Here is a 126,339-nt window from a genome sequence, read left to right as displayed (position 1 = left end):
CAGGGATAACTTGGGCCCGCATCGCCAACGATAGACAACAATTGGCCCAATTACAAAGAGAGTATGTAAATATTTGAGGGAGGCTACACCATAATTGGAAATGGTTGAATAAGCTGAAAATGATGATAATATAGTTTTCAGATTTTTTTCCTATACTTGTAGTAGAAAGAACACGAAGTATTATTTGCCAAATTTCATCGTCCTAGATCAACGGAAAATACCTATAAATTTTAATTAACATTCGACCAATGTGTACTACCAGTCATGACATATGCATGCGAAACCTGGACACTTAAAACCGAGATCATAAGGAAATTACAGGTCGCACAGCACTCAATGGAACGAAATGGTGGGAATTACCAAGAAAGACCTTAAAAGAATAGAGTGGATACAACAAAAGACCTAATTAATAGATGTCATCCACAGAGTCAAATCCCTCAAAATGCAATGGGCAAGACACCTGGCAAGAAGAACGGACAACAGATGAACCACAAAAATTACAGCATGGTACCCACGAGGAATTAAGAGACCTAGAAGAAGACCGAACCTGAGATGGGACCATGATATTAGGAAATTAGCAGGGATAACTTGGGCCCGCATCGCCAACGATAGACAACAATTGGCCCAATTACAAAGAGAGTATGTAAATATTTGAGGGAGGCTACACCATAATTGGAAATGGTTGAATAAGCTGAAAATGATGATAATATAGTTTTCAGATTTTTTCCCTATACTTGTAGTAGAAAGAACACGAAGTATTATTTGCCAAATTTCATCGTCCTAGATCAACGGAAAATACCCTATAAATTTTAATTAACATTCGACCAATGTGTACTACCAGTCATGACATATGCATGCGAAACCTGGACACTTAAAACCGAGATCATAAGGAAATTACAGGTCGCACAGCACTCAATGGAACGAAATGGTGGGAATTACCAAGAAAGACCTTAAAAGAATAGAGTGGATACAACAAAAGACCTAATTAATAGATGTCATCCACAGAGTCAAATCCCTCAAAATGCAATGGGCAAGACACCTGGCAAGAAGAACGGACAACAGATGAACCACAAAAATTACAGCATGGTACCCACGAGGAATTAAGAGACCTAGAAGAAGACCAAACTTGAGATGGGACCATGATATTGAGAAGTTGGCAGGGAGGCTAGCTTGAGCCCGCATAGCCAACAATAGACAACAATTGGCCCAATTACAAAGAGAGTATGTAAATATTTGAGGGAGGCTACACCATAATTGGAAATGGTTGAATAAGCTGAAAATGATGATAATATAGTTTTCAGATTTTCCCTATACTTGTAGTAGAAAGAACACGAAGTATTATTTGCCAAATTTCATCGTCCTAGATCAACGGAAAATACCCTATAAATTTTAATTAACATTCGACCAATGTGTACTACCAGTCATGACATATGCATGCGAAACCTGGACACTTAAAACCGAGATCATAAGGAAATTACAGGTCGCACAGCACTCAATGGAACGAAATGGTGGGAATTACCAAGAAAGACCTTAAAAGAATAGAGTGGATACAACAAAAGACCTAATTAATAGATGTCATCCACAGAGTCAAATCCCTCAAATGGCAATGAGCAAGACACCTGGCAAGAAGAACGGACAACAGATGGACCACAAAAATTACAGCATGGTACCCACGAGGAATTAAGAGACCTAGAAGAAGACCGAACCTGAGATGGGACCATGATATTAGGAAATTAGCAGGGATAACTTGGGCCCGCATCGCCAACGATAGACAACAATTGGCCCAATTACAAAGAGAGTATGTAAATATTTGAGGGAGGCTACACCATAATTGGAAATGGTTGAATAAGCTGAAAATGATGATAATATAGTTTTCAGATTTTTCCCTATACTTGTAGTAGAAAGAACACGAAGTATTATTTGCCAAATTTCATCGTCCTAGATCAACGGAAAATACCCTATAAATTTTAATTAACATTCGACCAATGTGTACTACCAGTCATGACATATGCATGCGAAACCTGGACACTTAAAACCGAGATCATAAGGAAATTACAGGTCGCACAGCACTCAATGGAACGAAATGGTGGGAATTACCAAGAAAGACCTTTAAAAGAATAGTGAGTGGATACAACAAAGACCTAATTAATAGATGTCATCCACAGAGTCAAATCCCTCAAATGGCAATGAGCAAGACACCTGGCAAGAAGAACGGACAACAGATGGACCACAAAAATTACAGCATGGTACCCACGAGGAATTAAGAGACCTAGAAGAAGACCGAACCTGAGATGGGACCATGATATTAGAAATTAGCAGGGATAACTTGGGCCCGCATCGCCAACGATAGACAACAATTGGCCCAATTACAAAGAGAGTATGTAAATATTTGAGGGAGGCTACACCATAATTGGAAATGGTTGAATAAGCTGAAAATGATGATAATATAGTTTTCAGATTTTTCCCTATACTTGTAGTAGAAAGAACACGAAGTATTATTTGCCAAATTTCATCGTCCTAGATCAACGGAAAATACCCTATAAATTTTAATTAACATTCGACCAATGTGTACTACCAGTCATGACATATGCATGCGAAACCTGGACACTTAAAACCGAGATCATAAGGAAATTACAGGTCGCACAGCACTCAATGGAACGAAATGGTGGGAATTACCAAGAAAGAGACCTTAAAAGAAGAGTGGATACAACAAAGACCTAATTAATAGATGTCATCCACAGAGTCAAATCCCTCAAATGGCAATGAGCAAGACACCTGGCAAGAAGAACGGACAACAGATGGACCACAAAATTACAGCATGGTACCCACGAGGAATTAAGAGACCTAGAAGAAGACCGAACCTGAGATGGGACCATGATATTAGGAAATTAGCAGGGATAACTTGGGCCCGCATCGCCAACGATAGACAACAATTGGCCCAATTACAAGAGAGTATGTAAATATTTGAGGGAGGCTACACCATAATTGGAAATGGTTGAATAAGCTGAAAATGATGATAATATAGTTTTCAGATTTTCCCTATACTTGTAGTAGAAAGAACACGAAGTATTATTTGCCAAATTTCATCGTCCTAGATCAACGGAAAATACCCTATAAATTTTAATTAACATTCGACCAATGTGTACTACCAGTCATGACATATGCATGCGAAACCTGGACACTTAAAACCGAGATCATAAGGAAATTACAGGTCGCACAGCACTCAATGGAACGAAATGGTGGGAATTACCAAGAAAGACCTTAAAAAGAATAGAGTGGATACAACAAAAGACCTAATTAATAGATGTCATCCACAGAGTCAAATCCCTCAAATGGCAATGAGCAAGACACCTGGCAAGAAGAACGGACAACAGATGGACCACAAAAATTACAGCATGGTACCCACGAGGAATTAAGAGACCTAGAAGAAGACCGAACCTGAGATGGGACCATGATATTAGAAAATTAGCAGGGATAACTTGGGCCCGCATCGCCAACGATAGACAACAATTGGCCCAATTACAAAGAGAGTATGTAAATATTTGAGGGAGGCTACACCATAATTGGAAATGGTTGAATAAGCTGAAAATGATGATAATATAGTTTTCAGATTTTTCCCTATACTTGTAGTAGAAAGAACACGAAGTATTATTTGCCAAATTTCATCGTCCTAGATCAACGGAAAATACCCTATAAATTTTAATTAACATTCGACCAATGTACTACCAGTCATGACATATGCATGCGAAACCTGGACACTTAAAACCGAGATCATAAGGAAATTACAGGTCGCACAGCACTCAATGGAACGAAATGGTGGGAATTACCAAGAAAGACCTTAAAAGAATAGAGTGGATACAACAAAAGACCTAATTAATAGATGTCATCCACAGAGTCAAATCCCTCAAATGGCAATGAGCAAGACACCTGGCAAGAAGAACGGACAACAGATGGACCACAAAAATTACAGCATGGTACCCACGAGGAATTAAGAGACCTAGAAGAAGACCGAACCTGAGATGGGACCATGATATTAGAAATTAGCAGGGATAACTTGGGCCCGCATCGCCAACGATAGACAACAATTGGCCCAATTACAAAGAGAGTATGTAAATATTTGAGGGAGGCTACACCATAATTGGAAATGGTTGAATAAGCTGAAAATGATGATAATATAGTTTTCAGATTTTCCCCTATACTTGTAGTAGAAAGAACACGAAGTATTATTTGCCAAATTTCATCGTCCTAGATCAACGGAAAATACCCTATAAATTTTAATTAACATTCGACCAATGTGTACTACCAGTCATGACATATGCATGCGAAACCTGGACACTTAAAACCGAGATCATAAGGAAATTACAGGTCGCACAGCACTCAATGGAACGAAATGGTGGGAATTACCAAGAAAGACCTTAAAAGAATAGAGTGGATACAACAAAAGACCTAATTAATAGATGTCATCCACAGAGTCAAATCCCTCAAATGGCAATGAGCAAGACACCTGGCAAGAAGAACGGACAACAGATGGACCACAAAAATTACAGCATGGTACCCACGAGGAATTAAGAGACCTAGAAGAAGACCGAACCTGAGATGGGACCATGATATTAGGAAATTAGAGGGATAACTTGGGCCCGCATCGCCAACGATAGACAACAATTGGCCCAATTACAAAGAGTATGTAAATATTTGAGGGAGGCTACACCATAATTGGAAATGGTTGAATAAGCTGAAAATGATGATAATATAGTTTTCAGATTTTTCCCTATACTTGTAGTAGAAAGAACACGAAGTATTATTTGCCAAATTTCATCGTCCTAGATCAACGGAAAATACCCTATAAATTTTAATTAACATTCGACCAATGTGTACTACCAGTGACATATGACATGCATGCGAAACCTGGACACTTAAAACCGAGATCATAAAGGAAATTACAGGTCGCACAGCACTCAATGGAACGAAATGGTGGGAATTACCAAGAAAGACCTTAAAAAGAATAGAGTGGATACAACAAAAGACCTAATTAATAGATGTCATCCACAGAGTCAAATCCCTCAAATGGCAATGAGCAAGACACCTGGCAAGAAGAACGGACAACAGATGGACCACAAAATTACAGCATGGTACCCACGAGGAATTAAGAGACCTAGAAGAAGACCGAACCTGAGATGGGACCATGATATTAGGAAATTAGCAGGGATAACTTGGGCCCGCATCGCCAACGATAGACAACAATTGGCCCAATTACAAAGAGAGTATGTAAATATTTGAGGGAGGCTACACCATAATTGGAAATGGTTGAATAAGCTGAAAATGATGATAATATAGTTTTCAGATTTTTTCCCTATACTTGTAGTAGAAAGAACACGAAGTATTATTTGCCAAATTTCATCGTCCTAGATCAACGGAAAATACCCTATAAATTTTAATTAACATTCGACCAATGTGTACTACCAGTCATGACATATGCATGCGAAACCTGGACACTTAAAACCGAGATCATAAGGAAATTACAGGTCGCACAGCACTCAATGGAACGAAATGGTGGGAATTACCAAGAAAAGACCTAAAAGAATAGAGTGGATACAACAAAAGACCTAATTAATAGATGTCATCCACAGAGTCAAATCCCTCAAATGGCAATGAGCAAGACACCTGGCAAGAAGAACGGACAACAGATGGACCACAAAAATTACAGCATGGTACCCACGAGGAATTAAGAGACCTAGAAGAAGACCGAACCTGAGATGGGACCATGATATTAGGAAATTAGCAGGGATAACTTGGGCCCGCATCGCCAACGATAGACAACAATTGGCCCAATTACAAAGAGAGTATGTAAATATTTGAGGGAGGCTACACAGTAATTGGAAATGATTGAATAAGCTGAAAATGATGATAATATAGTTTTCAGGTTTTTCCCTATACTTGTAGTAGAAGACGAAGTATTATTTGCCAAATTTCATCGTCCTAGATCAACGGAAAATACCCTATAAATTTTAATTTCCTTGAGAGTGTCGAAATATACGTACAGACAAACGGACAAACAACTTTTTAGATCCGGAATCTTAAAAATACTGGCACTGTGTCAAAAATATTGAGGTATAACATTTTTTCATTATTTTCATACTTAAATAAAAATTCACTTTATTATCACAACCAAACAAAAACCACTTAACATTACAAGTGCTATATCTTATTTCGTAATTAAAGCGACAACTTATAATTAACAACAAGAATTACATCCAAACAAATTTAAGCATTTTGTAATTATTGATAAGCCTATTAGAAGTGCTTGAAATTGTTCTATGTATCTTTCTTCTTCTTTATGTACCGTCTCCATATCGGAGGTTGGCTATCATCATTGCTATTTTGACCTTGGAAGCTGCGGCCTTAAATAGGTCAGATGACGTGACATTAAACCATTTTCGCAGGTTTCTGAGCTAGGATATTCTTCTCCTTCCAAAAGATCTTTTTCCTACAATTTTTCCTTGGATTATGAGTTGCAAAATCTCATACCTTGGACCTCTCATGATATGGCCGAGTTATTGCAATTTTCCTTTTTTTCACTTCCTTGAGGATCTCTACGCCCTTCCTTATTCGTCTCAGTACCTCCACGTTGGTTACATGTTCTGTCCATGGTATTCTCAACATCCTACGGTATGTCCACATCACGAAGGTCTCCAGTTTCCGCTCGCAAAGCTCGTTGAGGGTCCAAGCTTCCATACCATACAAAAAGACTAGGAATACATAACATTTGAGCATACGAGTTCTCAGATCTAGGCTCAAATCGCGGCTACGGAGCAGCTTCTTAATCTTCACAAAGGATGCACGGGCCCTTTCAATGCGAATCTTTATTTCTGAACAATAATCCGGTGCAGCCGACACTTGTACCCAGGTAGTCATACCTCTCTACTCTTTCGAGCTCATCGCCTTCTGCGTACAGATGTTCATTGGGCACTCCAGTTTTAGTGACAATCATGAATTTGGTCTTCTTAACATTGAGTGTCAGACCATATTTTCGACTAGTTGTGATGACGTTATTTAACATATTCTGAAGGTCTTGCATGTTTTCAGCGAGAAGCACTATATCGTCCGCGTAGCGCAAATTGTTCAGTGGTATGCCGTTAACTAGTATTCCACCAGCATCATTTTCGAGGGCTTTGTTAAAGATTTCCTCTGAGTAGACGTTGAAAGAACACATCCCTGTCTAACTCCTCGTTTGATATCCACTGCTCTCGTCAGTTCAGATTGGACGCGAACAGACGCACTTTGATTAAGGTACAGTTTTACTATTATTTGTATATCTCTTGTATCGAGATTTTTTCGTTCTAATGCTTCTATTAGTTGCTTGTGTCTTACTTTATCGAATTCTTTATTATAGTCAATAAAGCAGGCATATACATTTTGATTGACATCAAGGTATTGCTGCATTAAGACATTGTAGGCAAACAAAGCCTCCCTAGTACCGAAACCATTTCTAAAGCCAAACTGAGTATCTGCTATATCTTCTTCTAATTTTCTGTAAATCCTGCGGAGGATGACTTTGAGAAAGATCTTAAGTGTGTGACTCATAAGGCTGATCGTGCGGTGTTCTTCACATTTTTTGGCATTATGCTTCTTTGGAATTGTGACAAACGTTGACTGGAGCCATTCCTTTGGTATCATCCCTGTTTCGTAGATCTTATTAAATAGAGAAGTGATAGCACCTAAGTGTTGTTCTTCAATCAACTTGAGCGCATCTGCAGGTAGATCGTCAGGGCCAGGCGCTTTCCCATCTTTGGCTACTTTTATTGCCACTTGCACTTCTTCCTTTAAAATAGATGGCCCCATTTCATTGTTAATGCTGGTAGTGATTTCTTCTCTTTGGTCGTTGAAAAGGGTTTCGATGTATTGTTCCCATAGAGTCAATTGACCTTTAATATCCAACACAATGTCTCCATCTTCATTTGTAAAAATGTACGATTTTTGCTTCCGACCAGTTCCAGTAAACTTTTTTATTTTTTTATGCATACTGTGTGAGTCGTGAAGTCTTTGCAGATTTTCTATTTCAGTACATTCCTCTTTTATCCACTCCTCCCTAGCTTGACGACATTTATATTTGATGACTTTCTGTATTCTTTTATATTCCTGTCTGTCTGTATTTTTCAGGTTCTATGTATGTATTTATTTTGTCATAACTGTACATACTTATGTCTGATGTCTAAGTAAGTAATAGATGTTGATGAAATATGACAGTTGCATAATAAGCAAAAATGTTGCCATTTTCAACACGGCTTTTTCAAATTTCTTTCAAGCTCCAATAACATAAAAATACATTTATATATACTAGACGTAGTTTGGCATAAATTCTAGTAAGATTAATAAATGCAACATTTGTGTCGTTTTAAAACAGGACAAAATATACTAGGGAAATTAAAATAACTTTCGTTGTGCATCATAATACGACCACCAGCAAACTCCATAAGACGACGCATGGTGTCATTAATGACGTGCAACGAAATTTGTTTTAATTTCCCTTATTAAGAAACTATGGTTACGGCTCGTTGAATTTGACGCTTTATGTCAGTTTAATAATGTATTCAATATATTTTCGTACTTTTATGGTTAGGCGTTAACATGACTTTTTTAACGCCTGGCGGAACTTTTATTTACCTCTTCTAGTTTTCGAGATCCCAATCACGAGGCTCGAATTTGGGACACCCTGTACACCAACAAATTATTGCATAGTGTATAGTGGGTTTCTAATTCTGAAATTTTAAAATCTATTGAAACCGAACCAATAGGAACGTACCACGCGAGAATAGTGATTGATTGCTGCGTACCATTGGTGAACAGGGAGTTAGTATAGTTAGCGAGTCATTCGCACGTCACCTTGAGAAACTAATAACTTTAATCTGAGATAATAACACAGCTGGGCGAACATATTATTTTGAACAAAACAAGCTTAGTGATTATTAGAGATGCTAGTAGTTTATGCAAAGTAATTGGCACGTGGAGAATGAACTCTGTTTTTATTAGGCCCGATTTTATTTATGTATTAAATTTTATTTTCTTCAATCAAATAACAAATCATTATTTAAAAAAAAAACAGTACTTACTAGTCTGGAGTACTATACCCCGCTGGCAAGCGAACCTTTAGGTCGGCGTTTACATATATAGGAATGAGTCGTTATGGCAATCTAGAAAGTACATAGAGTAAAAATACGAAGTATTTATTACATGCGCTTGGGAAAATACTCGCCTTCTGTCTTTATTCAGTACATCTTATTTTACTAAGCGTCTTGGCCATATTCTTCGTACACATGAAAACCGGCACCCAAGACCAGAAATGCCGACTCTTAGTATATGTTTTTTTTGAGAATATTTATTTAACGTGAATTTAATAATAATTCTATAATTTGTTTTTCTCTAAATATTTGCAAACAATGGTACTGAGAACTTATGAGATATTTGACGATGTATCACAAATTAAGAAGTTTTTAAAGTTTTAAATAATGTCCCAGAATTGATTTGTGATCATTTTTATACATCAGTAAAGTTAAGACATAGTAATCATAGGTAATAATAGGACTAGTAATCATAGGTAATAAGGATAGCAGCTGAAATTAATAAATAGCTCAACATGAATATAGTCAATAAGAAAACCTATTGTTAATCTAATTTATATTATATGGAATCTCTTGTTCTGGATAAGGATGAAATTATTTAACCTATTGAAATAGCAGTTAAATTCAATAATACACAGTAGAATTCGGTAGATAAAAATAGTCGATAAAGGTCGACGACTTCATCTCAAGGCTCTTGTAAAGAATGTTAATAATTAAAGTTGTAAATGATACTTATTAAAATGTTTTTTTTCAATACCTACATGGAATTTTATATATTTTAATAAATTTTGAATTTTCTCCCAATAGGAGCCTCAACACTTTTTAAGAATACAGAATACCACCAAGGAACCAAGGATACCACGGAACTTTTTAATACCCAATATTTACTAAGCATTTAAACAAAATTAAAGTATTTTTGACTAGCCATTGTACATTATTTCGTATAATCTTTTCCTGCAATTCATTTTTCAATAATAAATAGTAGTGGCTGTAATATTATGCTCAGTTTACTTTTTGTATAACAACATTGGATTACATATGGTTTGAGTTAATTTTTTAATAACTTTTCTAAAAAACTACATTACTTTTTAATATTTAAAATTTCCTATTGCGGCTGTATTTAAATGCAATAGGTATGTACAGGGTGGCCCATTAGTCCCAAGGAAGTCCAGTATCGTCATTGTTGATAGATATAAAAGTAAAAAAAAACGGACAAGTGCAAGTCACCGAGGATTCTGTACAAATTTGTAGGTATAGAATGTTCACAGTCATCGTTCACCAGCACGTCATATATTGTCAAACTCTCTCAATCACTTGAGAACCAGATGAAAGAGATTGGTGACGTCATTACACCATTTCGTATATTACTGCATATTCTCTTTAGAAGTTGTCATTGTCATTTGATTTGGGGTTATAATTTTATTGACGGACATGTCAAAATTACAAATCGATTGTTGCTGTCATACAAAATGATACAAAATTCCAATTTAATTTTAATTAAAATGAACAAGAGCTCATTGCTAAGCTTATAAATTACTTATTATATATATATATATATATATATATATATATATATATATATATATATATATATATATATATATATATATATATATATATATATATATATATATATATATATATATATATATATATATATATATACGGGATTTGGTTTAAGTATTTAATACTCATTTCCAACTACAGCCTATTGCTGCTTTCCCGTTACCCTACGCCACACATCTCGATTTAGAGTGTCATCAGCTTCTAGGTTACGAGCTTCCATTCCTTCCGTAACCATTCCGTTCCAGGATTTTCTAGGTCTACCTCTCTTTTTTCTGCCCTGGGGAGCCCATTGAAAAACTCTTTTTGGCCACCTGTTCTCCGGCATACGCAGAACATGTCCAAACCATTTCAAGCGGGATTTTCCGATTCGATCCAGTACTATCTCCTCCGATGCATTCATGATACGTCTGACCTCGATGTTTGTCTTTTTTTCCATCCTAGATATACCTGCACTTCTTCTAAGGTAGTCCATTTCAACAACTTGGATTTTGCGCTTCGCGTCTGCACTCAGAGTCCATAGCTCTGAACCATAGCAAAGAACTGACTCCACCAATGTTCTTCCAAGTCTCTTTTTAGTTGTTGCAAACAAGTTTCGGTCCCATCAGAGGCTGTTAAGACATCCAATAACTTGTTTGCTCTTCTGAATTCGGGTTTGTATTTCTACTTTGCCCAAACCCTCGTTGTTGATAGTAGCACCCAGGTATTTAAATTTGTCTACTTGTTGAGTCTGGACGTTATCATTAATGAAGACTTCAAAACAAGCATTGGAATTGACAGCTAAGTATTCGGTCTTCTTTAGACTAACCTGAAGTCCCCATTTGTTGTATTCTTGATAAAGCCTCTTAGTCATGAACTCTAGATCGTATGAGTACTGCGCAATCACGACCTGATCGTCTGCAAAGCTCAGGGTAAATAGTGTGTTGTCCTCAATGGGTATTCCCATACCTTGACATTTCGTCTTCCATTCCCTAAGGGCTACTTCGACGTAAGCGTTGAAGATCAGAGGAGATAAGCTGCATCCTTGTCGCAACCCTTTTGTGGTGTTAATTGGATTAGATAGCCTGTGTCCTATCTTAACGTAGGATTCATTTTCTTTATATAGCTCTTTTATTATCTTAAGCAAAGGTCTATCTGCTTCTAAGATATTCAAGACTTCCCATATCTTGCTGCGGGGAATAGATGGACTTCTTGATCTACTACTATCTTTTTTTCCCATCACCTGCTGCAGGACAAAAAGGTTATCTGTGCAAGATTTCCCCGGTGTGAATCCGCTTTGGTCTTCCGAGATTGTTTCACATAATATGTTTTAAAAATAAAATTGCAAATAGCGAATAAAAATAATTAAAATATAAAAGTGTATTTTACAATTCCCCCCGGCCCCGCACCCCTTTGGCTAACCTATAATGTCAGCTATGTCGAGAGATGGCGTTACGAAAATGGAACCGATTTATTACAAGGAACTTGGGCTTCTTTTTCGTTAGTATATTCTGTGGTATATGAAGCATAACTGGAGAATATCAGAGGATGCTAGCAGTGATTGCGGGCACCAACAACAAACAACATTTCATAGCAGGACACCTGGCAAGAAGAACGAACAACAGATGGACCACAAAAATTACTGCATGGTACCCACGAGGAATCCAAAGACCTAGACGCAGACCGATCTAAATATGTGAGGGAGACTACACCATAATTCGAAACGGTTGAATAATCTGAAAATGATGATGCTACAAGGATAGTACAAACAAAGTTTACAAAAGTTATTTTAATTCAAATAAACTTTGATACAGATTCATAATCCGCAAAAATAATTTTGAGAAAAAATATTTTAATTTGTTATTAATTTTTTGTTCCAGATGTATTTGAATTTTATTCCTATAAACACAGAAATTCAAATATATAGAATAGGTAATAATAAACCGTGTTCAGAAAGTACTTAATTTTTGTATCACCATATCAGAAAAGTCACGAACAAATAAGATAACAAGTTATGAAACCCGTGTCGATCTTAAAGTATTATTTATTACATTTTTATAATATTTTGAGTTTAAAAATAGAATGACAAATATTGATAACAAGTTAAATGGTATATATTGTAACCACGCAACGCAATATTTTATCAATCTTTACTGGGGGAGTAGCAATGAAGGTCGCTCAGTCGGGAGTAGCAATGATAGTCTCAGGGCTTTGGTTTGGTTTGGTGTTTTTCCATTTTCTCCACAGAATCTGCATTCGCCATTGTTTCTCAGCTTCAATCTACTGAGGGGTTTGTTGAGGAGGCAGTGCCCTGTTAGAAATCTTGTGACAATCCGAAGATTGTTTTTACTTAAATCAAGGAAAATCTTTGATTTTTCTCGGTCGTAAGTTCTGAGGAACAGTTTCGAGTGTCTTAGACCATTGGAGTATTTCTATTCCAGGTTACGGATTGAGCCTTCCAGGTGAGTTCCTCTCACAGAACAGAAACAAATTTGTATTTATTTTTGTACTTAGTTCTGTGGTTCTATTTTAAGTTGGTTTCTGCCTGGAAAGCAGAACGGTTCTGGTCCAGTTTTTTTTCCTTAACAAGGGGCCGTCCTCTGCCGGAAACACTGCGACCTGTGAGGCCTATTGTGTTTGTCCCCCTTCTATATCTGCACCCATTCTCCTATCCCTGTGCCCTGCACTAGCTTCTGCAGGTCCTTGATAGGATGGGAGCATAGTTCCTTCGGTTCTAGCCTAGCTTTCCCAAATAAAAAGTGTCGCTTGCGATCCAGAGCCTCGCAATGACATATTATGTGCTCCGCTGTTTCAGGATCTTTATCGCAGAGTCTGCAGCAAAGACTTCCTTGATACAGGTTGAGCTTGTTCAGGTAACACTTGACAGCCATGTGTCTTGTCAAGAGGCCTGCTAGGCAGGCACTTTATTCCTGCTAGGCATTAGCAGTTCTTTTGCGGTTTTGGAGCTAGGTCCTTGAATAAAAGCCTTGCTGTGCCTGTGCCCCTGTCTGTTTCTCCAATGGACATTGTGCTTTTCCCTGATCCAGAGTTTTAGTGCACTACGGGCCATACATTTGGGTATTCCCAGTACTGGCTCTGGACCAAGATAGGATGCCGATGATCCCTGCCTAGCTAGCTCACCGGCTTTTTCGTTGCCTTGGATGCCACCCAGAATAATTTAATTCTGTTCCTTCGTGCCAGAGCTCCCAGTTCACCCCGGCATTCCCAGACGAGTCTCGATGATACCTTTGGGTTCATAATCGCCCAAAGTGCCGCCTGACTATCTGAGCATATATTGATGAGCTTACCTGAATAAGCTCTTCTATTGTTTTCTCTTGCACATTGTAGAAAGGCGAAGATTTCTGTCTGGAATACGGTTGAAAGTTTACCCAAGGAAAAGGATAAGCTTGCCCTTGGTCTTTCTCCAAATACTCCAGCTCCTGTTCCTTCAGCGGTCTTTGACCCGTCTGTATACCAGGTTAGTCCATCCTGAAGGAATGTTATATCTGTCCACATTCCTCGATCCATTTTGTTCACCTCGAATGGTTTGTGGTAGAGATAAAAAGGGGTCATTTGGTCCGATCTCATTTGGAGTAGAGCTCCTCCGATAGAATCTCCCATCTTTAAGTGTCCTGTTTCTGTCCTATTTCCCAGAGACAAGACACTTTGTTGTCGATAGAGTCCCATTCTTGCCTCCGCCTGGATCACTATGTGAAGAGGCGGAAGGTCCAGAAGCGCCTCCATTGATGCAGTGGCGTTGATTTCATTGCCCCTGTTATGCTCAGACAAGCAAGTCCTTGCACCTTACTAAGGCTGAGCATTGTTGTTTGTTGCATTACCTTAGACCACCATACCAAGGATGCATATGTTACTGAAGGCCTCACCACTCCAGTGTACAGCCAGTGCACCATCTGTGGTCTGAGGCCCCAGATTTTTCCATGAAGTCGTCTGACTACCGCTAGTGTAGTCACCTCCTGGTCCGGTTAGTGGAGTGTTCCTTCTTTTTCTAGCTAGATCGTTTGGTTTTTCATTGTCTTCTATCTTTTGAGGAGCGGATACCCAGAGTATAGAAGGACCTTATTTTATTTGCCTAATGTAGAAACATAGAAGGCGTCTGTCAACATATATCAAATATGAAAATTAAGTGACACCTTTAGTTAACTTAACGCCAAATTATTAGGCTGCTTTGCTTAAAGCTGTACCTAAACTGATTTTTCAAGTTTGTTGACGAGTCATGTCTCAACAAGAATGCCTTGCCGAGTTGGTTTCTGTTTTCGGCAATGGAGCGCCACATCAATCGACAATTTCTCGTTGGTATGGAGAATTTAAACGTGGACGGATTAGTCTTAGCGACGAACCAAGAACAGGTCCACCAATAACGACAGTTACCCAGGTAAAAATGTTGTACGTAAGCTGATCTAAGAAGATCGACATGTCATATATTGAAGCATCATTGAACATTTCAAGGGCCTCAATTCAAAAAATTATACATGAAGAATTATCTGTAAAAAAATTGGTATCTCGTTCAGTTCACAGTCAATTGGTGACAAAAAAACACCGGTTTAACGCAGGAAACTATAAAAATATACAGGGTTGTTCACCACATACGACATGGAGTATTGTAGCTAAACGATGAGATTTTTACAAATTGTAAGTTTTGGGTTCGATGAAGGACTATTAGAGGTACAATTTAAAAATAATTTTACAAGATACAGAGTGTCCCAAATAAGTAAAAAATATCAAAGTTGTATTTTTTTAAATGGAACACCCTGTATATTATTATATTTTTAGTTTCTACGATTAAAATAAAGGTAAATTTGATTAAGGTTTATTATACTTAAACCTTACCGTTTTTGAAATATTTTCAATTTTGTGAAATTGCAGTAAAAATTTTAAAGCTTCATTTCTCCAAGGGTATCAAAGTTTTTAATACTAAATATTTACTGAAGTTTATTTTCTGATCAGTTATTGTGTTGCAATAATAAAAATAATACTACCTTATACAGAGTGTCTAAAAATTTATTTTAAATAATTATTAGCTTCAAACGGCAATAACTTTTTAATTTAAATGGAACACCCCGTATATTTTACGAGAATCAGATGCACAATTTAATTGTCTATCAAATTATATTATACCATTTTTTACCTATCTCTTTAAGTTTCCGTAGAAAATGCATTTTCTTGTAATTTAGAACTTATTTATCAATATACCTCCTATATTTTACCTTATAATCCACCGTTTCCATAAAAGCGACCCTGTATATAAAAGCCAAAACGCGTTTCTATGGAAACGTCATTTCGTTTTCGTTCTTTGATAGATACCGTATGATCGAAAAAAAATGGCGTCCAGTTGGCTGGGAAATGACAATCGATGACATCTCCCATATAAATTTACATATAAAATGACAGCGATCTTCACTTCATAGCCATCGTTGACGCCGTTTTTTCTCGATCATACGGTAGTTATTGTTAATTTTGATTAGCGTCTTATTTTTCCTGGTGTTAAGGTACCATCCTTTCCGTAACATTGAACTAATAATATAAAAATAAATAAATAAACTTGTTAATTGATATGATACAATGATAAAGACACAAATGTAAGATTTACCTCTAAACAACAAATATGACTTTAAATTTAAAACCAAAACTACACATAAATAATAAGTCTTATTTAGAACTTACCTAAAAATGTATAATGGATGGCTTGCAGTGCCGGATTAAGGTCCTAGGGGGCCCGGGGCTAGGGGCTACCCTTTAGGCCCCCCAGGTCGGATTATTTTTCCTCATTGCTGTTATTTTCACTTAAACTAATATTGCTTGAAGTTGAACAGGAAGGCAGTTCATGATTTTGGTGTTTATTCAACTCAGAATTTGACGTTGAAGGGGTTTATGCAAATACTAAAAAAGTCTGTTACTTCAGGCAATTTTAAAGTTTTCTTTAGGTTTTCTTCTTATATCTTAAATTAATTTAAAATATCCCTAAGTTTTCGTAGATTTAAAAATACAGAGTGTTCCGAAACTATTGTACCAAAATCTAAAGGTTGGTAGATCTCGCCAAAATAAACGTTTTGAGATGGGACACTGAGGGTGCATCCACACTATCCTGAAAACGGCGTATCGGCGTAACGACCTTAAATCTATTTCCAGTAATTCTATTGGCAGAAATTTTTGACAGATAAAATTTCTGACAGATGAATTTTTCAGCCAATTGAATTACTGGAAATCTATTCAAGGTCGTTACGCCGATACGCCGTTTTTAGGATAGTGTGGATGCACCCTGATGGTCGGAAATGCGTCGTTTTCAAAATACAGGGTGTTAAACTTTTAAGAAAAAAAATCGATCTTTTTTAATATCTATTATACCACTACTATACTATTTACTATAATACCAAAATATTATCGAATTGAATATTATTGCACCGTTTTCGCTTGAAATAATAAAAACCATTTTCATACATGTGACCAAATCGCTAAAATGGTAATGTAAATTTTAATGGTAAAATTTGAAAAACGACAATAATTTAGTTTTGGTTGAACATAGTTCGTACTATGTTCATAGAAAGAAGTTTTTGGAAAATAAAAAATCTTTTTAAACTTAAATTTGCCGTTTTACAAATTTTGCTATTTAAATTTATGGTAACATTTTAGCGATTTGGTTATGCATGAAAATGGTGTTTATTTTTTTACGCAAAAATGGTGCGTCGGACAAAAAAAGTCAAGAAATAAAATATGTTGTAAATTGAATGGGGATTTCAAAAACAATATTAATTTTATTTAAAAAGTAGTGGCGTTACCATTCAACGCGAATAGCAATAGAGACTTCAAACTCTACAGATATAAAAAGACTCAAAAGACCTTTAAAACAAGGTATCACTCGACCCCCTATTCCATTTAAAATTATTTTAAGGGTGATAGTGCCGTCAAAGGGGTGCAAGCAAAGAGGGTGTAAATACCAAGGTACTTATAATATATTAATGCGCTTATTTTTAAAAGAAGAAAACTTAAAAAAGTTATTATTAATTTAATTGTCAATACCAAAATTATTATATAAATGGTCATATCAAGTAAATGCATAATAAGGCTAAAACTGATTCCTACCTTACGTTTAGCAGATCCACTAAGATATTTTCTGCTACATGATATTTTTTAAAATACTGGTATACACTACACAGTTAAAAACGTATTATTGTTCTTGTTTTCTTAATCTATTATTCGCAATCGCTTACTTCATAGATGCGCTATGCAAAAATTACTAATCAAATAGAATAAAAAAAAGGATTCTAATCTGAGTAATTCCCCTAGCGCTTTCGGCTTTCGGTAATTCATCCATCCCGAAAAATTTAAAAAGAAGAACGAGCCATTGTCTATGCAGCACTCTTGATATTTTTTGGGGAAAGTGTGTTGCCGCCCAAAAAAAAAAGAAGAAGAGTCTGTTTTTAACATTATGAGAATAACAAGTTGTCTGTTGCAATATATTGCAATATATTTAATAAGACTAAATACCTATGTACATTTTCATTTAACTAATCTCGATTAAATTCTCCTGATTCGGAGGCCCCTCTCAATGACGGGGCCTGGGGCTATAGCCCCCATAGCCCCCCCTTAATCCAGGCCTGATGGCTTGTAAACTTACTCAATACAGCACTACTTTTTCTAGATTTTATGTTAACAAAAATAATCCACTATAGCTTGCAAGACCACACTATAGCTTGCAGGACCACACTGTAATGGAATGGATATATGTATTAATTTGGCATCAATCAGTTAAAAATAATTTTATTTTGTAGTAACTGTATTAATAATTTTCAAATATCTTAAAATTAATTAATTGTGGCCTTTGACATTGTATCTTTGTTTATTTTTAGTCGATATCATTTAGAATTTTTAGTTTAGTCACGCAAATATAACTCGAATTAAATAAGAGCACACGCAGTATGCAATCAAATGTGAATGGAACTTTTGCGATATGTGGTTAAGAATACATAATCTGGTTGGTTATTCTGCTTATATTATTTTTTTGTCCTGAGGATGGCAATGTAAGAATCTTTAAAATAAATAACAATTTTAGTAGATCAGCTATAATTTTGCTGTAATTTTTAATTGTTTGTTTTTGTATAGAAGTAAATTGTGTTAGAGGTGGGAATTCTAGTTCCTTGGGAGGAACTAGTTCCTTAGTTCTAGTTCCTCCAGAGGAATAGTTCCTTGAACTAGGTCTTTAGTTCACAATAGTTCCCGACTAACATTGACATCCCCCTTGCTTGCTAATGCGTTTCGTTGTCAGTCAGAACTATTCACAGTATTATCTGTATAATTTTTATAATGTACGGAGATATAACGAGACGTGTAATTGTGTATGTTAAAAACATATAGGTAAGTTTTATTGCAGATAAAAATAATAAAAAAACTCAAATCAGAATTTAAAAAACTATATCACAAATTAATTGGAGCAAATATTACAAAAATTTTACAAAAAATTGCATTTTTCCTCACTTCAAGCTTTTTGTTTTTGTCTAAAAATTCAGAATATCTACTTCGTTTTATAAGATATTTCTTAATTTTAGGGACCTAAAGTGAAACATTTCCATAAAATAATTAAAAAACAAACTAAAAATCAAAAACAGTATCCACGACAATTTTCTGTGGTAATTACGCCGCGCCGGCTGTGGCAATAGACAAGGCCGAATCCATCGTCGTCGCCTTGTATTATATCTCGGATCTGCCGACTGAATAGATTCCCGTGAACTAGTCTTTTAATAGTTCCTCTATGTCCGGATCCGATAACATACAGCTGGCACTCCCCACGCCTGCCTAGCATTAATCGCGTTGGCTGATCCATACGTAAACTAGTCTTTTATTTAGTTCTTCTAGTTCCTTTAGGTCCGGATCCGATAACATACGGCATACGGCTGGCACTCCCCACTCCGGCCTAGCATCGATCGCGCTGGCTCGATCCGTTCGTACGTAAACTAGTCTTTTATTTAGTTTAGTTCCTCTAGGTCCGGATCCGATAACGTACGGCTGGCACTCCCCACTCCTGCCTACCATCGGGCTACGTGCGCTAGCCGATCCGTCGCCGTCGCCGGTCGCATATTATTCTATATCGGTCACAGTCTCGATCCCGGAACAGGTCCTGAGGAACTAGTTCTTTGAGAAACCAGGAACTAGTTCCTTTCATTCCGGGGTCGGAATAGTTCATTGGAACTAGTTCGTTCACGAACTGCACACCTCTAAATTGTGTCCAATAAACTTATTTTGATTCCAAAAATACGTAGTAGTCCTATGTCCACGGAATATTGGGACACCCTGTATTACAATATTTATGAACCTATTATAGTCTATCCTAATCTAACGACAAGATCCTTGACAGCACAGAATATCCAGCTACGCGTAGCTAGATAGGAGCTAATACAGAAAATCTTATTTTAGATAATAATATGGAAATTAGGGCATGTGAAGATTACAGGTACCTGGGATCGATATTTACAGGAGATGGAACGGACGATAGAGAAATAAACAACAGAGTAATACAGGCACGGAGAGTTATCAGATGCATAAATGGCATTCTATGGAGCACTGAAATTACAAAAAACAGGAAATATAATATATACGAGACACTAGTTTTTTTTTTTTTCGTGTTGGAAAAATCTGCAAACCAGAGACCGTAAGTGGTACTGTCGGGGTGGTTGAGGTACCTTACCGACTAAAAAACCTCCACAAACCGCTTTGAGTATCTCCCCAAGGAACTACCTTTCGGCATTACTTCTGGGGGAGGCAGTTTTATTGTGATGTTACAGGTAATTGAGCACTTCAGTCAAAGTTGGACACTAGCGAGTGTGGTAAGTACAAAGCAGTACTAGAGCAGTATGGTAAGTACACTCAAATTATTCTTCTTTTTTTTTACTTTCCAAACCTTTTGGCTTCGTTTTCCTTTGCAGATATCAGCGCCTCCATATATTCCCGGACTGCTTTCCAGTTCTCATTTGACTTAAGCATCGTTGGAACCAAGTTAGTGTAAGTTAGTTTCTCTGTATTTAGACTCTCCATTAATTTATTTCTTTCATAGGTCCACCTTTTGCATTCCAGGATTGTGTGCTCTGCTGTGTCGTTATCGTGGTCACCGTAGATGCATTTTGGACTATCGGTAAGTTTCATTTTATATAAGTAATTCTTGAAGCATCCGTGTCCTGATAAACATTGTGTCATAGCGTAGGTAACTTCTCCATGGCTCCGGTCTATCCAGTTTCTTATATGTGGTATAAGTTGTCTTGTCCACTGCGCTTTCCCGTCTACATTGTGTTTCCATCTGTCGCTCCATGTGTTCAGTATTTTTTCCCGGTTATACTCTCGCGATCTATCCGGACACGCCTTTCTCTGCATCCTCTCTTGTATTAGAAGATCTATCGGTATCATGCAACTAATTACTTCTGCCGCATCTGCTGATATAGTGCGGTACCCTCGACATATTCGCAGCGCCAATCGCCTTTGAACTGGCCTTAACCTTTCCCTATTCTTCTTCACTTCAAACGAGACACTATTTAAAAGAATATTACTCTATGGATGTGAAACATGGCGACTCACTGAAAGGAATAAAAGGAAGTTAGAGACAACAGAAATGGACGCGATTCGAAGAGCAATGATAATTTCACGGAGGGATAAGATCAGAAATGAAGACATTAGACAACAGATGGGAATAGAGGGAACAATAATAAATGATATAGAACAAAAACAATTAATATGGTACGGCCACGTTCAGAGAATGCACAATGAAAGAATTCCAAAACAAAAAGTCATTCATTGGATACCACCTGGTAAACGAAAGAGAGGACGTCCCAAGAAAACATGGATGGAAGGAATAAGGTCGATGAGCGAGAAAAATCTGACCGAAGATCAATGGGAAAATCGCACAGGGTGGAAGTTAGGCATCGGACAACGTCGTAGGACGTTCTGACCCGAATTTATATATATATATATATATATATATATATATATATATATATATATATATATATATATATATATATATATATATATATATATATATATATATATATATATATATATATATATATATATATATATATATATATATATATATATATATATATATATATATATATATAAAATAAAAGAACATAAATAAAACAAACGATTTTATTAATAGTAACACTTACCAAATACCTTAAAGGTTGATTTAAATTTAATCTTAATTTTTTTCGTGTAAATCAGTACCTTTTAACATTATTTTTCTGCAGTACTAAAATCCATTATTTACCTATCGTGTGATGATGTCGATATTTTACAGCTACTATAGTTTTTTAGTACCTATATGCTTAGTACGATTCTTGTACTATCACACTTATCTACGACTAGATGGTATACAAACTTTATTGATGGTAACTTTATTGGTGTATAAGACTTTCTGCCTGGGCAGCGAGTATTAACTATAAACTGCATGTGCTCTGGGTCTACAGTTAATTTTCTCTCGATTTTTCCTCCATTTGACTTCAAAAGACACAAAACACACTTAATAACACAGATCAAAATGCAATCATCTTCCAGAAAAGTAGGTGGTTCCCAGCCTCTGCAAATAGGTAATTCCCAGAAATTGATGCTTTTAAACCTACACTTTTTTCCTACTTTACTGCTACATGAATTTTATCAGACGCCTAGAAAATTTAAATTATTACATTTATACTTTTAAAAATGTTGTTTACAGTCTCATCCAAACTCAACTCGCCAGATTAGACCTTATATTATATTTATATTTTTAAATAAAACTAGTAGAAACAATCTTTAAAGAATGCTTATTTTCATTTTTTTGTCTGAATTTCTTAATATTCTAAATGAGCATCTTTTTTCTACCCGTCTTGCCCACAGTGCAAATTTTTAAATTGCCGCCCTCATCTGTATGTAATAAAAAAATAAGTTAAAATAATTCTTTATAACAAAATAGAAAAAAGGTTAATTATAAATACACACATACCATATGATTCCAAAACACGGCGTCAAATTACCTTAGAAATGACAGTCGTCGGTATCGATTGTCGTGTCAAAAAATTGTACGAGTACCTAAATATTTATATCGATGCTACGATATCGTTGTAGAAGTAAATAAATTTTTTTTGTCGGAATTGATCGTCGTGTCAAAAAATTGTAGGAGTATCTAAATATTTATTTCGATGCTGTGATTTCGTTGTAGAAGTAGCTAAACTTTTTTTCTTTTAAAGTATAAAGATAATAAACTGGGTTCCATCATCACTTAGTAACCACTTACAAAATCTACTAAACGAAATTGATAATGCATTGTAACTTAATTATGCTTATTACAAAGAAATTTAATTTTTAAAGAAATTTCAGATAAAAAGGCTTTCGTACAGATGCATTTATAAGACAGAATATATCTAATACTAACAATAAGTACAATAATATTCACTATAGCAGAAATGCACCGTTTTTACTTCTGCACAGTCATCAATTACCGCGTCAAAAGGTCCGTTCGTCTAATTCTAATATAAATATTTGAGAATTAAAAGCGGCAACGTCGTGGGTCTGGCGAAAACGAATAAACCTCTATTTTTTATATAAATGGGACAAATTAAACGGTCCAGCATCAGGGCCTGAAGGCATCGCTTGAACATTTTTTGTCCGATATACCCCGGGTCTGACGGCCTATCTTAAACGTACCGGGTCTGACTCCGTCGATTTAATAAATATATATATATAAATAAAAGAACATAAATAAAACAAACGATTTTATTAATAGTAACACTTACCAAATACCTTAAAGGTTGATTTAAATTTAATCTTAATTTTTTAAATCAGTACCTTTTAACATTATTTTTCTGCAGTACTAAAATCCATTATTTACCTATCGTGTGATGTCGATATTTTACAGCTACTATAGTTTTTAGTACCTATATGCTTAGTACGATTCTTGTACTATCACACTTATCTACGACTAGATGGTATACAAACTTTATTGATGGTAACTTTATTGGTGTATAAGACTTTCTGCCTGGGCAGCGAGTATTAACTATAAACTGCATGTGCTCTGGGTCTACAGTTAATTTTCTCTCGATTTTTCCTCCATTTGACTTCAAAAGACACAAAACACACTTAATAACACGAATCAAAATGCAATCATCTTCCAAAACGCAGGGCAACGCAGGGTATTTGACATATGTTGACACAAAAATCTAAAGGCGAGTTCATACGCATCGGCGTCCGTTTGTCGTTCATAGTTCCGTCAAACCAATAAAATTGAAATATGATCTGTCATTTTTTAAATAGACCAATAAAACTGGTTAAAAACAACAAGAGACGACGTATGGCGGATTTATATTTAAACCCATCCATAGTTAACTTAAAAAATATTGGAAACTTTTTTTAGTAAAATAAATAGATTGGTATGGGACGTCATCTGCTTTTTTTCTGTCACCGTCTGTTGAAATCTTACCCAAGAAAAAAAACAGAGTATTTATTATTGTTTTATAATAGACATAATCATTTCTAGAACGGTTATTAGTAAGTTACATTTACAGTTACTACAATAATTAATTGTAAATAATATTTTAGACTATTTTATTTAGTTTTCTCAGTGTAGCAGTATACAAGCGCGCCGTCGGACTAGGTCGCAATAAATATATATCTCTTCGTCCTTTTCTATTTTACTATTTAAATAAAGACTGTTTCTTTCACGCACAGTTGCATTAAATTATTAATACTTACTGGCAGCCTGCATTCAATTCAAAAATTCAATTTTCAGTCAGTGAATAAGGGGTTTTCCTCTGACCATAGGAAATGCAACTAATGTCGTGTTTCTCCAAACAAATTTAATATTCTAGAAATCGCGTTTTTTATAATTATATTTGAATTATTGTCGCTAAATAAGTTTAAATGATCTAATGATGGGATACAGGTAGTAATTGTACCAATTCCCCAGAAAAAAACATTTTCCAGATTGCGTTTCTATGGTAATGTAATTTCGATACATACGTTGGATGTTTTTCATGAAAATTTAAAGCGGATAAGTATGCAGCAATAGAACGCAATGGAGGAGAATTGTAAATTCATGAGTCATATTTTTTGCTATTGTCATAGTATTACCCTTGTTTATAGGGTATTACATTTTCCGATAACTATGATCACCCTTTTCGTAGCCTTGAACTAAATAAATTTTGTGCTTTTTTAACAATTTAAACAGCAAAAAGTGCGACTTTAATTAAAATTCTATTAATAACAATCCATCAAAGGATGAAAACGAAATTATATTACCATAGAAACGCGTTTTGATTTTTAAGACTATGTTTAAGACTTTTTCAGGAAAAAAATCAACCACATTTTTATTTTTTTTTTATTTTCGTTAATGTTCTCTAAAACGGTAGGAAAAGAAGCAAATTTTTTAATGAAGAATGCATTTTTCTCAAAATGTCAATAATAAAAAAAAATTCCTGTTGTAAAGACAACCCGGGGACATGCTGTATATTATTTTCATTGCTGTATTAAGGTACATGTTCATAGAAACATCTTGTTTTATTTTTATCTGTAGGATCGCTTACAATACATCTTTATTAATTAATGTTTGCTTTTACCTGCATACCTATTTATTGTATTTTGTAATATTTTAGTAGTTAAAAGTAGTATAAAAGTACTTAAAAGAACATAAAACAATGCTATTCAACTTTAATACAATATGATCGAAAGAAAACGGCGTCAACGATGGCTATGAAATGAAGATCGCTGTCATTTTATATGTAAAATTTTATGAGGAATGTCATCGATGTTTATTTATAAGCCAACTGGACGCCGTATTTTTCGATCATATGGTAGAATAATTCAATCCTTTTAGAATTCCATTTTGCTAATAAGCACAATAAAATTGTGCTTATTTTAATACCCGGTATTTCTGCTATTATAAGCGAGGACAAAGTAAAAAAACTTAAATACAAATTTAACAACGCAAATTGTTATTATTTTTAAAAGTTTAACTTTCAAGGAGTGTTAATGACAGACAGAACTATTGAATAAAACAAAGAAAAATATACTTATATCAATTTGCTTTTATTTATTATTACAAGAATATTTTTTCTATGAGTACTCTTAATAACACTTAATTAAGCTGACATATGTATATATTTACTTAGCGATTAGAAAATATGGCATTGTTTTTATTTTTCCACAATATAATCGAGATATAATGAATTAAAAGATATACGGATTAAAATGTATTTGTTTATAAAACTAGTCTCTATGTATTGAATCCTATTAAAGCCCTAATTACTCTAGAAAAGATAAGATAACATATCGTTCCAAATTACACAAATAAAATTTTTAACAGGATTATTATCATAGAAATGTATTAACTTACTAGTTGAAACCTGGCGCATCCGTCACGACGCGATGCCAGGAAAAAAAAATACTTTTTATTTTTTTCATTAAATGAAAAACAAAAAATACGGCGACGACAAGATTAATTTTAATAAAATTATCACAGAAGAGATTAAACAGATACATTGGACTCTCCAACTAAAAGAAACAGAAAGATAAAACAAAGGCTCTAATTTTTAACAGTGTGCCAGAGAAGAAGCGCGTAACAATATTTTAATGAATTAACTGAACTACATCCTAAGTTTATAACCCAGATCCATCCATCATGATTGCACAAAAAAACCCGAATTTATTATAAGGTTTGGCATTACTTTGCCAACATCTGGATGTTATTCAATGTTGTGCTATAGATATACATGATTTACCTATTATCTTATTAATTATAAAAATAGATAAGTCATCTATATCAGCAAACATCGATATAAGATTCAATAATCAATAAAGTATCATTGATTATCAAAATGTGTGTGTATATAATATGTTAAACAACATAATAAAAATACAAATAAAAAATATAAAAAATTAAATCTTGAAAAGATTAATTTTAATAAAATTATCACAGAAGAGATTAAACAGATACATTGGACCCTCCAACTAAAAGAAACAAAAGTGTAAAACGCTTTGAGATATTATTTCTTGGATTGTCTTCTATATTGGACGGAATCATCCAACATTGCCTATATTATATCTCGCTTATATTATAACCTCGTACAATAGAAACACAGATCATACGTTGCACAAAAAAAACAAGAATTTATTATAAAATCTTGTATTTTGTTGCTTCTTGCAATGTTTAGAGAAATTTGTGTCCTAAGAAGTAGCCTCTGAGATTTTTTTTAGAATTCAAACGCGTTTTGAACTGTAAAACACTGTTATTAAGAAAAGAAAAACACTGTTATTTCTATAAAGTATTTATTTCTTTAACAAACACTAGGATAATACAATATATTTCGTTCTATGTTAAGTACAGATAATGTCTTTAAGATAAGTTACATAAATACAAAGCTTTCATAAGTTAAAATCGATAATTAAACTTATTACAAATATTTTAAACTTAACTTCAGTTCCTGAATTGCTGCAAGTTTGCAGTGATTTTTACAGATAAAAAAATACATTTCTAATTATGCCTGACTATACTACGTTTCAGATTTGTTCAATAAAATACTGTATTTCACGAATTGAAACATATATTCACATGTTAATATGTGATGTTAATATGATAAAAATGTTAAAAATATATAAATCATCAAAAGAAAAGGTACTTAAATATAATATATTTACTTATTATTTTTACTTACTTATTATTTTAATTTTTTTAATTATAAAAATAGTTAAGTCATCTATATCAGCAAACACCGATATAAGATTCAAAAATCAATGAAGTATCATTGATTATCAAAATGTGTGTGTATATAATATGTTAAACAACATAATAAAAAATATAAAAAATTAAACCTTGAAGATTAATTTTAATAAAATTATCACAGAAGAGATTAAACAGATACATTGGATCCTCTAACTAAAAGAAACAAAAGTGTAAAACGCTTTGAGATATTATTTCTTGGATTTTCTTCTATATTATTGGACGGAATATCCAACATTGCCTATATTATATCCCGAGGACCGTCGTATAATAGAAACATAGATCATACGTTGCACAAAAAAAACAAGAATTTATTATAAAATTTCGTATTTTCTTGCTTTTTGCAATGTTAAGAGAAATTTGTGTCTTAAGAAATATCCTCTGAGAATTTTTTTTTAGAATAGTCAACTGTAACACTGTTATTAATAAAAGAAAAACACTATTATTTCTATAAAGTATTTATTTCTTTAACAAACACTAGGAAAATACAATATATTTCGTTCTATGTTAAGTACAGATAATGTCTTTAAGATAAGTTACATAAATACAAAGCTTTCATAAGTTAAAATCGATAATTAAACTTATTACAAATATTTTAAACTTAACTTCAGTTCCTGAATTGCTGCAAGATTTCAGTGATCCTTACAGATAAAAAAATACAATTTCTAATTATGCCTGACTAAGCTACATTTCAGATTTGTTCAATAAAATACTGTATTTCACGAATTGAAACATATATTCACATGTGAATATGTGATGTTGGGTTTAACATAATAATAAAAATGTTAAAAAAATCTATATAAATCATCAAAGAAAAGGTAGAAAAGGTACTTAAATATAATATAATTTAGGTCTAGTACTATGTACAACTCATTTACTCTGGTTCCCATTCACACACTGATTCGTTCAAATATTTAAACAAAAATATATTGCGAATTATAAATTATAATTTTCGTTGTAAATAATGACCATGCTTTCTTTTATTTCTCTCAAACTAACTAGGGAATTGAAGATGGAACGATATATCATTAGAAACACCTCTAATTCTTTTTTATTTTAGGTTCCATCACTTCAAATCTATAATTAGTTTCATTCATGATTAATATTCTGCAGCACCATAGGTTTTTACAATAGTTTTCTTCTATGAAGCACCAGAACACAGGTCTGGAACAAGTTAAGTTTTAGATCATTTTTCAAAACTAATACTACTATCTAAGAATTTTGGTCAAAAAACTATACATATTTGAGTTTCAAAAAATAAAATTACTTCATTTTATATTTTAATAGCCAGAAAGATAAAACAAATGCTCTAGTTTTTAACAGTGTTCCAGAGAAGAAGTGCGTAACAATATTTTAATGAATTAATTGAACTACATCCTAAGTTTATAACCCAGATCCATCCACCATGATTGCACAAAAAACCCGAATTTATTATAAGGTTTGGCATTACTTTGCCAACATCTGGATGTTATTCAATGTTACGCAATAGATATACATGATTCATCTATTATCTTATTAATTTTAAAAATAGATAAGTCACATATACCAGCAAACATCGATATAAGATTCAATAACCAATGAAGTATCATTGATTATCAAAATGTGTGTGTATAATATGTTAAACAACATAATAAAAATACAAATAAAAAATATAAAAAATTAAACCTTGAAAAGATTAATTTTAATAAAATTATCACAGAAGAGATTAAACAGATACATTGGACCCTCCAACTAAAAGAAACAAAAGTGTAAAACGCTTTGAGATATTATTTCTTGGATTTTCTTCTATATTGGACGGAATATTAAACGTTATATTATATCTCGAGGACCATGGTACAAGAGAAAGCTTCAACAAAAAAAAAATAATACGTTTTAGAATGATTTACATCACTTATTTATAAGTGTCCTCATTTTTTGGAGTAACATCCAAAATAGAGAAAGATTTTAAAACAAAACAATTTGAGAATTAAAAATTGAAATCTTTCTCTAGAAGATACAGGTCCAATCGAGAACATAACATAAAACATACAATACCTACAAAATAATTAATAAGTTAACATTAAGAGGAATAACATTATGATGTGCCCCTATGGGTTCTATGTTCGAACTTGCAACAGCATGTTGGCGAAGTTAGAGTTCGTGAATTTGAAGTGCCTCTTGTCGTAGAACTTCAACAGGGCCGGGCTGTAGGGATGTTTCTCTTTGAGGTGGAGGTAGTGAACTTCAGGTTCGGAGGTTGTGTGGCCGCATTCTTCGCATACGTATACCTGAAAAGAAGAGAGTATGAAAGATTAGTGTTTTTTTAGATTACATATAAATCTTTCTTTAAAAAATGAAATTTTTTTAAAGATTTTAATAGTTATTTTTGTATCTAGTGCGCGAAGTGCTACTTTGGTGATCGATACTTGAATTTTTACACCAAAGTAGTTCGCGTACGAGTTGCAAACAATATTTTTTCTACAAACATTAAAATCGGGATATCCCTATAAATTATTATTATTATATTATTGCTTCGAAAAAAAAGAAGCGTGAGCTTGGAATGTATGTTTTTTTTATTACTGAACATCGTCATCTATTTCCTTTTAGGTCGTTTTAATATTTCGTATTTCTGGTGCTTGCTGCCGCGCCGGCGCCGTGAGGAACTTACTAAAATGACGGTCGATAACATAGAAGATAAAGATTCAATTTTGTTTGTTAAAGTACCCGATACAAAAAAAAACATAGACCAAGTTTTTACAGTGTCAAATTTGAATTGTATTGAGTTTACCGAAAATACACAGCTCTCCGTCCAAGAAATGCTACCAGTGGCAGATTGTTTTTAAAATATCAAAATAAAAGATGTGTTAACCAAGTGGTCGGCATAAATTCTATTGGTAAGATGCCTAGCATGATAGCAAAACACTTGAAGCTGCCAGATTATGAGGCCTACTGGGCAGTGTTTCCGGAGAACTTCAGCCACACTCCTTGCTAATGCAGGGCTGATATATTTAGTTAGGAAGATGGAAATCTTCGACAGTGGCTGAGGGATACGTCGAGGATTCTATCAACAATAAAATTCAAATATCAAATAAAATTTTAGAGTGCGAAATACCGGGATCAAGTACCTCTACATCAAAATTGGATAGTGTCTCAAGTCCCAACCCTCTTTATTATTGGTTCGTGTATTGGTTGCACTAATAATGTTAATATTGTAAATAATAACTAGAATATGCGTTAGTGTTAAGTTTGATATTTGTTATTTGTTTATTCTTGAATATTTCGAAATAAATAATTAGTTATAATTTAGTTCTTCATTTTCCAAAAATCAAAATTCCAAAATCCCATATAATTTACATGCAGTGTGCGAAATAGGCATTTCGCGCATTACTTCGCGCACCGTGTCATGGTAACGTAGGAAAATGAAAAAAAGTGTCAGTTCGCACATTGCTATCAATTCGCAAACCTTGTCATTTTTTGACGTTTGTAGAAAAAAGGTTTTGTAAAATTTGATATTTCTTTTGAAATAATGCTAATAAAATATAATAAATATACAGGGTGGTCCGAACTGTATTCTGAAAACATCGGCAACTTATTTTGCAAATAAAATAAGTAAAAAAGTCCGTATAAATGTCCTAAAATGCTTAGTTTCGGAGATACAGGGTGTAGAAGTATCATTTTTATTTCGATTTTTTCCAAATAATTAATGAAGTAACGTCAATATTTGAAGACGAAGAAATTCATCGTCAAACTTCAATACACAATAATTTTAACATTTTTTGATTAATAATTCGAATAATTCCAATTTATTTTATGAGTTTCCAGATAATTTGTTCAAATTTGAGTTTCTATAAACAAAGAAATGTTTTGAACCTTTTTTCTAGTTTTATCTTAGTAGATATAATTGGATTGGAATTATTCGACTTTTTTTCATTAACTACATGAAAACTACGTTAATAAACTATGTATTGATATTATGAATAATTTTCCTTTGTATGAGGTGTAATAGAGATAATATGATGTAAATATTATATTTAAAGCCATATTTCTTCTGTTTTCTTAAATACATTATGTGTTTTTAAAGCTTCAACTTATTATAAACTCACCTCATACTTTTGATATTTGAAAGTTATATACATAGGTTACATAAACTACACCCTCTACATAAACTACATTAACTACATGTAATGTAGTTTATGTAGTTTTTAAAAGTAACATGTAGTTTTCCGAACCCTGCCGGGGCCATCACTGAGTGTACCCAGACGACAACCATTCGTGCCATAAACTCTGGTACGACTGATATATCGGAGATGGAGAACTAGACTTTGTGAAGCTGTCTCAGATACTGGCTTTTGTCAAAGCCCTGAGACTGTATGATGAGTTATAACTCGTTATAACTCGAGAAAGGGGGACACAGAATAGATCTGTAAGGTCGCTGCAAGGTCATAGATAAAAGTTAACATATCGTAGGCTTTTTGAATATCTTTTTAATACAATAGGTGTCTTTTTATCAAAATTATGTTTAGTATATGAAATACTCCAATTGTTTTTTTTATGGGCGTATATTTTCATGATAAACACAAAAAAATGAGAAAAATCTAATAGGATATTAACCTTGAGACAATTAAATTTGTACGTATTGAACTGAGGGATGAAATTAAGTCACTTGAAGATTTTTTAAACGCACCTTTGTTCTCCTTTCTTTGTATGCGTACTGATGCTGTACTCCATGTACTTTTAGACAATGAGATTCGAGGGAACACCTTTGGGTAAAAGATTTTTCACAAAGTCCACATTTGTACGGCCGCACACCTGAAATACAAAATTAATAAATGAATAATCATCAGTTTAAAAATATTAAAATGTGTTGTTTGTGCTTTTTAACATTTTTACAAAATACTATATAATTTTTTATTTAATAGAGTCCAGTGGTGTAAAAATGAGACATTTTTTAAAACGTTTTGTTTTTTTTCTTAGTTACAACCAATTAAATTCAAAAGTATTTCTTCCATAGAAAGATTTGGTGGTACCGAAACTATTGCAAAATTAGAAATAAACCAAAACTACTCCTAAAATGTCAGTATGTAAAAAAGAGTGTCTCATATTTAACCCATAACAAGTATAAAACTTGGGCATGCTAGGTTAAATGCCTGCTATACTTTATATTAAATGCTGAAGTAAATATGAGACAAAGGATAGAAATTAGAAGAAAATTTTCTTTTTTATTATGAGAACTAAAATAAAAAAAAATCTAAACTAAGTATATTAAATTAAAAACAAGTATATTAAAGTAAAAATGAAGAAAAATATGTAGTTAATAAGTGACATTAAAATATTTAGTGTCATTTAAGGAGTAGAACAAAAAAAAACAAATATACCAATTAACGAACTCAATATTTCTCAAAATATATTGCAAGAGCAAACATCTCCGTAGTACTAGCCCTCCCCTCTTTAAGCCCCCCCCCCTCCCTGCAAATCTGATGGTGGTAATTTTAAAATAATGTATTTTTTTATAAGACATTATTTGTCTCAGTAACTACTGTTTTGATTTATATCAATAAGGTTACATCTCCGCTGTTGACTAAGTTTGGAGCCTTTTTAAGATCTTTTTCTATATACTTGTTTGCTTTCTTTACATTTTTTTTTAATTTTTGAATTATGAAGTTGCGTTTTGAGTTAGCTTCAAAGTTTTAAACCTCGGAACAAAAAATTATACAAATTATGGGAATGATTTCTTAACAATTATTGTTAAATGTTCCGAACAAGAAAACTGACTGAATATAAGTCTTAAGTAGTTTTATTTGAATGGCTCATTTTTACATCACTTGACTCTAGATGGTAACTAAAAATTAATTATTACGAAAGTTAGTAGTTTACTTTATTAGGTGTTCTTACCTGTATGTGTTCTGGTATGTCTTTTGAGGTCGAAAGTGTCGTTGAATCCCTTTCCGCAAAACGTGCACAAATACCTTTTGACGTCAGAGTGACATTTCATGTGTCGGTTGAGGAGACGCTGGAGGGCAAAGGTCTTGTTGCATATCTGTAAACAAAGTAAGAAAAGATAATTTAAAGTAAATTTTATAGACAAAGGAAATATATTTAAATTGGAAATGCTCGGCTTCCCGCAAAAACTTGTAATTTTTTTGGATCGCACCCATTGTAGGTCGCTGTCAGCGGTTGCTAAGCTCTAGGATCTTGTTATTGTTATATTGCTAAGAAAAAGCGCAAACAACGACAGATAGAACTTTCCGAATAAAGAATAAAAGAACTTTTCCTTGTGTCAAAGTAAAAAAACTTACAGAGTAACAAAACATACAAAGATGTGTTTAAAACATTCTTTTTCAAAATTATTATTGTGATTTCGTGAGTTATATTAAAATTTCATTTAAGAAAATCCGTAAAATTATGGAAAAGTGACATCAAAATAACTAAAAAAACTTAAAAAGTGGTTGAAACATCGGTTTTCAAAAAGTGATCCATATCCATATACAGTGTGACCCACTCAAGACCGGGCACCCTCCATAAAATCTGTGTTTATAGTCCGATTTTGATGATTGTTTTTCAAATATAAAGTTTCAAAAAATGTACTTTAGGGCTCAATGTCATGTTATTTCACAAAAAAACAAGGCCTACTTAATAAAGTTTTTGTGGTGAAAAATTTGCAAAATCATATTAGCGATTTTTTTTCAAAAAATTTGAGTACACCCCTACATTCGGCATCCCCCAAAACAGTTCTGTACCAAATTTCGTTTAAAAATATTAATTCTGCAGTTAAATTAAATAATTCCCTATTTTTGCCAATTTAACGATGAGTTATCACGTAACCCTTGAAAAAAACAATCCACAACAATGGGTTTTATTAGCTGTCAATTCTTGCAGCGTAGAATTGAATATTAATTTAATAGCACGCAGAAAAGTGTTGTATCAAGAAATATTATTTGCATTATGGAACAATTAAATATTAGGGATAAAATTGAAATTATTCGTTTAGTGGGTGATAACTATCTTCAAGCAGGAGAAGCTGCCAGAGAATTTAACAACAGACATCCCGACAGACCTGCAGTAAGTAGAAGCACGGTTCAACGAATAAATAGAGTTTTTAATGAAACTGGTTGTGTGTCAAAATACTTACTAAAAAACAGAAGGCCGGAACATCGAATAAATAGGCGGAATGAGGAAATATTAGAATATTTTCGTAACAATCCTCGTGCAAGCATTAGAGGCGCCAGTGTTGATTTGGATATACCAAGGGAAAATATTAGGAGATGTTTGCGAACTAATAAAGTTAAACCCTTTAAACCAAAGATTTTACACACTTTGGAAAACGGAGATGATGTTAGACGATTAGAATTCTGCTTATGGGCTCAAGCAGAGTATTTAAATAATAGAAATTTCTTAAAAGAAATTTTATTTAGTGATGAGGCAACATTTAGTACAAACGGAGTAGTATCCTCTCAAAATTCGCGATTCTGGGCAGTCGAAAACCCTGAATGGGTGATCAATACAAGAAGACAGTATTCTCAGAAATTAAATGTGTGGTGTGGCATACTTGATGATAGAATCATTGGTCCATATTTTTTTGAGAGAAATTTGAATAGTCCAACGTTTTTGAATTTTCTGATTAATGACTTTTGGGATGCAATACATAATTTACCATGCCAAACCCGTTTGAATTTAAAATTTCAATTGGACGGATCACCTGTGCATAACGCGGCAGTTGTCAGGGAATGGTTAAATGAAAATTTTGAAAATAAGTGGATAGGTCGAAATAGCCCGCTAATTGAGTGGCCACCGAGATCCTCGGACCTAACACCCCTTGATTTCTTTCTTTGGGGTTTCTTAAAGCAACAAGTTTACAAGTCTAAACCTCAATCTGTAGATGAATTACGTATTAGAATTACAGAGACTTCTGCAAATATTACACCACAGCAGCTTAGGAATGTAACTGTTAATCTAAGAAAAAGATGCGACAAATGTATTGAACTGAATGGAGGGCTGGTAAAAGCAACTAGAATTATTTGAATATGTTTAACTTATTATTCGGTTATTGTGTTGCTTGTAGTATTTTTATCATTGTTTGTAATAAAACTCGTTGTCGTGGATTGTTTTTTTCAAGGGTTACTTGATAACTTATCGTTAAATTGGCAAAAATAGGGAATTATTTAATTTAACTGCAGAATTATTAATAATTAATATTTTTAAACGAAATTTGGTACAGAACTGTTTTGGGGATGCCGAATGTGGGGGTGTACTCAAATTTTTTGAAAAAATCGCTAATATGATTTTGCAAATTTTTCACCACAAAAACTTTATTAAGTAGGCCTTGTTTTTTGTGAAATAACATGACATTGAGCCCTAAAGTACATTTTTTGAAACTTTATATTTGAAAAAAAAATCATCAAAATCGGACTATAAACACAGATTTTATGGAGGGTGCCCGGTCTTGAGTGGGTCACACTGTATAAGCGATACCAAATAAACTTTTAGGTACGTCATCGAGGGCCCGATTATTAAACTCATTGTTGACAACGGGTTATTACATTATAAGGTCCTTATAGGCACTTTCCAATCTAAACATCTTTCATTTATGTATGGCGAATTTGAAATATGAAACGGATATATGAGTATCATAGTCAAAGCAATTATGAAAATATTAATATAATAAATATTATTTACATAGGTTTAGCAGTTTTGAAACGCAATACGCTTACCAACGAACAGCATTTTATTGTTATTTATATATTCTATTTCTCAAAATCCTTTTTTTACTCTATGTTTTGTACACACGAACAATGACAATGTTTGAAGTTATTATTACTAATAATTTATGTTGTTTTATCTACGTCAGTGAGTTAAGAAGCTCTTAACTCACGCATTTTGGGTACAATAATATAATAGCATAGTTAAGTACAATAATTTTTAAAAGTCATTGTGTGTTTTTATAGTTAGACGTAGATAAAATATTGTACAATACACGCGAATTAACTCCATTAAGATAGTTGTGTGGTTACACAACTCGTGCTATGAACTCGTGCAACTTTCACATGCGTATTTTAATGATGCTGATAACTCACTTGTTTCGTAAATATCTATTACACGTTTTTAAATGCATTTGACACCAAATATACCCAAGAAAAACAGGAATACACTAAACTAGTAACTGCTAAATTGATAAAAGATATTCACTTACACTTACCTTACAACAGAATGTTGTTTGGCCATCCTCGGTGGTCACTGAGGCAACTTTGGCCTTGTCTTCCGTCCTGGGTCCCTGTCTGACGGTTTCTTGGTTAGCCAGTGGGTTTTTGATTCCATGGCCGCCATTGACGAATTCGAGCTGGACTTCGCTAGGCAGGCCGAGCTGTAAGAGAAACTGTGAAATAAAAACACGCTGTGGTTGAGTGTGTTTCTATTAAAATCAAGATAGATGGACAAGTACAACATAATTTGTTAATTTCAAATTATTATTGTAAATAAATATAATAGCTCCTATAGGTATCTTTGTAGAATTATTTTTTTAAGTATAAGTTTTTATTGATTTTAATTAATCTAGGTATCTTTACGTTTTATTTTGATATCCAGAAACTTTTTAACCTAACCAAAAACAATTTTTTAGATTTTTTTACGAATTCTCTATGTAAAAAATATTTCGACAAACTCTTAGAAACGTTCAGTATAAGAAAATTAACTTTTGGAAAAGTATTTAACTAATTATTTTTAAAATACTATAGTTAAACCGTTTCATAGAAATTTAAGAATTTCAGAGAATTACAACGTAAACGAATGTCATATTTATAATTTGCATGAATAATTATAAATATATGCATTAGAAAATAAGCAAATTTTGATTTGGGCAGTGTTGTTATTTTTACACGCGTTTATGCTATAATATCTAACAATTTGTGTGCATTATGTGTTTCTGTTTTATATTTTCTCTCTCTATTTAAGAATAATAATTTTTATAGACAGAGGTATAGCTCTCCTAAATGTAGCTTATAAAGTACTGGCAACATATACAGGGTGGTCCGAACTGTATTCCGGAAACTTCGGCAGCATATTCTGCAGATAAAAATAAGTAAAAATGTTCGTATAGATGTATGTCCAAAAATGCTTAGTTTCGGAGATACAGGGCGTAGAAGTTTCATTTTTTATTTCGATTTTTTTCAAATAATTTCTGAAGTAACGTCAATATTTGGATGAAAATTGGTGTCTGGAGATTTTTTGATATGAGAAATTTGATTTTGATGTCAATATGACTCCTACTAATAGAGGGCGCCACCTACATATTTTTTAACTTAACTTTTCGTCCGTATTTGTATAAAACTACTGCGTAAAAAATATACATTTACGACGTTTTTCACGTGAAAAAGGTCTCTTGGTAAAAATCGCTACGAGTAATGGTTTTCGAGATATTTGGAATTGAAATTATCAATACCTGTCATCGTTGACATAAATTAAACATGTTTACTAAATAGTTATTAGACTGAAATCATAAATTTGAACTAAAAGTTCAACAGTAACTGTTTTATCGTCATTTTTTGCAGAAAAATTATGATTAATTTTAAAAAAATAAAAATTTCCCAAATTTATTATTTCAGTGAATTACCTATCTAACTCAAAGTGTTTATTTTTCGTCAATAATGACATGTATTGTCTATTTCCATTCTAAATATTTTAAGAACTGTTGCTTGTAGCGATTTTTACAAAGAGATATTTTTTGCGTAAAAACTCACAGATGTATAATTTTTCGCTCCGTAGTTTTATACAGGTACGGACAAAAAGTTATTACGCTTCAAAACAGTTAAGACACATGTAGGTAGTGCCCTCTACTAGTAGGAGTCATATTGACACCAAAATCAAATTTCTCATGTCAAAAAACTCCCAGACACCAATTTTAATCCAAATATTGACGTTACTTCAGAAATTATTTAGAAAAAATCGAAATAAAAATGAAACTTCTACACCCTGTATTTCTGAAAGTAAGAATTTTAGGACATACATTTATACGAACTTTTTTACTTATTTTTATCTGCAGAATATGCTGCCGAAGTTTCTGGAATACAGTTCGGACCACCCTGTATATAAAAGAAATATTAGTGGAGGAGGTTGATGAGAAAATTGGAGTGTACCAATGTGAATTTGGGAAAGGAAGAAGAACCGTTGACAAAATATTTAACCTTAGAGAAATACAAGCGGAGAGTTACGAATACGGAAAACAGATAATGCTTATATTTATCGACTTATACCAGCAGGCATATGACAAAGTTAGAAGGACCGAGATGTTTAGAGCTTTAACAGAATTAGGGGTAGCAAGAAACTGACCAAGATGAATTGAGACATGAAGTCAAAGTGAGACGAGTCAAAGACAATAAATGAAGTCAAAGTAAACAAGAAAACCACGGAAAATTTTATAATCAGGGACGGATAAAGACAGGGGGATCCACTATCTCCACTACAGTTTACAGTAGTCTCCACTGTTTAGTGTAGTATTAGAAAAAGTTCTAAAAAAAATGCGGGAATCAACAGAGAGGACCTTTTGTATACAAAACGACACCAATGGTTAGCCTTTGCAGATGATTTAGTTATCTTAGTTATCTCTATCAAAGAGATTGAAAAGATCTGATATTGGTGACCAAAAAACTAGAACATCAGGCGTATAAAGTAGGCTTAGTGTTTAATGAGAAGAAAACTAAGTTTATGGAGTGGTCAGGTAGGGATTTTGAGAAGAAAAGATGTCTACAAATAGATTCTGAGAGAGGGAAACGATACAAATTTAAGGAAGTAGATACGTTCGCATATCTAGGAACCGTATATATATAAGGAAACCAAATGTAACTCAGGAAATTGTGACATGAATAATGGCAGGAAATAGATGTGTTAGCGCACCACAGAAAATTATTAAGAGTAAAAACATCTCTAGAAGCTTAAAAATCAGTATGTACCAAATAGTGATACGACCAATAGTATGCATGTGAAACGTGAACGTTCAATCCAACGGAAAATTGGAGGGAGAGAAAAATACTGATGAAGATTTTTGGAGTAAAGAAGATAGACAACATATGCACGAGAAGAGCAAATGAAGAATTAAAGCAACTATATCGGGCACCAAGTATAACGGAAGTAGCAAGACCGCAAAGATTGAGATGGCTGGGACACATAGAAAGAATGGCTGAGAGTTTCTAGAATGATAATGAGACGTGAAATAGGTGGAAACAGAAGGAGGGGTAGAAGAGGACTTGAGAAGGATAAGAGTGGATGGGTGGACATAAAGGCAAAAGTATAAAGGCAAAAGACAGAAATAAGTGGAGAAAGATAACCAATCAAGTGATGAGCCTTTTAGGATTTTAGAGCTACTATTATAATTTTTGAAAAAATAAAAAATATTGTTTTTTAATAGAACAAGCCATTTACATATTTTCTTATTTTTAAAACGGTTCAATTCGGTCGGAATTTTGGGTTGATTTAGTCGGTTTGGTGGAAAATCGTTCCGTGTGTTGGCTTTATTGACTTCCTATGCACATAATAGCAATATGCGTATCATATCCAGAACTATTATGAACACAAAATAGAAATTAGTTTTTAGTAAATTACAGCATAAACTCATGTCAATTGTTCTCTCTATTTCCCCGAGCATTGCCTGCATCGCGACTTGCTTACCCTCCGCCGCTGGACATTTACCCTGCCCTGCAGGGACGGCGCGACCGACGCCGCCTCCCCCGCCGAAGCGGCCGAGACCCTTCTACCCCCGCCACTCACACTTCCTGCCGCTGCCGCCGCCGCTGGTGGACTCAAGGTGCCGCCGCCGCTGTCGCCGTCCAGGGAGCAGGACGCCGCGCCCGGACTGGGTAGAGACATCGCGGTGGGCGAGTCCAGGTCCAGAGCGCTACCTGGAAAAGAGAAGAGATAGGGGGTTATTGTTGAAGTATTTAATTATTTATTAAATGTTAGCAAGTAATAATGATTAAAATATAAAAGATATACAGGGTGTCCCAGGCTGAGCGTGCATTAGAAGTTTCTAGAGAACTACAACATCTAGCTCGGAGATTTTTTGCACATCATAGTTTCACAACGAGATATATCGATTAAAAATATTTTCAATATGGCCGCACTTCCGGAAATACCGGAAGTTGACAACAACTTTCTTATTTTAAATGAATGCCCCCATTTTTTATTACATACTTAAATTCTATATAAAATTTTATAAATTTTGATATTAAATACTCTACGTCTAACTCTGACCACCGTTTTTGAGAAAAAAAATATTTAAAATTTTTGAACGAAAAAAACTGACAATAAAGGAGAGAATCAACACACAACTTACCATTAAAACTTAACGTAGGTGACAACATTTGCTGCTGTTGCATTTGAACTTGGAGCGAATCATTAGAGGGAGTGATCGACGATGAGTATGGAGGTAATGATTCTTGGTACATCTTGGAGAACTGCGAGTGGTTGTACCCCGCCCTACCTGAGTCGTACTGGTTGCGGTTGAGCATTTGTTCGTTGAAGGAATCGATGTTCTGATCAACCTGGTGAAAAAGAAGATATTTCTTTATGCCATATGATTTGTAAAGGAAAATATTGATATACAGAGATATTTAAAATTGAATTTATGGTATGCCATCATCAGTGTAGATCATTAGAAAACACTTACAATTCTGTCTGAAGTGTTCTGGTGCACACTTTCTAGTGTTACAAATGCTTTTTTACATTTTATTACATTAATAATGTTTAATTGACTAAGTATGACTAAAACTAAAAGAATTTTGGACTTCCGTTGTCTTTATTAATGTTTGATTAACACAACGTAAATAAAAATAAAAAATAAAAATAAAAAAGGAAACAAAAAAAGGAACTAAAAAAACAAAGACAATGGAAGTATATATCACACTACTTAAACTAAAAATCATTGAAAAAATATATAAATAGTTAATTTTACACACCTGAAGTTGTGTGGATTCTGTACTGGGACTATGAATATTACTGCTGACAACTTCATCACTGTCGGTGTTGTCTTCGTTGGGTAATCTTTGCAAAAACGAAGATAGGTCAGTGGCGTCCGAAAGACTTTCTAGCAGGGCGTGTTCTGCACTACTAGAAAAGGTCAGAGTAGCGGTAAATTGTAAAGGATCCACCTGCAAAATAAAAATGTTACAAAGATTTTATTTCATTCAATAGTGTGCTTATTTAAGCATAGAAAATAGAGACTATTTATAATATCTGATCAAGGGCGTCGTTACTAAAAGATACACTCAGATGCAAAAAAAAACGCAAAGGAGAAATTTTTGGTCAAATTTAAAGTGTTATATTTTTGTTATTTTTAGCCCTATTTTCAAGAATTTTTTAGCAAGCTGTATATAATTGTTTCAACTTTTATCCGTAAAATCAGTTTTTTATAAACTTTAGTATTTGGCATATTATACAGGGTTAATCGGAGGGTTGTTTTTTTACCTTAACTTTAAAACAGCTTTTGCAATAATGTCATGTGTGAATTTTCCTAAAATATAATTTTACGGTGAGAACCATGTCTTCTGAGCATTTTGTTTTTTGGAGCATGTTAATACATGCCTTGGTTAATTCTTAAGAGCGAAATGAGCTTGCCACCAACAATTTGAAATGTTTTCGATTATCATTTCTTTTTTGAAGTTATTTTTCAATGTAACAAGGCGGCTTTGATGATTATTGTAAACTATATCTAACTATGAACTGCCCATCATATTCGACGTTTGGCAAATGCTCGGTAGGAGTGTAAGAGATCGTGAAGCAGCACCATCTTCATTAAATAAACTTCGCTTGGTCTTTAAAGAAGAATGAGAAAACATAACGCATTGTGATATATGCAGCCTCAATGACAGTATGAATGGACGTATACAGGCAGTTATAGCAGTCAAAGGCGGCAATACAAAGTATTAGGGTATTTTTTCACAATTTTTTTTCTGTTTGTTTACTTGAGTATTACAGAGGTTTTCTTTAATATGTTATTTCTGTTATCGTTATTAATGTTTATAAAAACCCGGACTATATATTGTTAGTCTTTAAAGTTTTTTTTTATTTTGTATAGAGTATCCAATGCAGTGTAATATAACGTTACGATAATAGTCACCAAAACCATCTCGTCATATTAAAAAATTACATCAAAAAGTAACGATAATTAAAAAAAATGCAAATTGATCGTCATCAGTTGACTTCGCTCTTAAAAATTAACCAAAGCATGTATTGACATGAATCAAAAAACAAAATGCTTAGGAGTCATGATTCTGGCCGTTATATAACAAACATTATATTTTAGGAAAATTTACAGACGAAATTATTCCACAGGGTGTTTTAAAGTAAGGGTAAAAAACAACCCCTCGACTGTACAACAACCCCTGTATAATATGCCAAATACTAAAGTTTATAAAAAGCTGAGTTTACGAATTAAAGTTGATATAATTATATATAGCTTATACTAAAAAATTCTTGAAAATAGGGCTAAATACAAAAATATAACCTTTAAATTTGACCAAAAAATTCTCCGTTGCGTTTTTTTGCATCTGAGTGTGTTTAGACAGATTTAAATATTTTATATGAATCGGGGTGCACTGATAGTACTCATGAGTAGATATCATGTTTTAGAAGACGATCTGGCATTTTCGAAACTGGTTTTATATGGAACTTGTTTGGAGCAGGTATAGTTCATATGCTATTCTGTTCCAGTTGCATCTGTTCCAGAACACTGCCACACCAAACAGAAGTTAGTGGTGATGATAGGACAACAAGGATTGTTGCATTTATGAGAAAAGAATTGGGTAGCATAATCTACGTTTTGGAACAGGTATCTTCTGGAACTGGAACAGGTTGTACCTGTTACTGTGAATTAGAACGCCACTGATAAAGCGGAATTTAAGTCGGCCATTCTAGGACCCCGTCGCGTTCGATCTAAGATTTTTGATATGCTCCTTCCTTAATATTTTTAGTCAAAGCAGGCGAGACACAATAAGTCAATTTTACTCCCAGTAGAATATGCTATTTTTTACACGTCACAAATAATTTTTATACAATTTCAAGCGTTCCAAATAATATAAAAATATTTAAAAATTATAGCTTGTATGTAATTATATATCGAGAAACTACGGTTACGCTCCTTGAATTTGACACTTTATGTCAGTTTAATAATATATTTTCGCAGTTTTATGCTTAGATGTAAAAGTGCTTTACATTTATGCCCAGGCGTTAAAATGACTTTTTTATACTGTCAATCACGTCGCAAAAATTTACTTTTTGTGACGTTTGAAAAAAATACTTTTAAGAATACCAAAAAAAGCATTAAAAAGGCTGCACTACTGAGAACTTTTTAACACGTCTAGGAAAGAGCCTTGTACAATTTTCTGTATGGTACTCGAATTAATCACAGCAGGGCTGTAGTGATATAAATAATATTGATTAAATAAAAATTAACTTACGACTGCTCCAGTGACCATGTCTACCATCATGCTCTCGTCGTACCCTGAGTATCCATTGGGAAGTAGTTGGTTCATGGGATCCATTTTGTTTTCGTACAGATCCAGGTCAGTCTCGTCTTTCATGACAATGCCGTACGAGGCATTTTGTAACGTTGAGTATTGTTTCGGCGATGATTGACCGCTAACATTGAGGTTGGCCAAATCCTTAAAAAATATTTATTTTTCAATTTAAGAGTTAATCATTTTTACTTCAATAAAACATTCGATATGAGAGTATGAGAGAGAATCCATATTCATTGTAATAAGTTTTTAAGGTAAGGTATTTAGAGTTTTTAGTGTAGTAAAAAAAAAGGATTAATTATACAGGGCGAGTCTTAAATAAGTGCAAATATTTTTAGGGGTAATATATTTCGATCCCAGAAACACGATTATGATTTTTTTTCGCGAATTTTTTTTTTGAAAATTTGGATTTTTTTGAAAAAAATTTTGATTTTTTTTTTAGTTTTTAGTTAAATTGATAATATGCCAACATAGGTAGTAGATTAAATTTACAAGAAAGAACAGCTAGAAAAGATCCAGTGGTTTTCAAAATTTAAGCAAAAAACATTTTTTTGGAAATTTTCAAAGTAAAATAACTCGGTTATTTTAGACTTATTTGAAAAACGGTAAAGAAAAATTATATTTCTTTTATCGAGATCAACCATCCCTGAAAATATTTGCACTTGTTTAAGACTCACCCTGTATAATAACTACTTTGTCTTAGTAAATTCAATAATTGCAAATACATACAAAGCTTTATATACAGTAGTCTAGTTTTAGGAAAAACAAAATATCACTTAATTAAATCTGTTTAAAAAGAGTCAACATGTTTTTGTTTTTACGTTATTAAGTTCATACACGTGTTTTGATTCATTCTAAACACTAATATAGAATGAATAAGTAATTTTGTTTACTTCTTCTCTTCTAATGTATAATATATTTAGACCATGTCTTTTTATCCAAGATAAAAAGTATTGTAGTTTGGTTGCTGTCTATATCATGGCCAAAACAAAGCTTTAAGAACTAAAAAATACTTTTTGTATAAGAACGTTGTGTCCAGTTAGGTTAGGACAGACTTCACCCAGACGAATTCTCTGAATGAGTATGAAATGCATTTTTTACAATTAATATTTATTAAAAATTTATTAAATTTTTCTGATAAATATTATACGTTAGATTCATTTTTCTTCAATTTATTAGAGGTTTATTTTTTTGTTAAAAAGAATTTTTCGGGGTTAAGATGTTGTGTTTATCTACAATTTAGCTTAACCTATTAAAACTTTTAATACATTTTGTTAGATCATGCTTTCTTTTTAGAAGTTTAATAGCCAAATTAATAAAGTTTGGACAGTTTCATTTAATGAATTTTTTTTAATATCAGTAGTATATTTACAGAGCTTGGATGCTGCGCGCGTCTCACTTAACCGCTGTTTGGAACGTACCAATTGATTTAAAATCGGTTGATACGATCCAAGGCGGGCGTCCAAGTGAGAAGCGCGCATCGTCGAAGTATATTTGAGCCAAGTACACTACTGAATTTGTCAACTAGGCTTTAAGCGGGGATCATTTTTATATAGTATTCATATTCATAACTATTAAAACAATCTTTAGTTAAACAACTTGTTTCCTTACCTGTCCTGTGTCACAGTCCATATTTTGCTGACTCGACAAGAGATAAGATGAGGTGAAATTTCCGTTGGCATTATAACCATTTCCATTATTTCCACTTTTGAGAGATTCATAAAATGGAGGTAGAGAGCCTACAAAAGACACAATTCAGTGTAATGTGCATAAAGTTAGACTTTAATATTATTTATATTTAGAAAAGCATTGGAAACTTCTGTATACTTGTTGATTTTATGCTTTCAAAGTAAAGCAATATTTTAGTTTTATATAAGATTTGAACAAGAGTTAAAGCCAAAGTATCTTACCTGTAGGTGGACTGCTTGGTCCGTAGTTTTGTCTTCCATCTCTTCCAGGATTCATACCGCCACCACCAGTTCCACCTCCTATACTACCTCCTCCACTTCCTCCTCCCGATCCACCATTGAAATTAATGGATCCCCCACCACTAGAGCCACCCGAGTTTCCATTGTTGCCTGCAGAACCACCCCCAGATGATGTACGTCCTGAAAACGATAAATGGATTAATATCAGGAAGATTTTTCTATTGTCTACTGTAACGCAACAAATAATTTTGATTATACGTTAAATGGCAATTATAAACTAAAAGAGAGATGACAAAAAAAATGAAAGAAGAGTTTCATATATCTCAGGATCATCTTAATAGTGAACTGTCGAAAATTTCAGCCAAAGACATATTGAAATTCAAATTGAAATGTTTGTTCCTCAGGCTCAGAGACACGAGTAAACAATGAGTAAGTAACATGACATGAGTAAATTACAGTGGTTGTAGTCTTTTCTAGTAGCATTACAAATGATATGAAAAACTAGTGGCTAAGTGAAAGGAAAAATAGTGCATGAAGAGACATTTTTTACGTAAAAAGTCACGGAGATGTATATTTTCTCGCTAAGTAGGTTTTATACAGGTACGGACGAAAAGTTATTACTCTTCAAAACAGTTAAAACACATCGGTGGCGCCCCCTACAAATGGAGTCATGTTGATAAAAATCAAATCTTTCATGTCAAAAAACTCCCAGAAGCCAATTTTCATCCAAATATTGACGTTACGACAGAAATTGTTTGGAAAAAATCGAAATAAAAATGAAACTTCTAACCTGTATCTCCGAAACTAAGCATTTTGGGACATACATTTATACGAACTTCTTTACATATTTTTATCTGAAGAATATGCTGCCGAAGTTTCCGGAATACAGTTCGGACAACCCTGTATATTTTTTCACTCAGTAGTTTAATACAGGTATCTACATACATACGAAAAGTTATTATTTTTCAAAACAGTTAAAAAACATGAAGGTGGCGCTCTCTACCATTTCTCATTCGAATTTCTCATTCAAAGCATAAAAAGCATATTCTGTAACTACTGAAACAAGACAATATTGTACTGTCAAATTTGACACATGAAGGGCAGGGTTTTGTATTATTTTTCCAAAATTTCGAAAGTATCTGTAAGGCAATAATATTTCCTTACAGTACAAATATAAATATTTTTTTAACAGTTATTTACCATTGTCCGGCAACAACTAGATGTAAGGAAATTTTGATATTTTCTGTCACAAATTGTATCAAAAATAGAGAGATAACAATAACAGAAAAAAAATGCAAGGAATAATACTGAAAAACACTTTATGGAAATATTTCAACTATCCGGGTATACATTTTAAATAAAAAAAAAACACTATTTACCATGGCCCGCAGCAGCCGAAGTCACGATGGGCAGTTTTCCCACGATCGACCGCACATTAATTAGCGGTTTGTTCACTTTGGAACAGTGCGACCTGCGCTGTTCGCGCTGTCTTCTTTCCTCCTCTTCGTTTTCCACCTCGCCTTTCCTCTTAGGGATGTGGTAGTCGATGGGCTGGTCCTGTTCCGGTTCCGGATGGATTACGGAACTTGGCAATCGAACGTCTAGGTAATGAAAAGAATAATCAAACTTACAAACTTTTATTTCAAACATAGTTTATAGTATATACAGTATGGTTCAAAAATAAGAGGATATTGTTGGAAGTTTACTTATTTTTTTGCAAATTTTGACAAACGTTTTTTTCAAGAATTCAATAAAAATATGCAATTTTGCACAAATATTTTCAGTTACATAATAGTAAAGCTGTAAGAAGAGAATTTTGAAAACATATCCCATCGGGGGTGATATAGGTGAAAGTAAAGTTTATATGAATATTTGTTACTATCTGGAGTCATCTGGACAAAAAGTAAGTATAACATTTTTCACAAAGATTCTTTAAGTGACGTAACTGATCAATTTTTGAAAAAAATCTGTTTGCAAACCAAATGACTTTTTTGAGGAAAATCAGCATTATTAGGAGAAACAACACCAGCTAACGATTACTAACAAAGTCATTACAATACAGAAGCACTAATTTTACACCAAATTTAATCCAATCGGTAAATCCAAGGTAGAGTTCTCAAGATTTGAAAATAAAAACGTTTTACCATCTTCCTCATCTATATTTTTGAAAATAGACAAAAAAAGGTGTAAAGCAAAAAAGTTCGGAAATGGTTGAAGAAATCAGTGTTTATATTTGCTTCATTTAAGCCTTACCTGTGTCCTCTTCTCTTTTTGTTGTCGCTTTTGGAGTTCTTTGTATTACAGAAAAATGTCTGATTGGTGCTAGGTTTTGTGGCTTGACGCAATCTTCTTTGGGTTTTGGGCTTGTAGGTAATGTAACCTGTCGTTAACGAAAAAAAAAACGAACAATTTAATATAGTTATTAAGAAAAATAGTCTTTATCCTAAAAAGTAATTTAAAAAAATATTAACAACATAATATAACGGGTCCGTCTCAGTGGCGCATCCTTATAAGTTTTTTTTTCAGATAAAAAAAAATGAGATTTGGTATGTTAATATATGACATAAATTAGGATTGATTGACGTATTCAATTGTTTTCGGACACTTCCTGTTTCACCGGAAAATACTACAACTTTTGATTTTTAAATGACACCCTTGGTATTAGCATCTGTCACCTTTTGACATTTCCAATTAAAAAAAATAGCATTTTAAATTATAATTTAGAGTGGCAGGGTCATAAATGTAACGACAATTTAACGACAAAACCAAACCAAATAATTCGTAAAAAAATTCTTTTTCCAATATGTTAATGAACCACCTTTGTTCCATTTGAAAAAATTGGGATATGATTAAAAATACGATTTGGGCATCTTTTAACCAACCAGGACAAGACACGGAAAATATTAGACGATCAAATCTATTTTTCTAAGACTCCTTGATTAAAAATTAGTGTTTTTAACACAGCCATGGCACTCTAGATTCAAATATAAAATACAATTTTTTTAAGCTAGGATGTCAAAATTTGACATGGATGTGAAAATTTATATTCCGAGTGTCATTTTCTATCGAATAAAGTAAAAACATTCGGAGGGTACTACTTAAAAATCAAAAGTTGTAGTCATTTCCGGTGAAACAGGAAGTGACCGAAAATAATTGAATACGTCAATCAATCCTAATTTATCTCACATACCAAATCTCGTTTTTTTATCTGAAAAAATAAAAAAGTTATAAAGGAGAGCCACTTTTGAGACTAAATGACATTTTAAATGACATGTTCTAAATTAAATTATTAAAAAATATGCCAACATAAAAATAATTATTCATGACATTTTTCAAAATCGTTGACATGAAATCTTAAAGAATAACGAAAAAATCAAGAAAGGTGAACTTAGAAAGAGAACAACAAACGATTAACAACTTTCTTACGTAAATTACCCAGATATATTTTCTTACCTTGCTAGAAGGAACAATTGGTGCGTACTCTTTTCTTTCGGCACGCGTGAGTACATGACCTCTACTTCCGTAAGGAACATCGCCTCCAAGAATTGAAGAGATGAACCTTCGTGGAGGTACGGTTTCTGTGAGCTTCTTTACCTCTTCTGTAGGTGTGGGCGATTTTGATTTGGGATTCTCGTCTAGTTTTTCTTTATCTGAAACAAAAATAAAAATCTTAAGTATGGTTTCATTTAATAATGAATTTGTTTTTTTTAATAATTTTAGTAAAACTTATAATTATAGTAAAAATTGTTCTTCTTTTGCTATATTCATTGTTTGTTTATGTGTGAATTAGAATAATAAACAAAAATTTGTTCTGGAAGCATGAAATCTGGCACAAAGATTCCTTAAGTGTCTAAGTGAGTAATTGTTTGCAGTTTTGGGTTTGCACAAAAAGCTGATGAATATAGAATATAAAAAACAAAAAACAAAAAGAAATAATATAATAATGATTGACATTTCTCTTCCTTCCCAACATCTGTTGTTTCTGCCTACTATCCATTTTGATATTAAATTAATTGATTTCATATAGTCACCATTCAATAATTCTTTACCGACTAACGAAACATTTCCGCTTATGTTATATCGTTGCTAAAAAAGACATTATTAACTTAAATAAAACCTTGTCTGTGAGCAATTATAAACAGCAAATATTAATGTAAATTTACCGTTGACATTTTGCAGGAATGTCAGAACATAACGTACGTTCGCCAATATAAAATCTAGAAATATATATTCGCAATAATAAAGTCTATATTTAGTGGTGACAAATACTCGTTACTATGAACGTATCATTTTTGGACAATTTGAATAGATTTTTTTTCAGTTCATTGTCCCATCCTTGAATTCGATCGTGGACCGGCACCATGAAAACAATTCGAAAATTTACCAAAATAAACATAGCTACAGCGTATATTTCTACGTTTGTTCCAGCACAGAACTATTTGTAGCGTTCTAAAACGGTAATTGGGATCATCGGTATGGTGTTTGTAAGCATATGTTGACTTGGACAGTTGACTCTAACTATACCAAAATTAAATGCGGATTGGAACCGTTTTTGAATTGATCTTAAAATCAAAATCCGACGATCTTTAAGGCTGTCGGATGGCTGTAATGTTCTACAAGCAGAGGTTTCCGTCATAAAGGAAGCGGATAGTTGTATACGAGAGAAAATCGCTGATAGACCAATAGGAAATATCGTGATATAATCTGACAGCTTGGGCGCTTTAAGAAGCATCACCATGCAATCGGTGAGATCGAAAACTGTGATGGGCTGCCGAGAAGCACTGTCCTGGCTGCGTCAAGGCGGGGCTACTTTGTGCTGGGTGCCAGGCCACAGCAATGTGATGGACAACCAAGAAGCAGACAGGTTCCTTAAAGGGAGGACCAGGTGAGAGGCCGTGGCAGATGACCCACCATTTGTGACGATCAACGCGCTGAAGGAAGATATAGGAACTACCATCAAGGCCAAACAGCAAGAGACGTGACAACACCGTGAGGACTGCGCTACAGCTCCAAGATTGTGGCCAGTGGCAGATAGCAAAAAGACAAAACAACTACTAGAGCACAAAAAGAACCTAGCACGCATAACTGTAGGTGTCATCACTGGAAACTGCCCCACGAGGGTAAACCTCGTGAGATGGAAGATTTCCAACGACGACTACTGCAGAGAATGCAGAGAGAAAGAAGAAACCATTCAGCATCTGCTGTGTCACTGTCCGGCACTGGAATACCGACGCTTAAAAACTTTAGAACAAGGTTTTTTGGAGGGACTAGAGCAAGCAGCAGAAGGCAACATCAACGACATCGTGAACTTTGCATAGAGCTGGAAGTGCTTTAACGCAAAGAAATAATGAGAGGAAGGTTTGGTACAATAATACAGGGGAATTGCAATGGGCCCAAGGCCTCCGAGTGAGGGATCAAACATGATCCAAAACCCAAGCAACCTAACCTAACCTAGAATCAAATTGAAAATCTAATTTTTAATTATTAATATAGGTTAGATATATTTTCGATTATATTATATTCGATTCCTGTATTTTCTTAGATTTATTTACGGATTATTGAATTGATTTATTTTTTAATTAATACGAAATCAACTTTGCTTTATTAAACAAAAGTTTCAAATCATCTTCACTGGCATCAACGTGCCCAATATAAGTGTCACTCATCATATTTAGTACAAATATATAAAAATATGTATTTAAAATATATATAAAAACGATAAATACCAAATAAAAGTTGAGGAATCAGCAAATTAGAAACAGAAAATAGCTAAAGAAATAATAGAAAAACAATAATCAGGTGAGTTCTTTTGATTCCTGCTTTTAGGTTGGTATCGAAATCACCATTCCAAATACGGTTCACCAACGATTGCAATTATTGTTGATGGAACACAAGAGTTATCGTCCGTAGATATTCTCTCGTTCACTGAACGCATTTTCTCTACATCGTACCTAGAACGGTTTCCTGCTATGTTGGAACAAACCTCTTGGTTTCAGTTCAACAACCATCCTTGATTTTTTAAAATCCTCGGAAATTTTTGCTGAATTATTTATCGGATTGGACGGTTGTTGTTTGTTTTGTGTCACTCTCACTTTCGCATTGATTGAATCTTATTTACTGTGTTTCATAAAATACGGTAATGTAGAGTTTGATCCGTGGCGTGTATTTTTTACATTTATTTAAACCCAGAGGAGACCCATGCAGAAAGAGATCTCAAACTCTATCAAGGAGGCCATTCCTGCAGACTGCAGACTCTACGATAAAGATCCTGCAACAGCAGAGCACATAATATGCCACTGCGATCCTATGGGTCGTAAGCGATGCTTCCCAAGGATACTATAAAGTTATACTAAAGGTCAGCATTTCTGGTCTTGGGTGCCGACTTTCGTGTGTATAAAGAATACGACCAACACGCTTAGTAAAATAAGATGTACTGAATAAAGACAGAAGGCAAGTATTTTTCCAAGCGCATGGAATCTAGCGTCAAATTAAGTGATTATATAATAAATACTTCTTATTTTTCTCTCTCCGACTTACTAGATTGCCATAGCGATTCACTCCTATACATGTAAACGCCGACCAAAAGTTTCACTTGCCAGCAGGGTATAAGGATTGTTCGATCCCTATACTTCCTGTACTCTCAGTTTTTCTACGTCATCTAGGGAACTAGTTGCATTTAGCGCTAAAGATTTATATTATAAGAGTTATAAAATATTTAGGAAGGTATTTAGAAGATTTGTATATTTTATTTATGTTCGTTTTATATTAATATATACCTAAGCTTATTATATTACAGATATCACTTAAAATATATTAAACTTAACTTTACATAGTTTTCATTTCTGCCCGTTATGTCTTGCATTTATAAACAAATTAATTTATTTACGTTAGTGCCAGAGAATATACTACTTTAATACCATAGTTTAGTACATAAAATACCCAGAGTTAGTAAGTAATAGTCAAAAATAGTATATTGAGTTTTAATAGGAGTAAAAATGACACTTTTTATAGAGAGGTTGTAAGTTTGACGGACGAGCAGAGGTTGATCAGTCCTTTAGAATATACAAAGAAGAAGTTCGTTCAAACCTCGAAAGGTTAAAGAAAAATAATATATTTTGTTTGTTTTTAAGAACATTGGTAAACCGTTTTTCTTGAAATCTGGTATTCTTGGTAGTAAAAATTTTTTGGAAATCGTTTTAGATTTTTGTTTAAAAACATAATTTCTTGATAATATCGCAACATAGGTATTTGATTAAATTTACAAGAAAGAAAATCCAGAAAAGATTCAGTGGTTCTCAAAATTTTAGCAAAAAATATTTTTCTTGGAAATTTTCAAAGTAAAATAACTCCGTTATTTTGGACTTATTTGAAAAACGATAAAAAATATGTGTCATTTATCGAGATCTACCACCCCTTAAAATACTTGCACTTATTTCTGGGACACCCTGTATAGTCCTAGATCTACATTTACCTATTACTTTGAAGAAGTAATACCTTCAATTTGGTCATTAAAAGTGACAAATATATGAGCCTTAATCATCGTCAATTTTAATTGGAACACCAGAAGTAAAAATGCAAATTTGCCGATTTAAAATCCATTTATTTTCTCATTTGCATCTTCCACATCCTTTTTTTTATCACATTCTTTGATTAAAGGCGCTTTAATGATATTATTGTCATCATTATCCAGCTGTGGTTAGAACGACCAAAAGAAATATTGCGGTTTGGGAATTATTCATTGATTTTTCTCACACTTATGTAATGGAAGCCGAGTATTCTAGCCGCTAGCCGCAGATGCTAGTCATCTTGAAATAATGCCTACCGCGTATAAAGCAATTAGCAGAACGATTGTACGGATTGTTTAAACATGAGTGATATGTACAGAGTGTCCCGAATACGAGCCTCATCACTGGAATCTCGGAAACTTGGTGAAAGTTTCGCAATTTGATGCTTATCAAAATATGTACCACACATTGTTTATAAATTTCCGAAGAATTTTGGAAAAAAACGAGTAGCTGCGATTAAGTTTTTATTTGTTTATGATTATTTGAATGATCAGATAACAAATTAAAATGTATTTCACAGATTTGATATTACTTGATCGATTTCGCAACATGTGCATTTTATAATAGCTGTCATAATTCGTTTTTGCATTAGTTTTTGGTACGTGATTGGGACGATGTTGACCCGTGCAAGTTCTTTAACGTGTATGTTAAAACATCCGAACTTTTAAGATGGATTAGAAGTGTACAAAATTAAGTTTAATTACGCATTTTTTATGTTAAGTAACCTGTATTGATATTAAACTTGCTGTCTTTAGGCGATTATACAAGATTTAAAGAATATTTTTAGTTTATTTTAGTGTGCGGATTACTAGGTTTAATAAACGTGGTGGTATCCTAATAATCGGAACATATGACGGTTACTGGTGCATGATTAATTAGTTTTATTAGTATGTCTAGATCTTATCTTTGATGTTGTTATTTTAAGCAGTAAGAATATGCTTACGAGTCTGCGGCATACCAATTTCTTTCTGGATTTTAAAGAAAATATACGTTTAACCAAAAAAAATCCTTATGGGTTTTTCGCCACTGCACTGCAAGAAAAATCTACAAAATAAAATAGTTATTTTTTGTAAACACTTCTGGCGTTAAACCTAAACGGACGCTGCTTGTCAGAAGTTGTGTTTACAGTAATAAAAATTTGCCTAACAAAGAAAAAAATGCTTAACGTTTCGGAAAGTTTTCTCTTTCCGTCGTCTGAAGCAAAAAAATATAAAGAATCAGGAAAAAAACTATTTAAAATATTTAAATTGAACTATTCGAGAACACTTTACTTTTTATAACAGATACGTCTACAAGAAATCGTTGACGTTCTGTTCTTTAAAATCAAAGAAAGTTTTTTTTTTATTAAAAAACATTACATAAATAAACATAACATACGTGAAATTTAAAAATAATCATACAGAAAGTTTGGGCTTTTTGGTTTTACCTTATTAAGTAATTATCAGGTAGTAATTGTTAATTTTGAAGTTTAACTTAATATAATGTCATTTTAACAGAACGTCAACGATTTCTTGTAGACGTATCTGTTATAAAAAGTAAAGTGTTCTCGAATAGTTCAATTTAAATATTTTAAATAGTTTTTTTCTTGATTCTTTATATTTTTTTGCTTCCGACGACGGAAAGAGAAAACTTTCCGAAACGTTAAGCATTTTTTTCTTTGTTAGGCAAATGTTTATTACTGTAAACACAACTTCTGACAAGCAGCGTCCGTTTAGGTTTAACGCAGAAGTGTTTACAAAAAATAACTATTTTATTTTGTAGATTTTTCTTGCAGGGCAGTGGCGAAAAACCCATAAGGATTTTTTTGGATAGATGAATCCGCCACATAGGTATAGACATTTTTTACAATATATGTAAATTAGAGATGACGAATACCGGGATATGGGTTTGACGATTTCTGGTATTATCAGATAATATGGTAAGAAAACTTAAATATTCCGCAGATAACACGCTTAAAACGATTGAAGCTGTTAATAATGGTTTACCCATTAAGAACAACTTTGTGAGATAAGCTTATTGTACAGACCCTATCACGATGAAAATGGTACCAAAACCCGTTTTAAGTCTTCCAGACGAAATCATCTTAATTGATAATATATGGATAATAGGTAAATTTCATGCCTCTCCATTATATCTTTCCGGAACTTATTAATTATTGAAACCTTCGAAAAAGGAGATTCAGAAGAAAAACTAATATTTAAATTAAAACGAAACTGCAAAGCAAAATAAAATTTCGATAGCACAAACAACTTTAACAATCAGAAAACAGACCTTCAAGAATGTTCTCTATAGAGGGCATGATCAAGAGCTGGGTGCACATTTTCACAAAAAATGTACTAGAGTAAAGAATTCTTCCAAATAACAATAATTCTTCATATTAAGTAAATATTAGTTTCATGTTTACTATAAATACAGTATTTAATTTAAATATGACGATTATTCGGACACAATAATGACGATAACTGGGACAATTGCATTTAAGGGTTGACGATTACTGAGGAAATGTGTACTTAAAAGAAAAAAAAAGATTTATAGCGATAATTGGGGCTACAGAAACTGAAAAATACGACCTAGCATAATGAATTCGATATATCTGCTTAGAAATGAAATTATTACCAAAAGCAATATACCATATAATTTGGACCTAACCTAACCTAACCATACACATTATGAACTTTTCTTTTATTAATGTGACGAGGGGGGGGGCACTGGTATATTTACCTTAAGAGTCTATTAAAAAAGCGGTAAAGCGGGTGTGTGGCCGAAGGAAATATATATTATATTTCAGAAATTTGCCTAAGGGTTAGCCCAATCCTGTCGTCTTAAGCCACATCCAAAATTCCAAACACACGTGTTTTGATTAAGGCTTGATTAAGGTTTGCAGAGCTTCAGCATTTGCCATAAAATAGCGAGCAATTTGTTACAAAACCATATAAATTATATATCACTGTAATTACCAAACTTCAATCTATTTCCGTATTGTAACGGAATTTTAAATTATATCTTTATTTTCGAGAAAATTTAGTCCAAACATAAGAAATATTTTGTTGATGTTTTATCATCAAAATCTTAAAAATAAAGAAGTTGTCTAAAAATGTGCTAAAATACGGATATAGTATAATCTTTTATCTTTAATTTCCTTCTTCATTTATGTAAAAATACCTAGCCAATTTTACTAAAAACGTTAAATAATGCCGAACGCTTATTTTGCTACTTTTTCGGACTAGTGAAATGGACTCTTAAAACAGTCTTTTTCGATTGCACTCCCTCTAGCGAACAGAACGTACAACTAAAGAACTATATATATATATATAAAGCGGGCATCCTACAGCTTCTGCCGCATCCCGCATTTCGACCTCCATATTGCTCGATTTTGCCATTCTTCCTGGTTAATAGCTCTGTCTCTCATGTACTGGTCTACTCTATCTAACCACGTAGTTGTAGGTCTTCCTCTTTTCCTTCTGCTTTGGGGACGAGACTCCATTGCCCTTTTTGGCCATCTTTCCCCTCCCATTCTTTTTACGTGCCCATACCATAGTAGCTGTCTCGATTCGATGTTGTCGGTGCTGGTATATATTCGCCTTGTTCTTTGCCTGATCTCCTCATTTCTAATGTGTTCCATCCTTGATATGCGACATGCTCTTCTGAGAAAGTCCATCTGCACTGACTCGACCATCCTTCTTTCTTTTGCTGTAAATTGCCAGCATTCGGCACCGTATGTTAAAATTGGATCTACGATTGCTTTGTAAATCCTTATCTTTGTTTGGATGGATATTTTATTTGACCACAGGAGAGGGTTTAAAAGACCGATTACTTTCTTACCTTGTTGAACTCTAATATGTATATCTTTCTTGGGGTTCCCTTCTTCAGATATAATACTTCCTAAATATTTATATTCGCTACATCTTTTAATTTCATGTATGTGTAGTTCAGGATCTTCAGTTTGTTCTTCTCCTACTTTCAGGTATTCGGTTTTTGTGAGGTTGATATTACTGTTAAACTCGCTAGACTAAAGAACTGCGATTGCAAATTAACGTTCTTGTTGTTTATTTTTTCTGGTATGGTAAACCGGTAAAGAACAAGACAAGGAGAAAAACAAATGCGGCTCCACGCTATTGTTAATATGTAACGCTATCGGCTCCTTTTGATAAATGACTGCCGGCCGAGCGTTCGGCATAAAAAATTAACGAAAACACGTCAAGCATCCTTCGCATTGTCCGTTGACCCAGGATGAAAAAATACGCTCGAATTCGCAGCAGCGGGACCTTGGCAGCGGCAGAAACGTCGCCTTTTCAATGGCCGATCGCGAACCGCGGTTTTTAATAGGCTCAGAGTAATAAAATATTAATTTAGGCTGTATTCCGTTGCAAAACCAGGCGAACCAGACCGGTAAACTAGGGTAAAGAGCGGTTCCTGAAAAACATCGGTTTGATACGGAACAAGGTAAAATACTGGAAACGTCAAATGTTGACGTTTCCTAAATTTCAATACCTCTATTATAAAGTTTATCTTTTATGCATTTTTAATGTACCTATTCTCTGCTTTTACGTTTGCTTCTTCTTTTCAATGGAGTTTAATATTGAAAAGTACTTTATTAATTAACTGTTAAACTCGCTAGACAGCTCAAGTGAAGATTTGCAGGTTCAATATTAAAACAGATCAATAATAAATAAACAAATCTAATCAATATTTTTTATATTTTTATAGCTTACAAAACATTCACGATTACTTGTTGTCTTGTTTTTCATGTTTTCTTTAAATCTGCCTGACTTTAAGAAACAATGGCTGCATGATAAATTTAAATGATTCTAAAAAGCCATTCTATTTAGTTAATGAAATTTATTTACCTTTAATGCCTACCTCCATTGCTTTTGGATGTAAATACAAAATATTATTACAAATTTTAGAAATTAAATTAGAATTTCACTCGAACTTGCAATATTTGCTTGATTTCTGTCATATAAATAACATTGAATTACAAACAAAACCAGAAAAACTAGCCTTGTCGCGCTGGTTGGTTTGGTGACAGTTATAACCGAATTTTTCAGGAACCGTGATAAGAAAACTTTCAGGAAACCGATAGAAACGGAACATAAAACCATAACCAAGGTAAGCAACGGAATACACCCTTAGATACGTTTTAGACACAAAATTCATAATCACATAAACAGCCTGTCGACTCATAAATTAGATTAGATGTTTGAGGTGGGTATCGGCTTGTTCTGCGCTTATTATGGTCCTCTTCTGGTCGACATCTAGATGTGGATGCCTTCGTCCGTCAATCATATCAGCTATAGTTGCCTGTTAAGCTTAAAATACCCCTTTAACAGACCCACTACAGTTTTGTCTATCTGTCTTTACTTAGATATCAAACCTGGTACTAGTACTGGTTCAAAATTCATTGACTGACATGACTGCGCTCTAGTTGAAAAAACGTTACAGCAATTACAAGAAATGTTGAACACATATACCTGGGCATACGAGGCTTTGGGCCTTAAGCTGGACATAGATAAAAAAAAAACCATGTGCACTCCCCCGGAAGATCACAAAGATCACAACAATGCTATACAAATCGGAGAAGAATAGTAGGAATATGTAGCGAAATTCAATTACATTGGTAGGTTGATTTCGGAAAAGACCAATGACTCTGAAATTCAGCACAGGATTAGCAGCGCCTCAAGAGTATTCTAAGGCAGGATCTTCTACAATCATAACTGGAGTAAAAAACTAAACTTGCAGGTGTACGGAGCAATAATAATCCTCACCATGTTATATGGAAGCGAAACCTGGGTGACGTGCCGCCGCGCGCCGACGCATTAAACAAGTTGCAACTGAGACTACAACCTTAGACCACTGTAAAGAATCAACTGGTTCCACCATGTTTCAAACGTATCGGTCCTTAAAAAAGCTAGCTGCGAGAGCAATGAAGTCATGATTACAAAATCCCCCTTATGAGCTGGTCACGTATGCAGAATGCAAGAAAACCACCTACCAAAATTTCTGTATTACGGTGAGCTTGTAGACGGTAAGAGGAAACTGGGTGGATAACTCAAAAGGTAAAAGGATATTTTCCACGAAAACTTAAAGGGGATAAACATGCAGAATGATTGGGAAGAAGCGGAGCACAATAGAACGCAATGGAGGAGAATTGGAAACTCAGTTAACAGCGACAATCAAAAAGTAAAGAGGCAACAAAGCAATGAGATTTTTGAATGTCCGGTTGCGGAAGAGAGATAACATCATGTATCGGGCTTTTCAGTCACAGAAAGGTTTATGAAAGAAAGCGCCTTCAAAGAATGCCTAGAGAAGCTCAACAAGTTGGGCAAAGAAAATAAAGTTCTCCTACTCTGGGTGCCTGCTCACCAAGGGATAGAAGGCAATGAAAAAGCAAATGATCTAGCTAGGAAAGGAGCGAACACTCCAAGCGGAAACCAGCTGAAAGCGGAACTGAAGAATCTGGAAGACTCCAACCGCAACTTGGAATGGGTGTCCTCCAACGGTCTAAGACACTCGAAAAAGTTCCTCAGAACCTACGACCGAGAAAAATCAAAGGTTTTCCTTGATTTAAGTAAAAACAATTTTCGGATTGTCACGGGGTTCCTAACAGGACACTGTCTCTTCAACGAACACCTCAGTAGGCTGAAGCTGAGAAACAACGGCGAATGCAGATTCTGTGGGGAATATGGGGAAACACCAGAACACCTCATCACTGAGTGCGCCGAGACGACGACCATTCGTGCCATGAACTTTGGTACGGCTGATGTCAAGGATGGAGAGCTGGCCTCTATGGAGCCGTCTCAGATACTGGCTTTTGTTAAAGCCTTGAGACTGTATGATGAGTTATAACTGGTTATAGCTCAAGAAAGGGGAACACACAATAGATCTTTAAGGTCGCGGTGACTAACTCCCCTCCTAAACATTCTACATTCTACATTCTACAACCATCTTCTGATGCGTGTCAAATACTCGTCAGCGAGTAATGGCGCTATGTATGTATGTTTTGAAAGTGAAATAACTCGGTTATTCTGGACTTATTTGAAAAACGGCAAAGAGAAAATATGTTTCTTTTATCGAGATTTGCCAGCCCTGAAAATATTTGCACTTAGTTAAAACTCAACCTGTATAAATATAAACAGAAAAGACATTCTAATAAATAACACGAAATAGACAACAATAATTTTAGGACAACTAATACACATCTCTACTACCAGAAATTAACAGAAGAATTAAGTTAGCATGGAGTACTTATTGAAGAAACTCAATCATATTCAGACCTAGAATGCGACGACTTTTTCTAAAGAAGAAAACGTCTGACCAATGTATACTACCAGTCAAATGACCTATGCGAAACCTGGACACTTATGACGGACATTATAGTGAAACTGCAGGTCGCACATTGCTCAATGGAACGAAATATGCTGCGAATAACCAAGAAAGATTGTAAAAGAATAGTGGATACGATAAAAGACTCAGATAATAGATGTCATCCATGGAATCAAATTCCTCAAGTGGCAATGGCAACCAACTCAAACCTGGCAAGAAAGACGGAAATAGAAGGATCACAAAAATTAAAGCATGGTATACCCACAAGGAGTTAAGGAATCTAGAAGAAGACAAAACCTGAGATGGGACCGTGATATTAGGAAATAAGCAGGAATAACTTGGGTTCGCATAGCCAACAATAGACAACTACAAGTAGAGAGAGTATCTAAATATGTGAGGGAGGTTACATCATAATTGGAAATGGTTGAGTAAGCTTAAAATGATGACAGATTTATTGTTCCAAATGTTTATAAACAGCAAACTGGGCAGGTATCAACAAAGTTTGTATCAGCTAGCGTTCGATACAGCTGATGACCGATTAATATAAATAAATATTCCATTTGTTATTATTACTCTGAGCTACTACTACGCCTATTCTAAATGTAAAAACACATTATGGCTAACGAGAAAAAAGAGCCGTTAGAAGGTGAATTTTAATTTTAATTGTTTATGTGTCGGCACGATCATCGAAAATAAATTATGGGTTTCAGAGTTCCGGTGCGTTGTGCGTCGGACTGTACTACAGATCGAATTATCCGCCATTGGTTGTAATTGGCCACGGACTGACGTTTTTGATTTATTGTGATTGTTGTCGCCATATTTTGCAACATGTAGTTATGTACCTTGCTAGGTGCAGGAGTTAAACAATAATTTATTTTCATTTTCTATTTTTAGTTTATACAGGGTGTCCCACTAACTAACTGTTTCTATCTTATTTTTTGTTAGAATGGGCATAATCAAGAGGGCTACTGATTCCGTGTTGTAAAAATAAGGTAATTAAGGGCTTATTTTTTGGTATTTATTATAATTTTGCTAATATCTTCGGTTTGAAAGAAGATATCAAGATGCGGTTTTCGCTGACTTTTTAAGCTTTTACTACTCTTTACTATCAGCTAAAATTACATATACTATCGTATTTTTTTTTGAAAAAACGCGTTTTGTTTGTTAAGTTGTAAGAAAGCGCACCCTAGCGTCTACGTTCAAAATTTTATTATTATTAATTTTATGGTATAGTATAGAGTAAGAAACGCTCTTTTAAACGAGTCTACGTTTATTAGATTCTGATAATCCAGAGAGTCCGGAGTTATTAACATTTAAATAAAGACAGATCTAACCCTCCCCCACCACTTTATTTTAGCAGATAGGGGAAAATGGTTCTAACAAAAAAAAATCCAAAATTTACTGAAGATTATGAAGCTAGTATTTGTAGTACCCATTATCTAGGAAAAATGCTGTAAAAATTCTATTTTCTTATTTTCCATAGCAGTTGCGCTCTCTAGCGGCCGTTTTACAGACTTGAAAATAATTACCAGCAATTTCTCATAGCCCCTTTAGTTATAAATATTTTTTTTCCGTAGGCCCTACGGCAAATACTTTCTGAGATACAGCCGAGAACTTAGTGGGACACTCTGTACATTGTAGGTATTTTTCTTTTCTAGGTGTTGGTTTTTCTTGAACATACAAGGTAGACCATTATTAGTGCCATCCTGTAAGTTCAAGAAATTGCTACCAAAGCTAATACAGAGTGTCCCAAAAAATAAGAATGAAGTTTTTTTAAGTTAGTAATGATTTAAGTTTTTTTAAATTGCAACCCCCATTTTTTTTACTGAACTGGATTCAGCTCAAAATTCTCCATATAGTACACCATTTTTATTTGAAGCACTGTGCGGTGTTGCCATTCTATTTCTTATTTACTAAAACTTTGGTTAAAAACACAATATCCGAAAAGTGGATTTTCAATCTTGGGTTTTTCAATCATACTGTAATTGGTATCACTGTAATTCAAAAATCTTCTCTTTCTTTAATTTAAAAAAAATCACTGCTAATTAAAAAAAAAGAAATGTCTCTAAATACCAGAAATATCATCTTTGACAAGGCACAGCTAATAGCTCATAGCTGTAGCTAAACCTGACTTAATTGCTGAAAAAAAACTACTTTGTAGGTTTGTTGCCATTAATGATGCTAACAAAAAAGTTGTTTTCACTCACTCTATCTTTATATTAATATGTGCCTCCAAAGTTATCATCATTTTCAGCTTATTCAACCATTTCCAATTATGCTGTAGCCTCCCTCACATATTTAGATACTCTCTTTGTAGTTGGGCCCATTGTTGTCTATTGTTGGCTTCTTTTATAGATGGGAAACGCCTTTAGGGCCGGAGTGTGGGGATCTCCCTCATGCGAGAGGGCCTACCCACTAAAAACCCATCTGTGCTCTAAGCTCGCCAATCTCGGTACCCCCGAAGGCATTTCATCAAGATTAGAGACTTATCATTCTTTTATGTTGGTCTTGTCTGTACCCAGATCTTGTCTTTTTCGTCCTTTTTCTTCATAATGTTCCTTAACATGCCGCAAATCGCTTCGATATTTTCATTCGATGATGTTAGAAGGTTTCCGACGTTTACTCTAGTAATCTTCGTACCACATACTGTTTCACTCAAATAGTGTGTGGTTAGCCGAGTCTGACACCTCGCAATACCAGCATTTGGGAGAGTCATCTCCTGTGCAGATACTCGTCAAATACTCCATGACCAGTATGCGTGATGTAGTAGTCTGTGTTTGCTTGGTCGCATTTTATCCAATCTTTAATATTGGGTATGAAAGTCTTTGTCCATTCGCTAGATGCTTCCCATCGTGTCTGCCATTGCTCTAGTTGCCATGTTTCTGGCCTCTTTCCGGAAGGAAGTTCCATTTTTATATATTTGATTTCTTTCCTGAATCGTTGTTGGATGTCTATTATTGGCTATGCGGGCCCAAGTTATCCCTGCTAATTTCTTAATATCATGGTCCCATGCCCCATCTCAAGTTTGGTCTTTCTCTAGATCTCGTGATTCTTCGTGTGTATCATGCTGTAATTTTTGTGGTCCATCTGTTGTCTGTCCTTCTTGCCAGGTGTCCTGCCCATTTCAACTTGAGGGATTTGATTCTGTGTATGACATCTATTACCTTCCCATATAACACAACACAATCCTATAGATATCTTGAGGATATCCACGAAGGATATAGTAAATATCTTAGGGATATCCAAAAACCAGAGGAGGATATTTATGGGATATCCAGATGGGACAAAAAAAAGCATCTTCAAGACATCCCTAGGCAAGCCTTTTGCGATTATTTGGGATATTTATAGGATAATACAAAGATGATGTTGGGAGCATTATAGAATATTTTTAGAACATTATATGAGGACTGTTATTTGACAATACTTACTTCATCCTTCGCGATTTTCGTTTTATTTAGCCACATTTTGACGTTATTCATTGGATATTTTTATTAACAGCTCTAAAATATACCTACATATTATGTCAATGAATTTTGCGTCAAAATTTAGGAGTCTATTTGTATGCGTTAAGACCTTTCAATTTATACTGTACCATCGAAAAAAAAACGACGTTCAAATGGCTAGAAAAATTACGATTGATGACATTCCCCATATAATTTTACATAAAAAATAACAGCAATCTTCATTTCCAAGCCACCTCTGACGCCGTTTTTTTCGATGATATGGTATTATACCAGATTATACTACCCTTTATGGAGTCTATAGCAGTTTATGTCTAGCAGCAACAGTTTACATCAAAGTTAGCACACAGGATACAGGTATAATTTCTAACATCACACATTCCAGAAACTCACAATTTAAACACAAAAATAGGATTTCTGTTTGAATAGATCAAACACGAAAATGGGCTTAGGGATAAAGAACAAGCGCTTTTCAACAAATTTTCACCTATAATTTTGCCACAAATTTTTCATTGTGAGACCCTGAGTCGTTCGTCGTTTTTCGACATTAGTTGAGGTTAGGATAGAATTTCTGCTAGAACAAGGCTAGAACTATGAGTATAAGAAAAAACTAAGTGAAACTCAACCAGATTTGTTAGTTTCAGTCATTTTTAAGCCCATCCAATATCGACAAACGACCGAATTCACCTCGAATTTCACTAAATCAAAGAACTGAATAATACACGATGCAAAAACAAACAACTGTATAGATGGATTGTGGGAAATTTTTTGCGCGGGCGTTTTAAATTCTCTGTATTACTGGGAGTGGCCAAGCTCATAAATATCCAAGTTATCCAGAAGATACCAACAGGATATTTTGTTGCCTTGACGTAATATATATCTATCTGTATGGTTTATTGCTTTCTATGTAATATAAAAAGTATTACATTATTTATTTTTCCTAAATATCTAGACGATATTGTTAGGATATTTTATTATCATGAGCTTGTTTGGATATCTCAGCTGGATGTACATTAGATATACGACAGATATATCCATAGGATATTCTATTCTGAGACATCTACAGGATTTCAGGATGTCTGGAGGATATCCTATACATGTCTTTATAAGATGATCTTATAATGGGACATTCCGACATTCTATGAATATCCTGCGGATATTGGTGTGTTATATGGGTTGGTCTTTTGTCGTATCCACTCTATTCTTTTACGGTATCTCTTGGTTATTCCCAGCATATTTCGTTCCATTGAGCGTTGTGCGACCTGCAATTTCCTTATAATGTCCGTTTTAAGTGTCCAGGTTTTGCATGCATAGGTCATGACTGATGGTAGTAAACATTGGTCGAATGTTTTCTTCTTTAGATAAAGTGGCATTCTAAATTTGAATGTGATTGAGTTTCTTCCATAAGTACTCCATGCTAACTTAATTCTTCTGTTGATTTATTGTCTATTAGTTCTCCCAAATATATGTATATATTTTTCTACTATTTCCAGTATTGTGTTATTTACTAGAATGTCTTTTCTGTCTACCAGTTCGTTGTACACTACTTTAGTTTTTGCTAAATTCATTTTGAGACCCACTTTATTGCTGGTTGTATTTTGATCAAGTTCCTCCAAAGTAAATTGTTTATAATATAAAGAATATTTTGCAATTTTCTTTCTTTAATTTTATCCGCTGCAAGATGTTCTTGACCTTTGATAAAAAATAAATTCAAGTACCAATTAAATTTTAAAAAAAGTTTTTAAAAGTGATTGTTTGGGAAACCAGATGTCCTTAAGTTAACAGAACGATTGCGATAAAGTATGCTGAACATTACAATAATAAAAAGATATTCTTTTTCCTTTCCGGCAGGCAAGGAACCGTTCAAAACCGTTTTATTACGATTCTTTTCGCTTCATCGGAGCGAAGATCTGTGAAAAAAATTAAAAACAACCATAAAGTCGACGCCGACGACCATTGCGACAGAGACCATAAAATTATAAATAAGAATGTCCGTTTTGAAACGAAATATCGATACTATTTCAAGTTTCTTATGTTATATCAAGGTGCCCAGAAAATATAAACCAAAAAAAGAGTTTTTAATTAACTTTTTAGTTAGTTTTTAAAATAAATAAGTAAATTAAAAGCATTTTTACTCCACAGTATGTGTTTTAGTAGTACAGTATGTCCGAGGGTTGTCTTTACAAGAGGAACCATTTTCTTATTATTGATATTTTGAGAAAAATACATTCCTTATGTTTTTTGATAAAAATAAAGGTAAATTTGATTAAGGTTTGTCACACTTTACCGTTTTTGAAATATTTTCAATTTTGTGAAATTGTAGTAAAAATTTTAAGGCTTCATTTCTCCAAGGGTATCAAAGTTTTTAATACTAAATATTTACTGAAATTTATTTATTGATCAATTATTATGTTGCAATAATAAAAATAATACTACCTCATACAGAGTGTCTAAACATTTACTTTAAATAATTTCTGGCTTTAAACGGCAATAACTTGTTTAATTTAAATGAAGCACCCTGTATATTTTAGGAGAATCAGATGCACAATTTAATTGTTTATCAAATTGTCTTATACTATTTTTTATGTATCCCTTCAGGTTTTCGTAGAAAATGCATTTTCTTATAATTTAGACCTCATTTATCAATATACCCATGGAATATTGATATTTTTAAATGTTTTTAAAAAATAAATCTACAAAATATACATGTGCTAAAAACGATAATATTACTAGCCCAATTGTATACAAAGAGAAAACTATTTAAACCCTTTTTAATAGAGTATACCTGCTATTAATTAAATATACCACCATTATTTCCGCCCAAATATTAATTAATTTCATACTTAATTGTGTTTTTAATTTGTTAATAAATTATTCTAAATAAATGTGGATTTGAATCAGAAATCAATATAATAATAAGTTATGAAAATGAACGTCTCTGTTGTTAATATATAATAAGCATTCGTCAAAAAATGAAATAAAATCATTAAGGTTTTATTTTGTTATTATAATTATTAATTGTTATTTATCAACGCAAACAGTCAATTTATGTAGTTTGAATATTGGAATCATATTAATTAAACAGTTTTTTTATTTTTTAATGAAATAAACGAACTATATCGACAATATTAATATCTGTACTCTTCAAAAATTTGTTACATCTTTAAAAATAATCTAAAATGTCAATATTTCATGGGTATATTGATAAATGAGGTCTAAATAATAAGAAAATGCATTTTCTACGAAAACTTCAAGAGATAGGTAAGAAGTGGTATAATACAATTTGATAGACAATTAAATTGTGCATCTGATTCTCGTAAAATGTATAGGGCGTTCCATTTAAATTAAACACGTTATTGCCCTTTAAAACTAGTAATTATTTAAAATACATTTTTAGACACTCTCTACCGTATAAGGTAGTACAAATTTTATTATTACAACACAAAATTCCGGAAATAGAAATACTTCAGTACAATAATTGTTTTTAAAAACTTAAATACCCCTAGAGAAATGAAGCATTAAAATTATTACTGTATTTTGACAAAAACCTAAATATTTCAAAAACCGTAAGATTAAAGTACGGTAAACCTTAATCAAATTTATCTTTATTTCAATCGTAGAAACTAAAAATGTAATAATATACAGGGTGTTCCGTTTAAAAAATACAACTTTGATATTTTTTATTTATTTAGGACAGTCTGTATCTTGTAAAAATATTTTTAAATTGTAGTTCTAATAGTCCTTCAACGAACCCAAAACTTACAATTTGTAAAAATCTAATTGTTTAACTACAATACTCCGTGTCGTATGTGGTGAACAACCCTGTATATTAAACAACAATTTCCATATCGATACTTCTTTTAAATATCGACATTTTTACATATCGACATCCCTTTTTCTACCTACCCAGAAGAATAACCTCGCTAAATCATAAACCGTGATGGTTGAACCGCAAAAAACCGAAAGAAACGCTTTTTTTGTTGTCGCCTCGGCATTGAGACGACCATATTATTCATGCCGTCGTCGATTTGTGAATAATTTCTTCGTTTCGGATAGTTTTACAGCTTCCTGTAAATTCGGGCGGTGCGATGGCGTGGTACCGTAACGGTTCTCTTTATTTGGGCCTTTTTTAAAAAGGGAAAAGAACGTATTACGTATTCAAGGATGCGCGCAGGTGTGGGCGTCTGAATATGGGACAAGTGTGTGTTTGTGAGTATCGTATAGGTGCTAGTACGATTCTATATTATATTATGTAAATATCAAGCAACGGTGTCACCTATTCTTTTTTTTTATTTACAGCCACAGATATATTTAATCTTGAAATTAATGATTTACATTTTGAAAGTTCCACATTATCTAACTTTTAGATCAGATTTTTGAGGCCTGTTCTACTGCGACCCTTTCAAACCTATTTTGATCTTCTTCTGCCTAGGTTATATTTTCCAATCGCCTCTCCTATTCAACATATTCATGGCAGCGCTCTCCATGACTGCTGTCCATATTGGACAGCAAACTGCAGGAAAGAGGATTGGGCATTAGATACAACATAAAAAGGCTCAGGGAAAAACACGTACAAAATTCATCACAGAACTTCAATACGCTGATAACTGCGCTCTAGTTGCAAAAAACGTTACAGCAAATACAAGAAATGCTGAACCTGGGCATAAGAGGCTTTGGATCTTAAGCTGAACACCGATGAACTAAAATCATGTGCACTCCCCCGGAAAATTATAACAATTCTATAAAAATCGGAGAAGAACCAGGGTTCGAAAAACTACATGTTACTTTTAAAAACTACATAAACTACATTACATGTAGTTAATGTAGTTTATGTAGAGGGTGTAGTTTATGTAACCTATGTATGTAACTTTCAAATGTCAAAGGTTTGAGGTGAGGTTATAATAAGTTGAAGTTTTAGAAAACACAATGTATTTAAGAAAACAGAACAAGAAATATGGCTTTAAATATAATATTCGCACATTATATTATTTAGACCCCTCATACAAAGCAACATTATTCATAATATCAATACATAGTTTATTAATATAGTTTTCATGTAGTTAATGAACGGGAAAAGACGTAGTTTTTGAAGAAAAACTACACGTAGTTAATCAGGTAAATTACGTCTTAATTAACTACTTCCGAACCCTGAGAAGAACTATTAGAATATGTAGCGGAATTTAATTACCTCGGAAGTTTGATTTCGGAAAATGCCAATATCGACTATTCAGCACAGAATTCTCATTAGAGCATTCTGGAAATCAAAAGATAGGGTTTTCTACAATCATGCGCAACCTGGGTGCCGTACCGCCGACATATATGAACACATTAAACAAGTTACAACAGATATACCTTAAACAACTATTAAGACTCAAATGAAAGACTGACGAAGAGGACTCCTGAAAATACCCTGGACAGATCATGTACAATGAAGAGGTTCTTGTGAGGCTTAACAAGGAAAGGGAATTACTTGCAAATATAAAAAAAAACGAAAGACAGCAACCTGGGCCATGTCATGCGCAATAGTAGAGCAAAGCTTCTGAAGTTGATTATAGAAGGAAAGGTAGAAGGCAGAAGAGGACTAGGGAGACGCAAGCACTCTTGGTTGAAAATCTTACGAGACTGGACTGGACTGGACTGGAAGTCACACGAACTGTTTCGAGCTGCACAGGACAGACAGTGTTGTTGCCAACCTTCATTAGAAGATGGTACTATAAGAAGAAGAAGACTCGGTTGTTAAAAATGCTAGTTGCGAGAGAGTTGAAGTCATGATTACTAAATCCCGCTTAAGGTGGGCTGGTCAGGTATGCAGGATGCAAGAAAACCGTCTACCAAAATGTCTTCTCTTCGGTGAGTTTATAGACGGTAAGAGGAAACCGGGTGGACAATTCAAAAGGTACAACGATATTTTCCACGAAAATTTAAAGGGGACCAACATGCAGAATAAATGGCGAGAAGCAGCGGCCAATAGAACGCAATGGAGAGGAATTGTAAACTCAGTTAACAGTGACAACCAAAAACAATGAGATTTTTGAATGTCCGGAGTGCGGAAGAAAGATAACATCACGTATAGGGCTTTTCAGTCACAGAAAAACGCATGAAAGGAAACGCCTTGCATAACCATCTTCTGATGCGTGTCAAATACTCGTCAGCGAGTAATGGCAGTAGTAGTAGTAGTAATAACTCTTTGGCAATGGCTTATCATTGCCTAATACGAAGAACTGCATATTTTCCAATCTGTCGCACTAATATGTGTTCTGTCGTTACTTGTTCTTATTGACAAAAATCTGCACATGATTTCGTCCGCCATCACAATTGCATCAGCTTTAGGTGCGTATTAAACTTGCAATGCCCTGATAGTAGACCCATTACAGTTTGGAGAGTCTTCTTGTTTTTGCTTATAAGGTCTGCCGTAAATGTTGGCAAAGGAAGCACTAAAATGAAGCGAAATTTTCAGCGAATTTCTTCATTTTAGAGATTTATTGGTCACCGCCCATTGTTTTTTAGGCATTCTTGTAATTGCTATTGCAGAACCTTAGGAGGGTGGACCTGTAACTCTTCTGGTCCTGTAAATGACATTGATGAATCTTGCTTGTGGCCTTAAATATATCGGTTATATAACTTTACCTCCTTCTTCCATTTTCCGCACTCATTTCCATTACTACTAAGCTAGACTATTTTTATCCTCAACTGATTTCTGGTTGTTAATTAGAGTAAAAATCAAAATTGCCAAAATTTATTAATGTTTCATTGGTTAATAATAGGATAATTAGTTTATAGTTATAATTGTGAATAACAGGATGCTCTTGCTCAAACTAATTGCTATAATAGGATGCTCTGCCCAAGGAGACAAGACACAATTTAGAAGCTCGAAAAGGATAACGAAACTGAATCTTTTTCAGGGGTATCATAATGTTTAAATTAACGTCTATTATGTGGCCTTATAAGTCATTACATGAATATTTGGTAATTTTCGCACCATTATACTAAGCGTCGGAATTCTGGTCTTGGGTGCCGATTTTTGTGTGTACGAAGAGTACAGTCAACACGCTTAGTAAAATAAGATGTACCGAATAAAGACAGAAGACAAAATTTTTCCAAGCGCATGGAATCTAGAGTGAAATTAAGTTATTATGTAATAAATACTTCGTATTTTTGCTTTCTCCGACTTACTAGATTGCCATAGCGATTCATTCCTATACATGTAAACGCCGACCCAAGGTTTCGCTTGCCAGCAGCGTATGCGAGATCCAACATGCTTTTTTTTGGTGACTATTAAATACTTTTTTATTTCTAAATATACCCGTATATCTTTTGTTTTGTGTGCATGGGCTAGTGCCTTACATTCACACAGGAAGTAGATGCATTGCTGTTTCTGGTTCCCTTGTTTGTTGCAGTTGGTTATGCAAACAGGTGCATTTTTATTGGACGGCACATAACTGTTGTGCTTATCTATTTACTATTATTATGCAAAGAACCACTAGTTTATAAAGTATACTTAAACAAAAACGCCTTTATTATTGAAATCCTAAAATCAAATAAACGAAAAATAAAAAAAATACTACTTTTAGATACTGTCTATTTGAAAACCAAAGATTGACCTAGTTTCGATAAAATGTAGAACGAGGATAATATATCCATTTTAAAGGTATGTATATGTAATAGGGTTATAAATCTTCAAAAACGACTTTAACTATTGGTTGTTTAGGAATTCAATGTTGTCTAATTGATTATTGCGTATTTAGAGTTAATTAAGGTATCAAGTTGCGTTTAAGTATTCACATTATTATGGTGTTTTGATTCATTAATTTTAACAAAAGAGAAAATAATATGTTGTGAAATATACTCCGGAGATATACTGTATAGGACGTCTAATTTAAAAAAAATATGTTTCATAATAACTGTCCCATTTTACGACGTAGGTTATTTTTGGTATCTAATATCTGGAAATTGTCTAAAAAAGCAACTAGTTTGTTTAACAAACGTTCTACCTCTAAAAAATATAACAAGTTAAAGCCTCTCAAACCTATCCCAGCATCCACCTATCGAAACTGAAAAACCTGGAAGACGCCATCCGTAACCTGGAACGGAAGTCCTCCAACGGTCTAAGATACTCGAAAAAGTTCCTCAGAACTTTCGACCGAGAAACATCAAATATTTTCCTTGATTTAAGTAAAAACAATCTTCAGGTTGTTACGGGGTTTCTAACAGGACACTGTCTTCTCAACGAACACCTCAGTAGGCTGAAGCTGGAATGCAGATTCTGTGGGGAAAATGGGGAAACACCAGAACACCTTATCACTGAGTGCGCCGAGACGACGACTGTTCGTGCCATGAACTTTGGTACGGCTGATGTCGAGGATGGAGAGCTGGGCCTCTGGAGCCGTCTCAGATACTGGCTTTTGTTAAAACACTGAGACTGTATGATGGGGGAACACACAATGAGTCTGTAAGGTCGCGGTGATTAACTCCTCTCCCTAAATATTCTACATTCTACAAAGCCTCTCAAAAGTATGATAAAATACAATGCTACAACACTGTACTCTCTCTGTATAATTCAAACTCAACGCAGTTACATGAATAGTAATCGATATTCAACTCTATAAAGACGTAGATAATTTCGTCCCTATGGCACACCTATGGTCTTAGAATAAACGCCATTAAAAAAGCTCCGTTTTCTTCTGCTGCTTCTTTCTTTGGCGATCGACCCTTCGATAGCCTTCGTTTACAGTGCTATCGTCTGAATTCTTGGCTTTTGTTCTCCGCTGGCTCTTTTATTAACCATGCAGAAAGGAAAAACTGGGGGTACCGGTTTACAGGCTTTGCAGGTGTTACACCGTTGCCAAAACTCACCGAAATCGAACTGAAGTTATCTCTTTTATGTAATATTACACGACTAGCTTTTACAGCTAAAATTTCTCGGTGTCCATTAATGTCATAAGTCATTCATTCCCCGTTTTAACAATATCCTAAACAATGTCTATACCTATGTGGGGGAGCCATTTCTCCAAAAAAATCCTATATGGGTATTTGGCCACTGCAAGGAAATCTACAAAATAAAATATTTAAAATTAATTTAAAATGACAATAGTTTAACTTGATATAATGTCATTTTAATAGAACGTCAACGGTTTGGTTGTAGAATAGTTGTTTTAAAAAAACTAAAGTGTTCTCGAATAGTTGCATTTAAATATTTTAAATAGTTTTTTTCTTTATTCTTTGTATTTTTTTGCTTCCGTCGACGGAAAGAGATAAACTTTCCGAAACGTTAAGCTTTTTTTTGTTCGTTAGCCAATTTGCACGACGCAATTTAGGCAAATCAGTAAACCTAATTACTGACAATTAGTCTCCGTTGGATTAGCGCAGCAGTGTTTACAAAAAAAACTAATTTATTTTGACTAATAATTTTATTTTGTAGATTTTCTTCCAGTGGCGAGAGACCCATATAGGATTTTATTGGAAATAACCTAAACAATACATTTTATTTTTCTGCAAAACTTCATACTTTTGGATCAAATACTATCCAATTTTCATCTCAGCAATACTATCCATTTCTTCATCCCCCATTTCACTGCAGTTTTTTAACAAATCTGTCAAATTTCAATTTGATCAGGTTTTCTTATAAATCTGGATCTCTAAAGTACAAACCTAATAAACTTTTAGTGACGTGATTAAGCTTGACCTGCACATTGTTGCCCACTTTTATATATTTTCTTTTAATCAAAATATTTTAGGAAACAAAAATAAATTAATTATAGATATATAAACAGTTATTATTTACATCAACAAACCTTCTTAACAGCACTTAAGGGACATAAAAAGCCATTACTACAGCTTTCCCGTTCAAAATATTCTAATGAAGTTGCGATGAGTTTTTTTACGGCTATTAAGCTATCTTGTACACTTCGCACTAAAAGAAGTTCTAAAAAGAACAATGTTCGACTGAAAGGTCTGCTAGTAAACATTTTTAAGCTTAAATTATCACAATACTATTTAGTTAAACCAAAAACTCGTAATACAAAACTAAAGAGTCAAAACGAATGACAATTTCAGCAAATAAAATGGTGTTTAACGCATTGCTTTTTATTTTGTGAAAAGGCAACGGCCCAGCTACGTCGAAACACCGGTTCCCATTAGAACACCGAAGTTAAGCGACATAAGGCGATACTCGTGGATGGACGGGTGACCGGTTCGAAACTCTGTATCGTGCTGTTGTCCAAAAAAAAGGCAAAAGTGTAAAATCTATTGACACACACTGCTCATTCACGCCGGTTAGAGGCCGGATGAGATCGGATATCTCGTGAGTAAGAGTCGATTTAGACACTTGCTAAGTCAGTAGGACATTGACCATGATATGGCCGAGGACCGCGGTTCGGATTCCGCGTAAACAAAGTAGGCCCCGTCCAGATTAGCCCTGGCAGCAAAAAGGAGACGTTAACTGAAATCTTTACTTTTATTTAGTGAACTGCTTTAATCACAAATTGAAGCGATTCATGCAATTATTTGCAAAATTTTCTCTACCAGGTCACAAATTAACTACAAACCAGGTGTTGTTGGTGGATGATCCGATGAGTTGTAGTTACTCCTGTTATAATTGTTTTAAGATTGCTTATAAACTCACGATATTAACCGAACATGGCAAGAGCTTGACAATTAATCGATTGGAAAATGACAACAATAATTGTCAAATCGATGAGCTTCAATCAAATGCTGATACATTTTATAGAAACGATAAGTTTATAATATGAACAACAAAAATATAGCGAAAATACCTTTTTCATGTGAAGCATGACCTGAATTTAAATCTGACAACAACGGAATCGTTTGGAACTGTCTTTGCGATTGACCTTGGAACACAGCAAGCTCTTAAAAACTACGCAGGAACGTTATGTTTAATGCCCTACCTCTATCCTGCTGTACGAAGCTCAGAGTAATAAAAAAGCTGATAGAGGCAATGCCGTTTAGATGACAAATTCTTACACTTTTATAGTAGGTACTAAATACTATAGGTAGAGATACAAAGATGATTAAATTAGAGAAACGTTGCTTCTTGCTGAACCCTACAACATGATGTTTGAAAATATAAAAAAATCAATTACTTTCGAGGATGTTTCAGAAAATCCGAATTTTATCAATTTCGTTTATATTTTTTTCTGATTATTTCAGAAGCTATAACAATACAAATTTCATATACCTATTGGTAGTTTTCCGGCTATAAAAGTTGATGATATCAGATTTTCTATCTTTCTGTCTTGTGAGGTCTGCCGTGAATTTTCAATGATTGTAAATGAAATAAATCAATAATTATTTCTGAGTATCGCAAGTCACAGTATTGTTCACGATGTTCAGCCCAAAATACGCGGTGGCAGTGATAAAGTGGCATTTTTTTTAATAACAGGTAGTGCGTTTTAGTGTCGGGAGTTCCTGTAAATCTGTCTGCAGAGAAATTTCTAAAACATTAGTGATCAGAAATTTAAGTGAGCGTTCTAAAATTGGACATCTCATAGTCCGTTTCACTAGTCCGAAAAAGTAGCAAAATAAGCGTTCGGCATTTAACGTTTTATGTCAAGTCAAACTGGCTAGGTATTTTTACACAAATGAAGAAGGAATCTAAAGATAAAAGATTATACTATATCCGTATTATAGCACATTTATAGACAACTTCTTTATTTTAAAGATTTTGATGGTCAAATTCCTTATGTTTGGACTAAATTTTCTCGAAAATAAAGATATAATTTAAAATTCAGTTACTATACGGAAATAGATTGAAGGTTTATGATTACTGTGATATATAATTTATGTGATTTTGTAACAAATTGCTCGCTATTTTATGGCAAGTGAAGCTCTGCAAACCTTAATCAAGGCTTAATCAAAGCACGTGTGTTTGGAATTTTGGGTGTTGCTTAACACCACTGGATTGGGCTAAGAGATCTGAGTCTCTAAGAAAAATGGAATGCATTTCTTCGGCCACACACCCGCCTTACCCGACCCCTGAGAGTAACCCGAACAATACAGCGTAATAGACTCTTAAACGGTGCTCTAGCAATGATCTTGTAAGGAAGGTTGGAAGAAAAAAAATAAAATGTAATGTAAACTGGCGACTTTCAAAACGTTTGCAAAATGATCCTCATCTGCGACAAATTACATCCGTTTTTTTTTAGATCCTGCAGCACAAAAATCTGAGCTAGTCGAAGCTGGAAATACATCCTTATTTTCATTCTATGATCGACATAGGCTAGCAAGATTTAGATCAGTTGAGGTATTTTAAATATAAAGCCCTTACATCTCGTCAGGTACTTATAGTAAAAATTTTGATTTAGCTACCTTACCTCCAACAATTAACGCAGCTGAAAATCATTATTATAGGACCTATTTATAAATGCAGTATTGACTAAATAACGGAGAAGGGGCAACAGAATGTGGATGGAGTAAAAAAACGGATACCTTAGTTCCAAAAACAATGTCAAACGCAGTGGCACCAGAATTTCTACTGAAAATGATTTACTGTAATTATGGATGTAATAAACTATGCGATAAAAAAAAAGTAGTACAAGAATTAGTAGTCCCAGCAGATGGTCTATAAGGATATTTGAATTATATTGAATTTTGGATTTAACCAACAACACTGTTTTTTTGTTTACCCCTAATGCATCTGCAATGTCCCTTATGGGAACCCCATCCCTTAATGGCGTAAATATAATCGATTTTTGCTCTGAAGTTAAAGGCATTTTTTAAAAATTACGTGACACTGACACAAGAATATAGACCAGCAGATTAAATCATATTTTGTTGTACTATTTTTTTTAATCGCAATGGTACATGTTTAAAATCCAATATGCTATGTTCATGCTTGTGTGGTAACTGTAATGGTATTTCTTGCGAGAACAAACAAATATCGGTCGATGAAGAACAAATCGAATAAAATTGTAAATTTCTTTTTTTTCTCGAAATGCATGACAGTTTGAAAAGTTAGGTTACAAGTTGGTAACACATTTTTATTAAAATGGTCATAATTTGAATTATTGTTATTCGATTTGTAGGGGTATGTTATAAAAAGATATTTATCATAATGAAAAAGCCCCGACCGGAACAAGGTGGAGGCTGCTTTCGCACATTATTAGTACACATGTATTTAGTAAAGGATAGCTTTGACAATTTTTGTTAATTTTGAAATATTATTAAACCACCAATAAATATTTCTTGAAAATGTCACAAGGACTGTATTTTAGTTGAAATGATGCTAAATATCCATGTTATTTGTTAATAAGCTTAAAAAATAGTAATTTGCATTTCGGTGATTTCTTTTAAAAATTGCTCGATTTTCAAAAAATTTTTGTACGTCACTGCGTTAGGATAATAAACTACTCCTTATTGATTCTGATAGATTTTTTATTCTCTTTAATTTTTACCTCTTGAAGTTTTTCGCTATAACGCACCGTTTTTGAGTTATTTACATTTTTTCCCAAAAAGTACCAAAATTCAAGATGGCGGCCGATTTTTTTTGATGACGCACACATCGGACAAATGGGGCTTTTAGTATGTTAATAAGAGTTACTAAGGCTAACTATTTTCAATGGTCGCAGCTTTCTAAAAATTTTTGCAAATTCAAAATTATTTGCACTGGCCTATGAAGTCATGAAACTTATCAAAATATATTTCTTTTTTGTTATAGGTTTACCCCCTTTCTTTTTAGATTGTGATCAAGAATATTCATAAAGACCCGTCCTCACTTAACAACATGTTGGTGCAACATGTTGCAGCAACTTGTTGACCACTTTTAGGACGACCACATACAAAAAGTTGGAAATTTGAAGCCCAATGCAACATTTTTATTGTTTAGTCCATTCCAATATGTCCGGCGAAAAATATGTCCTTCTCGCGGTTGCAGGCAGCTTGCGTATTTTTAGCATGCAGAGAAAAAAAATAAGAAAAAAAGAAGATTTTGAGTGCGTCCTACTCTGTGTTCACGGTGTTGATTTGAAAGCTGATGACGTTATTGTTTCGCTGAGCGACGAACTACGATAGGTTAGTTTTATTTTGCGCGAATGTATACTCCACTCCATGATGTACACCGGTGAACCGACTAAACAAAACTAAAGATGAGACCCAAATAAACGAATACAAAAAGCCAGTGTGGACGTAGTCGCAACATGTTGCCAAACACAATGTTGTCAACATTTTTTGATCTTTACCGCTCCTGACGGAAAACATACAACTTGTTGAAAAAACATGCAACTTGTTGCTTTTTAACGAAATTTTCGAAAACATGTCGCGAAACATTGTTGAAAACAATGTTGATTAACAAGCGTGGACGCGGCTTAAAATACACATAGAGTTCTGAGCGGCTATACCGCCAATCATCTGACTGTCTTTTCATCATTGCTATCAATTGGGAACAGAGACAGTGTTTCTAATTATGTTTGTGTTAGGTGTCTTGTATCTTTCCACCTCTTTGACATTTTTTGATAGATTCGTCTTTAAAATAAAGGGCAGCTTGAGAATGTTAAAAAAATATTAACATGCAAATTAACCTTTCGTAAAATATATGGAATAATGCTGATTTTGGTTATATACAATAAACTAATCGTCGTTGTAATACAAATTCTACGACAAATACATAGTTTCCAATTTTTGAAAAGTTGGATAGTTTTCGTAAAATTTACGAATGGTTAGTACTCTATAGGGTTAAAATATAGCCCTGATAGCAGAGACATATATTACAGAGAAGTTAAATCAGATAATCTCTTCAATTTGCATATTCATTGCATGTATACATATTCAGATGTGATGCAACGTATAGGTATTATGTTAAACATCGTGGACCGACAATACCACACGCCATTTCATCAAACAATGCCCAATATATTCTATCTATTTAGTGCATAAACATTGAGAGAAAGCAGAGAGCGACTCCGATATTGACCCAGAAATGTTCTGGCGAGATAACTACTCACTCAGTGCCATTACGTTACATTGGAGAGAAAGTTTTTTACCGATTGCATCAATTGTTAAATAACGAAATTCTTTAGATTACGTTTGAGTTAGATACGCTCGCGCTAGATGCACCTAGAAACCATGAACTTCACCTTGATCGCCGACATTGACGCTAGCTGGCTTGCTTGCTTTCTCTTTGCATTTTTTTAATTTTTTTTACGGTTTGAGTAGTTTTTGCGGATAGATTTCGTGTTGCATTTTTAGATTTGATTGATTTATTATTTGATTTCATAAATACGATTGTTAGAAATATATACTACTAACTTTTTTCCGCGACCACGTTCGCGTTACACCTCGAATCGTTCATGCATTGATTTAAATATTGCAATATTTGAGGGGCGTTTTCACCCACTTTAAATTTGAGATTCGAGAAACACCTCCTTATCGAATCACTACACCCCACAGTCAATCCGTTTGCCAAAAATCAGCTTTAAACGTCAAGCAGTTTAATCAGTGATTACTCGATGGTCATATTTTATGAAACATCCTGTATAAATTTTTAAAAAATCTTAAAATATGTAAAACAACAAAATAAAATATACGTGTTTAAGAGTTTTTCCGAAAAACTCACCGGTTTTTAAATAAAAAATATTCTAATATTTGAGGGGTGGTTACACCCCCTTAAAATTAGAGTTTCGAAAAATCCCTTCTTATCGAACCTCTACACCCTAAAGTCAATCCGTTTTACACCCTAAAGTCAATCCGTTTCACAACCAAACCAAACCAAACCAAAAATCAGCTTTTTACGTCAAGCGCTTTAAGCAGGATCTTGATTAATCAATGACCAGATTTTTCGAAACACCCATTTTTAAATACTCTTAAAATATGTAAAAAAAACAAAATAAAATATAAGTGTTAAGCGTTTTTTCGGAAACTTGGCCGTTTTTTAAATAAAACATATTGTAATATTTGAGGGGTGTTAAAAATCCCTTCTTATCGAACCTCTACAGCCTAGAATCAACCTGTATGCCAAAATTGAGCTTCTTACGTTGAGTGGTTTGAGCAGGATCGTGATTAATCAGTGAGTCAGTCATTTAAGGATTTTATATATTAGTATAGAATAGATATCGTCATAAATAATATTACTTTGTCGAAGAATGGATATTTCAAAAGGCGTATTGTGGTTTATGATAGACGTCTCACTAATGGCAAATAAAAAAACACAGGTCTAAGGTGTCAGTTCAAATAAACTTTCCGCAGGTAACGGAGTTAGATGCCCCGAACTGATGAGGCACCATAAGAAGAAATCCAAGTCCCCAATTGTGGACAGAAAATGACAATACCACAGTTGTTTATTTTCAAGTTAAGGCTTTGAAGTTTCCTACTTTATTTACATTTTTAAGTCATCTTATATTTTAGTAAAAAATCTGTACTTGGATGTGGTGAGTTTATCTTTCTATCAAAGTTAGACAAAAATTCAGTGCTATGAATGTGTGAATGAAGTGAACCTAATTGGTTTTTCCTTTTTAAGCCCCTTTTTAAGTTATAAATTAAAGTTTCCATCTGTCATTATTTTGGCGAAATGGTTCATCAATGTAAAGCATTTTAAAACCACTTTATTATCAAAGTGCATCTTTTCTCGATATTTTTTTATTAATTTCAACCGCTTAATTCATATTGAAGATATTCACTTTTGAAGCAGATTGTAAACGGTTAATTTATTATAAATATTATATAACATTATTTAACGGTTAATTATTCTTTGTCACTAAAAGTAGCTTAAAGATGTCTGTAAATAGAAAAGAGACCAAATGAAGTCTAACTGAAAAAATCTCCTCAAGTCAAAGATAAGCCAAGAATTTTTGGTAATTTCTAATTTTTTATATTTAAATTTAATCGACAACACATATTTGTTTACAACGTATTGAAATCAAAATTATTTAGGAACATTTGTCACACATCATATATCATCAGCTGATGTCACTCATTCTTGTTACTTATAGCTAAATACCGAATGTGTCGTATAATAAACAGTAGTCATTCTTATGTTTAATGAAACCTTTAGCTAGTTCATTACTTTCTCAATTTTACATTTTCTTATAATCCTCTAAAATATTGATTAATTGATGTTTTATTATACTCCTACAGAATAAAATTTATATCCATTCAATAATAAATAGTTCAATTAGAAAGTTCATATTTTTTTCAATAATTTTATTGTTTTTTATAGGTAATACTACTATAATGTAGTTTTAAGTAAAGTTTGTATCGCAATAGTAAGTACCTAACTTGTGAAATCAGAATTTTTTTCAACATACCGCTTCGTAAGATGTATATTTGTGGTATTAGTGATTATTATTTTACCATTGAGAATGGCCTTACGTGATGCTACTCCTAAATAGCTGTGTAAAATTATTATCATACTCAGTATCATAAGTAGGTCGACAGTTTGGCAATATAACAAGTAGGTTTATTGTATTGTAGTTTCGGTTACAAAAGACCTCTTAGTGATTTTGATTGGGGAATAATTGCCATGGAAAAATTATCATTTGTCGAATCTCTGACACTTTGACGACAATAATTTTATTTTTTCTTCGAAATTCCTTTACTAAAAGTCTAAAGGTGATGCTATTTGAATAACATCTCTATTTTATAATTGGTTTATGCAGTTTAAGTATATACCAAATCTAAAAAATATTGTATTAGAAATTATAGTAAGATTATTGTGATTCTTAGAAAGAGTCAAAAATAGTTACTTCTACAGCTTATGATCTTTCCCAGACCAAAAAGATATAAAAATTGTGAAATAACTTTTACGAGTAGTCAAAAATTCGTTTAGGGTCACCAATTAAACCTTTCAAGAAACCTTTCTTATTTTTCTAATAAATAAATTGGGTGTTGAACAAAGTTGTTTTATTCCATTGAACAAAACCTAATAATATTAATACTGAAAACGTTATGTTCAGGTTTCCAATTATCTGAATGGTTTCTTTCAACTCCCATTATTATACCTACACGTTATTTTAACCAACAAACATGACATCATAGATACAGTTAAAAATTCCATCACAAAAGCCGTTGTTTTGGGATCTTTTTAAAAACAGCGGCTTTAACGGACACTTAGCATATGGACTTCGGTGTATTCGTCTTTTGGGCAGGTAGAAGATTGCTGAAAATAGCCGGTGAGTGCATTTACACCGGCGATAGTTAAGATCTTTGATAAACCTACAGAATATTGGCCGGAGAGCAACGGATAAAGTGAAAGTAAATTATTTCAAATATTGTTAAAATCAATTCTACAGTGTATAGTGTCATTCTTTATATGGCACTTATTATAAGGGTTTAATATGTTTAAATGCTTAGGTTTTTGAGATATTTAAAGATATTTAATATGCAAGCAATAATAAAAATGTTTGTCAACACCCTGTACATTACTTTTAAGAGTTAATTCTTGTGCCAACTTTGAAGCCAGAGAAATAAACTTTACTAAAAAAACTATTGTTTCCTTAAATGTATACAGGGGTATCAAAAATTGCTGGTCTATTTTAAATATTTATTTTACATAGACACTTCGTTATTTCAAATGCAACACTATGTATTTTATGAAAAAAGTCAAAGCATATTTAAATGCTCTTTTAAACTATATTAGAGTTTCTTAGGCTCAGATTTTTAATAAAAAGCGATTTTTCAATAAAATGGCAATCAAGATGGTTGGTATCGTCATGACAAGTTGCTAGTGACAGTTAGTAACTATTTTCAAAATAGACATTGCTTTATGGACTTCAAGAAAGATAAAGAAGTAGGTAGTTCTTTAATTTATATTAGGATGACTTGTAGATATATTGGATTTTCTATAAAAGAACCAATTAAGGCAAATTAATTTTCTGCACTTCCAACGACAGGTTTCTGCCTAATAGGTTTTTCATTTACCACACTATCAGCTCTGTGAAATAGGAAAAATAGTTTTTCAAAGGAACGTTTGTCAAGGAAACTCTTATTTGGATATCTTTGAGCATAAACCCTTCAGGCCAACAAGCAATCCGGTGTTTAACCATAGTAAATTTTTGTTATTTTTAATATAAAATTCAATTGAAGTCATTAAAAAGTACTCCCTCAATACAAAAAGAAATGCAACGAAGTTACAATTAAGGAATAAACAATAAAATCAAATTCAGTACAAATTTCACTGGTTTGAAATGACGCGTAGAAAATTGTGACGTCACCTATCAGCATTTGACTGAATAGTTGACAGAGGGCGCGAGCCTCTGAAGAATAATATTATGGAGTGTCTAGTTCTCTGCTACCGTATTTACACCATATATCTTAAAATCACGTTAGATTTTTCTGTTTTTATTAAGAGCATTAAAAAATACGTTTTTATGTGGTATTATTCTTTATTACCCGAATATTAAATTTACTTTTATATTTTTTACTACTAGAAATTAAAACTTAAATTTTTATAATTAACGGGTTACTGCCATTTTTATCGAAGCACCAAACACTACCAAAGTTGTTCGGATGTTCCAGGCGTTCGAGGGTTCGAGGTTAGATTTGCATTTTGTGGATTTTGCGTTTGGCGTTAAACACTTTGAGTTTTCAATTTTGTTTTATTGTAGCCTCTTTATTATTTTTGTAATGAAGGGTGTTAAAGTTTGTTTAGTGAAGGGCTGTCTAAATAACACATTAGGGCTCTCCAGAAAAAGTTTTTATAACTGTTCCTTTGGATGAAAGCCGTCGAAGAGCCTGGTTTGAAGCGGCAAGACAACAATATGTCAGGAAAAGTACGAGATTTTGCTGTGAAGATCATTTTAACGTAAGTTCCTTAAATTTATTTTACAATTAATTTTATATCTACTTTAAAATACATTTAGAAAAATGGTTTTTATCGAGGGGTAAACACATAGGGCAAAAAGTGTACACCTACATCCTCTATCCTTAGTACATCCCCTACATCCTCCAGTACATCCTCGGTACATCCCCTACATCCTCGGTACATCCCCTACATCCTCGTACATCCCCTAGTACATCCCCTACATCCTCGGTACATCCACTACATCCTCGGTACATCCCCTACATCCTCTAGTACATCCTCGGTACATCCCCAGGAAATCCTCTCATGTGTACGCCATACATTTAGAATAATTTTCTTGATGAACCGTTTTACGTATCTAAAAAATACTGTTCCAGATATACTTATCTTGGACACACTGTATATATTTTTTTATAATTTTATTTGAATGGTAAAAAGAAAGTTAAAATTTTGAACGCTATTATCTCCGAAACTATTAAATATATAAAAAAAAAGATGAAGCACCATTTCGACTTACATTTACTAGAGGGATATAAAAATTTACAGGGTGTTTTTTATTTAAAATAACAAAATTAAGGTTACTTTACTTACGACGAAACCGGAATTGTTATTTATGTTATAGCGATCTCCCACTTTATTACGAGCTTTATTATATGTATAACTACACAAAATTTCTCAAACCTCTACAATTTATTGGCTAGTAATATAGTTGACACCTAATATTTTTGTTGAATTCAAAAGGATAAAAAAAATCAAAACCAATTAAAAAAATTATATGGGGTCATCGAGAATCCAACTAAGGCGCGCCAACCCATATCAAATCTTGCCAGAGCTGTAACAATCTCGGCTATTATTGTGCCTACAACAATTCGCCGTTACTTTTATTATACAGGGTGAGTCTTAAATAGGTGCAAAAATTTTCAGGGCTGGTAGATCTCGATAAAAGAAACATATTTTTTCTTTACCATTTTTCAAATAAGTCCAAAATAACCAAGTTATTTAAGTTTGAAAATTTAAAAAAAAAATTGATTTTTGATTTTGATAGCCACCTGATTTTTTCTGTATTTGCATCCCTTTTAGTGCCGTAACCATAGAGTAAAGCTGTAACTATGGTAATATCAGAGATTAAGAATTTATAACGTGGGAAAATTAGCGGTGAACAGGCAGTTCTAAAAAGTTTTCGAAAAATATACAGGGAAATTTAAAAGAAAATGCACGATTTTCAACATATTTTATTTGCAAAAAAAACATCATAGACGTGTTCCAGGGGTCAAAATATACCACCCCTGAAAATATTTGCACTTATTTAAGACTTACTATGTATAACAGCAGTTTATGCCTCGGTTTATGCAATTTATGTCGGCGGAAAAAATAACTTAGTCATGCGTAAAGCCCTATATTATGTAACTTTGCACATCATCAATCTCGTGTTTTGAATCCAAATAAAAATGAGATCTAGTAGCTACCGAGGATCTACTTTATAAAACAGACCTAAAAATAGGCAACGTTAAAGGCATTCGCATTTATGAACTTCGTTTTTGACGTATAGAGGGTACAATAATAATTATTTACACACACTTCCCTTTAATTCATAACGCTTACGGCACTATGCAATAAGATATGAACACACACAAACACATTTTTGCATAAACTTATACCAGAGATATGGATTAAAGGCTATATATCTGACTTATACATACATTTTGCGAGATATTTTGAGGTTATGAGTAGGGGTGAGCCACAAAGCCTTGAGTATCGATATTTTTATCGATATATCAAATAAAGGTCCATTTTCACTCCCATGAAATTTGTGCAAATCGGCTTGTGAAAATCGGCTTGTGCAAACTTTATTTAATAAATTCATTGAGAAAAACGGATGTGCACAAGCTAATTCACATACGTGAAAACCAAGTAACGATATATTGGTCCATAAATATCGATATAGCTATCGATATAACAGATACCGCTATATCTCTTTATGAATACTTCATATCGGAAATATCTATATCTATCTATATTCACAATATCGATATTCGATCTTATTTGATTTCGTACAGGGTGGTTGTAAAATATTGAATAAATATCAACATCTCGAGAACCACATTTTTTGGAAATCGCTCGGCCACATCAATTATTTTAATTTTTCCGGGGCAGATTATGCAAAAAATGAATATTATACAGGGTGTCTCAAAAATGCTTTGTCCAAAACAATTTCTTTTAATGGCAACCCTCGTGGCAACATAATTATTATTTTTCTGCATTTTTGAATTGCTCTTAAAATTCTGAATATTTTCCATGTAAGTGCTATACCCAAATCCAAGCTTTTTGGAGTTATTCTCATTAAAAAATTAAAAAGTGAAAAAAATATTAGAAAAAAACCTTTTTTAAGAGGATACCGAAGAAGATACCTTATGGAAAATGTATCCAAAAGACAACCCACAAATTTGGATGACTTCAAACATCGCATTCGGCAAATTACGCCCCAAATAATTCGAAATACATCCCCGGTAAATCCTCGGTACATCCCCTACATCCTCTAGTACATCCTCGGTACATCCCCTACATCCTCGGTACATCCCCTACATCCTCTAGTACATCCTCGGTACATCCACTACATCCTCGGTACATCCCCTGGAAATCCTTTCATGTGTACACCATAAATCCCCTAAGTGTTCACCCCTCGGTTTTTATTTACCTTTGTACCTACTGGCAAACCGTGACACTTTGGACAGGTGACGTCAGAGACCAGAGATTGCAAAAGTGTAAATTTGAAATTCTTAATAGTGATTAATTTTAAAAAAATGGGATGAAATTGAAGTAAAATAAAAAAATACGGGTGTCATAAAATTGTATGAAGATTAATTATTTGATGGTTAAACTCCGGATTGTTCTCACAAAATAAAATCACTAGTAACATATCCATTCCTGGGACACCCTGTATTTTTTTGGTGTTCTATTTTATATCCTCGCTGTAAACACACTCACTCTTGTTCATAATAAAAGAAAGGAAGGCATGAGTTCGTCCTTGAACGAACCGTATCTCGGACAGGCTTGTCCGCTTTTTAAGACCCTCCGCATCCTGGCAAAGCTCGTTGGCAGCCATTTCCTCTATTCTTTTAATTGCTTTCTGAATAATTTAATTTACTTACTAGAAAACACAACAAAAACCGTGACTAAATCTGTTTACTAAAATTCGAACAAAAGCAATTTAACAGTAAACGTTTAATTTATTGGTTTTAAGAACAATATTATTTCTTTTTGTATTTATTTAAATATACCGTCTGTCATATTTGTTTCCGTATTTTTTATATTTGACAAAATAATTTAATATAAGAATTTTTGTTTTACTTTGAAAATTTGACTTCAAAGTTCAATATACAGGTTGGTCCGAACTGTATTCCGGAAATTTCGACAGCATATTCTGCAGATAAAAATAAGTAAAAAGTTTGTATAAATGTATGTCCTAAAATGTTTAGTTTCGGAGATACAGGGTGTAGAAGTTTCATTTTTATTTCGATTTTTTCCAAATAATTTCTGAAGTAACGTCAATATTTTGATGAAAATTGGCGTCTGGGAGTTTTTTGGCATGAGAAATTCGATTTTGATGTCAATATAACTCCTACTTGAAGAGGGTGCCACCTACATATTTTTTAAGAGTAATAACTTTTTTTCCGTACCTGTATAAAACTACCGAGTGAAAAAATATACATCCCCGTAGCTTTTTACGTAAAAAAATGTCTTCCGGTAAAAATCGCTACGAGCAACCGTTCTCAAGATATTTACAATAGAAATAGTCAATATATGTCATTATTGACAAAAAATAAACACGTTGAATAATTAGTTGTTTGACTGAAAAAATAAATTTGAGAATTTTTTTTTAATTAATCATAAATTTTTCTGCAAAAAAATGATGATAAAACAGTTTCTGTTAAACGTTTAACACAAAAACATTTCAAATTTATGATTTCAGTCTAATAACTGTTTAGTCAACATGTTTAATTTATGTCAATGATGACAGGTATTGATAATTTCGATTCCAAATATCTCGAGAACCATTACTCGTAACGATTTTTACCAAGAGACCTTTTCTACGTAAAAAACGTTGCAAATGTACATTCTTTTACTCAGTAGTTTTATACAGGTACGGACAAAAAGTTAATATTCTTTAAACCGGTTAAAAATATGTAGGTGGCGCCCTCTACAAGTAAGAGTCATATTAACATGAAAATCAAATTTCTCATGCCAAAAAACTCCCACACACCAATTTTCATCCACATATTGACGTTACTTAAAAAAATAAAGAAATTATTTGGAAAAAATCGAAATAAAAATGAAACTTCTACACCCTGTATCTCCGAAACTAAGCATTTTAGGACATACATTTATACGAACTTTTTTTACTTATTTTAACGTGTAGAATATGCTGCCGAAGTTACCGTTCTGTTGTCTGATTTTGATGATTTTTTAAGCAATATGTAGCTAAATTATTCAACTTCTTAGATTCTTTCTAAAAAATAAAAGATTCTATTTGTTGATTGATATTTTGGTTGGGTTAGGGTTTCCACTTTTATAATAGACAGATGGGGGCTTTACTTTATAATTTATAAAAAGACTCTAAAAATTCAAATAATGTTTGCTACAAATGGCTTGAAAAATCATCAAAATTGGCCCATTAGAACAAAATATATACCTAAAATTACAAATGTATCAAACATTTTAAGATGTCCATTTTTTGAGACGGCTAGTATAGTTTCATGGCAATATTCCCATTTTTAATTTTACAAAAATGTTGCAAAAAGTAATCACAGCTCGCACTATAACTTTTAGATAAATTATTTATTTATCTTATTCAATGTAGGTATTATGGTTTTATAATTATGAACATTTTTTTCTTTGGAATAAATATCCATTTCATGATTTTACAAATTCTGAAATATTTTTTTTTCACTAATTAAATCTACACAATGCAGTTGTGATTGGCAGTTATTAGTAGTAAAAGATGTTCAAATTCTAATTTCAACTTATAAAACCAGTCTGAAGAAACTATATGCATTTTATTTGCGGAATCACTAGACAGTAACAAATTTATGGTAACTACCATTCGCGGAGTTAATGCTGCACTGGATAGCTATTTTTATTTCTATTTAACATTTCATACGTATATACTTAGGGAGCATTATTATGAAATACTGCATATTTATATTTTAAATGAAATACTATATGAATAACTTCTTCTGTCTTGTTAAGATTTCATTAACGACTTTACTGTATCTAAGCTGGAATAAGAATGGAAGACATAAGTATCATACAATCGAGATAAAAAAACGGCGTCAAAGTTCGCACGGCAATGAAGATTGCTGTCATTTTTATGTAAAATTATATTGACATTGTTTTTTTTTTATGATTTACCTTTTAGTTACGAATTTTATTTAGTTTCTTACAGATTTTTATATAGTATATTTTCTATTATATTATTAATAGAAAATATACCATAAAAATATACCGGGTACGTCTCAAAAGTGGCCCACCCCTATATAACTTTTTTATTTTTTCAGATATAAAACCGAGATTTGGCATGTTAATATAATATAAATTAGGATTAATAGTTAGCTAATATAAATTAGGATTAATTGGACGTATTCAATTGTTTTCTGTCACTTCCTGTTTTACCGGCAATGACTACAACTTTTGATTTTTAAATGGCACCCTCGGTACTTTTTTACTTTATTTGATAGAAAATGACATTCTAAATAGAATGACATATCATAATATGTCAACTTTTGACATTTTTGCTTAAAACAAAATTGAATTTTAAATTTCAATCTAGAGTGCCTTGGCTGTGTTAAAAACACTAATTTTTAATCAAGAAGAATCTTGGAAAAATACATTTGATGGTCTAATGCCTTGTGCTGGCCGGTTAAAAGATGTCCACTTTTTTCAAATGGAACGAGGGTGGCTCATTAGCATATTTCGAAAAAGCATTTTTTACGAATAATTTAATACTACATATTTGGCATTATTCGAGTCAAATTGTCGTTATGAATCGCATGTTGCAACTTCAAATAAACCATATTCGAAAATGTCAAAAGTTGACATATGATACGTCATTCTATTCAGAATATCACTCTCTATCGATTAAAGCAACAAAACACCGAGGGTACCTACCATTTAAAAATCAAAAGTTGTACTCATTTTCGGTGAAACATGAAGTGATAGAAACTAGGATTTTAATTATTATAACGTAAATTATAACAATTAAAACCCTAGTAAGTAGTACATTTTTCAGTGAATTTTAATAAAACTAAAAATTTTAATTTTCAGAACACCAATTTTGGAATGGTCTGTATTTATCTCTTCTATTTTAGTGGGATACCAAAATCCTAAATCTATAAGGATTTAGGTACTTCTTTCGTATTATTTTTGCATCGTAAACCTGTCTTTCCGACCAACCCTCTTTACCATACGTTTATCATAGCCGATCTCCGAAAAATTCCAACAAAAGAAAAGAAACGTCGACTTCTCACGAAGCAAAACAACCTAACAAGTGCGTACACGGACGGAGAACAACCCTACCAATAGGAACGTAGAAATAATATCGATATACCAAAATGTAAGTGTCTTTAAAAATGTCTTTATTTTTTTCCGAGTTTTTAGTTCCAAAAGTGGAAGTTTTAAGTTTATTAAAGTATTCTGTAGATAGTGATGAGCAAGTCTAAAATTTTGGCTGTTTTAAAAATTGTCCCTAATTCCATTATAATCTATTTTAGACAAAAAGTTTTCAGATAAAAGTTGTAGATAATCACATCCCTAATGAGATTGTGTTCTCCGATTTTTTCTAAAGCCTGTCATTTTTGACATATGACACAAACATATGTTTTTATAAATGGAAACCATAGTTGGCCATGACTTCATAAAAAGCGCCGTTTTTTAAGCTTTTCAACGATATAAGCTATAATTTGTTTCTTTCACAAAATTACTGAGTTATAACCAATTCTTATCTTTCTTGACTAATTTCACTTAGTTAGCCATGGAAACAAGTTCAATCGTCGTTGCTCTCAGAAAAGTGAAATTGTCACATCCAATCTTTGTAAATTAACATAAACAAAAATTGTAAATAAGAGTTTTTTAAATGAAGAACCGCGTGTAGAATTATTGGTTCAACTTTTCTTGCCCATACAGTTTCGAAGATACGATAACCGGCGAACGTTACGTTTTTTAGAAAACGGTTTTCAAGACATGATAGAAAAGTTAAATTTAGATACTCGCGCATTAATACAGTGGTTCCAACATGACTTATGTTGGAACTCTCTTACATGACTTCATTATGACGCACCAACTCCCCCCACAATGAAAGAAATGTTATTTAAAAAATTATTTATATCATAATTATGTAGACTCAGAGAGGTGGACCAATTGCATGGGTCTCCTCGGTCACCTGACCTATCCATTTTAGATTTTTTTATGCGATATGGTTAACAGCAAGGTTTACAAAAATACTTATGAATTAAGAGAGGCACTCGAAAAGCCGGAACAGAAGAAGTTTAATTAAGTCGACCGGTCGTTCTGTGACAATAGCTAGAAATTCAGTTTTAAAAAGATGCATTTATGTACTCAAAATAACTGCGGATTTTTTGAACATTTTCTAAAATAACTTAAAGTGTACGTAGTGATATTATTTAGTTTGTGTAATCTAAATTGTAAAGAGCCGTTTAATAACATATTTTGTCTTTTTATAAGTTATAAATCAAAACAAAATTTGAACACCATTGAAAACCGTTCTCTAAAAAACGTAAGTAACTTTCACCGGTCAAAGTATCCTGTATGGCCAAGAAAAGTTGAGCCAATAATCCTACACGCTTTTCCTCATTTGAAAAATTTTTATTTACAATTTTTGTTTATTTTAATTTACAGAGATTGGATGTGACACAATTTCACATTTCTGAGAGCAACGACGATTGAACTTGTTTCCATGGCTAACTAAGTGAAATTAGTCAAGAAAGATAAGAATTAGCTATAACTCAGTAATTTTGTGAAAGAAACATATTATAGCTTATATTGCTGAAAAGCTTAAAAAATGGCGCTTTTTATGAAGTCATAGCCAACTATGGTTTCCATTTAAAAAAACGTTATGTTTGTGTCATATGTCAAAAATGACAGGTTTTATGAAAAATCGGAGAACACAAACTCATTAGGAATGTGATTATCTACAACTTTTATCTGAACACTTTTTGTCTAAAATAGATTGTAATGGAATTAGGGACAATTTTTAAAATAGCCAAAATTCGTTTTTTTCGAAATATCTAGTAAGCCATGAACTTTTTCAAAATTCTGAAAGGCGCATATTTATGACCCCACAAAACTGCAATTCTTTCCCCATTTAACCGACTCTCTATCTCCAGTAGTTTCCGAGATGCCCATAGAGAACATCGTAGGAAACTCACCCTGTATATATAGAGCGTTTAGACTTGAGCACGCACGAGCTGAGCGTGCGCGCAGGGCATTCGTTCGCGCTCTCGGCTCCGTTCAAATTAAAAACTTATTTTTCGACGAATGAAGTGATCCATTTGTGCGCGCACAGCAGAGTTGTGTTGGCGAAAATAATGGACGACTAAGAAATAGTCGAGGCTGCAGTCTTTGTTATGCACAGCTTAAAAAGGAGAAAAATCGAAAACATCGTCGCTGGTGGCAAACCCAAATTTTTAGAAATCGATATAATTTACTACTAACTTAACCTAACAACTTAGTGTCTGAGGAGGGCTGTGATCAGTTCAAAAACTTTACAAGAATGACCAGACCCGACTTTGAATATTTACAAAATTTAATAACACCAAAAATTACGAATAGAAGATACAAATTTTAGGATAGCAATTTCATTAATATCGACATATTCAATATTAATTTTATTTACAAGATCTTGCCATGCGTTTTTTTTATTTTTTAATAATACAAAGAATGTTTAACATTCCATAATATAGGCAACTTTTCATATTCTTCAATTAATAATATCGAAGATTCATTGATCCACTCCATAATTTTAATAAAGAAAACGAAAAAAAAAATCACACACGCACGAACGTAGACAAAACAAATTGCCGGTGCAAAGTGAGCGTTCGCGCACGCATAAAATCCCTTTGAGCACGGACCAAAAACCGACACCAGACGGTTCACGTTCGCAGCTGCTCGCGCACAGACGTGAGCGTGCGCGCACAGCCGTTTACACTTGAGCATTCGCGGAGGATCAGTGCGTGCGTGCTCAAGTCTAAACGCACCATTAGTTTGAATCGTATAGAAATTTTGAATTTCCAAAAGTTTCATATAACGCAGGAGTTACAACTTTTTCTAACCTTCAGACGAATCACATTCCTTAAACGATCTTTCCAGTGGAGGTGTTTTATTGTAGATACATATTATGTGAAGATACTATAGCAAGTATCGATACTTTTTTTGTGCCAACATCCCTACCCAGCACGCCGACTCCTTTTCGAAAATTCTTCGAACCGTGAAATCCTTCAAGGCTAAAGCGACTTAAAATTCGCATTGTAAAAAGAACAATGCTCGCTTCGTCGACTTGTTCAGTTCAAACATTCGAAGATGGCTTAGGTTGGCGCTTTGTGGATTATTTTACTGTCTATAGTTTTTAAAAGCGGTACTCTCTTTTTCTTTGGTACAGATTTGTATCTTAAATATTTTGTTTCTTAAATGTTTTGGTATAAGGGTATATCAGAATCAAAATACATATATATTTTTTTTCTGCAAAATTAAGACTAATATCTTCTTACGATGCTGGCAACCCTATATCAAGTCGCTTGCATTCTGCCCCGCATTTCGCAAAGCTCTGAAATCATACTTACTCTAGCGGTAGCCCTATATGCGGTAAACGACTTTTTTGTTGATGTTTAATCATGAACAATTTTGAATTTTAAAATTTTGATCATCTCACAAACTGGTCAAAAGTCGAGTATTTAATATTTTATAACTCTTAAAATTATATCCATTTACAATTTTTCTATTGTAAAATTTTATTGATACGCCTTTTTTTGTGTTCTGCAATTGTTCATGTATGTTCTATTTGTAATTTTAATGATCTTAATTTTTTTTGAATTGTATGGTTTGTATTGTATATTTTTTATTATTTGTATATTTTTGTGCTTTTGTTTGTTTTGTAAATGCTTTGTCGATGAAGCTATTTTAACTTCCTGCACAATAAAGCGTTATTTATTTATTTATTTATTTATAATCTTCATATTGTCTTATTTTTGGATAAAAATCCTTTAGCCCTTCAACCGACTAAAGTTGACTGTAAAATCAAAATCCTTCATATCGAAGGAAATCCTTCAATTCTTTTAACACTGCCACAAAGATATTTTCAATCTGATCGCCACACATCTAACAGCTCGGAAAATGTACATAGAAGAAAAAAAACAGGTTTTTAACTAACGTAAAACGCAGGAGACTAGAAAAGCGTGGAGATGGAGGGGCGAAGAGACGCGATGGAAAACCAGTTCCAGCTATAAATGCATGTAGAAAATGTTTAACTAGCTATTTACGACCCGCTTTGAATAAACATATTCACAGTTAAATCAAGTCTAATAAATATTTTGTTAATCGCTGCGTACATTTTATGCTACGTGTCTGTGCGTTTCGTAATAAATGTTGAATAAATTCATTCGATTTTAGTTTACTGTTATTTGAATTTAACGTTGGCAACGTTTTTTCTTCTGTAATAAATGGTTTCTAATAAGAACGATAATATGTATCTTACAAACTATTTTGTATCCTGTTCTAAAAATATATTTAATAACATAAAACTTCCTAATTAAGAAAATAATTGAGGCGTCAAGTTGCAAAACCCGCCCTATCCATTTTTTAAAAATAAAATGGCCTATTGTCATATACAGGAAAGTCGCGGAAGCTCCAAGGAGAACGGTAGTTTATATCGAAATGAAATTTTGGCAGCATATGTAGGTTAACTGAAAGCATTTTTTAAAAATATATAGAATTATACAGGGTGTTCCCAAAAAAAGTTACACATCAAAGTTGTGTTTTTTCTAAAGGTACACCCAATATATTAATTGATTTTCGGATTCTAGAAAAAAAATAAAGGTGAGTTTTATTAAAGAAGCATATACCTAAAATCTAAGGATTTTGACATATTTCACATTTTGTGAAAATGAAGAGTAAATTTTAAATTAAGATAACAGCTACCTAAATTTTAGTTGACCTTGTATAGCCTGATATTTAATTAAAGTAACCATTGTATGTTAAACCAATTGAAATTTGACCCGAAAAGTTATACAGGGTGAAACAAAATTAATATGGAACATTAGTCACTTTTAAAAGCAAGTTACTTCTTTATTTTATGTGTAAAAACTTAAAAAAAGTGTAAAACCCAGTATATTTTACCGGTGTTCAATTCAATCAAAAATATTATTAAGGTTGCCTACCCCTCAGACAAAGATTTTCCCAGATATTTTAATTTTTATAATTTTGCGTCAGTAAATCTTTATTATTTGAAAAAATATAGGTGGCTATGTGATATACCTTTTGTTAATTTAACAAAAATTAAAGATTGTAGAGTAAAATACTCAACGGTAATAAAAAGATACACGTTTAAAACATATTTTAATTATTAGAGAATTAAAACTAGATATAAACCTATAATTATGCGACAAAAGTTAGCTAGATGAAATTAAATGCTCAAAATGCTTCCTTTCCTGTTAACTGCGTAAAATGATTATCTTTTCAAAAGGATCTTTTCATTTTAAAAGGCATATGTGGAGTTCTACTTCGAAAAGCACCTACAATAATTTCTCTCGTTGTCGACACTACTTGGTCGAGTTTTGTAAACACTGTCTTTAACATATCCCCATAAAAAAACCAGACTAGATAAAATCAGGAGCATTTAAGTATTCTATTAATTGGTGAATGCACACTGCATTCACCAACTAATAGAATCATATCAGTTCTTTCTGATGTAGGATAAGTTTGCAATTTCGGCAAATTTCTGATAATTTTTTTTGTTTTAACCCACACAAAATGATAATTAATTGTTAATTTTGAGGTAATTAGACAGCTATGTTGAAGTAACGTCAGACATATCCCAGCCACCTAGATTTTATCAAATAATAAAGATCTATTCAGATCAAATCATGCAAATGAAAATATTTAAGAAAATCTTTGTTTGAGGGGTAGGCAACCTTAATAGTATTTTGAAGAGACATAAATTATCCATTGAATATCGGAATAATATACTGGGTGTTTCATTTAAAATAAGAGAGTAACATGCTTTTTAAAGTAACCAATGTTCAATATTAATTTTGTCTCACCCTGTATAACTTTTTGGATTAAGTTTTAATTTGATTTAAAGTACAATAGTTAATTTAACTACATATTAGGCTAAACCGGGTAAATTCCAATTTAGGTAGCTTTTATTGTAATTTAAAAATTGTTCTTTATTTCTAGAAAATGTTAAATATGTCAAAAACCCTACATTTTTGTCATATACTTCTCTTATAAAACTCATCTTTATTTTTCTCCCAGAATCCGAAAATCAATTAATATATAGGGTGTTCCATTACAAAAAATAAAACTTTGATATGTAACTTTTTTTGGGGACACCCTGTAGAACTCTCTATATTTTTAAAAAGTGCTCTGAATTAACCTACAATTGCTCACAAAATTTCATTTCAATACAAACTGTCGGTCTCCTTGGAGCCTCCGCGGCGTATGAGAGGCGTCACCCTGTATTAATAGTGGACCCTGAAATCTACAGAACCATAGTCCCAAATATTATCGGACGGAATCTTGAGAAAAAAATGACCCAGCATAACTTATTCGACTTTTTTATTATGCTTTAAAGTGCGCTTTACACGCTAAGTAAAATATACGTTTTTCAGTTTGCAATAGGACAAAACAAGTACATATGGCTTCGCGTGAGAAATTCAAATAACTATTAGAACTCCGAGTGGCAATTAGAGATAGCGTCACGTGAGACAAAACACCTGAAAACTGTTAACATTTCTGACACAAGTGTGTAAACTGTTGGAAGCCTACGTGTTGTCCCTGACTTGCCAATTAAGCGTACAGAAGAACCATTAAAATACGTTTTTTTTTCTTTAGACTCATTTTTATGGAGCGAATACTAAAGCAGAATCTCGAGGAATGCGCCTTTGTTTTGTATTAGACAAAAAAAATAAATTACCCGATGCCTATACTGTATTTTTAATTAAGATTGAAATTAATTAAAACTAATTTTATTTAACAATAAAAAAACAATTAGAATTAGTTTATTTTCTTTCTCATTATTATTATATTATTTATTATTTTATTTAGATTAAAAAGTTTTTTTTATAAAAGTTGAAAATGCATTGGCTGCAAAAAAGTAATAATGAACTTAAGTATTTTATAGAATTTTTTATTAAATTCTTAATAACCAAATCAAATTCTATTACTTGAGAAAATTAACTATTTATAAAATACTAATTCTATATACAGGGTGAGTTTCCTACGATGTTCTCTATGGGTATCTCGGAAACTACTGGAGATAGAAAGTCGGTTAAATGGAGAAAGAATTGCAGTTTTGTGAGATCATAATATGCGCCTTTCAGATTTTTGAAAAAGTTCATGGCTTCGAAATATCTAGTAATTTCGAAAAAATTATATTAATACTAATATAGCGAATACTAAAGCAGAATCTCGAGGAATGCGCCTTTGTTTTGTATTATATTAGACAAAAAAATAAATTACCCGATGCCTATATACTGTATTTTTAATTAAGATTGAAATTAATTAAAACTAATTTTATTGAACAATAAAAAAAAACAATTAGAATTAGTTTATTTTCTTTCTCATTATTATTATATTATTTATTATTTTATTTAGATTAAAAAGATTTTTTTTATAAAAGTTGAAAATACATTGGCTGCAAAAACTTAATAACCAACTCAAATTCTGTTACCTGAGGAAATTAACTATTTATAAAATACTAATTCTATATACAGGGTGAGTTTCCTACGATGTTCTCTATGGGTATTTCGGAAACTGCTGGAGATAGAAAGTCGGTTAAATGGGGAAAGAATTGCAGTTTTGTGAGGTCATAATATGCGCCTTTCAGATTTTTGAAAAACTTCATGGCTTACTAGATATTTCGAAAAAATCATATTTTGATTATTTTAAAAATTGTCCCTAATTCCATTCTAATCTATTTTAGACAAAAAGTTTTCAGATAAAAGTTGTAGATAATCACATCCCTAATGAGTTTGTGTTATCCGATTTTTCCTAAAGCCTGCCATTTTTGACATATGACACAAACATGTTTTTTTTAAAGGGAAACCATAGTTGGCCATGACTTCATAAAAAGCGCCATTTTTTAAGCTTTTTAGCGATATAAGCTATAATATGTTTTTTTTTCAAAAAATTACTGTTAGTGAGTTATAGCCAATTCTTATCTTTCTTGACTAATTTCACTTAGTTAGCCATGGAAACAAGTTCAATCGTCGTTGCTCTCAGAAATGTGAAACTGTCACATCCAAACTTTGTAAATTAAAATAAACAAAAATTGTAAATATGAATTTTTCAAATGAAGAAAATCGTGTAGGATTATTAGTTCAACTTTTCTTGGCTATACAGTTTTGAGGATACGTTGACCGGTGAACGTTACTTACGTTTTTTAGAGAAAGGTTTTCAAGGCATGTTAGAAAAGTTAAATTTAGATACTCGCGCATTAATAGAGTGGTTCCCACATGACTTTCATTATGACACATCAACCCCCCTCCCCCCCCACAATGAAAGAAATGTTAAAAATATATTTCAGGGACACTAAGCTACTATAACGTAGTAGTGTAGACGGCACAACAAATTACAATTGACAATGATATAATCATAGCTTGACAATATAATGTATGTTGATATTTGACTGGTTTTGCATCGTTACCTGTTCACTTTTAATTTAAAAATAGACGCAGTTTTTCTAGGATTACTGAAAATCGGCTAGTCCAACATTGTTCAAATTTGGCATGTGTATTCAGCGTAGTTCTCATCATTTCTCATTATCATTATAAGATATTATAATTCTAAAGAACACATACTGGAATCACAAAAGTTGTATCAGAACCTCGGTCAGAACCGAAAAAGGAAATACAAGATACATAAAAAGAGGTATTAGACAGAGATTCATCATTATTGTCACCATTGACATTATTGTTTAACGTTTATGCCGAGTATATAATACGAAAATCTCTTCAAAATGGCATTACGACACCGTGGTATTAGCAGAATCCGAAGCGCTGCAAACCCTAATAGACAAACTGACAGAAGAAAGTATCAGGATGAGTCTAGAGATTAACACCGTCAACACAAAAACTATGACTTCCACAAGACAACGAAACATCCACGAAACGTCCAACAGACATCCACAAGACAACGAAAGCACCGACATAACGATAAACGGCGTCCATCTTGAGACCACACAGAAATATATTTACTTGGGCAGGGAATTAAACAACTAGCTAGGCCACTCTAAAGAAATCAGAAGGATTGAAATAGCTAGGGCTGGTTTCCTCAACATGCGGACGTTCTTATGCTATCCGAGAATAACTATACCAACGAAGCTAAGAACATTAAAATGTTATGTATGGCCCCTGCTTCAATATGGATGCGAAACATGGACGCTAAAACAAGAAGACATCAAACGCCTTAATGCATTTGAAATGTGGATGTACCTTCGGATGCTGAGAATAAGTTGGACCTCCAGAACAACAAACTGTAAAGTTTTAGACAGAACGAAAACTCGTGCACACATAACAGGCACAATTAAAATCAAAAAGACTTCCTACCTTGGAGATATAATGCGGCACTCAGAATATGAAGAAATACAGCTCATAATAGAAGGAAAAATCGATGGAAAACGTAGCATAGGGAGGAAAAAGAAATCATGGCTACGTAACATAAGAGATTGGACCCACACCAACGGAAACACCCTTATTCACCAAGCTCTGGACAGAGAGTCATAACCTCAACAGAGAAGGCACCTAGGAGAAGGAGGAGGATTCAGCATAGGCAGACCTTTAAAAATAATAGGGTAGGTAATATTTGGACAATTTAAAATTGTCATGGGATTTGCACCACCCGGTATATAATATTGTCTAGAAACTTCTAGTGCTAAATTCAGCCAAGGACGTCCCATACAATTCATATTAGATCTGCTACAATTTTTTTCTTCATGCATAAAACGATTTTTACATATGAACAAAGAAAAGTGCTGAAAATGATAAATAAATGTTCGAAATGTTGGCGGGAAAGAAATGGTAATTTTACGGTCTAGCGGCCGCCTTGCCGATTGTAATAAGGCTAAAAAAAGTGAAAATCAGAAATAGTGAGCCAAATACGTATATTAATAGTCGATCAAGGTATAAATTTGAATCGATTACAATAATCTCGGTCTCGTGTGCGTTTCCATTAACCCAATTATGCCCAATACATTCGCACATATTTGTTTACTAAATGGTGTAACTTATTAAATAATAACTATCGCCAGTAGTTTACCTAAATAGCAAATATTTCTGTCGAACGTGTACTGATACAGTTTTAGCGCCAGTTATGTATTTATTAAATATTAGTATTATTCAAATAAAACACTCTTTTCAAGTTTTCGAATTATATTTAGAGCATATCAGCTTTACATATGTTTTGCAGACTTATTAAGCCAAGACAGGAAGGCTGTCAAAGCTTTGTCTCTTCGTACAAGGCATTGTAATTTTAATGGACATCTAAATACAAGGTGGCCCATTAAAAACGTTCCCCAAGGCATAACGGCCAGGGTAATTTTTTTTTCAGAAAATTCAAAAACACGTCAATTTTGTTTGTGAGGGGGACAACTTTTGCCCCAAAATATTGCAAAATCTTCAACCCTCTAAGCGGGGGTGTCATCCCCCAACTTTTTTCAAATAGGAAGGCGGGTCAAGTGGTACCGCAATGAAAAGGGCTTTTTATTCTCTATATTTTCCCGCTTCGTTTTTGAAAATCGGTCGAGTCATTGAGAAAATATGAAGGATTGAAATTTGAAAAGTTTATTTAAACATTTATCAGAATAAATGATAAGGATAAATTCTTTCAACCAATTTGCTGTTTTTTATTATTATTTCTAGATGTTTACGCATTTTTTCACTTGCCACAAGGTTGAACGATCAGGTGCGGCATTTGCTAGATAGCTGTTCTGTGACTTGTGCGTTGAAGTTCTTCTCAATATCGTTAAACTTTTTAACAATTAAGGTGTACTCACTTGCAGAAAAAGTGGAAATAATCGAACTTTATTTTAAAAATAATGAATGTAGCAATCGGTTTCCGCTGATATTCAATGAATGCCATCCTGAAAAACACCTTTATGGCAAAATTGTTCGCGAGTTAGTAGCAAAATTTCGCGAAACTGGTTCCGTTATGAATAAAAAGAGACAGAGGGAAAACCCTGTAATAAATGAAGCTATGGAGGTATTCGTATTGGGCCAAGTTGCCATGGATAGTACGCTGAGTACAAGAAAATTAGCCAATGCAAAATTAGCCGGCGTGAACCGTACCAGTGTCGAAAGGATATTAAAAAAACACAAGTTCCACCCGTACAAAATTCAGTTGGTACAGGAACTCAACGAAGACGATTTTGATCGTCGCTTGCAATTTTGTGAAACTGTGAGTGAACGAGTGGCGAATGATAATAATTTCCTATTTAATGTGTGTTTTTCGGATGAGTGTACTTTCTTTTTGAACGGTGTAGTTAATCGGCATAACTGTCGGTACTGGGCTGAGGGGTTTTTCACGAGGTGCACACACAAAACCCTCAGAAATTGAACGTGTGGGCTGGTATTTTTGGAAATTCTATTTTAGGTCAGTTTAACGATATTGAGAAGAACTTCAACGCACAAGTCACAGAACAGCTATCTAGCAACTGCCGCACCTGATCGTTCAACCTTGTGGCAAGTGAAAAAAATGCTTAAACATCTAGAAATATAAGAAAAAACAGCAAATTGGTAGAAGGAATTTATCCTTATCATTTACTCTGATAAATGTTTAAATAAACTTTTCAAATTTCAATCCTTCATATTTTCTCAATGACTCGACCGATTTTCAAAAACGAAGCGGGAAAGTATAGAGAATAAAAAGCCCTTTTCATTGCGGTACCACTTGACCCCCCTTCAATCATTTTTGGGGCAAAAGTTGTCCCCCTCACAAACAAAATTGACGTGTTTTTGGATTTTTTGAAAAAAAAATATCCTGGCCGTTATGCCTTGCAGAGCGTTTTCGATGGGCCACCCTGTATAATTGATGAACCAAGCCATGTGCAGATTTTGTCAAGATATGAAGTCCCTTGTTCCAATCCGATTCTCTCTAAATTCTCCATTTAATGGCGTTTTAATTGTAATTGGTAAAACTAATATAGAATGTTGGTTTATATTTTCAAAAGTCTTTAATTTTGCAGATAAATAATAATATAGAATATTAAATTGCGATAAAAATAATTAGGCAACTAGGTCAACACAAAATCAAGGCCCGCTTCGATACAAAGATAAAAAACCCTAATATTTCTCTCATTGTTAGAAATAAATACCCATTACTTTATATCGTTACAAAGGGCTAAACATCAGCATTTTTTTAAGTTCATAACCAACTGTGATTTTCATTTAAATAATTACATTTTTTATTATTTCTGACAAAAAGAGCAAGTATAGAAAAAAACTGACTATGCCACTGGATTGTGCTTAAAAAAGTGTCTTAAGAACGTCTTTACAGAATTTTATTATTCCGCAAATTAAAAAAGTTGTGGGCAACTTTCAAAATGGTAAAAAAATCAAAAAGACCCCGTATCTCAGTTGGCAGTGAAAATATCAACAGGCGGTTTATGCCATTAAACGTGTCTCAGAAATCGAGCCCATGACATCTACGTCGGTTTTGCTCTATCTAGTCAGGAAATAGCTTTTCCCTGTTAAAACAGACCAATTTCGACCACCCTGTACAGACTGCGACTTGCAGTGTTGCAAAATTTTATTTTCAGTAGACATCTTGGTCAAAATTCGGTAGAAATCGGTAGATTGGATATTTAACACGTAGCTTTATTAAAACGTTCTAAAAGTAAGTCGTTTTTGGGACATAAAAAGATTCTTGAAAAATACAAACAACACAAAATTGTAGATTAAACATGAATACACAGGAGGAAACTCATGGTTTGGGTGGTTTTGCATTGTTATCTGTTAAGTTTTAATTTAAAAAAGATGATTTTTTCATAAATTAGTTAAAAACGGCTTTGCTAAAATGGTTCAAATTTGGTATGTGTTTTTGGGGCATACCCAGACCTTTAAAAAACCTCTTTACGACTTCGCTGTTAAATCAACAGGGGAGCCAATATTTGGACAGTTTTAAATTAGCATGGGATTTCGTCTGTTTCAAACGCCAATGCACCCCACCCTGTATACAGGGTTGTTCACCACATACGACACGAAGTATTGTAGCTAAACGACTAGATTTTTACAAATTGTAAGTTTTGGATTCGTTGAAGGACTATTAGAGCTACAATTTAAAAATATTTTTACAAAATACAGAGTCTCCCAAATAAATAAAAAATATCAAAGTTGTATTTTTTTAAATGGAACACCCTATATATTATTATTACATTTTTGGTTCTACGCTTAAAATAAAGTAAATTTGATTAAGGTTTATTACACTTAAACCTTACCGTTTTTGAAATATTTTCAATTTTGTATGAAATTGCAGTATAAATTTTAAGGCTTCATTTCTTCGAGGGTATCAAAGTTTTTTATTACTAAATATTTACTGAAGTTTATTTATTGATCAGTTATTGTGTTGCAATAATAAAAAACTTTACTACCTTATACAGAGTGTCTAAAAATTAATTTTAAATAATTACTAGCTTTAAAACGGCAATAATTTGTTTAATTTAAATGGAACACCCTGTATATTTTATGAGAATCAGATGCACAATTTAATTGTCTATCAAATTGTATTATACCATTTTTTACCTATCTCTTCAAGTTTCCGTAGAAAATGCATTTTCTTGTAATTTAGAACTCATTTATCAATATACCCATGGAATACTGACATTTTAGATTATTTTTAAAGATGTACCGAATTTTTAAAGAGTACAGATACTAATATTGTCGATATAGTTCGTTTATTTCATTAAAAAAAAACTGTTTAAATATTTGTTCAAACTACATTAATTAACTGTTTGCGTTGATTAATAATAATTGCTCCAAATACTAAAAAGCTGAATTATGTATGTGTATTAGACAGTGTGTTAAAAAGTAACACCTTAAAAATGATATTTAATTTTTCGACAAATGCCTATTTATAACAACAGAGATGTTCATTTTCATAACTTATTATTATATTGATTTCTGATTCAAATCCACATTTATTTAGAATAATTTATAAACGAACACAATTAAATATGTAGTTAATTAGTATTTGGCCGGAAATACTGGTGGTATATTTAATTAATGGTATACTCTTTTATAAAGATTTAAATAGTTTTCTTTTTGCATACAAATGGACTAGTAATATTATCGTTTTAGTAAAACGATAATATTACCAGCCTGTACATTTTGAACATTTGTTGTTTTAAAAACAATCTAAAATGTCAATATTCCATGGGTATATTGATAAATGGGGTCTAAATTATAAGAAAATGCATTTTCTACGAAAACTTGAAGGAATAGGTAAGAAGTGGTATAATACAATTTGATAGACAATTAAATTGTGTATCTGATTCTCATAAAATATACAGGGTGTTCTATTTAATGTAAATAAGTTATTGCCGTTTAAAGCTAGTAATTATTTAAAATAAAATTTTAGACACTCTGTATAAGGTAGTATAATTTTTATTATTGCAACACAATAACTGATCGATAAATAAACTTCAGTAAATATTTAGTATTAAAAACTTTGATATCCTCGGAGAAATGAAGCCTTAAAATTTATAATGCAATTTCGCAAAATTGAAAATATTTAAAAACCGGTAAGGTTTAAGTGTAATAAACCTTAATTAAATTTACCTTTATTTTAATCGTAGAAACTAAAAATGCAATAATATACAGGGTGTTCCATTTAAAAAAATACAACTTTGATATTTTTTATTTATTTGGGACACTCTGTATCTTGTAAAAATATTTTTAAATTGTAGCTCTAATAGTCCTTCAACAAACCCAAAACTTACAATTTGTAAAAATCTAATCGTTTAGCTACAATACTCCGTGTCGTTTGTGATGAACAACCCTGTATAATACATGTAATAAATATATTATGATATAGTTTTTCAGGTCCTTGTATAGTATATATTTACAAAAATTGATATAGACATAATATTGTACTTAACTTCTAACGAACTATTACAGCTTAAATCCTCTGGGTTTAGTAGTTCTTTTAAATTGTTAACCAATTTAAATACAATTTGTTTTCTTTGTAAAGAAATCACAAGCGTAATTAATATTATAATCAAAATAATCAGTAACTCAATACCCTTTTAACATTAATTATTAATTAATACCGGAATAGGATCTCGAAGAAAATAATTTTATAAAAGTCAAGGCTTATCGGCAAATTAATTATTAACTTCTATTAAAGTTTAAGCCGTGGTACGCAGATATTTATTAAAATTGTGCAAAATATACGCTGAGAGAAATGAGAATCATTAAAATTCCGGAAATATTACTCAAAGATTTCTTAAGGATGAATAAAAATATTTCTGGTTAAAGAAAGTCGTTTGGAACTGAGACAAAATGACTAATAAATTTAGGCTTTCTATACTCAGATGCAAAAATACGCAACGGAAAAAAATTTGGTTAAGTTTAAAATGCTACACTGAAAAAAATATTGTTCATAATATTAATGAACACTGATTATTAACTGTTGTTTCATTGAGACAATGATTTTTTTCATTATATTACTGATTTGTTAATCATAGATCGATGCCTGATTTATTAGTAGTATGAATCTAATTTCATCAATATAATGAAAATCTGGTTATTAAATTAATGTAAGATTTTCATTAATATAAAGACCGCGTTCATTGTCCCAATGAATGCCTACTTTATTTTAATGCTGAAACTTTAATGAACACATATTCATTATATTAATGTACTAAATCATTGATTAATGAGTTGTCAATGTGACAATGAACAATGTTATTAATACAAGGAACATACTACATTATATTAATATATGCGCTTATTAATATCAGGAATAAAATATTAGGACTGAAATGGTGGCCATCTTGATCGGTTACTTTGGCACTTTAATAACGTCTGTGTGGTTGTGCTACTCAGTGAGGCTTTAGTTTCATTAGAGCGGTAAGTGTTCTCTTCAATATTTTAAATATTTTAAATAAAAGTCCTGTCGTATTGTAGTTAATTTGTTGTGGTGTCAAATCAAATTCCGCTGTGTGAGATCTCTAGTGCGGGTATTCATTAAAACAGCGGTTTCCAAATATGTTTCAGAAGATAAAAAACAAAAAGAAGAAAAACATAGTAACAAGTCGAGGCATGAAACTGATTATGGTAAATTCCAATGCACTTTTAATATTAGGCATTTTAATTATTTTCATATACGTCCCTTTTAGAACCGGAACAAGATGCTGAGGCTGAGACCTGCCTTCAAGCCTTCAAGTTCGACAATTTAACATCGGACCCACTTGATACGACTTAGAAGGCCTATTGCAAATCCGTCTAGACGTTATCAAGTCTAACGCTAATATAATGAAGAAATGGTCTTTTTATAGAAATCCCTCAGGATATCGACTGGTAAATTAAATTTCTTATTATAATTTCCCTTAAAATTAATAATAACATTACTATTCTCTTCGTCGATTCGATTTTTTTAATTTTTAACTTGTATATGGTATATCAAGTTTGAATAAATGATTATTAGTTTATTGCACTTGTTTTTTATTGCCCTAATGGAAAAATTTACTGTGCTGTGCTGTAAGTCAGCACTGTTGGTAATTTTGTTATCTTTGTAGCTAAGGGCTTATTCAAATGGAAATCTATTTATAGTAGAACTATTTTAAGTAGTTGGCTGGGAAATGACTATCAATTTCAACATTTCCCATATAATTTTACATATAAAATGACAGCGATCTTCATCATCGATTATACGGTCGATTATAACAAGAGTTACTAATAGTGTCGACTTTTAAATGTATAACTAAACAGGTTATGAAATTATTTCATTGTATTAATGATACGGTTCATTAATATAAGGATTTAGGTACAATCTATTCATTGTACCAATGAATGTGTTCTTCAAATTAATGAACACTGTTCATTGATTTAATGAACTTAAAGTTCATAGAGTAAATGAATTACTTTTCATTGTGCCAATGAAATCGTTCATCGGCTCAAAATTAATGATTTAATTCATTATATTAATGAAATTTTTCATTCTATTTATCTCGATTTTTGGTTCAGTGTATATTTTTTTATTTTTAAATTCATGAAAATAGGGCTAAAATTAAAAAATATAACACTTTAAACTTGAAGAAAAAATGCCCCGTTGTGTCTTTTTCAGTGTATATGAGTTAAATAAATTCGAAGAAAAATTTATTTCAAGAAAATATAAATTTACAGGTCAGTTTCTTTTTTGGGCAATTTTTGATATAATAGGTGTTTCCATTTAAGTATTTTTGTAAAAAATTAATCTAGTGATGTTAAAAGTACCATGCAATCGAAAAAACGGCTCCAAAAAAGATAGCTGTCATTATACTACCGTATGATCGAAAAAAAAACCGGAACCCAGTTGGCTTGGAAATGAACGTCTTCATTTCATAGCCATTACTGACGCCGTTTTTTCTCGATCATATTGTATTTATGTAAAATTATATGAATAATGCTATATCGTCATTTTTAATTGGACTTAATGCCGATTTTTTAAAGTTTTTAAGACCTCTTCAAACTGTTATTCCACTATCACACACACACAATATTATTTTTTTAGGTTTCAATTCAAAAACAAATTAAAATATCAATAAAACTCATCGGATATTCTCAAGAAAATAGGAATATACCATAGTAAAAACCTACATTGATGGTAAATATTAATTTTTCCCACCTAAATGCGGGAGATGTCGACAGTCGATTAGACGGCTAACCTTCGTGACGAAGGTTGTATTTTCATCAAGGTGCTAACTGGCGAAATCAATAACGTTTTGTTATTTTGTTAATCATCGACGTTAACAGTAACGAGACAAACAATTAAGATGTACCGTTATTTCGTTTTGCGGTTTCTTTAAATAAATTTCAAACAGGTTTGAATAATTTTGTAGATTAGAGAGAAGTATAATAAATTGAAAACGATCAAATGAGGTATAATTTGGAAATAAAGATGTTTTTCCTAGAATAATTTAATCGTTTAATTGCTGTTTGGTTAAAAATAGAAAAATGTAACTTACTTAATATACAGGGTGGTCCGAACTGGATTCCGGAAACTTTGGCAGTAATATATATAAGTAAAAAAGTTCGTATAAATGTATGTCCTAAAATAATTAGTTTCGGAGATACAGGGGTTAGAAGTTTCCTTTTTATTTCGATTTTTTTTAAATAATTTCTGAAGCAACGTCAATATTTGGATGAAAATGGGAATTTTTTGAGATGAAACACTTGATTTTGATATCAATATGGCTCCTACTTGTAGAGGGCGCCACCTACATATTTTTTAACTGATTTGAAAAGTAATAACTTTTCGTCTGTACCTGTATAAAACTAGCGAGTTATAAAATATACATTTACGATATTTTTTACGTAAAATAGGTCTCTTGTACTAACATGTTGACTAAATAGTTATTAGACTGAAATCATAAATTTGAAATGATCATGTACCAAAAGTTCAACAGAAACTGATTTATCATCATTTTTTCGAATAAAAATTTATTAGTTTAAAAAAATAGGAAGCTTCTAAATTTCTCATTTTAGCCAAATAACTATCTACTCAACATGCTTATTTTTAGTCAATAATGACATGTATTGAGTATTTCGTTTCTAAATATCTTGAAAGCGGTTGTTCGTAGCGATTTTTACCAAAAGATATTTTTAACGTAGAAAATCACGGAAATGTATATTTTTTACTCGGTACTTTTATACAGGTACGGACAAAAAGTTATTACTCTTCAAAGCAGTTAAAACACATGTAGGTAGCGCCCCCTACAAATAAGAGTCATATTGACATCAAAAACAAATTTCTCATGTCAAAAAACTATCAGACACCAATTTTCATCCAAATATTGACGTTACTTCAGAAATTATTTGGAAAAAATCGAAATAAAAATGTGTATATACTGTGTTTTTGTGTTCCACACTCTGTATCTTCGAAACTAAGCATTTTAGGACATACATTTATACGAACTTCTTTACATATTTTTATGTGCAAAACATGCTGCCGAAGTTTCCGGAATACAGTTCGGAACAACCTGTATATTAATTTAATTTAGAAAAGTCTTGCAATAGATTCGAATACAAAAAATCATAAACTAAGAAAAAAAAACTAATTTAATATTTAAATCGAATGTCAGACGGTAAGTATTTCAACAACAGCATTTTATCGATCACTTTAATTAAAAACGATTAAATATTTCGATTTGTTCCATCCTGAAATTATAAATAGCGGAGAGATCAATGGCAAGTCAGACAAGTAACCTTTCGATACACTTAAATTATATTTGTACAGAGCGTCCCTGAAATAAATGCGGATTAACCAGTTGTTTTTAATATCCACATTTTTCATTTTTGTTTGTAAAGATTAACAAAAAAAATAAAGATATCCCTTAGAAACTATTTCTATATTTCATATCAATTAAACTTTTAGTTACGTAATCAAGGGCGCGATTTTTAAATTCATTGTTGCCAACCATGGACATATTCGGTGCCGGCGCCGTGCTGACTAACTGGAATTAAAATTTCGCGCTGGGGATTGATCTGGTAGCTCTGTTGTAAAAAATGTCAAGATATTGCATTTATTTATTTATTTCCTGACATTGTCATTCGTTTTGATACTCTAGTTTTGTATTACGAGTTTTTGGTTTAAATAAATAGTGTTGTCATACTTTAAGCTTGAAAATGTTTACTAGCAGACCTTGCAGTCGAAAATTATTCTTTTTAGAACTTTTAGTGCGAAGTGTACAATATAGCTTAATAGCCGTAAAAATGTCATCGCAACTTTATTATATATATCTAATTTTTATTGTTGTCGATCCAATAATATATACTGTGTTTTTTTTTATTGGATTAGGATCGAAAAAAATCAACAGAAGTCCTTTGTTTTAAATTTGTCGACGTTTCGCAAAATTTATTTGCATCTTCAAGACACTACAAAGTTAAGAGAGCAAAATACAATCAAAAAATTTTAAAAATTTTACAAACAACTTAAAACACATATCATTGGAGTTCCACACATATACAATTAATAATTGTAAAATACCTTTCGACTGTCTATCAGAACAAATTAAAAACACATTTAAGGGTCATATTACAAAAAAACACGAAAAAATAAAAAATGCAACAAGGAGTCATAACACCATAAAGAGACGGTTCTTTTCAAAAACAAAATCAAAGAATAAAAAAGAACTGAAATCCGGCATAATATATAACATTCCTTGTACTCAATGTCCTAAAAGCTATGTTGGACAGACCGGTAGATATTTAAAACAAAGATTAAACGAACATAAAAATTAGTGATGGGAATAATCGAATTATTTTCACCATCGAATAATTAGTAATAATTCATATTTCACAATCGAATTAATAATTCGAATTATTTAGTAGTATTATAAATTTAACCTAAAAATAAATTCGTCCCAGCTAGTGCTCGTCTAGGGGCTATTTTAAACAAATTTATGAACCATTGCTATACCTATATTCTATCACTGAATAAAAAATAAAAAAAAAATTCTTTATTCAATGTATTCTATTAACTGTGCCGAAGCCGTTTAATAAATTAAACCATAATTTAAAGTTTTAAATTTAAAAGTGCCGAGTTTATGATTGTTTCAATTCCTATTGAAAAGCTCATATCTAAAATAAAAGCTTCTTCTAAAACGATATAAGTATGTCCTTGTTTACATGCGGTTCGTATTTCTTTTTATTTTATCAGTTGCAATCAATAACAATTATTTAGATAAAAGAAGAAAATTAATTTTAGTGTTCGGCAGGTGTTCGGTGAAATTTGGGTGAGATGGAAATGAACCAAATAATAGTAGTATTCTTTCGTTCTGAACGAAATGAAAATTTTCACTTAAACTGATTTATTCCTACGTGGTATAGGAAATAACAATGATTTCTGGATTTTTCTATATCGGATCGTTCCTTTCTTTGTCGATTCCCTTTATAAATCAGTTTAAGTGAAAATTTTCAGTTCGTTCAGAACGAAAGAATACTACTAATAGTACTATACTAATTACTAATATTCGTATTCGTCCATAAGAGGTTATGTTTTATGTTCATTTGTAATTCGGTTACCACAGATATAATATAAAATACTACTAATTTTTATCTCGATTATATCGAAAAAGATAATTCGAATTAGTTAGTTTTAATTTACTATCGAATTAGTCGTATTATTTAATTCGAATTTTCCCAACACTAATAAAAATGACCAAAAAAACTTTATTTTGAAATCTAATCCTACCGCATTAGTAGAACACAAATAGACCATAACTTCGATTTTGACAATACCACTATTTTACAAACACAATCTAATTATAAGAAAAGATTATTTGCAGAGATGATAGAAATCCAAAAATACAAAAATTGCGTTAATAAAAGAACAGACGTAGAAAACCTGAGTACAGCATATTTTAATATTCTTTCAAAAATTAAACAATATAACTTCAAAATAATGGTTTAAATCCAAATAATATTTTTATGTTTATATTTATTTTTTCAACTATTCTTTATCTCTAGGTAAAAATTGTATTAGTATTTTATCAACTAGAATTAGTTGCTCTCTGTATACGGTCAACGAAGGTACATCTGCCCTGCTTGTCTGTGAAAAGAAAAAAAAATCGTAATATTTCTCTCTACCTAATATCGATGTTATGTTTTTTTTTAATTTAAGTGTGTTATGTGTTTTAAAAGAAAAAAAAGGGATATATACCACTCCCCTCTATACCATCCGTGTATTAATAGATATGACTAAGAAAGTCCAGATTGAAATGTGTGGAATTCCACTGATATGTGTTTTAAGTTGTTTGTAAATTTTTTAAAAATTTTTGATTGTATTTTGCTCTCTTAACTTTGTAGTGTCCGGAAGATGCAAATAAATTTTGCGAAACGTCGACAAATTTAAAACAAAGAACTTCTGTTGATTTTTTTCGATCCTAATCCAATTAAAAAAAAAACACAGTATTTATTATTTATTTTGAACGGGAAAGCCTTGTTGATGTAAATAATAACTGTTTATATATTTATAATTAATTTATTTTTCTTTCCTAAAATGTTTTGATTAAAAGAAAATATATAAAATCAAACTTAATCATGTGACTAAAAGTTTGACTATTATTTGATATTAGCTGTATTTAAAGTGTTTTGATTTCCTTTTTCTTTTTATTATGAGACACCCGGTAGAAATCTTGTTAAATTTTTCTTCTTATTTTCGATTAGCGAAGGTCAAGTTTAATGATACTACTGGCTGCGATTTAATGAGCAATTTACCGTAACTAATTGGTAATTAAACTCGGGTGCTAGAAAAACTCGAGTATTTTTACCAAAAACCGCGTTTCCTCTTTTAGTAAAATTAAATTGGTTCCTTTTGTGGTGGGGTCACCTGTCAATTTTCCAATATGAGTCAATTATTTTATATCTTCGTTTATTAAAAAATATATTTAATTAGAATATTAAAAATCTGTTAAAATTTGATGTTTCGTAGGCCTTCGCATGGCTTTTTAAGAAATAATAAATATATGTATGTCGAGACGTTGCGAAATCGTATGAAGACAGTCAAGGAATATATTATGTTTAAACGCCTGAAATCTTGAAGGATACACAGAAAAAAAGGCTATGGTATTCTCTAAAAATTCATTTGACTGCTAACCGAAGTTATGTAAAGAATATGTTGAGTTCCTGAGAAATATAACCTGGACAAATTTCAGTTTTAATTATTTCTCTATATTAGTAATTTATGCCACTGTATATACAGGGTGTCCCAGAAATAAGTGCAAATATTTTAACTGGTAGTATAGTTTAACCCCAGAAACACGCCTATGAGATTTTTTTCGCACAAAAAATTTTGAGAATATATTTTACATATTTTTTTGGATTTTTTTTTAGTTTTTAGTTAAAAAACATAATTTCTTGATAATATAGCAACATAAATATTAGATTAAATTTACAAGAAAGAAAATCTAGAAAAGATCCAGTGGTTCTTAAAATTTTAGCAAAAAATCATTTCTTTGGAAATTTTCAAAGTAAAATAACTCCGTTATTTTGGACTTATTTCAAAAACGATAAAGAGAAAATATGTTTCTTTGATCGAGATCACCTCTTAAAATATTTGCACTTATTTCTGGGACACCCTGTATAATATACACTTCCAAACGATTTTTTACAAGCGTTTTTTAGGGACTGATTCAATTTACCATTTATATAGTACATATCTGAAATTTTAAGTTTTTAGGGACTAATTCGAATTAAAATTTATAAAATAAATTGGAATTTTATATATTTTTGAAAATATATACAGGATGCGTCTTAAATAAGTGTAAATATTTTCAGGGCTTATAAATCTCGATAAAAGAAACATATTTTCTCAAATAAGTCCAAAATAACCGAGTTATTTTATTTTGAAAATTAAAACAAAATAATTTTTTACTTAAATTTTGAGAACCGTTGGAGCTTTTCTGGATTTCCTTTCTTATAAATTTAATCTACTAAGTAAGTCCAAAATAACCGAATTATTTTATTTTGAAAATTAAAACAAAATGGTTTTTTACTTAAATTTTGAGAACCATTGGAGCTTTTCTGGATTTCCTTTCTTATAAATTTAATCTACTACCTATATTGACATCTATCAAGATATTATATTTTTTAACTAAAAATTTAAAAAATTCCAAATTTTAATTTTTTTTTTCGCAAAAAAACTCATAGTCGTGTTTTTGGGATCGAATTATACTATCCCTAAAAATATTTGCACTTATAAATTACAATAAAAAATACGAGGTTCGACAAAAAAGTTTTTGGGTTGTTGTGCATAATTATCAAAATTATGATTCTCATTTCTTTAGTAGATACTATCATATTGGTTCAATATCACTATTATCTCCTTATTCAAAGACATATTACGCAATATGTGTCAAAAACATGTCAGTATGGTTTCTCAAAAGTAGTACGAATATTTCATTAAATGAGTTAATAATATTTTTAAAGCTTAAATTATTTTTGGTGAGAGAAATTCATTTAGTCTATTTAGGGCCATAAAAAAATAAGTATTGCATTTTTAAAAACAGGGTAACTTTTGGTATATTATATTTTTTCAATTTGTCATTTCTCTAAATCGTTTTTTGTTCCAAAATCAGAATGTATACTTTATTCTCAATTTGCAGATAAATGTTGAGCAGACAAAGTAGAGTTCTCTGTATAATTACTAGTTTTTTTACGAATTCACTCTACAGTTTTAATGAACTACTGATACCAATTTTTTTTTCTCTTGTTAATTGATCCATGGAAAAAAATGAACCTATAATGTAAAAAATGTTCCTAAATTTATTGTTACTTGTTAGAATTATTCTTTATTTCAAAATCAGTCGTAGGATAAAACATAACTAGTAAAATATTGCAAGCGAACTGTCTGTTTGACTGTTTGATTAAAAAAAATAGGTAATATTATAATTTTAGTTTACCCTATATATTACAGTTGGGGGTTGGAACCTTTAGTGATACAACAGCATAATAAAATAGACACCACACAATACACCAAAACACAACTTTCGAACTATGCACACTGTTTCGGTGTATTGTGGTGAATTATTGTTTTATTTTGTTACTATACATATTATTATAACTAAATAATTTTAGGAACATCAAAATAAAATACTAGTGCAGTACTACATCAAGTTCAATTTCTGTTCAAGTTCAAGTTCCTTTTAAAAAATTAGCATCAAATAAAGCATCATAAACGTTTATAAAAAAATTTAACTTTTAAAATAACAATTTTAAATTATACAGGATGATTCTTAAATAAGTGCAATATATTTTTAGTGCAGCTAGATCTCGATAAATAAAAAGTCCAAAGTCAAATAAGCCCAAAATAGCCTAATTATTTTTCTTTATTATATTAGACTAGAAAATCTAAAAAGAAATATTTTTGCTTAAACCGCTGGATTTTTTTCTGTTTTTTTCCTTTTTATAAATTTAATCTACTTCATTATGTTACCATATTATCAAAATATTTTGTTTATAACTGAAAATTTAAAAAAATTCAAAAAATAGAAAATTTTTTTTTACGAAAAAACCTCATAGACCTGGGTTCAAGCGCTCATAAAATATTTGCACTTGTCGATCCTGTATCACTTGTTTTAAGTAAATACCTTTTTCTTCACCTCCTTCTAAATTTAATATACTACCTATGTTGTCATATTATTAAGATATTTTGTTTTATAACTGAAAATTAAAAAAAAAAATTCTGGGGTCAAAATATAGCACCCCAAAAATATTTGCACTGATTTAAGACTCACCCTGTATATAATAGCAGGGAGAATTTTGGGTAGAAATCCTACCAACTGTCTTAAGAAAATATTTTTTTCTTTAATCTATCACCGGCAAATAAAAAACAATAGAAAACTGAAAATCCTTACCATCTTTCTTGGGCACGATCAAAGACAAGGGTTGGGGAGACCCGGGCGAAGCGGGCCCATTATTCCCCTCGCTCTTCTCGATCCCCAAATGATCGTTCTTCCCCTGAGCCGCGTTCTGGTTCTCCAACAAACGCAACTGCTGCTGGTGCAGCCGGTTTTTTATCAAAAAGATCTTCGGCATCTTTACACAATAATCCTTCTAAAATATCAGTCACAAAACAGTCTAATAATCCAGTGAATCAAAACACATTTTATCACACAAAATCACTACTCTGTAGGGAACAGTTCGGTACGAACCGACACCGGCAAAGAGCGGAGCGCACTTACTAAGGTACCGTTCACAAATCCTTGACAGAGAGAACCAAGGTATATTATGGTATTCTGCTGAGAGAGACGGAGATAGAAGAACGGCGCGTGTACACACGTCCTGTTAGCGACGGGACCTTGCTAAGACTGAGTTGATGACCGGGTACCTCTATGGAACCGTTGCGCGAGGCTCCCCTCGCCCCGCCGGTGGTACCCTTGGAAGTTAGCTGGTATTCCAGCTAGCCCGCTGTTGCTGTTGAGCGGTAGTGGTGGTGGGGGAACGTGCGACCGGACCGCTCGATACGCTACCTGCCGTTTTATAATTTTCGGTTCTGTGTGTATGTTTGTTGGCGAGGTGGATTTTATATATGTATAGATAGAGGAATGGGTGTACCTGTTGCGGTGTTTTTGTTTGTTGATTTATTGTAGGGACGGATTTGTCAACTGAGAAATGGATATACTATATAGTAGATTTTTTTCGATAATAATAATAATGTTTAATTCATATATATTACAACACACACAATAAATTTACAAGAGCTTTTTGTCGAGGACTGCTTTGTGAAGAAAGCTGGTATAGAAAGTATTGTGATTGCTAATACTAATACCACAGAACAGATACAAATTTTGTACCTGTTCTGTGCTAATACCGTATGATCGAGAAAAAACGGCGTCATCTATGGCTATGAAATGAGGATCGCTGTCAATTTATATGTAAATTTATATGGGAAATGTAATTGATAGTCATTTCTCAGCCAACAGGAAACCGTTTTTTTTTTTCGATCATACGGTAGAAAATATGTATAAATCTAAATTATTATTCTTTTATTTCTAATCATACAATAATAGGAGTTTTATCTATTCATATGACGCGTTTAAAGTGATACCTATTTTATTTTCTAGTGGAGTAAAATAACTTTATTGCACTGGAATAAAGTGGATAGGTAGTGGAATAATGAAATGGGATAGTGGAATAATGAAATTTTTGATATGAAACTTTTATTTTATTTATTAATAATAATTTAAAAAGTAAAGAGGAGTAAGTAGGGGAGTGGTGGATATCCCCTCTATACCATCTGTATAATGAAAATGACAAAGAAAGTCCAGATTTAAATTGTCAATGAAGATGCAAATACATTTTGCAGAACGGAGACTAATTTAAAACAAAGGACTTCTGTCTGGTATGTTAATTCGTAAAGAGGTATGTTATTTTCGTAAAAGTTTGTGAACACCTTGTGATATTCGCTTTTGAAGCAGACAGTAACGATTTACAGCAATTTTAGCATCAAAATATATATAAAAAATATCTTTTTGCTTTTGGTCCTAATCAACACACCCACGAAATAGTGTTTATAACTTTTGTACGTCACTGTCATTGAAAAGTTTTTTATTATTACTTTTTGTTGATAGTTACTAGAGAAGAGATGATTTTAAGTCCAAGTCGATTTTAAGTTGATCTCTACCATATTCGATTAAGGCAACAATTTCAGAAAAAAAAACTTATGGACTTAAAATCATCTCTGATAGAATAACTGCAAAAAAATAATAGATTAGGAAAAACCCATGTACCCTATAAAGTATCTCAAACTTCTCTCAAAATTACAAACTTTTGTTTTCCCTTGTATAACAGACAGATGCATCTCCCATGGCCATGGGGACTAAAAATTCCTAATATAAAAACATGCTAAAAAAATCAAATAATTTAGTTACATATCGCTTAAAAAGTCCTCAAAATTATCCTTAATTACCCACGGGTGGAAAGTTTACTTCCCTCCCGTGGGCGGGAAGTAAATACAGATTTTTAAATTAGGACAAAAACATTTTTTTAAAGATTTTATTTTGATAAAATACTTCTTTAATTGCAAGTTTTTTTATAGAAAACTCTTTTAAGCAAACTACAATTGGTGCTACAATGTCCTATTAGGTACATTTTGTATTAAAAGTATTAAAATAAAAAGTTTAAAACAACAAATAAGTAACTATTTATTCAAATTAATTGTTACATTCGAATTATTATACCGGGTGCGTCTCAAAAGTGGTTCACAACTTTTGATTTTTAAATGGCACCCTCGGTATTTTTTTACTTTATTTGATAGAAAATGACACTCTGAATAGAATGTCATATCATATGTCAACTTTTGACATTCTCGCTTAATAAAAAATTGTATTTTAAAATTCAATCTAGAGTACCATGGCTATGTCAAAAACACTAATTCTTCATCGAGGAGCCTTGGAAAAATAGATTTGTTGGTCTAATGTTTTTGGTATCTTGTCCTGGGGCCAGTTAGAAAATGCTTAAATCGTATTTTTGATCATATCTCAATTTTTCCAAATGGAACGAGGGTGGCTCATTAGTATATTTGGAAAAAGCATTTTTTTACGAATAATTTGATACCACACACTTGGTATTTTAAGTCAAATTTTCGTTACGAACCGCAAGTTATAATTTCAAATAAACCATATGCGAAAATGTCAAAAGTTGACATATGATATGTCAATCTGTTAAGAGTGACATTTTCTATCGAATAAAGTAAAAAAATCCCGGGGTGCCATTTAAAAATCAAAAGTTGTAGTAATTTCCGGTGAAACCGGAAGTGACCGAAAACTATTGAATACGTCAATCAATCCTAATTTATGTCATATAATGACATTCCAAATCTCGTTTTTTTAACTAAAAAAAATAAAAAAGTTATAGGGGTGAGCCACTTTTGAGACGCACCCGGTATACTTTGACACTTTTATGGATATACCACCTTGTTGGTTGCAGTTTCTGTAAGTTCTGGTGGAGTACCAATATTAAAGTAATCCTCATTATCAGAACTTTCCGACAACATTCTGGCTTTCTATGTTATATAAATTTGAAACAGCGAACGAGAAATTCAAAATTGTTACTTGGTTGTTTGTATTGCTGTTGAAGGTTTGCGCCGTAGCAACCACGGGAACTATAGATATGGAAATGCCAAAACAGACGACAAATTTTCGCATATTTATTTTTTTTTCAAAATAAAATACTGTCTCTATTTTTTAATTAATGATGTGGTTGTAAATAAAATAGTATACAAACCTTGGTGTAAAGTTTCATTTCTGCCTCGAGATTTAGTTTACCTCGGCGCTTCGCGCCTTTGTAGACTATCAAATCTCTCGACAGTAATGAAACACTTTCCACCTCGGTGTGTAATATCTATTATTCAGATAATTCTATTAACAATAACAGCATTTAAATTTCGAGCTTTAACGCATTACCTTCCAATAATCCTACTCCTTTTGCCCACTCCTTGGCCCTTTGCCGCTTTTACACTTTTATGGACACAACCCCAACAAACCATTAACAAACCATTAAAGCGTTTGTCAGCAATAAAATTAGAATGTTCAACAGTCCGCCCAGTAAATCGCAGTCGCAAAACGAGTTCGCCCTGACTCTAATTTGAAGGGCGGGGAGTCCAAGAAACTAAAATCATAGTTAGGTAAAAAGGTCTGGACCGTTTATGGTTTTATAACGGGTCTTAAACCCTCTATTTATAGCTCTGCAAATTGAGGCCGAGACGGAATGAACGCGTTTGCTGGCGGCTTTTCGAAAAATGTTGGAGAATGAAGTTTTTATGAAATCCAATAAGGTTTTTTATTGAGCAATAATAAATTCTAAGTATTTGAGACTTAGTTAGTTGTAATACATGTTAAACTAGCTCATCCGAGTGAAGTTTTTTAGACAGTCTTGTGGTACAAATGATTTGAAATGATTGAGCTGGTGTAATAAGTGTTTTATATTTTTGTTAACATTTCGGTTTAAGTATTTTCTTGGTAAGGCAAAAATATATTTTTTAGGGATAACAAATTGTTGTTATTTTTTCCATAGCAAGTATTAAAATTACCTTATATCTATCAAAAATAGTAGATAAAATAGTACTTTAACCGCAAGGGTGGGTTAAATGATACTTTAACAGCGAGGATAGGTTAAAACTTTATTTCTTCTCGCACGTTTTTTAATTGCTTCCATTTTTGAAAATTTTTGTATTCATTTTCATAAGTTATTCGGGATTTAAATGGAAGTAGTTTGGATATGGCGTTTGTCGCCTCAGTCTGAATATCTGTTGGTAATTTATTTATTTCGTTTTGAGCCATTTCTGGCTTCAATTCAATCAGCAATCGACACGAAAGAGAATTAAAAAATATTGACTCAAGACTGACAACTAAAGAGACAGCTTTATTTATTTGCCAAATTACATAGAAACCAACGCCAACCCAGCACAATATTTGTTCTACTCGTAATAAATTCCTTGAAATAATAATTTCTGAATATTTTTTAAAACGTAACTCGCTATGGAAAAAATATTGTTTTATACACGACGATAAAATGGTTTAATAAAGTCTTTACTTAAAATCACTTTATCATCAAGGTGAATGTTTTTCTGGATATTTTTTTTTCTTCATCTGAATAGCTTTATTTTTATTGAAGATATTCGTACTTGGAAACGAAGTAAGACAGTAAGGAGTTACAGCAATTATAGCATTAAAAATGTCTTTGATTTTGGTCTTCATAAACACACCTACAAAATATAGCTTATTGTTTTTCTAATGTCACTATCTCTTATTTGTTGGTAGTTACACATGTTGATCTCTAATATGTTCAACTACAGCAACAATAGCCGATAAAAGTTTTGACTTTTCAATGACAGTGACACGTAAACACTATTTCATACAACATGGCATGATGAGGACCAAAATAAAGGCAGTCTTTTAATGCGAAATTTGTTATTAAGTGTTGCAGTCTTTAGCAAAAGCAAATATCTCCAACAAATAAACAAACTTGACATATTATATGTCATTCAGAGTGTTATTTTCTATCAAAGTAAAAAAATACGGAGAGTGTCATTTAAAAATCAAAAGTTGTAATCATTTCCGGTGAAACAGGAAGTGACCAAAAACAATTGAATACGCCAATCAGTTCTAATTTATGTCATATACTAACATACCGAATCTAGTTTTTTTATCTCAAAAAATAAAAAAAGTTATAGAGGTAAAAGCCACTTTTGAGACGCACCCGGTATAGATAAAATGAACTTCTCATATATTGTACAAAATTTTTGAACACACGATGTAACAAACATATACAATTTTATTGGCTACAATATGAGATCTTAGATAGAGAATTTGACTATTACCTAATAAGGACAGGATATGAATTATAAAACTGTTCCTGTAGAAAGAACATGTTCTGTCTTGCCTTCAAAACTTTATTCTTTCTGTAAATCATAAAAAACAATTACTTTAAATACCCATTCGTAAACATTGCGTGCTACAAACTAACTAACTAACCATTTTTGTTTGTGTTTTTCGTTCAAAATTAAGTTTCTGACCACGGAATATCCCCCAGTGACGTTATTTAATATGCAAATAAAAATTTGCGCAGCAGCTGCGGAATACCAAATTCAATTTTTGCAGATGCTCCATTTTGCTGAAATATGCACAATTTGTGCATTTATAACTCACTTTACTGCACAGGGGGTATGAAAAATTGGTGCAAATGTTTCCTTAATTGCGATACATGAAGTGTTTACTTGTTTCGTTTTATTTTAATAATGAATTACTTTACTTTTTATTTTTATGTTTTTTCGTAATTTCCAAGCCAAATGGACACTGTTTTTTTTCGATCATATGGTATATTTTATAAACGATTGTAGATATTATAACAATCGAAGCGTTTCATTAATAAATATACCATAATTATAAATACAGTTCATACCAAATAAACTTTTAGTCACGTGATTAAGCCCGACCGCCACAGCGTTGCCTTCTTTTATATATTTTCTTTTAATCAAAATTATTTTAGGAAACAAAAAAAAATAATTATAAATATATTCTTCTTCTTAAGGTGCCATCTCAGGCGTTCATCTTTTTCTTCTTCATCAGATGGTTCTTTTAACTGCAGCGACTTGGAGTGCTTGGAAGTCTGTATGCCTGTCCAATGACATTCGGCCTATTCCCTTTTTCCCCCCTCTATTTTACCCTGGAGAATCAGACACTGAAAGTGATAGCGTTCTCCACGTAGTATGTGTCCCAAATAGGCTATTTTCCTCTTCTTGATGATTTCGAAGAGTTCACGTTCTTCTAGACCAGCTCTTCTGAGAATGTCTTCATTCCTCATACGGTCGACCCAGGGCACTTTTAGCATTCGTCGTAGGGTCCACATTTTGAAGGCTTCAATTCGGTTGCTACCTTCAGTGTCCATGCCATATAAACACCATATAACAAAACGGACGAGACATAGCACTTTACCATTCTGTATCTAAGGCCGAATCTTCGCAGTCTCAGAAAAGTAGATCTTGCTTGTTCGATCCTGCATTTGATCTCCTGATCTGGATCCCACGTTTCGTTAACCATGCATCCCAAATATTTAAATTGTGTGACCTGCTTGATCTCTCCATTTAAGTAAATTCTGGTGTTCGGAATATTTTTTCTGCTAACAGCCATAAATTTAGTTTTTGTAGTATTTATGTTTAAACCCAGTCTTTGGATTTCATTGTTAACCTTATTTAGAAGGATTTGGAGATCATTTGCATTGTCTGCCAATGTCACGACTCTGTCATCCGCATATCGGATATTATTAATTGGAATGCCATTTATTTTCAAACCAATGGGACTATCGGAGATTGACTCAGTGAATGCTCTTTCCACATATAAATTGAACAACATTGGAGACATAATACACCCTTGCCTTACCCCCTTTTTTATTTCAAAATCTTCAGTTACTCCCACTTACTTCCTCACATTTTTTGTAGAGTCTTGTATGTAGCACACGTAGAAAGAGCTTAAGAAAGTGGCTCATTATACTAACAAGACGATACTCTTTACACGAAGTTGCGTTACTTGACTTGGGCAGCGTGATAAACGTAGAACGAAGCCAGTCTTCAGGGATGTGACCGGTGTCATAGATGTTATTGAAAAGCTCTACTATAGTTTTTAAGTTTTGTTCATTAATTAAGTGGAACTTTTCCGAATACATATCATCAGGCCCTGGAGTTTTGTCATTTTTCATTCATCTAATCGCATGAATAATTTCACTTTCCAATATGCTTGGTCCTGATGGCATGGGAATCCCAGTTGCAGGGTTTTCTGATCTTTCGTCGTTGAAAAGATTAATAGTATTATTTCTCCAAGTTTGCAATAGTTCTTCTGTTTCCGTTATAATTTTATTTTCATCAGTTTTAATTAGGGTTATTGATTTATTATGGTGTAAACGAGCTATCTCTTTCACTTTCTTGTGAAGATGGAAACTGTCTTCAAGGTGACTGAGATTTTCGGCTTCTATACATCTCTCCTTCAACCATGTCATTTTTGCCGTTCTTATTTTATTACGAATTTTTCTTTGCATATATTTATATTCGTTGTGATTATTCTGGATTTTAAATTGTCTTCATTGTTCCATCATTTTTAAAATATCTTCAGTCATCCACTCGTTTTTCGCTGTTGTTCGATTAGCCGTGAGGAGGTTTTTATTTGTGTTCTTGAAAGCTTGCTTAATGCCCAGCCAATGTTTCTCAATGTCATTTGTACTGACAATACTTTCCAATTCTCTATTTATATGGTTTTCATACATTAATCTTGTCTGCTGGTCTCTGAGTAGTTTGGATCCAAGTTCTTTCTCAAGCTTTTTCGTTTAGGTTTGGCAAAACGTAATAGGATGTTGGCACGTAATGGATTATGGTCCGATTCAATATCGGCACCTGGCATTGCAGTTACTTTTGTGATCAGGTTTTTAAATTTATTATTAATTAGTATATAATATATTTGATTACGAACAATACGGTAATCATTGTCTTTGTGGAGACTTCCAGGTATAAAGTCGTCTAGATGGGAGTTTGTACCATGTATTTGTGATTCTAAGATTATTTTCTTCACAGTATTGTATCAATTTCTCACCTCTGTCATTCCTTTCACCTAAACTATAATTTCTGATCATAGATCCCAACCTGCCTCTACCGACTTTGGCATTAAAATACTCACCTTCTTAACAGCACTTAAGGGGCATAAAGGGCTATTACTACCGCTTTAACGTTCAAAATATTCTAAAGTTGCGATGAGTTTGTTACGGCTATTAAGGTTCTAAAAAGAACAAAAAGAATTTAAACATTGCGCCCTCGATTACGTAACTAAAAGTTTAATTGATATTAACTATATTTAGTAATATTATAGTATTTTTAGTTAAGAATCAATACAACAACGCCATTTTATAAATAACAATCTTTAAAATATCATAGGTATCTGGGATTTTACAGAGAAAAAAAGAAAAGAGAAGAAAGAGAACGGCCCTTTTGGCTGTCTATTATATCATTATAAACAGTTTTACGACAGGCCATTTCATAAATTTAAACCCTTTTCATGTTTACTTTTCAGGCTCTATTAGGTAACGTTGCGAAGCTTAAAATTAAGAAAAAGTACCGACAGCAAATTTTGGAACAGGACAAGAAAGCACAGAGCCACTAAAAAGTCTATAAACATGACTTTACACTGTTGCCAAAATAGAGCGAGTAAATGAAAGTAGGTACAAAATGAAGTTGAAAAAATAAAAAAATAATTGTTTTTCGTAGGAAAATTTTCGATTTGGTGGTTACCCACAAACATTTTAGCATATGTATAAAAGATGTGTAAAAGATGTTTGAAAAGCGTGACAGTCTCAGCGCATTGACATTGACAAGCCAGTATCTGAGATGGTTTTATAGGGGTTAGTTCTCCTATTAGTCTAAGAGCTAACAACGTTTTCGGGAAAGTATTTTAAGACGTCTGGCTCTTTGATATATCTTTTATTACGCTCTCTGGAACAGCGTGCAGGCCGTCTGGCTGCCGATACACGTTGCGTTCACTACTGCGCATCCAAAGAAGATCCTATATTTTTTACTTAGCGCTTTAAAAAATAAAAAAGTTGCACCCCCAGCCAGTATCGAACCAGTGACCTTCGCTTCATAGGCAAAAGCTCTACGCGCCGAGCTAATGGAGACTTGCTCGGTTTTTATTCAATACTAGTATTTAAAACGCTAAGTAAAAAATAGAGGATTTTCTTTGGATGCGCAGTAGTGAACGCAACGTGTATCAGCAGCCAGACGGCGTGCACGCTATTCCAGAGAGCATAATAAAAGATATATCAAAGAGCTAGACGTCATAAAATACTTGTTTTCCCGACGTTGCTCTCGTACTATATGATATCAGTTGTAACAAAGACAAATGGCATGAATGGTTGTTGTCTCGGCGTACTCAGATAGGAGGTGCTCTGGTGTCCTGGTGTTTCCGTAACAATCTGAAAATGGTTCTTACTTAATGTCATCTTAATCTTTGATTTTTCTCGGTCGTAAGTTCTGAGAATTAGTTCAGTCATTGGGGATTTTTGCTTGGAAAAAAGTCCGGAAGTTTTACAACTTTGCAGGTTTATAGGTTTTGGGGTCCCTAACTAAAATCCATAAAATGCACATTTCCAGACTTACCGCCGGCGCGGCGCCATCCCTTGCCTAGATGGCGCCCAAAATCGGTATTTTGTGGATATCTCGAAAACTATGCGTTTGTCGCAAAAATTCAAGGCGAGCAAAATTAAGAGAATAAAATTTCCTATAAAAAAGGTATCATGAAAATTTTCGATAAAGTCAACCGTTTAGGCATAAAATCCCTGGAAATTTTACAATTGTGCGTAAAATATGATATATTATGTATAGTCGGTTTTCCGAAATCAAATGTGGATTAGGGTTCACTAAAACTAGCTATAGTTTAGTTTCTTCAGTTTTGTCATAAAACAGTGGCGTATCATTAATTCGCTCATTAATTTATGAATAATTAATTTTAATTATTGAAAATGTGTACTTGTGTCCACACCACCCAAGAGGTAAAGTATATGGCGCGTTTATTTTAACGTGGTCTCCCCGGAGGCCTACTCCACTAGATAAATTAAAAACTTTAACTTATCTGCACAAGCCCGACGGATCTGGTTCATTGATGTCAATGTCGATCGTGTCTGCTGTGCTGGGCTTATCAGGGTGGTGTCTCAATACGTCCAACTCTTCATCTTCAGCAGCCAGAGGGATATCTACAGGCAAGTCCAACACCTCTTCATCGGATTCGTCGAGTGACACTTCAGTGACGTTGTCACAGGATTTTCCATTGCAGTATGCATAAATCATTGAACATTTTAATCCTGCTTTTCTGCATCCGCAGGCTTTACCATAGTTGTTGGTTTTGCATTTACAGGATAAAAATGCCAACAGGGATTTTGGAGCTGGATCTTTCAACGTTGTGACTGGAGTAATGCCTGT

At 32.8% G+C, this 126,339-nt stretch overlaps 1 protein-coding gene across 8 annotated transcripts; it reads right to left on the bottom strand.

The window, feature by feature from the left end:
* Positions 1-27,850: 27,850 nt before the first annotated feature.
* Positions 27,851-116,212, bottom strand: LOC115890454 (transcriptional regulator ovo). 8 transcript variants are annotated; one of them, XM_030910683.1, is made up of 14 exons: positions 115,742-116,212; positions 49,268-49,464; positions 48,068-48,194; positions 47,194-47,415; positions 45,797-45,994; positions 45,498-45,625; positions 43,827-44,030; positions 41,328-41,519; positions 40,706-40,913; positions 40,042-40,271; positions 36,575-36,757; positions 33,280-33,424; positions 32,072-32,196; positions 27,851-29,675 (listed from the first exon to the last, which is right to left on the bottom strand). In XM_030910683.1, the coding sequence occupies exons 1-14, from the start codon at positions 115,920-115,922 to the stop codon at positions 29,505-29,507; spliced, it is 2,511 nt and encodes an 836-aa protein (XP_030766543.1). In that variant the 5' UTR covers positions 115,923-116,212; the 3' UTR covers positions 27,851-29,504. The 8 variants fall into 8 exon arrangements, with proteins under 8 accessions (XP_030766543.1, XP_030766545.1, XP_030766547.1 ...); XM_030910685.1 differs by having other exon boundaries at positions 36,575-36,745; positions 115,742-116,211; XM_030910687.1 differs by having other exon boundaries at positions 40,063-40,271; positions 115,742-116,211.
* Between the last annotated feature and the right edge of the window lie 10,127 nt (positions 116,213-126,339).

The sequence above is a fragment of the Sitophilus oryzae genome, unplaced genomic scaffold (genome assembly GCF_002938485.1).
Source record: "Sitophilus oryzae breed Bouriz unplaced genomic scaffold, Soryzae_2.0 scaffold_866_pilon_pilon, whole genome shotgun sequence".
Classification (NCBI taxonomy): Eukaryota; Metazoa; Arthropoda; class Insecta; order Coleoptera; family Curculionidae; genus Sitophilus; species Sitophilus oryzae.
Note: the sequence above shows the minus strand (reverse complement) of the source record. Positions and strands in the feature narration are given on the sequence as shown.

Bases quoted from the DNA above. Each gene is read 5' to 3' on its own strand.
- LOC115890454 (XM_030910683.1), bottom strand. From the start codon at position 115,922: ATGCCGAAGATCTTTTTGATAAAAAACCGGCTGCACCAGCAGCAGTTG. The intron at 48,195-49,267 runs GTAAGAAAATAT...CGTTAACGACAG, and splicing joins CAATTGTTCCTTCTAGCAAG to GTTACATTACCTACAAGCCC. The intron at 45,995-47,193 runs GTAAATAGTGTT...TATCGTTTTCAG, and splicing joins TTCGGCTGCTGCGGGCCATG to GACGTACATCATCTGGGGGT.